The sequence below is a fragment of the Ictidomys tridecemlineatus genome, chromosome 10, assembly GCF_052094955.1.
Source record: "Ictidomys tridecemlineatus isolate mIctTri1 chromosome 10, mIctTri1.hap1, whole genome shotgun sequence".
Classification (NCBI taxonomy): Eukaryota; Metazoa; Chordata; class Mammalia; order Rodentia; family Sciuridae; genus Ictidomys; species Ictidomys tridecemlineatus.
The window spans coordinates 33,772,712-33,914,873 of NC_135486.1; the positions used below are offsets into that span (position 1 = coordinate 33,772,712).

The window sequence follows — 142,162 nt, forward strand, 5'->3', positions numbered from 1 at the left end:
GGGCTTATCTGCAGGGGTCAGGATTGATCAGCTCAGGATATATTTCCAAGGCTCTCCTCTGCTCGGCACCCCCTCCCTATCCAAAAAACAAGAGGCCCAAGCTGAATTATAAAAAGGTGCCGGATCTGAATCCTGCCTAATTTAAGCTCTGCTCACAAAGGAGGCCAGAGAGCAGAGGGAGGGGTGGAAATCAAGGAAGTAAATGTCAGCCCTGCAGTTGGGTAGAAGCCATTAGCCAGGCAGAGCATCCAATTAGAAGCCATTGAATTAGAGCAGGAGAAGAGGGGCTGAACATCAGAGGGCACTGCGGGGAGGGACGCGTAAGTGGGCAGGAAGGCAAGCGAGGCAGCGATCAATAGAGGATTAACGTAAGATGTGCAAATGGCAGGAGCAGATGCCTTCCACATGACAGGGCACCCAGTCCAGACACCCTTCATAAAGTGCCCACATGGTTCCTTTGTCCGCCCCTAAATCCTGTCTCAGGGAGCCCAGCCATCTCGGAGGCTATTTTGGAAGATTTCTCCCTTTTGCCTGAACCCAGAGACAAAATGGGCAGCTTCCAGCCACTCTACGATTAATTGGAACAGACAAAGAAGGAGAGCAAATCCCCTGGCAAACAGTGCCTGGGAGATTTCATTTTTCTGCTTTCCAGTACAAAGCTACTCAAACAGATGCTGAGACACTTCTGTCTGCCTATGCATGCAAGAAAAGCTAGGTTGGGTCACATGGAGATAGTCTCATTTAAAGCTATAATAATGATTGGATTTTGTAGCCAGTGGTTGTCAAGGCTGAATCTTTTCCTTTTCCTTCTTAATAAACTCTCATTTCTTTGGCCAGAAAAGGAAAAAGATAAACATTTCCTCCTTTTCTCCTAAATTGAAAGATTTCAGGTTAAGTCTCCTAAAAGCCATATAATTTGCCTGTGATTCTCATGTGCCATGCATCCCAGGATATTTGAGGGGGGAAAATACAGTCTGAAAATGGAAATAGAAAGTAGCTCTGATTTAGTTTGATCGAGTCTTATTTGGTCATTTAACAAATATCAAAAATGGGCACCTCCTGAAAGCAGAGAGGGGGTGACATTGCCGCCATGCCTGGGTGCCCTGGGAGCTTCCAAGCTCGAGGGTGGATGAGACACAGGGACTACATCTCCAGAGTGGAAGGAAGCACATGGGGAGACACATGGTTGGTTGGCCTTCTCCTTGCACTTGGGGAGGGAACAGGAAGAAGCAAGTGTAACTATGTGAGGAGGCCAGAAGACCCAGTGAGAAGGGTGATCTTCGAGCCAGACCTTCGAAGAAGCCTCAAACTCATGTGTATGGATTGGGGTGTATTTGAAACTCTATCTTGCCAGATAAAGTACAGAATTTCCAGTTAAAGTTTGGATATGTACACTAAAAAATTATTTGTTGATTAAAATTCAGATTGAAGTAGGTGTTCTCTATTTTTATTTACTAAACAGGAAGGACCCATGACAAGAGGAAATGACCACTCTCATGATAACATCAAGTCCCTACAATATTCCAGAAACTTAAATATATTATTTGTAACCTCTGCAATTATCTCTGTAAAGTGAATATTAGCATGCCCATTTTACAGCTGAGAAAGCTGTGGATTATACCGTTTAAGCAAATGTGACTCAGAGTCAAACAGTTAGTATGTGGCAGTGACAAGATTTCACCCAAGACTTGACCACCTCCAAAGATGTCTTGTGATTACTGAAAAGTCAAGTGAAGGGAGACTGGAAGGGCTACCAGGAGCCCTGGCTTGAATGGCAGGTTAAGATCTAGGCTTTTCAAGCTAGGCACAGGTGGCTTGGGAAGTTGAATCAGGAGGATCACAAGTTCAAAACTAGCTTCAGCAATGGCGAGGCATTTAGCAACTCAGTGAGACGCTGTCTCTAAATAAAATACAAAATAGGGCTGGGGGTTTTGGCTCAGTTTGAGTGCCCCTAGTTCAATTCCCAGTACCAAAAAGAAAAGAAGGAGCGGGGGGAGGAAGAAGAGGAGGAGGAGGAGGAGGAGGAGGAGGAGGAGGAGGAGGAGGAGGAAAGATCTAGGCCTTTTAGAAAGCAATGGGGAGTCCTTGAGGGTTTTTAAAGCAAGGGAGTGAAATGGAGTAAATTGGATTTGGATTAATCTGGTAGCAGTCTGTAAAATGGGTTTGATCCAGGCTGGGAGTTGAGAGGTCAAGAGACCATGCAGTCTTCCTTTCCACAAAAATTTGTAAGAACACCTACTATATATGCTGAGCACAATGTCAAGCACCAAGGGCACAATGTGAAAAAGAAAGCCATAGTCTGCGGTGCCAATGGTGGATGCCTGTAATCTCAGCAGCTCAGGAGGCTGAGGTAGGAGGATTGCAAGTTCCAAGCCAGCTTCAGCAACTTAGAGAGGCCCTAGCAACTCAGTGAGACCTGTCTGTAAATTAAAACAAGCAAACAAACAACAACAATAAAAACTGACTGGGGATGTGGCTTGGTAGTTAAGTGCCCTTGGGCTCAATCCCTTGTACCAAAAAAGAAAGAAAAAAAGACATGGTTCCTGTTCTAGCAAAGTTTATACATTAACAAGTTAATAAGCAACTTGTTTTCAACAAAATCCAGTAAGTTTCATGAGAGAGGAACTTGGCCTACTTAGATGATTATCGAAACAGCCTATAGATGAGATGAGGAACCAAATTAGGGTCACAGACATGGGAAGTTATGGTACTTTGGCAAACCAACATTTTTCAGGATGTGACCAAGTGATTTGATTCTTAATTACAAGGAGAGTTGCAGCAGGAGAACACACAGATCATGAAAGCCCAGAGATAAGTCAAAATTCCAATTACTCAGGCATTTCATATTCCTCCCTCATCTGAGAGTTATGATGTGTTTGTGTCTTTATTCCCAAATAACAAAGTAAAGGATCAAAGTTAAGAGGAAAAGACCTAAATGGAAGTGCAAAAAATAAGGAGAAGACATAAGCTTACATTTTCATGACCTTGGAGTAGGCATTGGTTTCTTAGATATGATTCCAAAAGCACAAACAACAAAATCAAAAAAACAGATATGTTGAAGCATGTGTCAACCTGAATAACAATCACAGAGAGATTCTTCAAAGCAAGATGATATTTATATGAGAATGACAGAGCATTGAAGTGGGACACACATGCCATTGTTAACTACGGGTACATCCAAGGAGGTTGAGGCAGGGAAAGTTTTTAATACCGAAAAGAGAGAGATTTAGGGATGCCGTTGTGGCTCAGTGGTAGAGCGCTTGCCTAGCATGCATGAGGCACTGGGTTCAATCCCCCAAACCACATAAAAATAAACAAATAAAGTAAAGGTATTGTGTCCATCTACAACTAAAAAAAAAAAAATTAAAAAAAAGAGAGATTTACATAAGCAACTTAGATACAAAGTTCATTGGTCCTGGAAGGCTGGGTCAGGAACTGGCATCAGTTCATTGGTGGAGGGGCCTTGCAGGGAGTGTACCTGTCAAGAGCATTTTGGATTACTGTAATCTTAAAGAATGGTAAAGATAGTTGGGTATTGTGGTGCACACCTGTAATCTCAGTGACTTGGGAGGCTAAGACAGGATTTTATAAATTCAAGGTCAGTCTCAAAATGAAAAATAGAAAGGGCTGGGGATGTGGTTCAACTCTGAGACACCCCCTCACAAGAGTGTTAAAAAATAAACTTTGTTATCAGGGTGTGGTGGTGCATGCCTATAATCCCAGTAGCTTGGGAGGCTAAGGCAGGAGGATGGAGAGTTCAAAGCTAGCCGGAGCAATTTAGCAAGGCCCTAAGCAACTCAGGGAGAATTATCTGTAAACAAAATATAAAAAAAAGGGCTGGGGATGTGGCTCAGTCTTTAAGCTCCCCTGGGTTCAATCCTCAGTATGAATAAATTTTAAAAAATAAACTTTGTTATAGAAAATCTGTGCATACATGTGAGGTATGCAAAGTGTAGGGTTCATGTGTAACTGTTACACTGAAGAAATTTCTCTGGGGTCTTTAGAAAGTCCTTGAGAATGCACTTATCAAATAGGCAGGCACAAGTTCCCCTCATAACTTTCTCACCTAATTTTGTCATAGTTTTTTTTTTTTTTTGGTGGTGGAGGCCGGGCGGTACCAGGGATTGAATTCAGGGTCACTCAGCTACTGAGCCACATCCCCAGCCCTATTTTATATATTATTTAGAGACAGGGTCTCACTGAGCTGCTTAGCACTTCGCTGTTGCTGAGGCTGGCTTTGAACTCACAATCCTCCTGCCTCAACCTCCTAAGCCACTGGGATTACAGGCATGCACCACCTCATCCTGCAGTATCATCAGTTTTTATACTGTATTGATACTTCATTTCTTTTTTATTGAAATGTGGTTTAATATGTCATATTAGGAATATGTTGCATTTTATTTATCCATCATCAGTTGGATAGTTTCTTTTGGGGGGTGATGATAAAGTTTAAAAATTAATCGTTGGAGGGTTGTGAACTCTACCTCGTAAAAGCCATTGAATTGTACATTTCAAATGGTTGAGCTTTTTAATATATGAATTATATCCTCTTAAAGCCATCTTCAAAAAAAAAAAGAGCAAGCTGAGACTGGTGATATGCACATGCAGTTCCAGCTGTTTGGGAGGCCAAGGAAGGAGGATGGTTTGAGCCCAGGAATTCAAGACCAAGTTGGGCAACAAGCAAGATCATCTATTAAAAAATCAATCGACAAACCAATCAAAAAATTTAAAAAGAGCCAAGTCTTTAGCATTAGGTAGATAGAGGTTTATATCCCAGTTCTTCACTTGACATTGAGTAAGCCAACTCTCTGAGCCTTAGTGTCTACCTGTGAAAAATCACTATTATTATAAGTACCTGTTTCACAGGATTGCTGAGAGGATTAAATGAAATAATGTGTGTAAAAGACTTAGCACAGTTCCAAGCAGATTCTAAGCTTTTAATTAAGGTTAGTTATACTATTAAGCTTGGAAAAGTTCCAACTTCTATGTGATCTCAGACCACACATCTAGCACCTTCTAGTACCTTTGTTTTACAAGGGGATCTCTGAACACTTCACAGGACTATGTATACATTCAGGGAAGTTACAACTGTGTACTCCTGTGGAGCATTTCAGGAAATACACCTCTCAATTGTCCAAACATAGGCCCAGAACTAAACATGTAACTCAGAAGAAACCCAGGGTTAAAATAATGCCAGTTAAAGGCTTCACAGCTAAACTTGCCTGCTTATAGGGGGAAGGGCTTACAGGTACAGAGGAGATGAGGAAGGGGGCCTAAATCTGGGAGAGGAAGCATTGCCTGTATTAATAACTAATACATTAATGATAACTGCTTATTATTAATAATAATACTAACATTTGAATATCTATGTCATACAAAATAGTTTTCACCTATTATCCCTCCCCCACAAAACCCATGCAAAGGAGATATTACATTTAATTAATTAATTAATTAATTTTTTTGTACTGGGGATTGAACTCAGGGTCACTTAGTCACTGAGCCACATCCCCAGCCTTTTATTTATATTTTAGAGACAGGTCTTGCTAAGTTGCTTGGGGCCTTGCTAAGTTGCTGAGGCTGGCTTTGAACTTGCAATCCTCCTGTCACAGCCTCCCGCGTTGCTGGGATTATAGGTGGGTGCCACAGCACCTGGCCAAAGGAGTTGTTTTTTTTTTTTTTTTTCAATATTTTTTTAGTTGTCAGTGGACTTTATTTTCTTTATTTATATGCAGTGCTGAGAATAGAACCCAGTGCCTCACTCATGCTAGACAAGTGCTCTACCACTGAGCCACCACCCTAGCCCAAAGGAGATATTTTAATCTCCATTTTAAAGATGAGAATATGGAAGCCCAAAGAACGCAGCAGCACCAGAACCCACACCTCCGGATTGTGATGTCAAATAGAAAGTTCTCCTCTAGCACAGGGCCACATTCATTCTTTTTTTTTGGTGGTGCTGGGGTTTGAACCCAGGGTCTTGTGCATGCTAGGCAAGCACTCTACCAACTGAGCTATATCCCCAGCCCCACATTCATTCTTGATCTGGTTACAAATGAAGAAGACACCTAAAGTCACAGTCTCCCCTCTCCTCTGGGTCCAATCATTTGGAATCTTTTAAACTCCTCTAAAGTGGACTTTGCTGGGGTGTCCTTGTCCTCGATTCCAAACCAATAATGAGGACGTGGTTTCGAGAAAAATGAAAAAGAAGTTTCATTGCTTTGCTAGCAAAGGAGGAAGCACAGGGGACTCCTATCCCAGAGGCTGTGATTCTTTCTGTTGTGGGAGGCGGAGGGCCTTTTCCAGAGGTGATTCAAAGCCTACCTTCCAGTGTGTCAGGGGCCGTAACCTACATAGGACTCTGAGGGATGGTCATTTCTTAGATCTTCTGGTGACATTCCTAAAATCTGTTTTTTTTTTAAATGTTTATTCTTAAGTTTTAGCTGGACACACTATCTTTATTTTACATTTATGTGGTGCTGAGGATCCAACCCAGTGCCTCGTGCATGCTAGGCGAGTGCTCTACCACTGAGCCACAACCCCAGCCCCTTAAAATCTGAATGACTTCATTCCTGTGGTCTAGGATGGGAAGAAGGATAATCTTGTTTCCCCTAAGATTAGGGACAGGGAGAGGGGAAAGAGAAAGGAAAGAAAACCATGTCCATTTTTTAAAAAAATATCTTTATTTTATTTTTATGTGGTGCTGAGGACCGAACCCAAGGCCTTGCACATGCTAGGTGAGCGCTCTACCGCTGAGCCACAACCACAGCCCCCCCATGTCCATTTTAAAACAAGCTGCAGTGGCAGAGTAGCCAGGGTTATGTCCCAAGCATGAAGTGGACCCTTCATGTTATGCAGGGAGGTCATTTTCAGCCTCGGTTGTGCACCGCTGCGGTGGTCTTCCCCCAGGGAGCTGCTGCATGTGCTTTTGGCTCCCACTTGGGCAATTGAGAGCACTGCCAAGGTCCTGTTGGGCAGCCAGGCTGAGAGCCACTGGATCAAGGGACGAATGTGGTCATGTGTGTGAGCCTTCATCCAAACCTGCATCAGAAAGGACTCAGAGGCAACGCCTCCATCTCCACTTGGCTTTAGCTAGATCTTCCCATGAGCAGCTGGGCCTTTAAGATAAAAAAAAAAAAAAAGAAAGAAAGAAAGAAAGGAAATATTCCCTTACTAGGCCTCAAGTGGCCCAGAAGAGACTTTTGCATTGTAGGTTCCTGTTAGACAGATAAGAAGACCAAACCTGGGCTCCCGGCCAGCAATCCCAGGGTCAGGCAGTTGTTTAACCAGTTCAGTTGTTGTGAGCACAAAATGTACCAGTGCGGCAGTTTCTGGAGTTTGATCTCAGAGGGACCGGCTGTCCTCTCTCTCTTCCTGGTGGCCTGAACAGTAAGAAGCTGACAAAGCATCTCTAGCTCTTTCTCATCTGGCTCCTGTCTGGTCTTCTGAGAGCAAAGGATGACTGAGCTCAAAGACAGCTCAGAATAATCTGTGTCATTTCAAGAAACAGACAAGAAAGACATCAAAGGATAATGACAGGAGTGTGACTAGGAGCTACAAACACCCACGTGGCTTTTCCTTTGGGATTCCTTATTGTTCGAAAGCTTCATACTATTAAGAGACTTTGCCCATTGTGGGGATCAAGGAAAGGAGAAGCAGAATCTTAATATTCTGAGACTTATTAACATGATTGAAAGGTAAAATTCATCTCCTTTCCCCTGCCAGTATGCACATGTTTTAACCCCTTTAATGGTACTGGAGATTGGACCCAAATATGCCCTACACTGAGCTATGACCTAGTGCTTCTTAGTTTTTATTTCAAAACAGGGTCCCACTAAATTGCCTAGGCTGGCCTCAAACTTGAGATCTTCCTGCCTCAGCCTCTTGAGTTGCTGGAATGACAGTATGTGCCACCACGCCTAACTGTTTTAATGCCAGCTTTTAATTTCAGAATAACTTGCCTCCACACTTGGACCACCCAGAACTAAAATTTATGGACTTTTGATTCATGCATCAGACTTTTTAGCCCTCATTTTGAGATTCTTTACTTACATTTCACGTTCAATCCTTATTAAAATTGTATTCCAAAGAAGCGTGTCCCAACTAGCATGTATTGGGTCCCTGCTGTCTGCCAGCACTGGTTTGGGTATTCAAGGTGATGGATGATGAAGACTGTCCTTGTGTTCTGAGTCCACAATTTAGTTGACAGCTACACATTGACAACTTATCATGTACCAAGTCAGACTGGACCAAGAGAATTAACAAGAACAGGAACAAGAAAACTCAATCGATTTTATTAAGTCTGATGAGAAGGAGTCTCCAACCCATAAGAGATTAGGGCCAGCATATTTAAATGCTGGAGAAAACTGTTCAAGAGAGCCGACAGCCTGAAAGCAGGGAAAGAAACAAACAAGACCACTAAGAAAACACAGTGGTCCAGGACCCTTTCATGTAGGGACAGCTATCTATAAGGCCTCTGCAGCTGCTGAAGGCATCCCTATTTTAATATGGCAGTAAAATAATATTTTCAGCAGTAACAGCTATGACTTATCACTAGGAATCCTATTATATTTCTCAGTCTAGATCATTTCATTTAGTCCCCAGGGCTGCCATAGATCATCAACATTACTTCCTCACTCAGCAGATGAAGGGGATGCAGCCTATCAAGATCAAGTAGCTCACAAGACCCTTAGCAGTTAGGTGTGGGTCTGAGTTTGAAACCAGGTCCTCTTCTCTTTCTACTTCATCCCCAAATGATGCTTTAAAGTTGAAGATGCAGAGTTGGTAGGAAGATCATCTAGTTCAATGTCATGTTAACAAGAAATAAATTAAAGGGGGGAATTTATTTAAAAGTGTGCAAAATTATATTTGAGATCTTTTGATTAAAAAGACAAAGATGAGCTGGTGCAGGGGCACACGGCTGTAATCCCAGTAGCTCAGGAGGCTGAGGCAGGAGTACTACAGGTTCAAAGCCAGCCTCAGCAACTCGGCAAGGCCCTAAGCAACTCAGCAAGACCCTGTCTGTAAATAAAATATAAAAAAGGGCTGGGGATGTGGTTCAGTGGTTAAGCGTCCCTGGGTTCAATGTCCAGTACCAAAAAAAAAAACAAAAAAAAAACCCAAAACATAAAAAGGTAAAAATGGGTGCAACATTTCTGGAAGATTTCTGCCTAATTTTGTCCTTATAACATCATTATGGCCCAGGTTCCCTAGAAGCAGGGCCTGAGCAAGAGTGGCTTAGAGTAGGATGCTCTTAGGAAAGGCTGCATATGTCTGAAGCAGAAAAGGGGAAAGTACCCAGCCGGGCGTGGATGCATGTGATATCTAGCCCTGGCCTGATCACAGTGGGTGTGTGGCTGTGGTCCTCTGAAGCATCAATAACATAACAAAATGTTCTCTCCCCACCTTGATGCCAAGAGGCTGGCCTCTCGTTTTTTCTATACCAGTCCTGAGATGTGAGCTGCCCAGAGGTGGGTTAACTGACCAGAAGAGGCAGCCCCATCAGCTGAGAGCAACTCTTGTGAAACTAGCATCCCACCCACACAGCAGGTATGAAGGGACCAGCCTAGCGAAGGGAATCCAGGCAGCACACGAAAACAAAACCCCAACACTCCAACTACTCAGAATCAACTCTTTAGTCTCAGTTTCCCCAACTACTTCATGATGCTCTTGAGGGAGTGACGATGTCTTGTCATTATATCCCAACTCTTGGCACAAAGCCGGGCACTCAGTAAGCCCTCCATACATTTCAGTGAGATGCTACACTGTTAGGATCTCTACTGCTGCAGCTTTCAAAGAGGCAAACTGCATTTACCCCGCCCACCCCCCCCCAAAAAAAATCACCAGCTGAAGAGAACATCACTGGGCAAAAGATCACATTGGCCCACAGGTGTGGTCAGGTGGGAAGAATAGCGGGACTCAGCCACAGCCTTCCTGTCACCAGCGGGGTTTGCTGGGAATGGAGATCTGCTCATCTAAGCAATCCTTCTGCTTCCCCACTTTGGGAGAGCATAACACATTCAAAAGGAACCTTTTGATGACTTCTCTCAAGCAGGAGATGTGTGTGCTGTCACCGAGGATTAACTGTAGAAAGCCCTGCCTCAGGAAATGCCCAGGCTTCTCCTTCCCGCTCCCGGGTGGGGTCTGAGCAGGCAGCAGACTGGCAGATGATTAGCAATGTGTTGCCCACACCTCTCCACTCATCCTACTTTTGCAAGCAACATCTCACCTTTGAAGAAAGCTGCAATCAAATGCCGAATGCTACCCGTGTTCTGTTGCCAAGTTGCCTATGAGTGAAATATAGTACAGGCGACCTCTAGAAATCTGCATGGCTGCTGCTACTCAGATAATGCAAAATCCCTTTACCCCGGAACCCCACCTACGGAGATGAATTTTCCACACTTGTTAAAAATCAAGAAAGGTGGCTGATCTCCGTGGACTTCTGAATAAGGTAGTGGATATGGACTTTGGGTGCAGGGAGGGAGCTGATTGGTTTCAAAACAGAAATCTGGAGATCAAAGGCGTGAGAAGCGGTGGAACACTCAGGATGGTTTCACTAGGTCCTCGAGATGACAACTAAGAAAATAATAAGTATTAGTGGAATTCTTGAGGTGAAAGTGAGTTTGGGGCTAGAAAGTGCATATAAGTAACCCAAGTGTCTGCAAACGCAATGTTGATGCGCCTGTCTGGTTCCCTGCCTTTTCTGTCATGATCTGGTTGGATTGTCACCGCATACAATATAGATCACTGAGGGGTTTACACAGATACAGTTTGTTTTGGCCACAACTTATTTTTTTCTACGCTTGTTTGCTGTACTTGAGACTGAACCCAGGGGCACTCTACCACTGAGCTTCATCCCCAGCACTTTAAAAATTTTTATTTGGAGGGTTGGGGTTGTGGTTCAGAGATGGAGCTCTAGCCTAGCATGCGTGAGGCCCTGGGTTCAATCCTCAGCGCCACATAAAAATAAAATAAAGGTGTTGTGTCCACCTACAACTAAATAAATAAATAAATAAATAAATATTTTAAAAATAAATACAATTTTTATTTGGAGACAGGATCTCTCTAGGTTGCTGAGGCTGGCCTTGAGCTTGCTATCCTCCTGCCTCAGTCTCCCAAGTCTCTGGGATTGCAGGGATAGGCCATCACACGGGGCTCACAACTTGTTATTCAAGGAAAAGTGTGAGGTAGGCTGCTGGCAAAGAAAGAAGAAAAAGAACATTGAATATGCAGATGGACTCTCTATGCAGAGAGAGAAAACTGTCGTCCTACAAACAGATTCTAAACTGTTCATATGTTTGTTTACCCACAGTTTGTTTCTTTTTTTAAAGAAGAATTGAATTAGTTGCCAATTTAAAGAATTCATATTTGTATGAATTTATATTTTACATAAATACCCAGAATTTTCATTTCTCTTGACAATTCTGCCGGCGTCCCCACACGGCGAGTCTTGCTCATCTAGGCTGGGACTCGCTGCCTCAATCTCTGCTCTGGCCCCCACGGGTGTTTGAGGTGGAGACCCCCTCCCAAAACTATTAGCAAATACTATAGATAATTGTTTCTTTTTAATATTATGATTCAATACCCATAACATAAAGTTTACCACTTCAACCATTTTTGAGTGTGGGCAGTTCAGCAGCCCTGACTGAGCACACTCTCACTCAGCCTTCACCTCCACCCACCTCCAGGGTCCTTGTCATCTCCCCAAAACGGAAACTCTGCTCCCACTGAACATAATTCCCCATTCTCCCACTCCTGCCAACCCCTAGCAACCAAATGCTCTGTGCGCTTGGCTACTCTAGCTCCCTCATGTGAGCAGAATCATTTAATGTGTGTCCTTTGGGAACTGGCTTGTTTCACTTGGCATAATGTTCTCAGGGCTCATCATTGCACAGGTCTGGCTCAGAAAGCTCCAGGGCTCACCTTACAGACAAGGAGGCCAAGGCCCCTGCATTCCCATGAGCCGTTGCAAGTAGCAAGGGCCGAACCTGGATGCCTTGATATTTTTGTGCAGGACGCGCTCCCCCTCCCTAGCAGCAAAGCCATCCTATTACCCATGTCCCAGCCTTGCCCTTCTCCCCTTGTGCCCATTTGGGAGGTTCCCAGTCTTATGAAAGGGAAAAGAGCCATCCTCTCATTTCAGTGGTAATGGATAGTAATAAGCCATTCTCTTCCTAAGGCCACAAACCCCCAGTTGCAAAAAAATAAAATAAAAAATGGAAAGAAACTCCTCCTGTCCCCTCTGCATAATTTGAGTTAATCCTTAAATTCCAAAGAAGATTTTAACAATGTCTCTCTAGGAATGGATGTCCTGGTTACCAGGAGATGAGGAGAGATGTCCTTGTCTCCATATGCAGAGCACCTAGAATAGCCTCCCTGGGCTCTCCAGTGATTGAGTCATTCATTAGGTGGGGCTGTGTTTAGGGGACAGCCCTGCAGGAGCACATTCCTATGAGTCTTGTTTCCCAGTGGTGGTGCAATCTGCAAACAGAGCCGAGTACCAGGGACTGCAACGCCTCTGTCTATTGTTGTCCCTCTGTCTCACCTGCTTTGCTGAAATGAAGGAGAAAGAAGCAGGGGCGCTCTGTGGATCAGGTGGCAAGAAAGCGTGACTCTCTGATGTCCTCCATTCACTCTCCAATCTGCAGTACCCTCCCCTTACACAGTGTTGCCTACCACGAGCTAATGGCTTCCCTTGTTTTCCTGGGGAATCTTCCTTAGAATCAACTGCCAAGTGGGGTAGACACTTTCTTATTTTAGTCTGGACATAAACTCTTGCTTCAGGAAAGAGTAAAGTTTAATTTTGCTTCCAAGATCAGCCCCTTCATGTGACTCTAATCAATAAGATTACTTCTTTTTTTTTTTCCAGTGCTAAACTCAATCTCAGCACCTCAAGCATGCTGGGCCAGCTCTTAAATGCTAAGCCACACTCCCAGCCCCACAACAAGAGTTTTCTTTGGGGGATGGGAGTTTGGGGTATAGGATTGAACAAGGGGAGAAAAAGAAACAACAGGAAAAGACAACCTCCCTCACAAACATCAATAACCCTTTTTCTTACATGTAAGAATTACTGTCAACCACTATAGATATGAATAATGTGGTCTGGCACTGCTCTATTTATGACTGTGGCAATGAAAATAACTTGGTTCTTAACCAATTATTTTTAAGAGGTGGTAGCACAGTGTTTCTGTGAATGTCGAAAAACAGAAATAGAGCCTTTAAGAATTTCTTCCATCTGCCAGCCTGAGCCCTGGCTGGGTAGCACAGAATAGGCCTCATTGCCCCACATGGGAGCCAGGGGGACCCAGCCGCACCTGGGTGGCCGCCAACTAGCTGGATTCGGCTTCTTCAGCCAGGCTCCGCTTCACTTGGCAACCAGGTAGAGATCACCTTTACTGGGTGGCAGTTCTGACCCCGAGGTAAATAGTGGCATTTACAGGAAGGAGCATCACTGATACCCTGGCAGGCTGTCAGAAGGGTGAGCGCTGCACAGTGACTTGGCTGGGAATACCTTTCAGGTGGTTTGTTCATTTTAGGGACTTCTCTTCACTGGGACGAAGAGGCCAAATCTGGGGTGTTGGTTTTGTGGTTTCAAGTGCCTATTTGGGTTGGAAAGGGCTTGAAAGGCAATGGGGCTCTTTTTTTTTTGGAGAAAGAGCAGACTTTTTACCTTGAAGAGAGATCCAGAGATGATTAAGATGCTGTCCTCCACCCAAGGAGAGGCCTTGCAGGGAGGCAGAGTCGAGTTGTCAGAACTGGGAAAATAAAACCCCTTGATGGCTAGGAGACTGCTCTTGACAAGAGGTGAATAAATCTCTCTACTGATTCTCTTCCTATTACTGAGACCAGAGTGGGAGAGAGTCCTGCCTTAGAATTTGATTTGGCTTAAGGTCAAGAACATTTCAACGTCAAGCCTTCTGCTGGGTCCTTGTATAGCAGAAGGTGGGATGAAGGGAGAAGACTCTGTGGCTGGGAAACGCACTGAAGCCAGCCCCATTTCTTGGTCCCAGGTCCCAGGTATGCTGCAGAAGCAACTGGAAAAAGGCCTAATAGGGGTTGGGAGTGTAGCTCAGTGGCAGAGTGCTTGACTCACATGCATGAGGTCCTGGATTCCAGTCTAGCACCACACACACACACACACAGACACACACACACAGGAATAATAATTGCACACACACACACACACACACATACACACATTAGGAACAGGAGAAAGATTATTATATTATGCTCTTAGGGGTGAGGGACATGCCTCTCTTAGTAGGGACACCTGCAGCATTGTGTTTGAGACTAGTACTAGGCTTGAATCATTGTGTGTCCTTGGGGGGAAATCTGTACACTCTTAGATGATGGGGAGTTTGCCTTTGAAAAGAAGAGAATAAGTCTCTATACTGATTCTCTTCCTATTACTGAGAACAACAGGATAGAGAGTAAAGGTGGCGCCCTAGGTGAGGGCAGACAAAACCTGAGATGGAAGCCAGGCTAGCAACCTCAGGGCATCTGGGAAACCAGCCCCTGGGGTGGGGTTAGAATTTTCCCTTTGCCTGAGATTGTGGCTTGACTTATTCAGCATCTGGTGTTAAGGTTCTGTTCTCCCCACGTTTTGGTTTCCTCTAAATTTTCCCTTCCAAATTGTCAGGAAAACTTGTTACACATATCCATTGTGTTACTATATCGTGGAGCATCTGGGGAGGGGGTAGCAATAGAAGTGGCTTTCCCTGCACTGGCTGTCTACCTAGATCAGCTATTTCATGTCAACCAAGGGCTGTGATCTTGGGACTTCAATCAGCCCCACTTCCTGCACATGGTTTCTCCAAACTACCAGGGAAGTGGAGCCTTACAAAGAGAACAAAAAACACTTGGGGTACATCATAAATATTCACACAACAGGGCGAGGGCATTCTTAGGGTTTTCTGAGCAGGGGGGGTTGTAACTGTGCCCTCTCACCCCCTCCTCTGTTCACATCAGGTAACTGCAGCAACTCCTCCTGCTCTCTCTGGGGTCCCATGAAGCTGTCTCGTGTCTGCTCACAACACAGTTGTCTCAGCCACCAGCCGGCATCTTTCCACGTCTTCTTGGATGCTCTGGCTCCCCTAGCACGGTTACGAGTGGAGCCCAATCAGAAGCACACATGTCCCAGTGCTGGCTGAACCAATGCTGGGCTACCCACTCCTGGTGCTGCCCCGCCCCCACATGCTGCAAACTCACCTGTGCTCCCAAAGTTCCTCAGGGGTGCCAGCAAATAGCTCCTTGAGTTTTCCCTCTTTAGAAACCTTCCCTCTCCGTCAGGCAGGCGGCTGTGGAAACTGGAGACAACTGGGAGGCACACAGAGGTTCATTCCCAAAGAGTTCCTTTTCTCAAGCGTTGGCCTCCGTCAAAGTTCAAACTATCCCTAAAAATGGATCCTCTTCTCCTTCTTATGTTCCCCCAGGCCCTCGATGATCAGAATTCTGCCTTCTTTCCCAGCCACATCCTTCGCCTCCATCTCGCGGCTCCGCACACTGCCATACGCACTGGGGAGGCTGTGTAAACACGGCTCTCTGCCTGGCAGACTTTCCTTTAGCCTCACCCACTTTCTCCCCCTTCTTTGGACTGAATCCTACTCATCCTTCTGGTTCAGCTGTGACATCATTTTCTCTAGGAAGCTCCCATGCCCGGTGCCAGCATTGGAGATGGCGGCCCCCTGGGCGGCCCATGCCATTATCCAAAGGCTGTCAATTAACACGGCCACCTCTCTCCATCTTCTCCCCGCCCCTGTGTGTTCCTGGAGGGATCTTATATTGATTTTGTCGTTTTATTGCAGTGCATAGAGGAGCTAAGTCACTTGTTGAATGTATATGCCTTCCATCTTCTTTCAAGACAAGTTTTTCTCCCTGTGGGAGCAAGTCTCCATTGTGCATGGACTCCCAACAGACTTAGGCCATTGGTCCTCTAGCCTGAACTCCAATGTAAGCATCTATTAGAGATGGGAAAAAATTAAGGTGTTTTTTCCCCTATTCTCATACAACAAAATGCTTCTGATACCAGATCAGCAGGTTTTCCTCTTTCTTATCAAACAAATCTGACATCAGAATCTCCAAGGGACACTATATCTGGATATCCTTGGATTCAATTCAGTTCTGGATTCAAATCAGATCCCACAGGTGGTGCTCCCTTCAGATATCCATCAAAAGCTGCAGCTTGTTTTACCTGTGTTCCTGACAGGCTAGAAATCAGGGTTCCCAAGACCTCCTTGAGTTCAATTCATTTGCTACAGTGGCTCATAGAACTAAGAGAGGCATTAACTTGTATTTACTGATGTATTAATTAAGGATATAATGAAAGATTTGAATGAAGAGCCAGATGGAAGAGATGCATAGGGCAAGGCGGAGAGAAAGGGCGTGGAGATTTCCTGCTGTCTCTGAGCAGACACACCACCTCAGGGACCCTTAGTCGGTTCAACGACTCCTCTATCGTCATTTGATCTGTGGTAGCTCCCCAAACACTATCCTTTCAGGTGTTTGTCTTTGTCATGCAGGCATGATTGATTACATCACTGGTCACGTGACCTCCTTGACCTTCAGCTGTGGGCCAGGAACCAGCTGCAGGAACCACCAAATAGGTATTTCTTATTAAATCACAATATTACAGCATCTGAAAGGTATCACTGGGACAAGGGTCCTGAGGAGGTACCCCCAAAACAGCGGTGAGCCTCAACTCAGACCATGAGGCTCCTTGACCTAGTCACAAAAAGGTTCAAAGTGAGATTGAATTTACTGAGAGAAGGAAAGAAGTACACGCTCTGGGACACAGAATAGACCACGGGCATTGGAGAGGAACGTGCATATTTACACACGTAAGATGGATAGGACAGGGGCATGATCTAAGATGATGTTTTTGGTTCTCCTTTGTGTTGGCAACTGGACTTGTTGTCCATTACCAGGACAGGGGTCACTCGCTGACATGTTGAAAATGACTTTAGTGAGAGGTTCTTTTCTTGTTTGTGATGCATTCTGCTTTGTGAATTTAAACAGGACTACATGGGGGTAACCTGTGGATGAGGTCTAACGACCAATTTAATAGTGCTGTTGGTGACCTTTAAATCTGGACTTTTAACTCATGTGAAGTTAGACTTTGAATGTGGACTTTAGATATGACCACACTCTTGTCTGGAATGTCTCCTTTCTACCTCTCTTGTGTCTTCTAACAACCTCGATAGGGATGGACCATAGCTCTGCTTTAATATGAATAGGAATCCAGTTGAAATGCAGGTTCTGAAGCGGGAGTGGTGCTGCATCTGCAATCCCAGTTGCTTGGGAGCCTGAGGCAGGGGGATACCAAGTTCAAGAGCAGCCAGGGCAACATAGTAGAGTTCTATCTCTAAAGAAGATGGGGGGCGGGGTGTGGGAATATAACTCAATGAGCACTAGCCCAGCATGTGTGAGGCCCTGGGCTCCATCTTTAGCACTGAAGGAAAACAAAAAACAAAAACAGAGCAGGTTCTGACTTGGGAGTTGGGGGTGCTGTTAGTTGGGGGCCCATGCTTTCAGTGGAAAGTCACAAAACTGGAGTCTTACGCAGTTTCTTTAAACTGATTCCAGGATTCTGATGTGTAAGAACCAGTTGGCACTGTGCGTGGTGATGCACCCCTGTAATCCCAGTAGCTCTGGAGGCTGAGGCAGGAGGATGAAAGTTCAAAGCCAGCCTCAGCAGTTTAGTAAGGCCCTAAGCAAATTAGTGAGACGCTGCCTCAAAATGAAACTTTAAAAGGGCTGTGGATGTAGCTCAGTGGTTAAGCGCTCCTAAGTTCAATTCTCAATACCAAATAAATAAATAAATAAATTACTATTTAAGCCATTCTTATTGGGGTTTTATATTCCTTGCAGTCAAACTATAAGTCAATATACAATTTTGCTGTTGTTGTTGTTGTGATGAAGGTCTCACTGTTACCCAGGATGACTTTGAACTCCTTGGCTCAAGTGATCCTCCTGCCTTAGCCTGCCAAGTTGTATGACTACAGGCACATGCCACCCCTTGCTTGTATACAACTTGTTTTCTCTCATTAGCACATTAACATACACTATAGAAATATTTTTTAAATATGAAGAAGTAGAAATAGAGGGAGAAAAATAGAGTCCCTAGACATCAAAGCAGTGCTAACATTTTGACCCATTTTCTTCCAGGGTTGTCAGTTGTGATTATAAGGTACAACGTATTTGTGCCCTTTTTTGATTACCTTTTAAAAGAATCAGCATCTTAGGGATTTCCTTTGGGGATGATGAAAATATTCTAAAATTTATTCTGGGGATAGTTGTATAAGTCTATGAATATACTAAAAACTGTTGAATTATACGTTAGGTGAATTGTATAACATACAAAGAATATCTCAGTGAAACTATTATTAAAAGTTTCAAATAGGGGCTGGGGATGTGGCTCAAGCAGTAGCGCGCTAGCCTGGCATGCGTGCGGCCCGGGTTCGATCCTCAGCACCACATACAAACAAAGATGTTGTGTCCGCCGAGAACTAAACAATAAATATTAAAAAAAAAAAAATTCTCTCTCTCTCTCTCTCACTCACTCTCTTTAAAAAAAAGTTTCAAATAAGCACTTCCTATATATCATGATAAATTCAGTATTACCATTAAAAATATTCTATCATCGGGCGCTGGGGATTTGGCTCAAGCGGTAGCGCGCTCGCCTGGCATGCGTGCGGCCCGGGTTCGATCCTCAGCACCACATACCAACAAAGATGTTGTGTCCGCCGAGAACTAAAAAATAAATATTAAAAATTCTCTCTCTCTCTCTCTCTCTCTCTCTCCCTCTTCTCCTCTCTCTTTAAAAAAAAAATATTCTATCATCATCCTTCAAGAGCACATACTTCCATATATTAAATGATTTTCCCATTATTGGATATTGGGGTAGGCCTCCATAAAAATTGCTACAGTACATTTCTTGGTCAGTACCTATGAGACTTCTTGTATCCAGAATCAGCTCCTCCCAGAAATAAAAATATTGTACCCAAGAATAACATTGTTTAAGCATTAAGTGCTTACCACAAGTCAAGTGTAGACCCCAGTATTTTATATGTTTAATTCTTCAAATCCTTTATCACCCTACAAGGTCTATTCTAACCCTATTTTCAGAAGTTGCAATGGAAACTCAGAGAGGACAACTCATTCACCCTAGGTCACACAGCCAATAAAGACAGAAGCCAGGTGCCTATGCCGCTCTGCCTGGGCCTGGAGGTCATGGTCATTACAGCTCCCAAGTCCTAATTTTTAGATCCTAAGTTTCAAAGATAAAAGTGCTCTCTTGTTCTAGATTGTTGCCATGACGTTGGACATTTCTTTGCATTTGCTAAATCAGACACATTCTTCTTTGATGTATTTATTTTTGTTTACTTGGTGCTGGCCCTCTACCACTGGAGCCACATCCCCAGGCCTCTGTTGTTAACTGGCTGTTGTAGGCTTTCCCACCCTCTACAGTTTGAAGACTGAATCACATGTGACCTATGGCTCACCACCCTGGTAAATGTGATCTCCCCTTTTCTCTGCCATCATGGTGGTGCTTGGCTCTGTGTGCCTTGCTGGGTCTTCTCACAAGACTTTCAGGATCAAGGGATTCCTGGCCTAGAAACCAAAGAAAACCATCCTATTCCCCAATAAATTTGGATGAAAACTGATAAATAGATCAGGTACAAACTCACTGAAGAAGAACCCAGCTGGCATTACCCCTGAGATGGCACACATGTTCATACTGAATCCAACTCACGACCACCTCAGGCTGCATCACGCTGCGAACGGCACCCCTTTCTGGACAACTGGATACGTTTTATTGGGATGCACTAGTAGGTTGACTCACTCTTAAAAACATGGAAACCAGGGGGGCTGGGGTTGTGGCTCAGTGGTAGAGCGCTCGCCTAGCATGCACGAGGCACTGGGTTCGATCCTCAGCACCACATACATGTAAAATAAAGATATTGTGTCCACCTAAAACTTAAAAATAAATAGTAAAAAAAAAAGAGAGAACCTTTGGTTTGGGAAATAAAAAGAAAAAACATCAATCAGAGTTCCCTTTTCAAAAGTCTGCTCTTATCACCAGGGGTGGTGGCTCATGCCTGTAATCCCAGTGACTCAGGAGGCAGGAGGATCACCAATTCGAAGCCAGCTTCAGTAACTCAGTGAGACCCTGTCTCAAAAATTAAAAGGAAAAAGGGTTTGGAGCTACAGAGCTCAGTGGTAAAGCACCCCTGGGTTCAATCCCCACACTGCATCGAGAGAGAGGAGAAACCTGCTTGCTCTTGTGTGGAAGCACCTTTAATGATGGCTTTACATGATTGAGGTTTTCCTAAACATCGTGATCTTAACTCACAGCTGCCTGGTTCTCCCCCTTTCCTTTCACCTGGCTAAACCCAGGCACAGATCAGCCAGAGAAGGCTGCCTGGCCAGGGGTATGGTGGCCCCTTTGAAGGGCTTGCTGAGGGCATTATTCAAGCACTATCATGTTGCTTTGCTCCTAAAGGACTTATCTAAAGAGTGGTTCTCTTTCCACAGTTAAGTAGACAAATACAACAATGAGGAGGATGCCAAGGATAGCAAGCTTCAAGCCCATGGGGAAACAGCACTCATCACACTCCTGAGTCATCCCGTGGCTCAGTGCAGAGCACAGACAATCTTCGCTGACAGTGTCAAGGTTGATCCTGGTCTGCGGTGCTCTTGCAGCGCTCCTGGGGAAACATGGGTGGCCGTTAGGATCGTGCACGGCTAACCAGAGAACCTTCCTAAACGAAGTGTGTGGACCTCGAGGACCTTGAGGGAGAAATCATGTTGGGGTTCCTTGGGCCTCACTTAAATACTATGCTAGTCGGGCACGGTGGTGCACTCCGGTAATCCCAGCGGCTTCGGAAGCTGAGGCAGAAGGATCACCAGTTCAAAGCCAGCCTCAGCAATTTAGCAAGACCTTAAGCAACTCAGTGAGACCTTGTCCCTAAATACAATATAAAACAGGGCTGGGGATGTGGTTGAGTGGTTAAGCACCCCGGTTCAATCCCTGGTACCAAAACAAAACAAAACAAAACAACACCTGTGCTAATTTTAACAAGTGATATTAGTGGATGTCAGGACAACCCCACAGAGCATTGATTTACCATAGTTACTCATCAGGATAGAATTTGCTGGCTTTGGACCTGACTCATGGACCTCAGGTCCCCAACGGGACATTGTGGATGGGGCACATTGTACACAGGTCTTTTTTGTCCCCTCTTTACTGGTACCACCCTGCTTTTCAGGGTGGACATGGGAAATGCTTTTCCATCTGCTTATTTAAAGCCTGAATTTAGGGGCTGAAGGAGGGCTCAGTGGCTGAGCACCTGGCTCCAGGTTCCACCCCCAGCACTGCAATGCATGAGTAAATAAACCAAGTCTGCCATTAAGGAAGCAAGAGGATACAGTACTATCTAAACATTTTTAGGGAGAGTCTTATTTTTCCACTACTTGAATTCTGAATGATCTGCTAAAGTTTATTCGGAAGTTAAGGAACTTTCTAAAAAGTTATTACTTTTTTTTTTCTTCTTCTTTTCTCATGTTGGAAGATCAAACCCGGGGCCCTGGGGATCTACCATTAAGCCACAACCTCAGCTCCATCTTAACTTCCTAGTAAAATGACCTGGTTGAGCTTTTATTTCAAGTACATGCTTCTCCACCTCCCCACTCCCTCCTTTACCCATCTTCCAAGATACAAACAGGAAGAAAAGTTTTCAAATGACTGCAAATCAAGAAGCTTGGCCGGGCACAAAACTAGCCTCAGCAAACCATAAGGCGCTGAGAAACTCAATGAGACCCTGCGTCCAAAATAAAATAAGGCTGGGGATGAGGCTTAATGATTGAATGTCCCCGAGTCCAATAAGAAGAAGAAGAAGAAGAAGAAGAAGAAGAAGAAGAAGAAGAAGAAGAAGAAGAAGAAGAAGAAGAAGAAGAAGAAGAAGAAGAAGAAGAAGAAGAAGAAGAAGAAGAAGAAGAAGAAGAAGAAGAAGAAGAAGAAGAAGAAGAAGAAGAAGAAGAAGAAGAAGAAGAAGAAGAAGAAGAAGAAGAAGAAGAAGAAGAAGAAGAAGAAGAAGAAGAAGAAGAAGAAGAAGAAGCAACAGCTTAGATTCTGGTTTCAGGTCATGGAGACTTCTGGGTCCCCTTCAACCTCCCTGCCCTGTTGCCTTTTCTCTAAATACGAACAACACTAGTGACCACACAAAAGGACCCTCTGACTTTGAAATTATGCCATATGGGCTGAGGTTATGGCTCAGTGGTAGAGCGCTCGCCTAGCATGCACAAGGCACTGGGTTTGATCCTTAGCACCACATAAATGTAAAATAAAGATATTGTGTCCACCTAAAACTAAAAAGAAATAAAAAATTTAAAAAAAAAGAAATTCTGCAATATTGGAAATCTTCCTCCTTTTTTCAACAGATTGTTTTTTCAAGCTCAAACCCTTCACAGAAATATGAGCAATAATTTTTTCCAAGGGTTGCAGATCTATAATATTATCCATTTTCTCGTGGTGGGGAAAAAAAGGTGTTACCTTGATCTCTTGGGAATCTTCCGACCACAGTAGTAGAAGTCTCCTGCTTTTGTTTTAATGTTGGCAATCTTGGGTCTCTGCAAAGCAGAAAGAAAATGTCAACAGGAATTGGTTTCTAATGTCTCATCTTACAGTTTTCAAAAAATGTCTTTGGTGGTGTTATTTTTTTTTTCAACAAAGTGCTAACGTACAGCCCTTTGTCTCCTCCCTGTGAAACAGAGTTATAAAGATTTAAGTGACTTGATCCATGTGCAAAAGTGATTAAAACATCTAGCACAGAGTAAGCTTTCAATACATAGAAATAATGATGGTTAGGGTAGTGGAAAGTATCAAGTTCGTGTTGCTAATTTTTTCTTCATATTCTTTTCTTCTTCTTCTCCGCCTCCCTCTTCTTCTCTCTGAAGTGCTGGGGATTAACTCTGGTTTTCCTCAATTGTCCATTCATATTTAAGAAATCAGACCTTATCATCCTCAAAAGTCTGCAATGTCCCTGATCAGGGGCCCTTGGAATGTGAAAATGAGACATCAGTGATGGTGCCCACCCAGCACCCCTCACCCATTCACCCAGTAACTCACTGAGATCTGTTTGATCACCCTACTCTTTTCTGGTAGGCACTATCATTACTCCATTTTGAAGATGAATCTGAGGCACAGAAAGGTTAAGAAATTAACCTGAACTCACACAGTATTATCAGTGAAAATCTACGTGCCTGAACCATTACACCAGACTCCTCAGTACCTTCAATTTCTTTATTTCTTCTTCTTCTTCTTCCTCTTCTTCTTCGTCTTCCTCTTCTTCTTCTTTTTCTTCTTCCTCTTCTTTTTTTTGGGGGGTGGGGCAGGTGGGAGGACTGGGTATTAAACTCAAGGGCACTCCACCACTGAGCCACATCCCCACCCCTATTTTGTATTTAATTTAGAAACAGGATCTCACTGAATTGCTTAGTGCCTTGCCATTCTTGAGGCTGGCTTTGAACTCGCTATCCTCCTGCCTCAGCCTCCCAAGCTGCTGGGATTGCAGGTGTGCACTACTGCACCCGCCCGGCTGTATCTTCAATTTCCCTCCAGCAGGAAATCTTTATTCTTCTCATCTACACAGATTATACCTCTGTTTTTTATTTTTTCAGCCCTAATTTTCATATTTTGCACTGTACTTAATCTGAAGTTTTATTTATTCATTCAGCAAACATTTGTTATGTTTTGTTGAGAGCCTAGCCTGCTGATTAAAGATTTCAAATGGGAACCACCAAACCACCCTTGCCTAAACAGCTCACCATGGAATGTGACTACTTTGTAAGGATTCTGCCTCGGCTTCCTTCTTCCCTGACTAGTACTTCATCTGCTGGATCCCACAGAGCTGTCCTCCACTATGCTCTCTCTCTCTCCCTGCCACCCCCCCCCTCGTTTTTCCCCCTTTTTGATACCAGGGATGTAATCCAGGGGCACTTAACCATTGAATCACATCTCCAGCCTTTTTATTTTTTGAGACAGGATTCCCATTAAATTGCTCAGGGTCTTGCTAAATTGCTGAGGCTGGCCTTGAATTTGCAATCCTCCTGCCTCAGCCTCCTGAGCTGCTGAGGATTACAGGCATGAGCCACCTTGCCCAGCTCCTTCTTAAAGAAGATGTTTCAGCATGTTTTCATGAGGCCCCAAGCTGGCCCCTGCCTATGGTGGGAAGATATATTAGTACAAGAGCACCATCTCCAAAGGAGCCCCCTTCATAGCATGAACTATGTAGATTTCCAGTCCGTTTGAACCATCTCTCTGAAGACAGAAGAAGAGTCTCTCGAGAAGAGGGACTTCAAACAAGTTGTCACAGTCGGGCACCATGATGCACACCTGTATTCCCAGTGGCTCAGGAGGCTGAGGCAGGGGGATTGAAAGTTCAAAACCAGCCTCAGCAACTTAGTGTAAAGGCCCTAAGCAACTCAGCAAGACCCTGTCTCTAAATGAAATATAAAAAAGAGCTGGGGATGTGGCTCAGTGGTGATGCACCCCTAAATTCAATCTCCAGTATTGGGGGAAAAACGTTCTCATGCAAGTGCCAAGGGCGGGGCTAGTGGTGGATGGTTCACCAAGAATTATTTCAAACTATTTCCAAGGATGTTGGAAAATCTTTTTTTAGCAAATTTTTTTTTCTTTTTAAAAACTTTTTATTTACAGAAAAATTTAAACATACACAAAAGTAGGCAGTAATTAACCTCCACACGCCCATCTCATACAACTTCTTTTGAATTCTCTTAAATTTAAAAATAGATATGGTAAATAAAGCATTTGGGGTAGCAGTCTGTTGCCAAATCAAATGATAGGATTTCGCAGCTCTTAGGCAATGGAATACTCCCCTCCCTCCGTTTTCTTTCCTCCTGCCCTAGGGAGGTTTGGATCTTTTTATCTCCTCCTCCTTTTCCTCCTCCTCCTCCTCCTCCTGGTTGTCCTCCTCCTCCTCCTCCTTCTCTCTCTCATTTTCTCAGCTGCATGCCTGTTATCCCAGAAATCCAGGAGTCTGAGGCAAGAGGATCACAAGCTCAAGGTCAGCCTCCACAACCTAGTGAGACCCTGTCTCAAAATAAAAAATTAAAAGGGCTGGGGATGTAACTTAGTGGTAGAGCACCCCTGGGTTTAACCCCAGTACTTACTAAATAAATAAATAAAGTACGATATTATGAAGACCATATAATAGAAAAGGGTTATTAATTCATGTTAAAATAGTCCCCAGAATATAAATTTGTATGTACACAGCGATGTCAACTGCATGGATATGCATATTAAAAAAAGAACTAGAGGGAAAGAGAAAAACATGAAACCGGCTTTTATATCAAGTGGTGTGTTTGTCATTGATTTATATTTCATCTTTAAAAATTCCTTTAATGCTGTTACAATATGATTTTCACTATAAACAACATTTACAATGGAACTAAAAAATACTGGTGTTCATTAAAGCAATGGCTTCATGAGGGTAAACGGCACCCAGGGGATACATAATATCTCTGCTCCTTTCTCCCTGAGCCCAGAGCTAGAATCTGCAAAGACTACTGTTTTTGCCAGGCATCCAGAGCTGAGCTGGGGAGTGTGTGGGCTCCTCAGCTCCTCCACCCTCTTCCCTGCACCCCTGGCATTTGAGAAAAATTTCAGAAAATTTCACACAATTCTACCAACCCACACTTCCAGGACCCGAAGCACATTACTGGCCACAGCTGCAGTTTTTAGTGTAGTAAGTCAGAGGTGTACCCGTGCAATCAATCAAGAGTGACTCTACCGTGCCAGCTAACAAGTCACCCAGCACTTCCTGTGCACCAGACACTGTCCCGGGCGCTTTACCTATATCAACTCATTTAATTTTCAATATCACAGTGTGACGAAGGGGCTTTTCTCTTGACCCTATTCCCAGATGAGGAAACTGAGGCACAGAGCATTTAAGCAGCTTGCCTGGGGTCTCATGCCACCCAGGACGTAGAACCAGGAGCCAAGCCAGGCTGTGTAGCCCCCCAATCACTGGTCATGGTCACCATAGTGCTGCAGTACCATAGTGCTGCTTTACTAGAAGAAACTAGGAACATTGTGTTATGAACGTCTATTGTTTGGGGCATTCAATGTCCCTCAATTCATTTAATCTTCCTAACAACCCTAGCAGGAAATCATTATAGTCACCATTTTATAGAAGAAGAAATGGAAGCTTGATGAGCTAAGCCATGTAACCAATTAATAAAAGGCACACTTATATTTTAAATCTAGATATTCTAGCTCTAAAGCCTTTGCGTACGTGTATGTGTGTGTGTGTGTGTGTGTGTGTGTGTGTGTGTATGATTTCTACTAGTAAAACACATCATTGAAAGCATCAAGACATATCTGTAAAAACTGTTTCCATAAATTAATAATCAAATTATTAATTCCCCGTGAAAGTAACATTTGTAGCCATTAGTTCTATTCTTTTTAAATTTTTTTTGTAGTTGCAGATGGACAGAATGCCTTTTTTAAAAAAATATTTTTTTTTTAGTTGTAGTTAACATATACTTTTATTTTATTTATTGTATGTGGTGCTGAGGATCGAACCCAGGGCCTTGCACGTGCTAGTCGAGCACTTTACCGCTGAGCCACAACCCCAGTCTCAGAATGCCTTTATTTTATTTGTTTATTTTATGTGGTGGTAAGGATCAAAACCTGTGCCTCACACATGCTAGGCAAGTGCTCTGCCACTGAGCTACAACCCCAGCCCACAGTAGTTCTATTTTTAAATATTAAAAAAATTAAAAAGCTGGGTGCAGTGACACACACACCCGAAATTAATTTCACTGATTCGGGAGGCTGAGGCAGGAGGACTACAAGTTCAAGGCCAACCTGGGCAATTTAATGAAACCCTGTCTCAAAATAAAAAATAAAAGGGTTGGGGATGTGGCTCAGGGATGAAGCACTCCTGGATTCAATTCTGGGTACCAAAAAAAGACCTTTTCATAAGATTTTTCCAGATGGATTATTTTGTGTGAATTCTGGCTTACTTTCTATATCATATTGAATTGGAAAGTGAATTGCCTATGAAGTATTATATCATATTGTATTATGTTTTGCTATATTTTAGCTACAAAATAGCAGGCTAAAACTCAGAGACAGAACAATAAATATTCTGTATTCTCATTAAATCATTCTGCATAAAAAATTATAATTTGTTATTGAAAAATTACCTACCTCTACTAAAAGCATTACTAACTGTTCATGGTTTGTCTGCATTTCCACAAGATGTGCAGACCTAAACTTGCCAAAATGTCACAAGCTGACACAGAGTTATGAGCCTTCAAGAAAGGAAGCTGGGTTCTGCCTCCTGCCCCCCACCCCACCCCCAACTGTTTTTCTGAGGCTTCTTACCCTTGGACTTGGGGACTCAGGGAGCCCAGGGCTTGGGCAGGCATTTTCTTGAACCAAAACATATTTTCCACTCACTCTAAGTAATTAATAAATTTTGAAAGAAAAAAAAGCCTATATATGTAGAATCAGACATTTTTACAAACGATGTAGCAAACTGGCTGTAATGATCTGCTTGTAGGCAAAAAAAAACCCTTCTGATTTAGAGCTCTTTAAAATTGAGTTAACCCAGAATTCCTTATTGATTAAAATGAGTTAAGTTAATAAAAAAATCTTATAATAGTGTCAGTTCTTCATTGTTTTTACCTTGCTCTTGATTTAATAAAGTTTTCATTTAAAATATTGTGTTCTTTTAACCTAGGTAATGATTTTGAATTAATTAAAAAGCTTTTAAAATAATCCGCCCCACATTAACCAAAGAAACATTAAAAACCGTATGATCATCTCCATTCCTACTTTAAAATTAAAAAAAAAATCTATTAAACCGGATACAGGAATTTCCTTAATTTGATAAAAGATGTTTTCCAAAATCTATACCAAAATCATACTTAAAGGTGAAATGTTAAAACTATTTCCCTTAAAATCAGGACCAAGGAAAGAATGTCCACTATTGTGACTCTTATCTAATAAGGTACTGAAGAAGTCTTAGCCAATACGGTAATGAGGTCATTGTTATAAGATCAATTTGCAAAAACCAACATCATTTCTTTATACCAGCAACAATTTAAAATGTAATTTTAAAAAGATACTATTCCTAATAGCAACATAAATTAAAACCCAACCTAGGCATGGGCTGGGGATAACTCGGTTGGTAAAGTGCTTGACTCACATGTACAAGGCCCTGGGTTTGTTCCCTAGCACACACCCACCCACCCACCCACACACACACACACACACACACAAAAACCCTAGGCATGAGGACCTGGGTTTGATCCCCAGTACCACAAAGAACAAAAAAACCAACCCACTAATAAAAATAACAAAAAAGATGAGCATGTCCATTATCAAAATACAAGATACAAGATATATATATATATGGAAAGGTGACCTATGACAGCAACCAACATTGCAGTGGCACTGGGACCAAGATCAGGGGGATGTTGTTCTCTGCCTTCTGTGAAGGTTGGCCAAAGTCTCCGAATGCCACACATAAAACACATGGAACACGTTACTGAAAGGTGGGGAGAAGACACATTAGGGACCTCACCCGATGAACCATCAGTGATGAGGTCCCCAGGTTTTCCTTTTACCTTGCCCATCCCATACTGGGTGCTGGAGAAGTCATTAATCTTGAAACATCAATGGATGCAGGCCCCCAAAAGACCCCAGAAGAGGATGAGGAAAGAGGCAGCCTTGTAAGACAGAAAGCTTTTGGATAATGACCACCCCTGTCAGCCAAGCAGCCCACCTTCCCCACCAGCCTGTGGGAAGCCGACTTCCATCCCATGTACCGAACCCCTGCTCCCCACTGGGGTGGTGTCCGTGGAGGCCACAGGGAAGGCCCTCCCAGCCACCACGCCCCCACACACTTCCCCACACACTTCTGCAAAGTTGTCTTCTTGGGGACTTGGACTCACAGCCCCATCCGACTGCCAAGAAGCGGTGCCCGCCTCTCCCTCCCAGAGATCTCCTAAAACAGAAGACTTAAATCAGAGTCACAGTCTCAAAACTTGAGCGAGAAGAGACCAAACAGACATGGAGATGACACCAACGTGGAGTTGTCTCCAGGATTTTAAAAAAGCTACCCTAACACTTCAGTGAGCAATATGAACATGTTTGAAGCAATTGAAAAAACAAACAAAAGCTTTCTGTAGAGGAGATTATTTAAAGAAGAACCAAGTGTAACTTTTAGAACCATAAACAATCTAACAGCCAAAACGTTAACTCATTAAATGGGCTCAACAGTAGACTGGAGAAGTCAGAGGAAAGAATCTATGGATTTGAAGACAGAACAATATAAATCACCCAGACTGAACAACAGAGAACAGACCAGGGAAAAAACTAACAAGGTCTCAGGGTCTTATGGGGCCCATGATGAAAGACCTAATGTATCATCCGAATCCCTGAAGGAAAAAAAAAAAAAATGGGATGGGGCTAAAAAAAGGTATTTAAAAAAATAATGGCTGATAATGTCCTAAACTTGGCAAGAGACATAAATCTACAGATTCAAGAAGCTGAGTGAATCCCAAATGGGATAAACCTAAAGAAATTCAAGCAAAGACATAATATAGGCAACTGAAAACTTTGGTGTCTCAAAAGATATCATCAGCCAAGCACAGTGGCTGCACGCCTGTAATCCCAGTGACTCAGGAGGCTGAGGCAAAGGCAGCCTCAGCAACTGCAAGGCCCTAAGCAACTCAATGAGACCCTGTCTCTAAATACAATTTATAAAAGGGATAGAGACGTGGCTCAGTGGTTAAGTGCCCCTTCGTTTAATCCCTCGTACCAATGGGGGAAAAAAGCCATTATCAAGCAAGTAAAAAAAAACAAAAAACAAAAACAAAACAGTATACAGAATGGGAAAAAGTATTTGCAAATCAAATTCTGACAAGGGTCTAATATTCAGAATATATAAAGAGATCTTAGAACTCAACAACAAAAAGACAAACAACCCAGTCTAAAAGCAGGCAAAGGACTTGAAAAGACATTTCTCTAAAGCACATATATACAATATGGACAATAAACAACATGAAAAGACACTCAACATCATTAGTCATAAGGGAAATGTAAATCAAAACTATAATGAACCAGGTGCAGTGGTGTACACAAAATCCCAGCCATTCAGGGACCAAGACAAGAGGATCGATCGCAGGTTCAAAATTAGTGAGGCTGTAAGCAACTTAGTGAGACCCTGCCTCAAAATAAAATAAATAAAAAGGACTGGGGATAAGACTCAGTGGTTAGGTGTCCCTGGGTTCAATCCTTGGTACCAAGGGAAAAAAAGGGGGATACCACTTCATGCCTATTAGGATGGCTATGAAGAAGGAGAAGAAGAAGAGGAGGAGGAGGGTAGGGAGATGAGGAGGAGGAGGACTGTAATCCTAGCAGCTCGGGAGGCTGAGGCAAGAGAATTGCTAGTTCAAAGCCAGTCTCAGCGTAAGCAACTCAATGAAACCCTGTCGTTAAAAAAATACAAAAACGGGCTAGGGATGTGGCTCATTGGTTAAGCACCCCATGGGTTCAGTGTCTGGTACCAAAAAAAAGAAAAATAAGAATAAGAAGAAAGAAAATCATTGAGGGTTGGTGAGGATGTGGGGTAATTGGAATCCTCATACATGACTGGGAACGTAAAACGGTGCAGCCACCTTGGAAAAGTTCTTCAAAAAGTTAAAACAGACGACACTACATTGAGTACAACCAGACAAATGAAAAGCTGTGCGGCAATTGTGTATAAGGAATCAAAATGCATTCTGCTGTCATATATACCTAATTAGAATAAATAAATAAAATTTTTAAAGAAGTTAAATAAAGGGGATGGGGTTGTGGCTCAGCAGTAGAGTGCTTGCCTAGCACGTGGAGGCCCTGGGTTCGATCCTTAGCACCACATAAAAATAATAAAATAAAGGTATTGTGTCCAATTTATGACTAAAATAAATAAATTTTTTTAATTTTTAATATTTATTTTTCAGTTTTTGGTGGACACAAAATCTTTGTTTGTATGTGGTTCTGAAGCTCGAACCCGGGCCGCACGCATGCCAGGTGAGTGCGCTACCTCTTGAGCAACATCCCTAGCCCTAAATAAATATTTTAAAAAGTTAAATAGAATGACCACATGACCCAGTTATTCCACTCCTAGGCATATATCCAAAAGCAGTTCAGGCAGGTACTCAAACACTTGAACACAAATGTTTATAGTAGCAAGGCACAATGCCCCAAAGTGACCACAACCTAAACACCCAACATCGAACTGTTGAAGAAACAAATTGTGGTGATGCATGATTTCATTTACAGGAAATATCCAGAAAAGGCAAATCCACTGAAATGAAAAGCTGATTTTTAGTTGCACTTGCAGGGGGCGGAATAGGTTGGGGAGTAACTGCTTAATGTGTCCTAGGTTTTGTTTTGGGGTGATAACAATGTTTTGCATCTGAGATGGAGGTGGTAGTTTCACGGCATTTTGAATGTATTTAAAATAGCTAATTTTATGTTAGGCAAATTTCATCACAACAAAAACAATGTTCCTGATTCTTGTTCTTGAACTTTGATTATATAAGTGAATATTTTTATATTCTTATTCTAAGAAACTAGAAATTGAAATTTGGGGCAAGAGGGTAAAAAAATTGTGGTGTCTGAAATTTATCTCAAATAAAATTGCTTTACAATTATAGTGCCTCTGGGCACATATAATTGTAAAGCAAATGCAGAAAAATGTAACAGTTGGTGTGTCTGAATGAAGACCATACAGGGATTCTTGGTTGGAAACTTTCTATAAGTTTGAGGAATTTTTTGTTTTGTTTTATGTGTGTGTGTGTGTGTGTGTGTGTGTGTGTGTGTGTGTGTGTTTTGGTACTGGGGATTGAATGCAGGAGTGCTTTTTCACCATGCTACATCCCAGCCCTTTTTATTTTTTCTTTTGAGACAGAGTCTCACTAAATTGTGGAGGCTGGCCTTGTACTTGCAATTACTGTCTCAGCCTCTTCAGTCATTGGGATTCCAGGCACGCATCACTGAGCCTAGCAAATTTGAAGTTATCTTGAAATAAAAACTACATCAAATAAGAACTATTTCTGTTGTTGTTTAAAGGCGCTGGGTGCAGTGGCGCAGGCCTATAATCCCAGTGACTGGAGAGGCTGAGGTAGGAGGATCACAAGTTTGAGGCCAGCCCAGCAACTTAGTGAGACCCTAAACAACTTAGTGAGACCCTGTCTCAAAATAAAAAATAAAAGGGGCTTGGGATGTAGCTCAGTGGTAGAATGTCCCTGGGTACAATCCCCAGTGACACACACACACACACACACACACACACACACACATATACACAAGCACCAAGAAGAGAAAAAGAAAGCCCAAAAGACAAGAAGATATGTGCTACACGTACTACTAACAAAGGATTGACATCCACAATATATAAAGAGCTCTATACATTAATAAGAAAAAGATAACCAATCTAATAAAAATGGGCAAAAAGCATGAACAGGCATTTTACAGGTAAGAAAACATAAATGACCCATATATGTGTGAAAATATACCCAATCTTATTAGTAATAAGAGAAATATAAATTATCATCATGAAATAACATCTTATAGCCATCATATTGACAAAAGTTAAATATTCCAATATGAAATATTGAAGATTTAAAACAACGGAGGTCTTAATATATTGCTGGTAGGATCAGAAATAGTGGAACCACTTTACATAGAGCAATTTTGTGTGATCTCTTAGGTTTAAGATGTGCATGCCCTTCAACGCAGCAGTCCTACTCCTAAGTGCATTATTGCAATCCAGAAAAAAATGTTCTTGCACAAGTACACTCTGAGTCATCTACCACAAAATTTAACAGTACTGTTTGTACAAGAAAAACCTGGGCACAATCCAAATGTCCCACAGATAGGGAATTAATGTTTTTCTACGTCTACATGCAGTGAAAATGGACGAACTAGTGCTTCATCTGTTGGATGAAGCCCATATGCAATACTGAACAATACAGGGAAGTTGCAGAAGAAAACTCTCACTGTGATATCACATAAACAAAATCCAAAATTATAAAAAAATTTTAAAAACCCTAAAGTTACAGTTACTATAAAGAAAGAAATAACCATAAGCAGCAAATTCAGGATAGTGATTACTTTCCAGAAAGGAAAGAAGGAGAATATGATCCAGGAGGGATGCTTTGGGGTCTTTAACTGATCTAACAATGATTTTTATTTTTTTAATCTCTGGGGTGGGAATTCAACTGCTCATTATATTAATTTTTTATTCCTTTTCAAATGCGCAAGGTGTTTTATAATAAAAAACATCAAAAAGTGTTCCTTTTTTTTCTCTCCTCGGGAAAATTCCAGCTATTCATTTGCATATATGTCAGATCATTTCCAACTGTACTGATTTCTGCACCACAGCTTGAATGTGTTTATAGGGTTCTCCAGAAAGTGTGCCTTACGGACTCTTCCAAAGGAAGAGTCTTTGAGTGAACAGACATCCCAGGTATTTCTGCAATACCACAGATAGGACACTGGGGGGAGCTATTTCATCACCCACGTGTTTTTTTTCCTTCCCCTTGGATGCTTGCTATAAATGGAAAGAGATGCAGGATGGACTTTTTTTCTTCGAACTCTTTATGTGGTCTTGGGCATGTCATATCCCTTCCCTGCCTGCTTCCTCATCTGTAAGATGATCCTCACATCACTTCCCCCAAGAAACCTCTCAGGTAGGAAATTCCAAGGTCAATAATCATCTATAATAAATCATGCCTGGATTCATAAAGGGGAGGCCAGAGCTGGCGCAGCCCTGACAAGCCCCAAGGGATTAAAAGAATTCTCGGGTGCTCCTACGGGAGGCACCACAGGAAACTCTTTTTTCTGAAATGAACACATATATCTATTCTGCGGTGCCAGCGGCTCATCCCTGTAATCCCAGTGGCTCAGGAGGCTGAGGCAGGAGGATTGCAAGTTCAAAGCCAGCCTTAGCAAAACCAAGGCACTAAGCAACTCAGTGAGACCTTGTCTCTAAATGAAATGCAAAATAGGACTGGGGATGTGGCTCAGTGGTCAAGTGCCCCTGAGTTCAATCCCCGGTACCCTCCCCCTGTAAAAAATCTATTCTCATAAAGCAAGTTATATCTTTGTTAAAGTCAGCATGGAGATATTCTTAGGTGAAAGGAACAGAGAAGGTGAGTGTTGTAAATAAATTCATATTGTTCCTACAGAAGGTGAACACTACTACTTGTAATTCAACTTTAGGAACATAAATAAGTTTTTAAAATTATTATTACTATTATTTAGTGTTAGGTGGACACAATATTTTACAATTTTGTGGTGCTGAGGATCGAACCCAGTGCCTTGTGCATGCTAGGTGAGCACTTTATCACGGAGCCACAACCCCAGCCCTAGGAACATAAATAAGTTTACCTTTATTAACATCTTGAAATTATTATTTTTTTTTAGAGAGAGAGAGAGAGAGAATTTTAATATTTTATGTTTTAGTTTTCGGCGGACACAACATCTTTGTTTTGTATGTGGTGCTGAGGATCAAACCCGGGCCGCACGCATGCCAGGCGAGCACGCTACCGCTTGAGCCACATCCCCAGCCCCAACATCTTGAAATTATTAAAGTCATAGTTTGGTTTCCTCATCTCCTCCTGATGCTCTTACGTTTCAAAGATTGGGTTCTATCATACAGAAAGAAATCACCTTGTAATCGGTAAGATCAAGACACACTGATCACGAAGCAGATCTAAGCCTTCTCTCCTGGGAAGGTCAGTATTTTTAGGGAAGAATGTTAAATTACATTCTTTCTCTAAGATGGCATTTAGCTCCCATTAGCACATGTCAAAGGTAAGAAGAAAGGGCTTATTAAGTAGTTATGGAATATGTAATTTACTCTTCACTTTGACCCAACTAGAATATACAACTCCTATTGGGAATAAGGATGTTTTTCAATTAATTAAAAAACTATTATAGAGATGTTTAACATCGAGTCTTCTAAACCTTCCACACACTTAGCGGAAGTCCTTTAACATGTATTCCCCTGTCGTGTTGGGCCTTCTGATGGAGGCACTTGGGACTGGCCCTGCACATGCTAATGGCAGGCCTGGGAGGTGCATTACAAGCAACAATAGAAACTGATTCACTGAGAGAAAAATTCCTATAAAGTGTCGGCAGGAAGACATTGAAGCAACCTGATAACTAGAAGCAAAAAAGGAGACTTGAAGCTTTCTTTTATTGCTTTTCCTCCCCTGAGGTGTCTGTATGCCCTGCACACAAGGAAGTGGGACACAGGGGACATGGACACAGATGTGTCAGCAGCCTGGGGGCCAAAGAAGTAGAGCAGCAAGGCTGGGGAGGGTTTGGGGTGCCTGGTGTTGAAGGATCCGAGCAGTAGGGGTGGGGGAGTGTGAAGGCTTCAGTGTGCCCTGTGGCCAAGGAGGGGGAATAGTGAGGGGAGGGACTCGTGGACTCTTGTCACATTCAGGGTCACGGAGACAGTGATGGCATCGTGCAGAGGAGAGGTGGCTACCGTGACTGGAAGACTGGTCACACAGAGGAAGTTAGAAAACTGAGCAAAAATGTAAGTCTATCAAGGATACTGGGATCCATAATCAGAGGATGATGGGAACATGACCAGAGAGGTGATTGACAGAGGTGGTAGAACCCTGAAATGCCGGCTTGTAGTTGGAAGTCAGTATGAACTCGTGGTTTTTAATTTTGTATGTACGTATATAAAACGTCATGGACACACGTGTGTATCTGTCCATAGGTACATGCGTGATTACCTAGCTTTGCCACCGAAAGGACCTAGAAGCAATGGCACCCAGGAGAGAGGAGCTCACGGAAGGCCTAGCTCTTGGGTTCCAAATAGCATCCTGCAGTGAAGAGATTCTGGGCCAGGGAAGGTGAACAAAGAGTCCGAAACATCTTTTGTGTCAGGGATCAAGGACACCTTAAAAGAAGGAAGAGGAATCGTCAAAAGGACATAGTATCCTTCTTGAAGAGGCTTCCACCAGCCAAATCTGAAATAACTCGAGCATTAAAATGTCAGCAGATACAACCCATGGAAAGAAAAAGAATCAGCGAGCTCACAGTGAATGGACGAGCGAGGGAGAAGGGAAGACCTTCCTTATGCAGCGTGTCAGGTAGAAGTGATAGAAATAGCAAATCTCGCTGGGCACACGGTACACACTTGTCATCCCAGAGGGTCGGGAGGCTGAGGCAGGAGGATTGCAGGTTTAAAACCAGCTCAGCAACTTAACTAAGAAACACAGTGAGGCCGTGTCTCTAAAATACAAAAAAAGGGATAAGGTTGTGCCTCAGTGGTTAAGTGCCCCTGAGTTCAATGCTTAGTATCGAGGGAAAAGAAAGAAAGAAAGAAAGGAAGGAAGGAAGGAAGGAAGGAAGGAAGGAAGGAAGGAAGGAAGGAAGGAAGGAAGGAAGGAAGGAAGGAAGAGCAAATCTCCATAGGCCCTCATTGTTATGAACTTGATTCAGGCAGAGTCGCCTATGGTTGGTTGCCAAAGGTGAGGATTGAGGAGGAACTGGGTGCTGATAGCGGTGCAGAGTATTTCCCACCAAAGGCGGTTCAATTACAAACAAAAAAGTGACAGTGGAGAAACCTGACAGACACCAACTTTTCCAAGTGATTGAGGTTAACGTTACCAGTGACAGGACAGAAGGACATTGTTTGACCCTTGGTAGGATGCAGTGTGCCCTGAGAAGAGCACTGTGTCCCTGAGAACAATGGCACATGCCCACAAATCCAATGACTTGGATGGATTGCAAGTTCAAGGCCAGCCTCAGCAATTTATCAAGACCCTGAGCAGTTTAGCGAGACCCTGAGCAGTTCTCTAAAAAAAAGAATGGGCTATGACACAGGTCTCAGTGGTAAATTGCCCTGGGTTCAACTCCCAGTACCAAAAACCAAACAAGTAGCCTCTAGGACCAATCAAAACGAGAAGCCCCACAGACACAGTCTGGGGTTTATCCTAGATGTTTTGCTGTGAGGAGAGATGGGTATTTGGTCTTTACCTTTAGCTCCTGATGCAGTCACTCTCAAGACCCTGGGAACCTGAAGCTGTAAGAGTATGTTTTGGTTTTTTGTTTTCTTTGAACCACCGAGCCATATCCCTAACCCCTTTTATTTTTTATTTTGAGACAGAGTCTCACTGAGTTGCTTTAGAGCCTCACTAAATTGCTGAGGTTGGCTTTGAACTTGCAATCCTCCTGCCTCAGCCTCAGGGAATCACTGGAATTACAGGCTAAGAGTGTGCTTTTCTATGTTAATAAGATGGTGGTGGCTGGGGTCCCCACACTGCCTAAGGCTGGGTCTGGTCACCAGGAAGACCAAGCCTGTGAGTAGAAGATGGGAAGGTTTGGTTCTACCCTCTGGCCTCCAGGGTGGTAAGAGAGGCTGAAGGTTGAGTTGATTTACTAATGGCTAAAGATTCCATCAGTTATGCCTTTATAGCAGAACCTCGATGTAACCCCTGAAGAATGGGCCAAGGGACCCTCTGGAAGGTACTGGATCCATAGATGGCAAGGAACCCTGTGTCCCTACCTAGACCTTGCCCTATGCTTCTCTTCCATCTGACTCTTTTGAGGTTTTTTATTTTTGTGTAGTAAAAATTGAACCCAGGGCCTTGCACATACTAAGCAATTAATTGCTCTACCACTGAGCTACTCCCCATCCCTGAGTTGTAGTTTTATAAAGGTAAGGAGCTGGGGGGGTGGAACTCAGGGGTCCACACTTATCTAGCCTGACAGAGGCCCTGGATTCAGTCCCCTACAACACATACACACACATGATATTTATTATGAGTCGGTAATGAACTGTTAAATGTCAGTAAACAGCCTTCCTAAGTTCTGGAAGTTGTTCTAGCAAACTATCAAACCCAGCAGAGGGTGGTAAGAACCTTCATTTTATAGCTGGTGAGTCAGAAATACCAGAGATCCAGGACTTGAGATTGGCATCTTAAGTGGGAGCAGTCTTGGAGATTGAGCCCTCAACCTGTGGGATCTGCTCTCTCAAGGCAGATAGTGTCTAAATGGAATTAAATGGTTACACACTCTGCTGCTGTCTCAAAGTTGGAGAACTGGTTGGTATGTGTTGGGAAAAAAAAAAAGGAGCCTACACATTTGGTGTCAAAAGCACTCTGTTGGACTGGGGTTGTGGCTCAGTGGTAGAGCGCTCATCCTGAACGTGCAAGGCCTGGGTTGGATCCTCAGCACCACATAAAAAATAAAATAAAGGTATTGTGTCCCACTACAACTAAAACTATATATATATATATATTTTTTTAAAGTGCTCCATGGGTAGAGACCCATCATAGTATCCCTATATAGCTAAAGATCTGAACTCATTAAAATGTCAAAGACAGGGGCATTGCTGTTCCAGGGTGAGGGAGACTGAAGAGACTTGACAACTGAAGGTAGCAAGTGGCCCCTGAATAGTCATGGACCAGAGAGCAAAGAGACACTGCTGAGCCAGTCCATGAAGCTTCATGGGGTCTGAATTTCCGTAGTAGCACCAAATCCATGAGGATTTTCTGATCTGGAGTGTTAGATGGTGGTTATTAAGGAAAAGTGTCCTTTGTGCGTGGGCAGAACACTGGCTGAAGGGCTGAGGGGCTTCACATTTAGTTTGCTCTCAAATGGTCCAGAGACAATGGCATGAAACACACACACACACACACACACACACACACACACACACACACACACACACACACACACACATACCCCTATATACACCGCAAAAGCTATACAGGATAATGAGTGAGGAATCTAGGTAAAAGGCATACAGGAGTTCTTTGTACTGTCTTCTTGCAACTTTCTGTAAGTTTGAAACTATTTTAAATAAGCTATTTTTAAAATCTTAAAAGGAATGGGGGAAGGAGCTACTTGGGGTGGCGCACACCTGTAATCCTACTATACTCTGGAGGCTGAGGCAGGAAGATAGCAAGTTCAAAGTCATTCTGGAATTTAGCAAAATCCTGTCTCAAAATAAAAGGCCTGGGGGGCTGGGGAAATAGCTCAGTTGGTATAATGCTTGTCTCAAATGCACAGGCCCCGGGTTCATTCCAATCCAGCACCACACACACAATAATAATAAAATAATAGTAAAAATCTATTAAATAATAAATAAATAAATGGCCTGGGGATACAGCTCAGTAGTAGAGCATTTGCCTAGCATGTATCAGGCCCTGGCTTTCATCCCTAGTACTGAAAAGGAAAAAGAAAGAGAGAGAGAGAGAGAGAGAGAGAGAGAGAGGGGCGGGGAGGGGAGGGGGCTGGGTATATATCTCAGTTGGTAGAGTGCTTGCCTCGAATGCATAAGACCCTGAGTCCTGGGTTCAGTCCTCAGCACCACAAAGGAGAGAGAGAGACAGAGAGAGACAGAGAGATAGATATGGGAGAAGGATTTAAGTATATAAGTATAAAATGAGGGCTGGGGATGTGGCTCAAGCGGTAGCGCGCTCGCCTGGCATGCGTGCGGCCCGGGTTCGATCCTCAGCACCACATACCAACAAAGATGTTGTGTCCACCGAGAACTAAAAAATAAATATTAAAAAATTCTCTCTCTCTCTCTCTCTCTCTCTGTCCTCTCTCACTCTCTCTTTAAAAAAAAAAAATAAGTATAAAATGAAGGAGAAGGAGTCCTAAATACCAGGAGGACACATAATATTTTTTGAAAAGCTCAGTCTGCCTCATTCAATACATGCTTACCAAGAGTGATCTTTAATTATACCCATATATTTACTTATATAAATACACCTGTAAGCACTCCAAGAAGTCACGTTCTGTAGCACTTAGGAGTTCAACACCAAAGATACTATTTTCATTTTGTTATTTTTCACTGAGTATGTTGCTTTTTATTGCAGATAATTAAATAGCATGCTTTTTATGTAACAATCATGCTAACAATAATAGCTCCTGTTTATATTTAAATATCTCATTACTTGTCATCACGACTCTGCTTTGTATTTTTTCTTTTCCCCTTTGTTTTTGCAGCACTGGGGATGGAATCCAGGCCCTTGAGCATGCTAAGCATGCGCTGAACCCTGAGCATAGCACGTCCTGGCTCTGCTCTCCACCATTAAGACCATTGTTATTCTCGTTTATAGATGAGGAAATCCACTGAGAGAGGTCGGATGTCTTGTCCGAGTTAGTGAGGAGCTGAGGTTTGAACCTGGGTGGTCTGGTTCTAGCACCATTCATATTTTTGACACACATCTTTTATATCCAGAGCTTGCTTTTAAGTTTCTTCAGAACTGAAACTATGCCTCCTCCTGCACTTATATTCTTGCTTAAGGAGGTTGAATGTATCCTGGTGGGGTGGCACACACCTGAAATCCCAGCCACTCCAGAGGCTGAGGCCTGAAGCTGGGAGATTGCAAATTTGAAGCCAGCCTGGGAAATTTAGGAAGAGCCTGTTTAGAAATAAAAAGGGCTGGAGATGGAGTTCAGAGGTAGTGCTTGTCTAAAATGTGTTAGACCCTGAGTTTAATCCCCATTTATGCAAAAAAAAAAAATGGTTAAAAAGATTTATAGATCTAAATAGACATTTAGACATGCAAATGGTCACAAGATTTATGAAAAAGTCATCAACAATGCTAGTAATCAGGGAAATGCAAATCAATACCACAATGAGATACTAACCCACCCTAGTCCAAATGGCTACTATCAAAAATATCAAAAATAACAAATGTAGATGAAAATGTGGGGAAAACGAACTCTTGCCACTACCGATGGGAAGTACAATGTCCTATACTAGAGCCAGGCACAGTGGTGCACACCTATAATCCCAGTGGCTTGGGAGGCTGAGGCAGGAGGATCACAAATTCAAAGCCAGCCTCAAAAATTTAGCAAGATTCTAACAAGTTAGTGAGACCCTGTCTCAAAATAAAAAAAATAATGAAAAAGGGCTGGAGATGTGGCTCAGTGGTTAAGCTCCTCTGGATTCAATACCTGTTACCAAAAAAAAAAAAATGTCCTATACTTAAAATTTTTTGATGAGACATGGGGGTGGAAGCTCTGTTGTGGCCATTCTCTGGATGGTCACCAACTCACTGAGACCTAAGCATTGCCTCTCAAGAGAATGCAGTAATGTCTGTCTAAGAAATGAAACATCTGGTACAGAATAGGAAATCAGAGGAAGAGAGATTGTCAGTATCAAAATACGACACATGATGATCGTGCCAGTGCAGCCAATGGGAACTACCCACCCCACCCCAGAGAATTAAAAGCAGAGGAGTCAAGGGCATAGGCTTCTGTCAACCTAGAGAGAAAGCTCTTGGGCAAGGTTGATTGAAAAGCAGGTCCTGCTGGGCCAGGAGGGAGCATCTACACCTGTAATCACAGTGACTTGGGAGGCTGAGGCAGGAGGATAGCAAGTTCAAGGCCAGCCTAGCAATTTAGGGAGACCCTCAGCAATTTAGTGAGAGAGACCCTGTTTCTAAAGAGGGACCAGGGATGTAGCTCAGTGGTACAATGCCCCTGGGTTCAATCCCATCCCTCCAACACACACATACCCACCAAAAACAGATTCCTTCTGGGCTCAGACACACAGAACACGTTTTGAGAAACTCGCGGCGGTGTGTGTGCCGGACAAGTGCAAGAGAAGAGAGCATTCAGTCTGGGAGAATAGAAGGAACTGAGATTCTGGCAGCAAAGAGCCACATGCCCAAGAGAGAATAAGGGGGCACCCAGAACACACTTCTGGGGCCAGCCACCCTCTCTGGGTATTGAATGCAGCAGCCCCCACCCCGCCCAGATGGAATGTGTCCATAAACACACTTCAACCCTTGAACTGCCCCCCCAAGTCCAGGGTGAGCACAAGCCCTCTTTATGTCCATGACCGTCCCAGCTTACTCCCCTTGTTCCCACATCCCTCTGGCTAGTGTCCCCTTTCACTCCCAAAGCATCCCGGTTGGGACGATAAATCACATGACCACCTTACTCCAGCCCCTCATGCCAGATGCTGGCGCAGGTTTTCCTGCCTCCCTACCAACTCCAAATCCCACGATTCTATCTTTGATAGAAGATGACTTAGAGCCCGAGTTGCACACGTTGACTAAGTGCCCACTGCATCACTGGAAAGAAAAGCTGTGTCCTGTGTCTTTCTGATTAAAAAAAAAAAAAAAAAAAAAAAAAACCCAATTTAAAAGAACAAAAATTCACCAGGTTCCCCCTGACCCCCTGCCCTTTGGTACTGTGATTGAACCCAGGGGTACATAACCACTGAGCCACATCCCCAGCCCTTTTGTATATTTTATTTAGAGACGGGTCTCTCTGAGTTGCTTAGGGCCTTGCCAAGTGGCTGAGGCTGACTTTGAGCTCACAATCCTCCTTCCTGGGTCAGTCTCCAGAGCCTCTGGGATCAGGCATGCGCCACCCTCATCTGGTTTTCTGATTGGTTTTAATGACCAGATCAAGAGGCTGCATATGTGATTTGATAAGGCACACACAGAGTTGTAAACAGGGTCCAAATATAGACATACTTCAATTCTCAAAGTGGCCTGTATTCTACTAGAAACCTAAAATAAGAGAACAGTGTTTTGGTTTTTTTTTTTTTTTCTTGGTACTGGAGATTGAACCCAGGGGTCCTTTACCACTGAAATACAGCTCCAGCCCTTTTTATTTTATTTTGAGACAGGGTCTTGATAAATTGCTGAGGCCAGACTCCGACTTGTGCTCCTCCTGCCTCAGCCTCCCAAATAGCTGGAATTCCAGGAATGGTCCATCACACCTAGCAAACAGGGTGTTTTGAAAAAAATGCAAATACTACTTTTTTCCAGGCACTAAGAAGACTGTTAGGTACAGACCACTGCTCTCAAGTAATTAAAGTCTATAGTGTAAGACAAGTGCCTCAATAAACACACTTTCTATCACCTTTTACATGGAAATTTAAATGCTTATTTACATTTACTTTTAGATTTAAAGTCTAACAGATGTCTTGGGGCCCTTCTGAGAATCAAAATGGCTTACATAAATCCTTCAGATCAAAAGATTTTATGCCATCACAAACTTTCTATTTAATTCTATTGCCAATTCAAAATATTGATGTGGTTTTATTTCAGGTTTACGTAAAGCAATGATTGAAGGACGGCGGGTCCCACTTGATGCATTTTAAACATGCAGGTTGCTTTTTTCCTACTATAAACGCCTTTGAAGGAACGAGACAAAAGGGTTTTTGTGGAACTGAGATTTACTGAATGGAAAGGGTTCCTTTTAATGAGCCATTTGGAAGATTTTTAAAAATCCTTTTAGAAAAATGTGAACTGCTATCAGAATTACTTCATCATGTTTGAATTACGTTTAAATGGGAAGCTAATGTCACAGCAGATTGCAGCAATGTTTACCTGGGGTTTCTTGTCATTTGCTTAAACTCTACACATAGCTTAAATACTAGAAGACACTTGCAAAGGAACCATTTTGTTGCTGGAGCTCTTTGGTAGATTTGGTGAGATGAGCTTTGAGGTCCTATCATGTGCAAGACCCCGTTGTCAACTAAGGAGTAGAGGAAAATACTATTTTAAAGAATTCTCTGAAGTGGCCTTTGGAGATGTTCTTAAAAGACCACAGGATTTTAACAGAAAAAAAAACAAAAAACCACAAAACCCAAAAACCAGTGTGGGACGTGGGAAGAGTGGAAAGGTTTCCAGGTTGCAAAGGCTGCAAAGGCCCATGGGAAAGAAGGGCACCAGGCAATGTGAGGTGTGGTGGGAGATAAGGTTACAGCAAATGCAGGTCTTCCTGGTTTAGAGAAAGTTTGCATCCTGTTTTGGGCAAATGAGTGACCCTAAATCTCTTCTTGCAGATCTGACCTAGAATTAGAAAAAGTTGGAGGCAGAAACCACTTAGGAGGATTTTGCAATTCTTCAAATAAATATCATAGTGCAAACTGGTTTAGCAGCAGTGGTAAGAGCAAAGGGGTGGCAGTGCTGGGGACGGAGCCCAGGGCCTTGCACATGGCTAAGTGTGAGCTCTACCACTGAGCTACATGTACCCCACCCCTGGGACTGGTTTTTAAAAATTCGAATTCAAATCCCTAGGAAGAGGTAGGAAGTGGGCTTTCTCTGAGGATTTCTCTGAGGCTTTGATTTGGACAGTGGGGAGAGGAAGAAGCCATCATGATCCACAGAGGCCATAAATGCAGGTTCTGGTGAGATGTGCTTAGTCTTGGATATTATACTCTGAGTCCAAGGTATCAAGGGAATGACCAGAGGGCAGATTATAAATGCATCCATGTAACCTACAAAATGTTCATAATTATAAGTAAACACTTGTTCAAAGGATGCAGGAAGGAGCGGGGGATAGTTAGAAAGTGAGGAGGAAAAGGCAGGAGCTTTCGAGAAAGCAGGTGGACACTCAGACCTCTTTCTCAGGAGAGGTCCTGGGGAGGTCATGGCACAGAGAAGGTGAGTAAAGAAGGCACCAGGAGAAGAGGGCTGAATCCAGGGGTCTTGGCACAGGGATATTTAGGAGCCAAGAGAAAGACAGAAGTCAAGAAAGGAAACCATGGCTGGGGCAGAGCTAAAAGCCCGAGAATTCAGAGCTCTCCAGACCCAAGGAGGCAGGTGTCTCCAGACAACCAGGGACATCTGGGCAAGGTGGCACACACCTGTAATCCCAGTGATTCAGGAGGCAGAGGCGGGAGGATCTCAAGTATGTGGTCAGTCTCAACAATTCAACAAGGCCCCAAGCAATTTAGCAGGACCCTGTCTTGAAATTAAAAAAAAAAAAAAAAAAAAATTAAAAAGGGCTGAGGGATGTGGCTCACTGGTTAAATGCCCCTGGGGGGTTCAATCCTTGGTTAAAAAAACAAAAAAAAAAAACCCCAGACAACATCAAAAAAACCAACCACAAGGGACAAAGGAAAGAAAAGTCACAAGCACTGACACAGGAGAGCTCCTTACCGAGCCCTAATTCTGGGCTGTGCCCCACGCTGAGAACATAGCCTGTCATCCAACCTGGGACATAGGTACCACTGGGGAGCTGCACCAGTAGCTTTAGATCTGTGAACTGACTTCTCCAAAACTTTCACTGCTGTAGGGCAGGGCCAGGACACTAATCCAGCAGGGCCTCACCCAAAGCATGTTCCCCTCACACAGTTGGCCTCCTCCTTCAACATGGTGGTGGGGTGGAACTCAGATCCCAATGTCTGGAAAAGAGCAGGGGATGGAAACTCACCCTGATGCTATATTTGCAGAGGCCTAGAATCAAGCTCAGTGCTAGATGAGAAGGTCAACTATCAGCAGTGCAAGGAGGGGCTGGTGGAGCTGGGGAAAGCAGGGCTGCACCTCTTCCGGGAAGGGGCAAGAGGGATGGGCACTCTAGATCCTCAGTGAGAACACGAAAATCATTTCACAAAACAGAAACCTGCATTCAAGCTGGGCACCATGGCACAGGCCTGTGATCCCAGTAACTTGGGAGGCTGAGTCAGGAGGATCACAAGAGTTCAAGGCCAGCCTCAGCCACCTAGCAAGACTGTCTCAAAATAAAAAATGAAACGGGCCAGGGATAGAGCTCAATAGTAGAGTGCCCCTGTGTTCAATCCCCAGAATTGATTTTAAAAAAAGGAGAGAAAGAAAGACATGACCTTCTTTCAAGTAAGAATTGAACACCTTAATGGAATGCAGTAGTAACTTGCTATTTTCCTTTCTTAATATATATGAAAATGCTATTTCCTATTTTAACATATGTGTACAAGTATTCATGCATTAGAATTGTACATACTTTTTTGAGTTCCTTGCATTTTTCTGTTGAGAGTTTGAGTTTTTCTTTCAAAAGGACATTAAACGCTGGATCATGGGGAAACAAACAAAAGGAAAACAGGCCATGAGAACTCATGAGCCTTGGATGGAGATTAACACCAAGCATTCGCGTGGATTCTGTCAATCACAGGGCGTTTTTGGAAGGGGAAGGAGATTCATGTTGCCCTTTGAGGGAAAAGAGCCTTTCTCCCGAGCTGCTGCAGCATTTGTGAGACACGCTTAGGCTTTCCCCCATGGACATAGCCACACTGTCACGTATGGATGTCACCGAGAGAAATACACAAGCTGACTGCTCATCTGGTGGCTGTTCTCAATCTGGTCATTGTCCCTGTGAACCCTGGGCATCCTTGAATGTTTCAATAGGGCAGAAGGATTTTTCTCCCTCTGTATCCAAAAAAGCACTCTGGGAAGGGAAGGCTAGGCCTGTGCCCAAAGGCTTTACAGTCAGGAGGACCAGCAGTGACAGGAATCAGCCTGGGGAGGAGCATTTTGATCAACTTGGAGGATTCATGTGCCGTTCATTCAGTGAAGTTTCTTGTTTGTTTCTTTTGCACCTGGGATTGAACCCAGGGGTGCTTAACCACTGAGCCACATCCCCAGCCCTTTTTCTTTTTTGAGACAGAGTCTCCCTAAGTTGCTGAGGCTGGCTTTGAACTCAGAGTCCTCTTGTCTCAGCCTCCCAAGCTGCTGGGATTACAGGTGTGCGCCACACTACACGGGGCTCAGTGCAGATTTTAATGGAGGGATTTTAAACAAGCTCTCCAAATCAAAAGCATTTGGGAAGTTTGAAAAGAAGTCATATAATTAATGTTAGGTCTGTGCACTGTCCAATGAGTGAAAGTGAGAAAAATCCAACACACTGGTTATTTGAATGAACTAATGCTCAGGCACAGATCTAGAGCTCCCTGTGCCCCCCTCCCCATCACAGTTCCATCCCAACACTGTGTCTGTGCAGCAACCAAGACTGAACTTCCACCAGACCTGTTCCCCTTCCACAGCCCCTTCAACCCCTCCATTCAAATGGCACCAGGGCTAGGAGACTTTTCCTATGAGCAAGTTCAAATGCATGGTCAGACCTCACCTGGAGAACCAGGTCTTCTCCTTGAGCATACACTGGCCACTGATAACACAGGACGGTCTTACAGGGTGAGGCTGATTCAGAGCCTCTACCTCTGACCTGGTGGCCCAGAGCTGGCTGGCCTCAGGTGGACTCAGTCCAAAGCAGAGTCAAAGTTCATGGACTGAAAGACCAATTACGTCCCTGCCCCAGCATTGGAGCCCGTCGGTGGAGCCTGGGTGCTGGGAACCCAAGAGCATGGCTCTGTGTCTTTGACCTGCAGTTCTGGGATCTGTGGACAGTTCCCTTGAGCTCCTTTCCAGGGCAGGAACAGGCAGGCCCAGGTCGGGGACAGAACTTGGAACACACATACATCCGGGAAGGGTCTGGGGTAGCCACTTGCCCTGAGGCACCTTGTACAACTGTCCTCATGGGGGTCAGTCCTTTTCAAATGAGGCTAGTTGTGCCAAACCCCTGGGGAAAGCCCTGTGCCCCTCCTGGCCCAGGGTTAGAGGGGATATTTTTAGAGGGTTCTAGTGATCTTAATTTGAACTATATGAAATTGTCCTTTTTTTTTTTGTATATCAAACATGATGCAGAATGTAACATGCTCATCCTCACAACAGAAATTATGAGAAGCTGGGTACGCCTGTAATCCCAGCAGCTGAGGAGGCTGAGGCAGGAGCATCGTGAATTCAAAGCCAGCCTCAGCAACTTGGGGAGGCTATATGCTATTTAGCAAGACTCTGTGTCTCAAAATAAAAAATAAAAAGGTCTGAGGATGTGGCTCAATGGTTAAGTTGACCTGGATTCAATCCCTGGTACCAAATATAAATAAATAAATAAATAAACAAACAAAAAACAAATAAAGAAATGGATAAATAAATAAATTAAATTAATTAATAAATAAAAGAAATGATGAGACAAGAGTAGAGTACATGTGGAAAAATAACAATTTTGAGAGCCAGACCTAGGTTCAAATCTCAGTTCTGTTACTTTCACTCCACAAACACATACTGAATTCCTTCTATATTGCTGGATACTATTCTTGGAGCTTTACGGAGAGGGGTGGTCCAGACAGGTAGGCAGCCCTGCTCCTTAGCTTCTGGGGCCACTTCCTGGTTGGACCAGTTGCTCCGCCTCTCTGAGCTTCAGTTAAGTATTGTAAAGGCTAAAAGGGATGATGCACATCAGGCACAGAGCGCATGGGCATGTTATCATTCCGTGGCTCACAGGAGCTCTAACCTATGGACCAAGAAAGCCTTGCAAGGCATTGTGGGAATCTCCAAGGCTATCCTCTAAGAACCCTGAAGCAAGAAATGACTGTAGGAAAATGGGACAACCAGGGAGAGGGCTAGAGGGACTCCCAAGATCACTCATCCCAGCCCATCCACTCTTCCACTCAGGGAGGCCAGTTGCTGTCAGTTCTCAAATAAACCAGGAGGGCAATAGGCAGAGGAGGATGTGAACTGCTTCATCTTTTTTTTTTTCTCTTTTTTCTCTTTCTCTTTCTAGTACCAGAGATTGAACTCAGGGGTACTTAACCACTGAGCCACATCTCCAGCCCTTTATTAATTTTTTATTTTGAGACAGAGTCTCATTCTAGTTGCTGAGGTTGGTTTTCAATTTGCCATCCTCCTGCCCCCTGAGCTGCTGGGATTATAGATGTGTGCCACCACACATGCCTTATATAATTGGTTAATAACGGCTTTCCCCCTCCTCCAGTACCAGGGATGGAACCCAAGCCTCATATTTTTTTAAATATTTTTTAAATTGTTGATGGATCTTTATGTATATGCAGTGCTGAGAATAGAACCCACACCTGGTTCATCTTTCTTAATAGACATGAAATCATTTATTTAATACAAATAAAATAATGTCAAATTTATTGATTACGACAGAGATTGAGGAGGCCTCAAATTACCTATAGAGTTTTCTAGTTTTTTGTTTTTTTCATTTTGCTATACTAGGGGCTGAACCCAGAGGTGTTCTACCACTGATGTAGATGTTCTACATCTCCAGCCCTTTTAAATTTTATTTTGAGACAGGGTCTTGTTAAGTTGTTCAGGCTGACCTTGAACTTGTGACCCTCCTGCCTCAGCCTCCAGAGTAGTGGGGAGCAGCTGGGATTATAGGCACCAGGCTGGAACTTCTGGTTTTAAGCCATCAACACTTATCTGGCTCTAGTTAAATAAAGGATATGCAAGTTAGCTGATCTTTCCCCTAATTTCCCACCTAAACAAGTCTCTGATGTGAACAGAAACAAAGGATTATAGATTCCTTTTGTAGCCCAGGGCCTATTTTCTGGGCTCTGTGTGCAAACACGCCACAGGGCTATTTCGCAGGTCAGCATGCACACCGTTTAAAGCTGCATAAATCGTGCTGGACAGAGTATTAATCAGTGTGAAGTTACTCTCTAGCAGTTCAGCTCATGACGGTACCTTCACTCTTGTCCTGAGGTCCATTTGACTTTCTGGGTCCATTCGGCACAGGTGGGGTACAGGGAGGCGAGACCAACAATTGCACTAACTTTTTTTCATACACTTTTCTGGTGGAAGCTGAGGAAGAATGTGAAGAACAAATTACATTGTCCTGTTTTTGTATGTGAGCTTACTGGGTTCAAAGTATTTCATAATTCCGACCTTTATTCTAGGCTCTTATGTAATTGGTTAATAATGGCTTTTTGTTTTTTTCTTCAGCACAAGGGAAGGAACCCAGGCCTCATAAGTACTAGGCAAGTGCTCTACCATTGAGCGACATCCTTAGCCATGTGGTTGTTTTTTTTGTTTGTTTGTTTTTAATATTTTTTTAGCTATTGATGAATCTTTAATTTATTTATATGTGATGCTGAGAATTGAACCCAGTGCCTCACACATACTAGGCAAGCACTCTACCACTGAGCCATAACCCCAGCCCCAGACATTTATATGGTTTTTAAAAATGGACCCCACAGCTGCTCAACTCACTCTTTCCCTTTCATAAATACTTAGGCGATACCTCCAGAATAGCCACAGAATCAGGCATTGGATACATCTGAGAACAAGACAGCCGTGGCTGTGCATCCTATCAATGGCGAATATAAACAGTGAATACATAAGTCAATAGTTCATACAGAGCATATAGCAAAAACGAAACAGGAGCTGGGCCTGGTGGCACATGCTTGTAATCACAGAGGCTCAGGAGGATGAAGCAGGAGGATGGTGAGTTCAAAGCCAGCCTCAGCAACTTAGCAAGTCCCCAAGCAACTTGGTGAGAGCCTCACACTAAATTTAAAATAAGGGGCTGGGGCTGGGGCTGAGTGGCAGAGCACCTGCCTTGCACATGTGGGGCACTGGGTTCAAGCCTCAGCACCACATAAAAATAAATAAACAAAATAAAGATATTTAAAAATAAAAATAAAAAGGGCTGGGATTGTGGCTCAGTGGAAAGCACCTCTGGGTTCAATCCCTAGTACCAAAAAAGGAAAAAACAAACAAACAACAACAACAACAAAAAAAAAGGGTAATATAATAAAGAGTGACGGGTTTTTCATTGTTGAAAAAAACTAACCCCTTCTCTTTGGCACCATATTGATATGTAAGGATCCTCTCTCTGTGTGGTTTCCTGTTTTCCTATGTGTATTTGTGAAGGCAGGACCTCACACATGCTAAGCTGCTGAGCTATAGCCCCAGCCTCCTTATTTCTTTCATTTATTCATTCATTTATTTATTAGTTGTAGTTGGACACAGTACCTTTATTTCACTTATTTATTTTTATGTGGTGCTGAGGATTGAACCTAGGGCCTCGTGTATGGGAGGCAGGCGCTCTACCACTGAGCCACAACCCCAGTTCCAGCCTCCTTATTTCTAATGGGAAACCATTTTCAATGATTTTTATTGTACCCGTTCCTTTTACTCTAAGTTGTTTTTAAATCTTTGGAGGTAGTTTGTAAACAGTCAAGGACTACACCTCCCAATATTCACTGTGTACATACGTACGTAGTATTGGGCCCGGTAAAAATCCAAGCTTTTCCAGTTGATTCTGCAGTTCACAATCACTCAGGCATTTCACATCCACCATGGTGATAGAAGTTTGGCCTCTTTTCTGACAGTGGAATCTTTGAAATAGTAAAACAGTACATTCATTAAAACAGCCTTTATGAATAAGTACTAAAACTTTTCTTATCCACATAAAGCTTTACAACTCATAAAGCCTACATCTTTACCTCCTGCTGTGTTCTTCCACAAAGCCCTACTGGGAATCAGTGACCTCCATGCAAAACCATGGGTGGGTGTCACTTTACCCACTGTTCTTGGGGTTCAATTCTTTCTCACTTTTCTACTTGACTAATGTGAGAAAAATCTTTGGGACAAATTTTTCCTTTACTGCTCAGGATCTCTGAGTAAGACACAAGCTCTGAGAAGATAAGAATTTAATTAAACAGGAAAGAGCTGAGAGAGATTTTTTTGTGTGTGAGTTAAATAAAAAGTTATTTATCCCTGCCCTCCTTTTGATGAGAGTACAGAGAGTACAGAGCGGTCGGTTATTGCAAACAGTAGTAGTTTTCACACTTGTAATTTAACTCTGAGCATAACGAGATGGTAGTTTTTAATTAACCGCCAGCAGACTTGGTAATTGCTGAATTGGCATTTGAAAAGAGTCAACTATTCATTCTCTGGCACTCAAATTGATTTATATAGATTTATAAAAGCCATGATATGGCTTTCCCAAACTGCACAGCCCCACATTCGATCAGTTTTATTCCAGTGATCTCTTGATTCCCCCCCAAAAAAACCCTGACCTTTCCACCTACTTAACAAAATCCGGAAAACGACAGGCCCATTAGTCAAGTCTTTTAACAGAGATGTTTTCATTCGGGAGTTTATTGGTTGTACCTCATTTCTATCATGTTTCAAGACTTTTTAATATTGCAGTGAAAACGACCGAAAGATAATTACTCAGCATAGAGGATCTAGACCCATTTTAAGTAATGACTTTGCTTTTATTGGTGATCAATCATTGTCCAATTAGGAAGAACATCATATACAAGCTAGAAAAAGGGGTGAATTGTTACGTGCATAGGAACACCTAGTGGGACAGTTCTCCACTTTAAAGCCATGTTTCTTTTTCTCATGCATAGTAGGTTCTTGGTACAGGTTAAGTTTCTTCCTTTTCTATGTGTTGGGGAAACTGAGTTAGCACTTCTGAACCCGTAAAAAACAACCTAACACTAGGAAGTAAAAGGGCACCGCACTTCAGCATCTTAGATTCTTTTTTTTTTTTTTTTTTAATACTGGAGGCTAGCTGAGGCAGATCCTGTGACATTTGTTCCCAGGAACAGCTGTCTGTTGTTTCCCCCAGCTTCCCAAAAATAACCTCCAAAAGAGACCTCATCAATTTCAAGTGACACTAGACAATTGCCTAGAGGGAATGCACATATGGAAGAAAAATATTCAAATGAAATCCGAGCAGACGATTAATCCACTTACCCCTTCACATGGTTATCTAAAGCCTAGGCAGTTGGGCTGGTGACTGAAGCTGGGTGAGTTTCTCCCTAGAGTTTCTACTGGAAACCCCTCCCTCTTTGCCTATTAGATATTATGGTAATCATAATACTGACAGTGTGACATCAGTAACCCCCATAGCAACAGATTAATGTGTAAATCAGATGATTAATTGAACCCAAGTTCAAACAGAAGGAGGCACTGGTCGACTTCATAGGCAGGCTGCCATGATAAAATGTCAAGAGATGCAGAGTAGTTATCATTATGCACAGGAAGTAAGGAGCTGTTACCAAGCCAAATGGTGCCAAGAGAACTGGGAAGAAAGAAGAGAAATCAAATAAATTCCTGTGTGGGCCACGATCAAAAGACCCACAGTGGTAGATGGTAATATGGCCATATACTCTAGATAAAATAGAGAAGTGAGAGAAAGCTATACTAGATTGTTAAGAATTGTTCAGTAAAGGAAATGAGAGGGCTGGGGGCATGGTTCCCGGGTAGAGTGCTTATCTAGCATGTATGTGCCAGGTCCTGGGGTTTCATCCCCAGCATGGGAAAGCAGAGTGAGAGCAGGGTACAGGGGCTCTTGCCTGTAATCTCAGCTATTCTGGAAGCTGAGGCAAGAGGATCTCAAATTCCAGATCAGACTAGGCAATTTACTGAGACCTTGTTGCAAAATAAAAGCATTGGGGAGATAGCTCACTGATGCAGCGCTTGCCTAACATGGGTGAAGCCTTGGGTTCAGTCCTAAAAACCGTTAATAGTAATAATAATAAGAAGAAGGAGGAGGAGGAGGAGGAGGATGGAGTATAGACAAATAATTCATACACTGCAGAAGTCTAATGATTTGGGTCTTTTCCAAAGCATTTTACAGGGCTGTAGCTGTAGCTCAGTGATACAGCGTTTGCCTGGCATGCCCAAGCTCCTGGGTTCAACTCAAGCAAATAAATAAAAATAAAATTTAAAAAGAACTTTCAAATCCATTTCATCTACCAGCTACTCCCATAAGTCAGCTGAATTGAGCACAGTGGTGCACAGCTGTAACCCCAGGAACCAGGGAGGCTGAGGCAGGAGGATTGCAAGTTCAAGGCCAGCCTTAGTGAGCAATTTAGGGAATCCCTGTCTCAAAAGAAAACTTTAAAATACAAAAAAGCTGGGGGTTGGGCTGGGGTTGTGGCTCAGTGGTAGAGCGCTCACCTAGCATGTGCGAAGCCCTGGGCTTGATCCTCAGCACCACATAAAAATAAATAAAATAAAGGTATTGTGTCTAACTACAACTAAAAAAAAAAAAAAAGGCTGGGGGTGTGGCTCAGCGGTATTGAGTCCCTGGGTTCAATCCCCAGTATAGGATGGGAAGGGGAAAGTGGGGGTAGTCTGAGACAGATATTCTCAACCCCGCATTACAAAAGCCTTTGAACCCAGGGCCTCAACCATGCTAGGCAAGTGCTCCACCACTGAGCTACATCCCCAGCCCCAAAGGCTCTTGTTGTTGCTTTATTTAGCTCAAGGGAAGATCTGTTTAAGGAAAGATCTGTCAGACTCCTGGCTTGAGTCTTTCAGGAAAGACTGCTGCAATTTTAAAAACAATTATGGAAGACAAAATGTAACTGTGAGAAAACATGATGCGTTGATTAAATACCAGGAAAAGGAGGGAACTGTCTGCAAAGGTTGAAGGGAACAGTGGAGCCAGGCGGCCTAGAGTCAAATCCCAGCTCCATCACCAGCAGGGTGGTACAGGATTAGGCAATCACTGAGCCTACTGTGTCTCTTCATCTGTAATGGGGTAACAATGGTACCTCCTCCCAGGGCTGTCCTGAGGATTCAGTGTGTTATATAATCATAGAAAGTGTGAGCACATGGCAAGCACTGTTTAAATATTTTCAATTATTTTAATTATTCATGAGCCCCAACCTCAGAAATTTTCTGCCTCTCATCTCTTCCCCAGGAGGCTCCATCCCATTTACACATGCTCATGGGTCTCTATAACTTCAGCCCTTCTCTAGCCCTGGGAAAGAGCTAAGCATCTTGGGATGCACTGAGTGCTCCCAGGCTGTGGCTCCAAACTTTCTGAATAGAGCATCAATTTCCCAACAAACACGCAATGCAAACATTTACCAACATCCAAACATGGCATTCACCAAACAAAGACTTGGAAAATTGACACATTTGTTTCAATCAAAGCAAATAAATGATAGGCTTGGGTTATTAGGATGCACAAGCATTTTGTTTACATTTCCCAGAATTGCTTTCAACAAAAGAACAGCCAGCAGGTGGAACCGCTTCCATTTTAGACAGTGAGACTGTTGGAAAGAAACAGACATTTCTACAATGTTTTCTTGGTCAAACCTCTGGGGTTAAAACAAGCCACCATGAGAAAGGATTAAGCCAGATGCTCTCAACCAGCATCTATGGGTTGAGCCCCCTATGATGTACAAACTATGCCACCTGAAATTGTTCTCCTGAAGATCCATCTCATGCATATCCACGATTCTTTTGTTAGCACTATGCCATTTAAGAATTCCCATATGCTGTGGAATCCTGAAATATTTGGCCTCAATGTTTGCAACATTTCCCTCAGTTTTCTCTCTGTTGTTCTGGGCATTAGCTTGTGGGGTTTTTTTTGTTTTGTTTTGTTTTTAATTCTCTTCATAGCTGCAAAGACATTGCCTTCCATTTCTGGAGGGAAGCAAGTTTTTAATTGCCAATTGACTAGGTATTCAACATGATAAGGTATCTAAATCCTGAGAGCTTCCTCCTTTCATTAAAATGTAGATCCAATTTCTCTTCCCTTAATGCCACATGCTGTTATTAAACCGAAATAGCTGAAATAGTAAAAGCCAGATGTCACTTCAGTCTCAGGTTTGATGTGGGGCACAATTTCCTCTCCTCAAGTTTAATCTGCCAGTTATTTACTAACCCCAGCCTTTGGAAGAATGCACAATTTAAATGTAAATGCAATTTACATAGGGGAGCAGATAGGAGATGTGCAGTTTCAATTGCCAATAACCGCCTGCAAAGGGGGGAAATCAACTAGAGCAAAGATGAGCAGCTGTCAGTCTGAAGTTTGCATCCATCACCATCCTCAGATAACTTTCCTCCTGAAGCCACCTGCCTCTGAGCCTCAGCTGTGCAGGCAGGAGAGAACAGCCATTTCCCTATCTATTTCAAGCTGAATTTACTACTGGCTGGAGGAAGAGAAAGGTTTGGTTTTCAATGAGCTAAACTCATTGCCATTGTTGTTGTAAACATTAACTAACCAATCCCTTTTTTGGGGTGGGGGGTACTGGGGATTGAACTCAGGGGCACTCGACCACTGAGCCACATCCTCAGCCCTATTTATTTTATTTAGAGGCAGGGTCTCACTGAGTTGCTTAGCCCCTTGCTTTTGCTGAGGTTGGCACTGAACTTGCGATCCTCCTGCCTCAGCTTCCCAAGCCACCACCACACCCAGCTAGTTGACCAATTTCTTTCAAAAATATTCGTTGATCATCTCTTATGGGACAGACACTTTGCTTGGCCTAAATAGGGAAAGGAAGCAGAGAAAACAAAGGTGCAAAAGCTACGGTCCTTCAAGGAACTCACTGTCTCCATTAAGAGAAAAGAAAGCAAATAATACAAAAAAATAAAGTAAGGTGACAACAGAGAAGTCCAGAATTGGGAGCTCCTAAGGGTCAAAAGCTGCACTTAGGCTAAGACTTCCTGGCCCAGCAGATTTCACCCTCTAACAAGGGGCTGGAGGAGGATCATCTAGGATCTGCTGAGCAGGATTGGTGGTTTGGGGCTAATTTGTGAAGGATCTTGTGGGTCATGCTAAAGAGCTTGGCCTTTGCTTCTGAGACTACTTGGAAGTTTCTAAGTGGAACATAACATCATTAAATTTAGTTTGATATTAAGAAGAGGATGGGTTGGTTAGGGCAGAATGGAGACTACAGGATTACTTGGGGCTTATTACAGCTAGAAAAAGAGATGATTCAATTTGGGGAGGACTAGAAAAGGAGATGCATGGTTCCTGAAAGATTTAGGAGGCAGGAAATTCAGGACAGGACATCTAATTAGGTGTTTCCTCTCCACTTCACTTGCAAAGGCACCACCTCAGTACAAATCCTTTGTCTCCGCCACGAGCCTGCTTACATAAGGAACCATATGGAGTTTGGTCTACACAGCAGTGACACTTAAAAAATTAGTCTGCACTTGTCTAGTCAACCCTTGATTAGCTCCACTACTTGAAGACAGCGGCAATACAGATAATCCATAACTCTCTTCTATTTGGCGTTGGAATTAATTACACCTTTTAGAGAAAATTTGCCTTCCTAATTAATCTTTCTTAGGCTAATATTAAAATTAACTAATATTCTCTGAGCCCACACCAGCTGGGCAGGGGAAGTGGGGAGCCCGGGAGGGAGGGGAGGGAGGCAGCTCAGGGCAGGCTTAGCAGCAGGAAGAAGCCATCACCTTGTTGAATTTCACCTTGGATCAACTGCAGAGCAGGAGCTGGGTCTAGTTCATGGACAGGTGGCTCTATAATTAGAGACTCAAGCCCCTTGGGAGTTTAGTCACTGAGTGCCTACTATGTACCACTGGGCCCCCCGTTATGGCTGAAGATGAGATGAATAAAGTAGAAATCTCTGATCTCTGAGATCCCCCAGTTTATCAGGGAAGATGTAACAGTGAGCAGATGACTTCATCAGGTTCTGGCAGAAGCATCTTCCCTTCAAGAGAAGAGGCACAAACAAGGGCAATGAAGAAAAAAACAAATTTGTATGAAACACAGGGGAGGAAGTCTCTAATTGACATAAACACAACAAGAAATATACTTTTTTTGTTTGTTTGGTACTGGGGATTGAACTCAGGATCACTCAACCACTGAACCACATCCCCAGCCCTATTTTGTATTTTATTTAGATTAAGGGTCTCACTGAGTTGCTCAGAGCATCACCGTTGCTGAGGCTGGCTTTGAACTCGTGATCCTCCTGCCTCAGCCTCCTGAGCCACTGGGATTACAGGTGTGCACCACCACACCTGGCTAAGAAATATACTTTTAATAAAGTGAGTGAGTGAGTATCATTATTATTATTATTTCTCCTCCTCCTCCTCCTCCTCCTCCTTCTTCTTTGTGCCAGGGATTGATTAAACCCAGGGATACCTAATCACTGAGCCACATCCTCAGCCCACTTTTTTTTTTTTTTTTTTTGAGACAGGGTCTCATTAAGTTACTTAGGGCTTCCCTAAGTTGCTGAAGCTGGCTTTGAACTCCCAATCCTCCTGCCTCAGCCTCTGGGGCCACTGAGATTACAGGCACACACCACAGTGCTCAGCTCATTGCTTCTCTCAGTAGATCAAATTAGTAAATTATTCTGATGTGCAATAAGTAAGCTGTGTGATCTTCCCTGGTGATTTTCAAACTGGGACACACTAGCCCAAGGACTCTTCAGAGATGCTTGGAGCTGCCACAGAGGTATGAGGCAGAGAGCAGCCCCACTCCAGGGCAGCCACACAATGCCATCCTCATTTGCTTGGCTCCTGCAAAGATTGCATTTGAAGGAAAAGGGTCACTGTGGTACAAAGCTAGGATGCAATCTATCTACACCATTTTCCTCCTCCTTGGTACTAGGGTTGGAACCCAGGGCTTCACACATGCTAGACAAGTGGTCTACCACTAAACTACATCCTGAGTCCTTTTTATTTATTTTTTAGTTGTAGTTAGACACAATACCTTTATTTCACTTATTTATTTTTATGTGATGCTGAAGATCAAACCCAGGGTCTCGCACATGCGAGGCGAGAGCTCTACTGCTGAGCCACAACCACAGCCCAGTCCTTTTTATTTTAACACAAGATCTAAGTTGCCCATGATGGCTTTGAACTTGCTCTACATCTTCCTCATCCTCCTGAGTTCCTGGGATTACAGGCATGCGCCACAGCCCCTGGCTTCCAAACTGCTGCTTAAGAACAAAATGGTCCTAGTCTCTAGTCCTACCATGAAGACAAACCATGTCTTTCATGATAATAAATTATACTCTTGGGGGCTTTCTTCCTGGTATTTTATGTGTCCCACTTCCAAAGATTTATGGTACATGAACCACATGCAAGAAGTTTTTGGAAACCTGTAAGGCTGGAAAGACATCTAAAATGAGGTTCTTGGCTTCAAACAGATTATATTCTAGATGGAAAAACAAAGCCAAACACATTGGAAAGATGAGTAAAACATCAAAGTTCCTTATCAAGGTCTCACACAGTGGTACCCAAGAGTGCCACAGAAGTTCAGAAGCAGAGAAACATCACCCCTGATGGGCTGGTGTGTTGAGGGAAGTTCCCTGGAAGAGGTGAACTCAGAGTGGGCCCTAAAGAACAGGGAAGGAGGGTGGGGGCTGTAGCCCAGTGGTAAAGTGCTGGCCTCACACATGGTAGGCACTGGGTTTGATCCTGAGAGCAGTGGTGCCCGCCTATAATCCCAGCTACTCATGGAGGCTAAGGTAAGAGAATCACAAGCTCAAGGCCAGCCTAGGCAATTTAGTCAGACCCTGACTCAAAAATAAAATAAAGGGATTGGGGTTGTGGCTCAATAGTAGAGCGCTTGCCCAGCATATGTGAGGCACTGGGTTTGATTCTCAGCACCACATATAAGTAAATAAAGGGCCATCAACAACTAATAAAATATTTAAAAATGAAATAAAAACCACCATATGAGCTGGATATCATGGTGCATGCCTATTCCCAGAGGCTCCAAAGGCTGAGGCAAGAGGATCTCAAGTTCAAAGCCAACCTCAGCAATTTAGGCCCTAAACAACTCAGCAAGACACTGTATCTAAATAAAATACAAAAAGGAGCTGGGGATGTTCAGAGGTTAAGCACCCCTGGGTCCAATCCCTATTCAAAAAAAAAGAACCCCAAAACCATCATTTGACCCAGCTATACCACTCCTCGGTATTTATCCTAAAAAAGTCAAGTCATCACACTACAGTGATATATGCATACCCATGTTTATAGCAGCACAATCCACACTAGCCAAGCTGTAGAACCAGCCTAGGTATCCACCAACAGATAAATGGATAGAGAAAATGTGGTATATATACACAATGAACTTTTATTCGACTATTTAAAAAATGAAATTATGCAGGCAAATGGATGAAACCAGAGACCATTATGTTAAGCAAAATAAGTCAACTCAGAAGGTCAGGGATTGTATGTTTTCTCTCATATATGGAAGATAGAGAGGAAAAGGAAAAGAAAGATGGGGGCAGATCTCATGAAAATCAAAGGGAGATCAATAGAGGAAAGGGACCAAAGAATTGGAGGCAGGGAAGGAGCGAGGATGTGCTGGGGAGTGATACTGGCCAAATTATGTAGTTGTAGTGTGTAGCGTGTGCTTGTATGAATATGAATAAATCCCATCAGGGTGTATGACTATAATGCACTAATTAAAAATGTGGAAATAAAATAAAATGGTTGAGGATGTAGTTCAGTGTTAAAGCACCCCTGGGTTCAATCCCCAGTACCAAAAAAAAAAAAGTTCTGCATAGGTACCAGACAGAAAATTGGACATCCCAGGAAAAGCTTGGGAATAGAACTGGGACGAGACTGGGCCAGGGATTCACTTTGGAGAAGTGGGGGGATCCAGCTGAACCAGTCTGCAGGGTGCTCGGGCATTTTCAGTATAAGCCCTTCTGCTTCTAGAATCCCTCCATTCTGGAGCCCTTTGCTGCCAAGGAAAGGTCCCTGAAGGCTTCTGAAGGAGGATGCCCTGATGACAGCCTGGCAGTCAGGAAGGGTAATCTAGCAGTGCAGGGCAGGACAGAACAGGGGACGGAGAGGGAGATGCATGGGTCCTTCGCCCTTGCCTCCCTAGGACATATAATGAACAGCAGCGGAGGGACAGGGAGGCTTTGTGCTCTAGTCTCCAAGCAGGAGCTCCGGAAGCAGCAGAGTCCCCTGGCAGGCAATTTCAGAGAGGTCAGGAGCCAGGCTCTGGGGCCAGGCTGCCTCGTCTGCATCCTCGGCTTTTTGTACCACTGACTCCGTTTATATCACTCTGTCACCCTGGGCCCTGGCTTTCTCATCTGTAAAACGGAAATTGTAATAATGGCACATTCCTTGAGGAATTACAGAGGGCAGAGTTAATGCATCTCAGGTCTTGATGTACTGAGTACAGCAAGGACTCCAAGCCCCATTACTAAGTCATGGCACTGGGACTGGGAGGGGACACCACTCCTCTCCTCATTTACCTGGGACCCCAGGGAAACTCAACGTGGCTCTTCCTCTCTCTATGTAAAGGCCAGTCCCTTTTCTCAAATGACATTTGAGGGAGAGAACACGCTAGAGGAAGGGGTTTACATGACTGGGAGAGGAGAGTGCTGTGGAGCAGGAAGAAGCACCTCACTTAATAAGAGACCAAGATGGCGAGGACCTCGTGGGATGTCCATTCCTGGCCATAAAACTGGGAGAGAGAAATTCCTGTAGCTTAAAGGAGACGCTGTAGCTGCAAGAATTGGAAGACAGCCACAGATAGATAATAACTATGGAAGCAAGAGAAGACAGAAGAAGTAGCAGCATAAAACAGAGATTTGGAAAACCCAACGGCCTATACGCTTACTGTACCTGAGGGGAAATCTTCCATTTGACCCAGGTCTTTTGGTTTCTAGTCAATTCTGTACTCAAAATGAACCAACACAACTGTTCCATGGGATTGTAACTGTTCCTGGTACTCAGATGAAGCATGAATGCTTCCTGGTTATGGAAAGCAACTGGGTGATTGGCAGGGGGCGAGGCTGAAAGGCTGGCAGGAGGCTGACAGCAAAGGACCTCAGAAGAGTGCTACGGAGCTCTCGGGCTTTATCCTGAGGACAGTGAGAACTGCTGCAAATGTTATGGCAGATTTTTTTGTTGTTGTTGTTTCCATAATTTTAAAACTAGTTAAGCATTTTCAGAGAAATAAACTACAAGCGAGTAAAGAAAGTATAAAGAGACTATATAAAGTCTAAAGAATATCCCTATGCTTGGAGCAGAGGAGCGACATGATGATATTTATGTTAGACACCGATCTTTCTAGCTGCAATGGAGAGGATGATAAAGGTGATATCCCCAGGGCATCAGGGACACCCCATGTGTACAGTATCAGTAGGTTAGCAGCAAACCATTCATTCATTCGTTTGTTTGTTCATTCACTCAACAGACTTTGCCTGAGTTCTACCACATGCCTGGCTCTGTTTTTATTTTATTTTATTTTATTTTGTACTGGAGATTGAACCCAGGGGCACTTAATCACTGAGCCACATCCCCAGCCCTTTTTTATATTTTGTTTGGAGACAGGGTCTTGCCAAATTGCTCAGGACTTCACTAAATTGCTAACGGCTTTGAACTCATAATTCTCCTACCTCAGCCTCCCAAGCCACTGGAATTATAGGCCTTTGTCACAACGCCCAGCCCTGGCACTGTTCTTAATGCTATGGATTCAAGGGCAAATAAAGCACCCGAGGTCCTTTTTTAAATAGTACTGGGGTTGTGGCTCAGAGGTAGAGCACTCACCTAGCACATGCAGGGCCCTGGGTTCCATCCTCAGCACTACATAAAACTAAATGAATGGAATAAAGGTATTGTGTCCAATTACAACTAAAACAAAATAAATATTAAAAAAAATAAAATGGTACTGTGCATTAAACACAGGGCTGTTTGTTCTACCACTGAGTTGCATCTCTGACCCTTTTTTAGTTTTATTTTTCCCCATATTTGTATTGTTTTAAAAAATTTTTTAGTTGTAAATGAACCCAATACCCTTATTTTATTTATTTATTTTTATGTGGTGATGAGGATCAAATCCAGGGCCTCACACATGCTAGGCAACTGCTCTACCACTGAGCCACAGCTCCAGCCCCATGTTTTTATTGTTGCATTATACTTGTACATAATGGTTGGATTTGTTGTTAAATATTTGCACATGCACACACTACAGCAATATAATTTGGCCAATATCATTCCCAGTATTTCCCCATCCCCCCGCCCCCGCATCTCTCCCTCTGGTCCCTTTCCTCTACTCCACTTCAATTTTCATAAAACCCACACCTTTCTCTTCCTTTTCATCTCTAGCTTCCACATATGAGAGAAAAACATACAACTCCTGACCTTCTGAGTTTGGTTTATTTCGCTTAACATGGTCTCAAGTCCCATCCATTTTTCTGCAAATGATGTAATTTTATTTTTCTTTAAGGCTGAGTAAAAGTCCATTGTGTATACATATCTATTTATTTTTATCCATTCATCCACTGATGGACACCTAGGCGGGTTCCATAGTTTGTCTATTGTGTATTATGCTGCTATAAATATGGGTATGCAAGTGTCATTATATGATGGCTTTAATTCCTTAGGATAAATACCAAGGAGTGGTATAGCCTCATCTTTTGAGGAACCTCTGTACTGATTTCCAGAGTGGTTATACTAATTTATAATCCCACCATCAGTGCAAAAATGTTTCTTTTTCTCCAAATCCTCTCCACCATTTATTTGAATAGCTCGGATTATAGGCATGTGCTGTCACACCTGGCTCACCTGAGATTGTGGCCCCCTGGTGTTTGTGGCCTGGGAGGGGAAAGCAGACAGGTAAACAGAGTGAGCAAGAGAGTTTCAGAAAGTGATAATGAGCCGGGCTGACGTGGTAGACAGGACTGGGGAGGGGAGGGAGTGGTTTAGATTGGTGGCCAGGGAGGGCCATGCCTGTGTTCCTGGGACAACAAGAAAGTCGGGGTGGCTGAAGCAGCATGACAGTGTGGGGAGCAGATGGGCCTGGAGAGATCAGGTGAGAAGCCATGCTGGCTTGGACTCAGGTGCCAGCAGCAGGGATGGGGAGAAGTAGACGTGAGGAAGGGTTAGGAGGAGAGTCCACAGGACATGGTGACGGATGGAAGGTAGAGTAATGAGTAGGGAGGAGGGTGACAAGGATGACTCAGATTTCTGGCTTGGGCATTGGAGACTAGGAAGAGGGGTCATGGGAAAAGTCCAGACTCTGGCATGGCTTCCTCACTGGCTTCAAAGTGAAGGCCTGAAAAGCAAAGCCACTTGTGCCACAAGCCCCAGTCAAGAAACTGACTACTCATGCAGCTGTTGGATATAACAGTTGCCTCAGGCAAGTCCAAATGATCATTGCCACCAACCCAGCCTTCCACAGCAGGCACCAACCTACAGAGAGTTCAGAAGGACACTTTTTTTTTTTTTAATTAAACCCAGGGGTGCTTAACCACTGAGCCACATCCCCAGCCCTTTTTATATTTTATTTAGGGACAGGGTCTTACTGAGTTGCTTAGGGCCTCGCTAAGTTGCTGAGGCTGGCTTTGAACTCTCAATCCTCCTGCCTCAGCCTCCTGAGCCACTGGGACTACAGGCGTGTGCCACTGTTAAAGGCTCAGAAGGACACTTCTGAGTCCAGCTTGAGGGGTTGAAGGGCTATTCAACATGGCCTTTAGGGGAGGGCAAGTATACTGAACCAAACTGGAGGAATATGGTAACCAGGGTGGTGTTTATTCAAGAACTGATCTTGTGATAGAAGGGGTCCTCTGAAATCCTGTTGGTGTCTCAGCCGCTTTGTGGCTCTGCTCATCTCAGAGCCCCTTGTCTCAGGAGAACATGAAGGCTTTGGTTTAACCGGAGCAGGATTTTGCTGGGAGGCAATAGGCAGGCCTGGGCTAGGGGAAGTCTGGACTGAGAACATTCATTATACCCTCATTCTGTTACTTACAGGACAGACAAATTTGTTAGAAAAGATATAAAAGGTGGCCTGTGGAGATAGCTGGGGTGGGAGGAGGAAGAGACCCCAAAATGCAGTCTAAACGGGAGATCAGAGTGGCTAGGACAGGTGCCTGTCTCCGGAAATGACTCTTCCACTCTCATTAGCCTGCTTTTCTAGCTATTATCTGTCCTTGCTGCACCTGTCCTAGAAGGGCATTTTTCTCTGCTGTCTATTTTAGTGTGTGTTGGGGGTGGGGGGGAACACAGGCATTTGGGGTCATTGTCTGGGAATGAATCCTGGACAGCAGGAGGCTGCTGCTCTCACTCCTGGTCCAGTCATCTGTCACCCAGCGAGGGCAGCCGGCAGCGAGGCTTCGGACTGCCTAATGAAGACAGAGAGGTGGTTCCGGCTGTGCACAGGTGCCGTTTCCCCATTAACAGAGGTGACATTCCGAAACAGTACTCATTACAGAGCAGACATTGGATAGGACTGGGACATATATTGATGGCAGCAGGGCCAGCCATCATCTGTCTCAAATCCCATTGCCCCCGAGCAAGCGATGGAGAGAGTAAGAAAGAAGCATCCCGAGTGTCAAAATGCAGGACCCTCACTTTGCAGAGAAAAATGAATTCTCGGGGATGGTGGACACTGAGGGCCATGTCATTCTCACTGCTGCTTGCAGATCTGAGGGTCCTTGGCTTCAGGTTCACCTCCCCTCAATGCTGAGGAAACCCCCAGCTCCTTTCTTCTAGGAAGTGCTGATGTGCAGGTGGCTGCGGGGCTGGGGGTGGGGTGTCTGGTCCTCCGAATCAGACCTGGATCTGGAGCCAGTGGAGTCTTACTTTGTAGATGGGAACCCGCCCAGGTTTTAGCTAGGAGGCACGGAAGTGGGCTGTGGAGAACTTCCAGACAGAGGGTTACCAGGGACCAGGGGCAGAAGGACAACCAAAGGGGTCCAGAGGAGGTAAAAAACGGGACAGATCTCCCTCGTGTCCTAGGATGGGATGTGTGGTTTCCTGGGGACAAAAAAGCAGCCTACCACCTTGGAGAAGTAGGAGTGGAGGATTCCGTGGCTCCCAAAGCCAGGTAAGAAGGGGCCAAAGGAAGAACCAGTCTTCCCCGCAGGTGCACGATCACCCACGCACACCCAAGCAGCCCCACGGAGCCCCCAATAGCGGGCCCAGCACTCTGCGCACGCGCACTCCACTCACTGTCACCGCCGCCCCCCTCCGCAGTGGGGCGCCCCCGCCCCCGCGCCGCTCGGTTTTAAACCCGCAGCAGACGGAACTCGACTTAAAAATAACTATTTTGACAGTTGCGATGTAAATATGTGAGTGACGCGTGGGGCTGTTTTTCCTTCACACTTCCCTCACCCCGCGCTCGCTACCCCAGCCCCAGCTCGGCTGAGGCTGAGATGATGGGAGAGCGCCGCCTGCAGGATGCTCCCCAAAATGCATCCGAAGGAAGTGGCCGGTCCTCAAAGCGTATAGCCAGTTTGGGGCAGAGGGGTGGGAAGAACCCAGCTCAGTTTCACCACACATTACATCGCCCTTGCATTTGGGGGCAAATATATTTGTTTATTTTTATTTATTTATTTATTTTGGTGGGGGGTATCAGGAATTGAACCCAGGGGCACTTAACCACTGAGCTACATCCCAACACCCTTTTTTAATATTTTGAGCCAGGGTCTTGCTGAGTTGCTTACAGCCTTGCTGAATTGATGAGCCTGGCTTTGAACTTGCGATCCTGTTGCCTCAGCCTCCAGAGCCACTGGGATTACAGGCCTGAGCAACCGTTCCTGGCGCAAATATATTTATACACTGTCCTGTCTATTACCTTACAAAAGAAAGTTATCTAGGACACAGATGAGCTAATTTAATAATGCCTGTCCTTCCTATATCTCTGCCTTCAATTCATTTTGATCTGTATTAACAGAGACTCTGACTGTACCCAGCACTGTACTAGATGCAGTAGAATATGTGCGACATGCAAAATGCACAATTGGTATTCTTCCAACTAAACCTTGAAAGAAGGCTAACCTTTGGCTAACTGGCAATGAACACCTGCTTTGGTCCAGGCATTGAGCTAAGTAAGCACTTAAGCATCTGACTTGATCCTGGAGAAAACTTATAGGGAGGGTATATTGAGCTAAGTAAGCACTTAAGCATCTGACTTGATCCTGGAGAAAACTTATAGGGAGGGTATTATTGTCTGCATTTTATATTAGGAAAGTTGAAGTGTGGGGACATGAAGCTACATCTGCAGGCTACCAGGAGAATTGAAATAGGAACCTAAGCCTTAAGCTCTGCCTTCATCATCAATTGAGTGGAAGGGAGGTGGAGGCAGAGTTCCAGCCACCCTGCAAGTTAGGGAACCACGGAGACCCAAACAGCATCACCTGTCTGTCTGCTCACCAACACTTTATCTTGGACAGAACCAGGACCCTTCCCAGTACTTGGGCCTGCCCACCTGTGTCTCTCTCCTTCATCCAACCACAGGCATCGTGTAGAATATGAGGGGACAGCACATATTTTCAAGGTTTTTCCCAATTGTGTCTTTGGAAGAAGGGTAGGGGACAAGGTGGAAGAGTTAGAGAAAGAAAGAGAAAGGGAAAGAGTGAGGGGAGGGCTGGAGAGTGAACACGGCCCCACAGTGCCACGAGAGAAGTTCATGCTCAAAGCTCTCACCTGCCCATTTTTGGACCCCCTCCCCCACTCTGTGGTGGCCCTCTCCTCTTGGCCAAACGCCCACTGAGGCTCTCATGCTCTTTCTCCCCTTCCTAACAAAACCTGCTCCAGCAAGGCTCGGGTATAGTCAACCATGCTGTAGGATGAATGCCCAAGGGATCAAAGCCTAAAGTTAAAGAGAGGGGTCACTAATGAATTATCAGATATCAGACTCCTGGAGAGGAGAGGAATTTGGGAGCAATAGGGCCCACCTGTGACAGAAGAAGCTTGGTACAGCACTTGTTGGCAAGGTCAATGCTAGCTCTGTGCATGTAGCCAGGGGCAGAAGTCCAAAGATGCTGGCAAAGGAGAGCAGAACCTGGGACATGAACATGCTTTCCTCTCCATCCTTCAAGGTGAGCTCCAACTCTGCCTCTTCTCAGAAGCCTTCCTGGCCTGTCCTACTGTGCACACAGTTGTGCGCCCTCAGACCTCTGACCATCCGAAGCCTTTTGTTCGTACTCTGCCTAAGGCATCTGGTGTTCTTTGAGCCTTTGTCGCACTGCTTTTTATTACACTGTGAATTCTTCAAGGGCTGGGGCAATGTCGGATTTCCATGTTTCTCCTGCAGCTCCTCCCATGAGGCTTTGCACAGGGTCAGGACTCAATACGGATTGAATGGAATGGATCTAGTCAGCGATAGCACACCACACACATCTCCTCACGTGTGGGGAGGGCCGGGTGCAGACAGCAGAGGGGCTGGTGGCAGACATTCCAGCTGACTCCAGGACTTAAAGGCTTGGGCTACATAGGTCTGCCCCACACCTTCCAGAGTGCTTTATACTAGACATCATGGTGGCAGAGCTGGGCAGAAAGGTGGCCACCCCTCCCAAGAGCAGTCAAACCATGGCTGCAAACTACAGTTGCTGTGTGACAGGCCTCAAGCCACTCCTTGCCCTACAGGGGATTGGCTTAGGGCTTAGGGTTAGGTCTGATGACTCAGGCTCTCTGTCCTGTTATAGGGCATTATAGAGCCCCTTGCTTCAGAGATAAGAGAAATCCCTCATCCCCCAATCCAAGTGCAATTGTGGTAGATTTCTTTTTTTCAATATTTTTATTGATATTTAATGCACATACCACATTACATTAATTGTTTTGTTTTGGGTACCAGGGATTGAACCCAGGGGCACTTAAACACTGAGCCACATCCAAGCCCTTTTTTAGATTTTATTTAGAGATAGAATCTTGCTGAGTTGCTTAGTGCCTGGCTAAATTACCGAGGCCGGCTTTGAACTTGCAATCCTCCTGCCTCAGCCTCCCTGGCTGCAGGGATTGCAGGCATGCATGCACCACCCAGCCATTATATAATTCTTGTTCTTAATGATATGCCATCTTATAGCATCTTTCTCTCCTTATAAGTCTGAAAATTCCCTTATGTTCTATGAAGCCCAAAGAAAGGTCTTTATTCCTATATAGGCACCTGAAATTGCATATGACCCTATTGTAATACTAAACCACCTTCCTTGTTCCCCACCCCTGTCAGTTTTTCCCCACGATTTCTCTGAGATTCTTGGAGGCAGGAGGCCTGGTTTCCCTCCATTTACAGATTGCACAAATGAGACTCAGAGTTCCAGGGGCTCAGGGTGTCCCTGCAAGTCTCCTCACTTTATGTCCATGCCCCTGCTTTTTCCTCCTAGTAATTCTTCCTCCTCTCGGCAGAGTTGGTGGAAGCACGTTTGGCTTCCGCTGCAATGTACTACAGTGTGAAATAAACACGGATGCCCCATCCGCCCTGACAACATAACTCATTTACTGCAAAGGGATATAATAAAGTCTGTTTATTACAGCAATTAACAGAGCAGCGCTTGCCGGCATGCTTTTCAGTGGCAACCAGAAAAGTGCTTACTCCAGGTGCATAGATTCAGGAAACCATGCAACTTGAGCTAAAATGAAACCAATTAGAGGCTTAGTAAATGGGTCTCAGCCACCCCAGGAAATTCAACCATCCAGGAGGCAGTTCAGCCGAGGAAGAGCCTCAGTGCAGGGGATAATAAGATACAGATACTCTACTGGGGTAAGATCCCGACCTGTATCCAGGGTCATGGTCTTGAGGATGTGCATATAATGTACCCCTCAACTTAGCCACCCCCCATGCTGGGTTCAAACCTAACTGATCTACTTAGAAGCATATAGGTGGGGAACATTAGCACCATGGACTCTCTCAGGGGGCTACTGCCACTGCAGTGAAGATGGGGGACAGGAAGAGGACCAAATGGTGGGCCAGGGAGAAGAGATAGGGAGAACAACTCTAAGTCTTTTTCATTAAGCCCTGACTTTAAGAGCTTCCACAAGACCTCAGGCTCAGCCTGGGGATGTGGCTCAGTGGTAGAGTGCTTGCCTAGCATCTATGAGGTCCTGGGTTCAATCCCCAGCACCACATTAAAAAAAGAAAGAAACAAACAAAGAAAGGCTGGCTCAGTGGTGCATGCCTATAATCCTCCTTCTTTGGGAGGCTGAGACAGGAGGATCATAAGTTCGAGGCCAGCATGGGCAACTTAGACCTTGTCTCAAAATAAAAGAGGTGGGTATGTAGCTCAGTAGTAGAGCACCCCTGGGATCAATCCCCAGTACCAAAACAAGACAAAATCACAACAGCTTCAGGAAGGGGATGTAGCTCACTGGCAGAGCACTTGCCTAGCATGTACAAGGCCCTGGGATTGATCCCCAGCATCTTGGAGTAGGATAGGGGGTCCTTAGGCTCCTGGAGGAAGTAGCTGAATAGGGGGAGTCTGCTTTCCAGCCTAGAGAATATATGCTGCCCTGTTTTGGCCAGAAAAACTGGACAAAGACATGAAGCTATTTGCCCTAGCCCTAGTTCTCTGGTGGGGTTTAGATGCCCCCGCAAAGATCTGACTGTGAATTAACCAAACTTAGTTGTTGTTTTTTTCCTTTGCAGGAGACCAGAGCTTGGCTCACACCACAGGATATTCCTCAGAACCGGGTCTGGTTTCCCCCAGAAGGGCAGCAGGCTCAGTCATGATCAGGCGAGAAAAACACCCTCAATAGTGGCTCTTCCTAGTTCCTCGGCAGCAGCCTCCCAGGTGACCATAGGGTTTTGGGCACAGCTTCCCAGGTGACCAGGGAGTTTTGATTGCCCAGAAAGCATGAACTGGGTACCTAAGCCAGGTGGTAAACCAGAGGCTCCATAGTGCAGGGGCAAACCTTAGCAGATGCCCCTGGCTAAGGGGTGACTTTCCTTATCACTTCGCACCTCTCGGGCCTCTGGGAGAAGGTGCTGTGTTGGGGGATGAGGGCAGAAGGCAGCCTGGCCTCTCTGGAACAGAAAGTCAGAGCTTTGAGCATCATGAACAACGGGATAAAAATAGCAGCATTGCCATGGCAACAGAGGCTGGGAGAGTCCCGAGGATCTGTCTGGGTCCTGCCATCTCCCCCTCCCACCTTCCTCCGCCCCTCAGATGGAACACTGGAATGAGCGGAGAGGAGAGAGGGCTACCCCAGACGGGGAGACAGCCCAATAGGAAAACCTTTGAATTCCAGACCCTGGGGCTTTCTGCCAGAACCCAGATGACCCAGGCTTGGGGGTTCCTGGATTTGGGGATTTCTTCCTGAGCATTAAGAGTTCCTCCAGGGATGGCCTGGGCAGCTCCTACCTCCTGTCCTGCTGGGTGGTCTTACCACCTGGGCTTCCCCATGAAAAGACAGGTTTGTTTCCTCTTCCAGGTGTACGGTTCAGACCCAGGGGAATTTGGAGAAGGGGCCCCAGGCAGGACTGACCAGACAACCCGGCACAGTGGATGGCCCAAGGTCAGTGAAAGGTACTCTGACAAGCCAGACACCCTGGCCCTAGGGTGTTTAGCAGCCTGGACTTGGGGAGCTGTTTGTACTGGGAACAGGATGATGTCAGAGGAAGAGTGTTCATTCCTTGGGAACAGATTCTGGTTCTTGGTTCTTGGAGACCAGGTTGCCAGGAGTCCACTGGACGCAGCCATTTCGAGATTCCCTTCTCTGGTAACAGCCTGTCTTCAAGATTGTGAACCAAGTCCGTCTCCAAAAGTTCAAGTCATATCTGGACACATCTGACACAATGTGCCCACGTAGTGTGTGCCTTCCCGTGAGGTAGGGAGTGGGAATAGTGGCTCTTCCTTCTATGGAGGAGGCTTGGAGAGTGGAAGCAATTTGCTGTGGATTGAAGCCAGCCACAGAGGAGCACTGGGAGTTGCGGCTCTCCGTTCCAAAGACTATCATGAGTGTAGTGCTTCCCATGGCCAGCACACGCTCAAACACTGGGCACCGTGCACATTCAGTCCTGTGCAAGGAACAAATTTCAGCCTGAGGTACTTCCCCTTGCAGAAGGTAAGTGATGAGGTGGGGGGGGTCCATCAGCTTAGAGATGGGCACATGAGCATCTGGGCAAGGGGAATCCCTAACAGGGGTTACCTACTGGGGCAGGGAGCAGGCCCTTGAGATATCTTCTAAATCTCCTTAGCATCTGCAGGAGGAAAGCAAGGGAGGGCAAGAGAAGACAGCACAAATGGGGTGCCTATAGTCAGAGTCTGGGCCAGCAGACTTATTCCCTTGGACCTGGCTATAGAAAGGAAGGGTTCTGGACCCCGCTGGGGGTACATTCTAGCAAAATCTCTGGGTGATTTGGCTTTCCCTCTCACTTGCCCAGCATTTCTCGGATCTGCCATATCTTTGGCCCACCCTCCCCACACATTGGCCATCTGTGCAGAGAACATCCTCTGGAGAACAGGATCCCCGCAGCCCCTCTGCTCCCATGGCCTCAAGCCTCACTGATGCTCAGAACTCCAAAACTCTGGACTGAGAAGGGGCTTAGAGGTTATGAGGGCAGTCACCTTTACAGTTGAGAAAACTGTGTCCCAAACACAAGGTTTGATTAGACTAATGTTCAAGAAGAAGTGGAACCCAGGAGACCTGGCTCCCAGCTCCTGGCCCTCTGTCTCCCACTGTTAGTTAAATTATTGGGAGCTCAGTTAGTTAAATTATTGTCCCCCCCCCAAAAAAAAATAATACTCTCCATTTATATTTCTATGGACCCATTGGCTACATTCAAAAAGTCTTTCCCTGGAAGTAGAGAAGGAAATGACATCCTTATAAAAAATTCAACTTAAGACAAGAGGCCCCTTGGGGCTCATGGGCCAGGGTCCCAGAAAACATTCAATCACAAGGACCCCAAGCGCTATTTTTCCTACATTTAACAGCACACAGCTCAACGGGGTGACGGGCATGGGAAGTTTCCCTTTAGAGATGGGGAACACTAAGGCCCCCCACTCTTCTTTGGGGAGGACTCACTTGGAGAACTCTATACCCACATGCCTGAGCCTCACCCTAAGAGCTCAGTGGCCCCAGCTCAAGTAGAGTCTGGGAAGGACCATGGATTGGCCTTCACTTGAGCAGGGAATAGAGGGAGTTTGAAATGGAAAGGGCAAAATTATCCAACTAAATCCCTGGGAAGGAGTGAGACTCCGCAGGGCAGGAAACAAGGCCACCAGGCCCATCCCAGAAGGAACAGGGCAGAGGAGCCTGGGCTAGAAGTCAGCAGCTCAGCACGCAGGCCCTGGGGCCGCTTCAGCCTTTTTTGGGTTTTACCTGCCCCGGTCTCACCCAAGGGCATAGAGGTGGGTACAGGTTTCTAGACTGTTCCCCAAGATCCCGAGAGGAGCAAAGTTGCCCTTCCCCTGAGGACTCAACAGGGAAAAAATAGGGTGGTGGCTGCTAGGAGCTGCTGTGCCTTGGCCCTGACCAGCTTGAAGGTCAAGGACAGCTATGGACAGGTGCCCGCTGGGCCCACACTCATACCTTGGCCTTGGGACCCCACCGTGTTCCCATAGCAGGGGACCAAGATATCCAGAGTCCCTCCTCAGTCAAGGGCGTTCTGGGGGCAGCAGCTCTGCGTGGGTGTCCAGCCAAACTCCTGCAGCTGTGATCCTGGCCAAGGACTGCTGGGTGCACCAGGGAGAGCTGCCCCATGCCACCCCCCCCACCCCGCCTGCGTTCTCCACTCTCCTGACCTTTCCTGGGGGTGAGCCCATGTGGTTAGGACACAACACCCAACACCTCTCAGTGGTGGGGATACGATTTCATCCTCCACCATCATAGGAGTGGTTTCTCCAGGGCTACAGCCACGTGGGCCACACTAGGGACACATGCTCTCAGGGGCAGGCTGTCTGGCTTCTGTATCAAGAGAGCTTTGCTGCCCAGGTCTTTGCTTGACCCAAGGCCTCTTCTGTCCATGAGGACAAAGAACCAGGGAGGGGGCTGGGATTGTGGCTCAGCGGCAGAGCGCTCACCTAGCACGGGTGGGACCCGGGTTCGATCCTCAGCACCACATAAAAATAAAATGCATTGTGTTGTGTCCATCTACACCAAAAAATAAATATTAAAAAAAAAAAAGAACCAGGTAGGTGTTCTTCTGTCCCTTGTGACCCCGCTGGCCTTTACTGCTGAATCTTGCTGTTAGCTTGAGGGAAGGACTTCTGTTTATAATTCTTTGGATATAAAAGGAAATAACAGATTGTCGCGGGCTGGGGCTGGGAGGCAGGGGCAAAGGAGGGGGTTGGAGGATGGAGGAAAGAACTCTTAAGCTGCGCTCCAGCCTCACCAAGACAACCTTGATCCCACCAAATCTGCCCAGAGCCTAGGAAATGCCCCTGAGCGTGGGCGTGGGCTGGGCAGGCCAAGGCTGCCAGGTTCCGCAGAGGCCTCTGTCCTCCCACGTTCCAGGGAAAGGGGAGTGCAGTGCTCCTTCGCCCTTGGGCCCTGACCTCCCACACCAGGCCACCTGATTATCTGAGTCTGAGTGCTGGTGGGGATGGATGGGTCCTGCGCTGGTCATCCCCGTGAAGATGGCAGCGGGCCTGCTGAAGCAACAGAATCTGCTTAGAGGGTCTCTGTCACTGGCTTTCTTGTCCATGAGCCCCCCACCGCACCAGCTCCAGGCCTGATGACCAAAGGGGCGGAGAGGCAAGGAGGGAGGGTGAGAAGAATGAGGGAAAAGAGGGAGGAAAGGGGAAGGGTTTTCTTTTGCTTCCTACCTCCTGGAAATGAGCTGGGGAAGGGGTGTCGGAAACAGTGCCAGAGGGTTGATGGGTGGGTCAATGAGGGGAAAAGTCAAGGGAAGCCCAAGAGGTTCCCCTATCCTAAGTTTCCCCTGAAGGCACCACATGCAGCATCCCCGCCCCCCCCCCATGGCTCCTGAGAACAGAAAGGCAGGGTGAGGCAGGGAGATGGAATAAATGGGGGTCACAGCTTAGTCCAGGAAAGGGGCCCACAGTCTGGCCCCTGGTAGACAGTCCCTGAGAAGGGGAACAGTGCCTGGGAGGCAGGTCCCCCCACATCTGTGCTGCTGCCAGGGAGGCACAGGCCTCAGGGAAGTGGGTGGGTCAGGGCCAAAGCCACAGAAAGACTGCCTTGTGCTGGATGGAGAGAGAGCAGGGTCACCGCTGCCGGCCTCTGTGTCCGGCTCTACTCTCCACCTCAGCCTGATCCACATGGTCCAGGAGGACATCTCTCACCAATGCTGCAGCCCCAGGTTCTGGGGTCCCCACAGAGACCCCATCCTGACTTGGAGGTGGTCATTTCATACTTCCAAGTACCAGACAAGCCTTAGCCCTCAACCAGGGTCCGCAGGGCTGCTGGGTGGGTCTTTGCTGGAGTTTCCTATTGAGTATCAGCTCTCCTCATCCAAGGCAGAGTGTCTGTCCCAGGAAGGTTATTCTAAGAGTCCCCAGAGCTCTCAGGGCAGGAGAGAATCTCCACTCCGTGGCCTCCCTGGGGCTTCTCAGTGTCTGCAAGGCAAGTGGAAGGTCCTGGTCTCCCTTTGTCCAGTGGAGACCTCTCTCCAGGGAGGTCTGAAGATTGGAAGCTAATGGGTGTGAGCATGAGGATGCCCAGGAGGCATTCAGGAGGTGGATGCCCTCAGGTTAGAGTCTGGCCAAGCCGGGAGAGAGGAGCAGCCGCTCAATCATGATGCAAGATGCTTCCTGCTGCCTGCTTCAGCAGCAGTGGGCAGCTTCAGGCCCGGAACCTGCTAGGGAGTGACAAAGGGGCCCTGGCTCTGCTCACACCGCTGTTTCCCGCTCTCTGTGAACGTCCTCCTTCTTCCTCTTCATCTTGCAGAAGCCGTGGAGGCCACAGAAGCAGGCGAAAGTGAACTGGGGCATGCCCTGGGTCAGGCTGGGGGACGCTCACCAGAGAAGATCTGTAGGGAAGGCAGCAGGGAAGAGGGGCAGGAGAGAGGCGGGAAGAGAGAAGCGAACTGGGGTTATTGTTCCCAGAACCCTTGGGACTCGCTGAGGCTGCCCAGATCCCTCTCACACCAGCTAGGGGAGAGAGTCAAGCCACCGGATCACCACCTCTTTGAAATATCTGTGTTTCCTGATCCACCTGGAGCTGATGTCATCCAAGAGAAAGCCCAGCTTTCTGTCCCCACCCTCTGCCTCCCCTGTCACCACACACCTGTGGTTGTGCAACAGGAAACAATGGGCTCAAAATAAGCTCTGGCCTGTGCCATGTCACACAGGTTCAAAGTGGGGAGGGGGCGGCTTGCTCCTTTAGGTTGCACATCCGATGATCCAAATGTGGGACTTTGGGGAGCTTGAAGAAACTCCTTCATCCAGCAGATTCTACTTTGTCGCCTGGAACTGATTCACGGACTCCTCCTTTCTTTAACAGACCCAAGCTGTCTGACACCCTTAGGGAAATCTATAGGAAACAGAACACGCGTCCTTTCACTGCCTAGAGTAACACGCACCCCCAACTCGCCATGCAGAGAACAGACAGCAAAGCCAGTTCTTTTAGCCAACAGGCTATTTTATTTAGGACATAGGTTGGGCAAAGGAGTTGGGGGCTCAAAACAAAAGGGAAAGACCTCCTTTCTTTCCTAGTCCAAAAGTCAGTCTGAGCCAGGTGCTTGATGGCAGATGCCTGTAATCCCAGAAGCTCAGGAGGCTGAGGCAGGAGGAAGGCCAGTTCAAAGCCAGCCTCAGCAACCTATCGAGGCCCTAAGCAACTCAGTGAGACCCTGTCTCTAAATAAAACACAAAAAGGAGCTGGGGATATGGATCAGTGGTTAAGTGTCCCTGAGTTCAGTCCCCAGTACCAAAAAACAAAACAAAACAAAGTCAGTCTGAGGCACAGGCTGAGGCTGGACTTGCCCTGGTTGGGCACACTGGGCTCCACCTCTGGCTGACATGATGCTTGGCCCAGGAGCCAGGCAGGGGCCACTCTGCAAGAGCGTGGCTGGGGATGGGAGGTCAGTTCAGTCCTTGAGGGTGCCCCTTTCTCCAGGCTCCCACTCTGGTTTCCCTAGCTGCACCCTCTACACATTGCCCCGGTTCACTTCTCTGCCCATCCTGTGCAGCAGACCCTGCGGGGGGAGCAGAGGAGCCAGTTCAGGCAGGACAGCTGGGGCACCTGCATGGCATTCTGGGTCTGCTGGCTCACATGGTGCTTGGCTCTAAGAAGAACGCTGGGAGCAAGTGGGTGAGTGAAGCTTAAAGGGGCTGTCAGAGGGGTTTGGAAAGAGGACGCGGGAGGGACCTCCCTTCACCAGCAGGGATTGCACAGGATGACCTAGCTCCAAATTTGAGGCCCACATGCAAAGTGGCTTCACTGTCCCTGAGAAATTTGGCCTGACCCAGATGGTGGCTCTCTGGACACCTCCCCAAGTCTGGCGAATCTTATCCCTTTGGCCAAATTCTTCAGCTTCTCCAGACAGAGCAGAGATCCCCACCAAGCACAGTGCCTGCTGCGGAGCTGGGTCCTGTCAGGATATTTCCCTCCCTCCCTCCCTCCCCCTCTCAGCATCCTGGTAATACAGCTAATAGCTGTAATTAATAGGTGCAATGCGTTTCCAATGGCCAGCTGGGTGGGCAGGAGGCCCAGCTTGAGTCAGCACGGGTAGGTAGGCTGTTATTTAATAACCTGCTTTCCAGCACCATTTACGCACCCACTCTGGTGGAGTATATATAGTGAGCAGAGAGCAATCTCTGGGATATATATAGACAATGCCGAGACACAACTACAATATTTCTAGATTCATCTACTGCAGCTATCTCTGGATCCCTCCCATGACAAACCTAGAGAGATAGGGATCTGAGCTGGAGCTTAAGTGGCCTAAGTTCTATTCTTGGCTCTGACGCTGGTATGCTGTGTCACCCTGGGCAAGTAGCTGTACCTCTCTGGCCCTTCATTTCCTCATTTCAGTGTGTCATGAGGTTACTTGAGGTTAACATTCAGACCCTAAATCTAAGGGACTAGAAGGGCACTGGGAATCCTAGCCTTGGCAGGAAGGGAGAGGGACAGCAAGAGGCTTCCCTTGTCATCAGTAATTGTAATGCATACACTTCCATGCCAGAGGTATAGGTCAAGGACACTGTCAACAAAATATCCCAAGATTATGGAGAAACCCACAGTATAACACAGCCTATCTGGGGAAGGAACTCACATCTAAAACCAGCATGCAGTGGTGCACGTCTCTACTCCCAGCAGCTTGTGAGGCTGAGGCAAGAGGACTGCAAGTTCAAAGCCAGCCTCAGCAATTTAGTGAAGCCCCAACAACTCAGCCAGACCCTGGTCTCTAAATAAAATATTTTAAAAAGGGCTGGGGATGTGGCTCAGTGGGTAACCGTCCCTGGGTTCAATCCCTGGTACCAAATAAATAAATAAAAACCTGGCAAGTAGCTTTGACCATCATGCCCTCCCCCAAGTCTGGGTGCAGTGCAGGGTCTCTGGCCCCAGGATATGGAGGTCCTTGTCCCTCTTCCCCCAGGTCCTCTCCAATGCCTGCTCTTTCTTCAAAACAGCAAAATATACCTCCTTAAGTGACGATTGCTCCCTGAAGGAGGGACAGGATGAGAATCCTGAGTCCTTGGCTCAGCCCACCCTGTAAGGAAGGCTGGGAAGGGCCAGAAACAACCAGGACTTTCCCATCAAAGGGAAGGAGAGTGGAAGGAAGCCCTGAGCAGCTGGGCTCAAGGCTGCAATCTGGCTCCGGGAGTCAGAGGCTGGCTGCCTCCGTGGGATTCTGGGTCCTTGTTCCCCAAGCCAGTGTTGACACAGGGCCTGGTCCTTCTGCCCAGACCTTGGATTTCGAATGCTCCCCCTTCTCCACCAGGCCTGCAGGGGCCTCACTGCAAGTCCCACTCCAAGCCCTGAAGGCAACCTGGGTTCTATCATTGGCACAAAGGTCACCAGGCTAGTCCCTGAAAGTGGGGGACACATGGGGAGAGAATCCCAACTCACATCCACGTCCCTGCCTGCGGTGGGCCCCACCCCTCCTCCCTCAGCACCCCCACCAACAAGTACCTGGGGAGCCCTGGGGCAGGGCTGTGGTCTCGGCTCTCTGCTTTGCCCAGGCAGGGGTTCAGTCGCTCCCTCCTCTGCCTTTGTCCCTGACACTTGGCAATGTGCTCCAGTACCGGCCGGAGGCTCCCTGGAGAAGTCAGGTCCTGATGACCCTCCTCTTCTAGCCTCTGGAACACTCCCCACTCATCTGCGCTCCTGCTGGGAACTCCCCTCCCTCCCTCCTGGTCCATGTCCGCATCCGGGAGGGGCTGAGGAATTGAGAAGCAGCCCCTAGAAACCCAGGGCAGGAAGGGGGCAGTGGACACTGGACCAGCCTCCCTCTATCCCACAGTGGCCTTGCTGACTGCAAGCTGTTGGCCCTGGCTCCTTCTCCATCTTACTCTCTGGCTTTTCCCCAGCGTGGGTCCAAGATGGTCTGGGGTCTGAGGGCATAGATGCTTCTGGGTCTGGCCAGCTGTGTGGGAGCCCAGCAGATGCGATGCCAAGCCACAAGGCATCCACCCTCCCATCCCCACTGGGGGTTCCCCAGGCTCCCAGCTCGCCCAGCCCATTTCCTCATCCCCTAGGCTGCACCTCTCCCTGCCACACCCCCAGGAGTCCTCTAACTCTAGCACCTCGGGCAAAACAGGGCAGTGAGTGGGAGACCGCAGGAAACCTGGAAGGACTAAGAAGACACTCCCAAGACAGGGCTCCAGGGCTTGCAGACCTCAAAGTCCTCAGCGTCTCGAATTTTGGCAATGTCCTCCATCCAAGTGGGTGGCAGTGGGGGTGGAGGGTAGGAAGAGATTCACAAAGTGTTGGGACATGCCAGGAATCCTCTGACAAGTGAGGGGAGAATTGTCCTCCTAGTCCTCAGCCCGCAAGACTCAAGAACCAGAGGAGCTTCAAGCCAGACGCCCCCACCCCCACCAGCACCCCCCACCCCAGGTAAAGGGCAGGAGAAGTGACCCAGGGAGGGGCGCCCTCAAGGCCTCAGGAACAATGCTGAGCCCTCCGCCCCCTCCCCTGCGCCCTGAGCACCGCGCCTCAGTAATTAAAATATGAATTCACCTTCCCTCCCCGAGCCATTCATCACTGCGAAGGGAAGCAGCTGCGGCTTAGGAGACCGGATTTGGGGGATTAGCTCGGGCGGTGGAGCACACACACCAGGAGAAAGAATTAAAAAGGAAGGGGGTGAATTGGGTTCTCTCCCCACCTCCTCCCTCTCCTCTCCTGCCATCACCGAGCCTCACACCCCACCCCCTCCCCCAAAGCCAAGCCTCTGCAGGTTTCTGGGAACTGTAGTCTGCCAGGCTGTGTTGATAAACAGGCAGGCCAGGGGTGGGTGGTGGCACAGACTACAGATCCCAGGACTTCTTCCCGGAGTTGGCAGAGCAAAGCTGGGCACCAGCCTCTAGTCTAGGAGAATCCCGGGTCCTCCTTGGAGTTAACTCCTTCTTGGCTGCTGGAGAGGAGCGCCCTGGAATCAGGAGCCAAGCCCTCTCTACCTTCATGGGCTTTAGAGGCTACAGTTCTAGCTTGCCAAGGTCAGCCCTCCTTGCTCCTTGCCTGCCAGTCTATGCAGAAAGAACACCCCCCACCCAACTACAAGGGCAGCCAGACATCTATCAGCATTCTAAGGTATCGGGGGACACTGTGGCCAGGGGCTGAAAGGTCCTTGTGCCCTGCATCTAGGGTTTGCCAGAGGCTGGCCCACCCTCAGAGTCATTGCAAATATGACAGGAAGACAGGGGCATCAACGTGACAGTGGCAGACCCAGACTAACAGTGCCACAAGAGATCCCCTGAGGTTAAACTTAGTGCCATCCCCTTCTACAGATGGGGACAGAGATTTTTTTTTTTTCAATAGTCTTTGCATTTAGAAAGAAGCAGGGAAGCAGGGTTTAGCAGTCAAACTGCATTTCCACTTAAAAAAAAAAAATGGGACAAATACCACCAGAGAGATTCGCCTGGATCTCAGCGTGGTTAAACAGGGGCCTGTTCTCCCAAGGGAGGCCTTCTGCTGGGTCTATCTGAGGACTAGGAGAGAGACTTCGTTTGCTCAGAATTTTTCTGTTGCAGCGCTCTGCAGCAGGGGACAGGATAGACGCAGCCCTCTGATCTGTGAATCCTCAGGGAGAGAGGGCATGAGGCCAGCTTGCCTATTCAAGGCAGTCCAACGACTATGCGGAAATATATAATTGCCTATCTTCTCCAGGCCCGCCCCAGTGGTGGTGGCCAAGAGACAAAAGATGGAAAGGAGGCCCACTTTTGGAACCCCAGAAGCACCCAGGCCCAGTCCCAGCAAAGGTGAGCCTGTCTGGGGAGTTGCTGAGCTGTGGGCCTGTTTGCTTCCGTTTATGGCCAATGACCTTTCACCTCACCCCCTTTTCTCCCAGTTCACAATTCCTTCCACCAATACTCACTCAGTCCCTATGGTGTGCTGTGGTTTTTCTGGAGCTACAGCCTTTGAAAACTGTTCACCCGTTCCCTCTCCTCCGTGCTGAGGGCTTCAGGGCAAACTGTATAACAGAACTCTCAGGAAGGGCCCAGGGGCAGGGGACTAAAATGGGGCACTGCGCCACGTCTTTCCAGTTAAGAAGACTGGTTGCTCAGGGAAGCAGACCAGGAGGCCCTCAGAGCAGAGTAGGAAATAAGACAGGCTCATTCGGAGCCTGGGGGACAATGAGGGAGGTAGGGGCAGGAGCTGGCCAACTCTGATCCCAGAAGGCAAGCGAAACCCCCAGCGAATCCTCATCCCTGTTCCTTTCACCATCTGAGCTGGGGCAGGAGGGGAAGTAGCCTGGATCAGCCCCAGCAAAAAACCCAGCTGGCTTGGGCTTTCTCTCTGCCTGGCCTATTGTTTTCCTTTTCCTCCTGGGCTCCTGCTGGAAATGGAAAACCAGTGATGGACAGAGGGTGACTGGGGCCAGCTGCAGGGCCAATTTGTGCAGAGATCCAGGTGAGAAACAGTCCTGGTGAGCACAGCACTGCCCAGGTTTCAGAAAGCACTGCCCTAAGCACAGGTGTTGGCTTTCCCAGCATCCAGCATGATGTGGCAAGAGGATGCGTTCTAGGGCTGGGGCTGTAGCTCAGTGGTAAAGTGCTTGCCTAGCACGTGTGAGGCACTGGGTTGGATTCTCAGCACCACATAAAAATAAAGAAATAAAATCAAGGTATTGTGTCCAGGTACAACTAAAAAAGAAAAGTATGGGTCCTAGCACGAGACAATCCGGGTTCAAATCCCAGTTCTGCCCCTCATTAGCCATACGCATGTTCCCTGGGAAATGGGCTAATATGAGGTAGGGCTGTTAGAGATGAAATGAGTCAGGACAGGTAAGATGGTTAGAATCACGGTACATGGTAGGCACTTGGTAAATGCTGATGGGGGAAATTAAGGGCTCCAAGACATTATAAGTAACTTGGCTTTTGATTATCAATATCAAACATAATACTGTTCCTTCAGCAGTGTGTCTTAGGTAGACTGGGGCTAGACCAGTGAGGGCTGGGGGGCGGGGGTGCTACAAGAGGAGGGGTGATTCCTCTGCCACTCCAGCCAGACGGCCAGCTTTCTTTCCATCTGTTGGGACTCTCCCAGGATGGGAGGGATGGAGTCAGGCAGATTTAAACAGGGTGGGAATGGAAATACACATGGGAAGAGAGCCTCTGGAGGCTGAGAAACTAACAAGAAGGGAGAAGGGAGGCCAGGGACCCCAGACTCCAACTTGCTGCCCCTAGGTAGGTCCAGGCTTTTTAGTTTAGGTCCCCCTGTTTCAGTCACTGAGGAGTTCCAAGGCTGAGGATCCAAGGCCGAGCAGAGAATGAAGGCAGTGAGGACGAGGCCCTGACAAGGCTCAAGTCCTTGTGGCTCAACAGCGGACTCCAGCCCCCCAAATCTCTGGGCCTGAACCAGGCCTCAGTAACTTGGTAAGGGGGATCCCAACACTTCAGTAAGACCTTAGCACACACGAATGTCTCCTTCCTCTCCTTTTGGAATCAACAGTCCAGTCTCTTGATTTCAGAGTGAGGGTCCAGGTCCAGGGAGGAGAAGTGACTTGGCCAAGGACACACAGCCTGGCCCTAGACCCAAGGTTACTAAATCCCCTGCAGTCCCCTCCCCCAAGCAGATCTCCTTCTGGCGCCCACTTTGTGGCTGGTCCTGTGAGGAGGTACAGCTGCTGCAGGAGGAGCTCGCCCCTCACTGTAGCCCATGGCTTTTAGCCCTACATGAGTTTGGAACAGCAATCACATAGGAATGAAAAGCCATAGGCCACAGCAGAGCTGAGGGGTCCAGCAGCAGGAATCTCAAAGGAAGCAGGTGGCTGAGGGAACCTGGGGTGCCCCACCAACTCCCTTCCCATTCTCCTCCACCCGGACCCACCCACACTGCCTCCCAGAAGTCCTGGGCCCCCCAAGTTACATTCTCCCACCATCCCCCACCACCTGCCTGGCCCCAAGAACACTAAAGCTAACCCAGTAATGAGTTTCCAGTTCTTGCCCTGCAAAGGCCCCACACAATGGCCCTCACTCCGGGTATGAGGAGGGGTGGCTTCCTGGCCATAAAGGACCTCCTCGAATTCCCTTAATTAGTTTCCAGCCCCCTCCCAGGGTTCCTAACTACCCCCTCCCCAAGCGAATAAGGCTGGATCTTGGTTCTTTTCAAGGCTGGCCGGGCCGGTGCCTGAGAGAGGCCCCATAGTAGGCTCCCTCTTTATAAAACTTAACCCTTTCCAGCCCGGCACAGGAAGCAGAGTGGCAAAGGAGGGTGTGGACAAAGGAACGCAAAGACAAGGGACTGCCTTCTCTTTAGAGGGGGAAGAAAAGTCTTGAACCCCCTTCCAGGGTTGGGGTGGCTCCCACCGCCCGGGACTAGTATGCGCCATTGCCAAGTGCACCCATTCTTACAAGATATGGAGGAGAGGAAGACCTCAGTCCTAGTTGGATCTCGATGGAGGCAGGAAAAGGGCAGGGTTGAAATGCCCACCAGCTGGGGACAGCCCAGCTACGAGCTGACCCTGGGCACTGCTTTTGGGGAGGGATCAGTACACTGCCACTCTGGTTAGCAGGATTCAGTGGTTAGCACAGGCAACCCCAGGCCAGGGTGAAGAGCTGAACTGGGGGACACCAAGATCTCAGGACCCTGGAAAAGATCTGTCCCAAACACAAGTTCCATTTCCTCTCCCCTCTCCCACAACAGGTTCGCTGTGGGTATCCGCACGTCTGCCCAGGTTCAGGAAAGCCCCGGGGGACTCAGATCTCCAGGCACAGCCTTGACCTCTCTCTGGGGCCCCCAACAGAGCGGTAAGAGGCTTCAGGCTCAGGTCAGAACCTGTATCTGCCCAGAGTAGCTGCACCACCCCCCCCCCACACACACACACACTTCAGTCCTACCCCCAGGCTCGGGGCAGACTCCCTGGTCCTTAGCAGGAGGCCGGCTGGGACAACCCTCCTCTCACTGGATTCCCACACTCCCCATCACTGCACCACCCCCCCCAACCAGACTTACGCAACCTCAAGGGTCAATGTAGGCCCTGCTCAGTTTCCCACCTGAACTCTGGGTCGGCCCTTGTCCCACAGCCTGGGCTCCTTCCCAGCCTCTCCTGAACCCCCAGAGCCCCAGACCAAGGACCTGCAAAGAGCCTTGAGCTCCAGGCAGAATGCCCTCAGTGCCCTCCCAAGGCACCCTGGCCAGGAGCTGGGATCCCAAGGGCTGCTCACCTGGGGGACCCAACGAGGCCCCATCTCCCTTGCAGTCTCCCTCACAATCCCGCAGAGCCACTTCCTGCCTGCCAGGCAGCCACTCACTCCTCCACTCACCCCCAGAAGCTCCACGCCCCAGTGAGGGCAGGCCTCCTCCCTCCTCCCGCCCACCGCTGGCCAGGCCCGGGCTGTGCCCAACTCAACTTGACTCACTTGTGACCCGCCCCTCCCCCAGCCCTGTGGACAGTGGGGGCGGGGCACGGGCAGGCGGGGGCGGTCAGGTATTCCTTCAACCCTGACTTGGGCCTGGGTAACAAAGGTCTCATTGAGCCTCTGGCTGTCTGGTCGGTGAAGCACAAACCTCTTGTATCTACTCGCTTTTGATCTCACTCCCTCAGAACCAGCCTGTATTACTCACGTCCCCCTGCCGGGCTATTGGTGTGGAGGGGCTGTTTGGTCCCCTCCCTCCCTCCCCATCTCCTTTCTCTCCTTCCTGCCCCTGCCGCTCCCCTCCAGCTTTTTTATGGTTTAATTTTTGGCAGGAGACCTGAGGCAGCTCCCTGCAGGCCCCCTCTCCCTCACGCCTGACCACCCCCCTTCTCTATCTCCAAAGCCCCAGCTCCTCTCTCCCCCACACCCCTGTCCCCACCAGTCCCCTTGCCCAGGGAGGACAAGATCAGCTCCAGTCTGGTCCCCCAACCCACCCTCACCTTGTCCTTCCCTCCTGGCCATAGTAGTCTGTCCAGGCTTCCTGTCCCTGGACACAGGCCTTAGCCTGTCTGCCAGACCCGACCACCTGACAAGCCCTAAGTAAACTCTGGAAGCCTGGATTCTCTTGGTAAGGTGTTTTCTGGGAGACTTGGTGGGGGCCACGATGATGATGATGACAGCCATCAGGTCTCAGGCCTGGCCTGGCTGGACCTCATGTGGACTGTAGAGGAAGGAAGGAAGGCAGGTCACATGGGCCTCACCTCCTTTTCCCAGGAAAATCCTGCCTCCTCCAACGGGGGAATTTGCGTTCTCTGTACCCAGACAGTAAAAGGCCTCACCCTTCTCCCACTGGTACCATCCCCACTGACCTACCCCCGCTGCGGCCACCCCCAGGCCTTCTGCAGCTCTGCGGGTGGTAGGAGTTGGGGCCAAGGCAGCCCAAGCAGACTGAGGAGCATCCTCTGTATGTAAAGGTCACCTCACAGGGCCACTGGAACATTCTCTGGCTTCCCTGTGCCTGTCTCCCAGGATCCCGAGGTCCAAGCTCTCCTCAGAAATGCCATCAGACGCTAAGAATTCCCATGGTGGCTGACTCCAGAGAGCTCTGCCGCCAGCCCGGGGCCCACCACCTGCAGCCCGGAGTTTCTACCCCTCCCTGGCCCTCAGGTAGTCCCATTCAGCGGAGCCCAGGATGCGGGAGACTTCTCCTGCCCTGACAGAGGCCCCATTCTTCCTCCTGCTGGCTCTCATTGTCCCTCATGACTCCACACATTCTTGGACCTCTAATGAAAACTGGAGAGTGCCACCAGCTCAGCCCAGCCCAGCCCGCCCTGTCTGTCCTGCCCTGCCCTTGTCAGCACAGCCTGGGTCCTGAGGTCTGTGGCAGGCGCTGGAGGAGGGTGGCCTGGGGAGTGAAAGGAGGTGGGAGACAAGGGAAGGGAGCAGAACCTGGAGAGGCAAAACAGAGAAGCCAACAGAAATTGTGGGAGAAAGGGAAGGAGGTGAGGTGGAAATGTCACAGAAGTTCTACTGGATAAAGGGAAAAGCGCAGAGGAAAACGAGCTTATTTTTTTTTTTAAGTGAACACTGTCACGCACGCACTAGGTGTCTGTCAATTACAATCACTCAGTAAAGCAAACATGATGGTTATTCCCATTTGGTGGATGAGAAAACTGAGGCTCTGGCTTGGGCATTTCTCTCCCAGCAGAAGCCTGGGAGAGAAAGGGGGAACGCAGGGAAAACGGGGGAAGCAGAGAGGAGCCAAGGAGAGAGCCAGGCAGAGGTGGCCTGACTAGGGAGCAGAGACTGAGGGCCCATGGGTGAGCCTTTCCCCTTCTAGGAACAAACTCCTTCATCCCACAAGCATGAGCTGGAGCACCCAGGTCCAGCCTGGAAACTGAAGCCTGTTTCACAGCAGAACTCTGGCGTTGGAGGGAGCTCCATTCCTGTAACTCCCTGAACCTCAGTCTATGTCTGGGGTTGGAGATGGTCCAGTGGAGGCTAAGGGGGGCGGGGGGAGCCCAGTGGGGGTGGTCTAGTGAGCCATTAGCCCTCCTTAGGAGAGAAGGCCACAGAGGAAAGGGTCAGAGGGCAGCCTGGGCTCAGCCCAGTTAGGACTGGAGAAGAATTAGCACTGGGGGCTGGAGCTGTGGCTCAGTGGTAGAGCATTTGCCTGGCATGTGTGAGGCCCTGGGTTCAATCCTTAGCACCGCATATAAGTAAATAAATGAAATAAAAGATTCATTTACAATTAAAAAAAAAAAGAATTAGCACTGTTTTAACAGAAGCCAGTAGGCTCTCTGCCCCCCCAGAGGTAACCAAACACAGGTGCACAACCATTCCTCAGACCCGTGCCAGACACAGCCAGAGCTCAATACATAGGATGCTTGTGTAGGGGGAAGTCTTACATCTAGAAAGAAGTTATATTGATCAAACCTAAGGTCCTACCAAAATTCATGAGTCTACATTAAAACTGACTTCGCCTCTCAGAGTTTTTCAGGCTTATGTACCTTCAGGGGGACTTGGAGCACAGCAGACCTGCCCCTGCTCCTGGTGGCAGAACTAGACATTAGGAAGACATGAATAGGAGACACTCCAACCCAAGGGAGAAGTAACAGGAAGCGCCTCACATTATTCTAAGGATGCCGGCTGAATAACACAGGTTCAGATTTGTTGGGGGAAAAAAAAAATGAATGAATGGCAGGCAGATGAAGCCTGGAAGCAAGGGAAAGAGATCCATGTGCTTCCATATTTCAGGCCTGCCTGCTGTCTCAGGGAAGAGGGCCCCTGAGCAGAAACAGGTTGTGGGATGTGAGTGGGGGCCAGAGATGAAAGTTCAAAGGAGCCTCAGAGGATTTGATTCTGCTGCGTCTGCCCCCCAGAGGCCTCTGGAGCTGTGTCTGGGATGAATCTGTGGGTATAGTACCTGGCCCAGAACTGACCCAGAAGACAAGTTCCAGAAGGACCTGGCAGGCTCCCATATACACTGTGCTCTAGACCTGAACCAGACCAGAACCAGGACAGGGTGACCTTATTTCTACTGGGTAGAAATGCCTAGGTAGCCTTCCCCATGGCTGAGTCCCCACTGTTTCCCAACACCATCCCTATTCCAAAGCAGGAGCAGCTCGGGTTCCCCCTCATTTAATAGCTCAGGAGCCCCACTAGGGGTAGGTGGGTGCTGCTTCATTGGGCGGGAAAGCACAGAGAGGTCAGACATGATTTTTTTTTTCCCCTCAGAGGCTTTTTCCAGTTATCCCAGGAGCCTCAGTTCAGAGCCTTCCCAGCTAACTAGGGAGCCTGGCAGGGTCCCTGGGCTCCTAGGGGAGAGGAGGAGGGAGCCTGGTGATGTCAGGCTATACACTTAGAGAGACCTAGAGGAAGGCGATCAACAAAGGCAGAGGCTGGGCTGTAGCAGAAGCACACAGGGAGGTGTGTCCCTGAATCCAGACACAGGACCTAGGCCACAGCTTTACCTCTCAGTCATACTGTTAAAGAAAAATATAATAACAGGTCATTGGCAAATTCACATGCATTTCAACCTGAGCAATTCATGAATATCAAAATGTTCCCATGCCTGCCCAGCCCAAAGAACTGCAGACCTGGGCTTTCTCAAAGCCCTATGGAGTACCTCTCTAGAGGGAGGCAGACATGAAGGTGTGCGGGGACAGCCACTCATTCAGCAAACATGCACCCGAGCGTGTACAAACAGGATGCTGTGCAAGGCACCAAGAGAGATCACTCAGTAAGGCACAGCCCCCAAGCAGGAAGTCCAGTGGGGCAGCAGGCCCCAAGGGGTGCCTGGGAGTCAGACATGGCCCAGTCTTCAAGATACTTCTGAGGGTCAGAATGAACTCGCCCCTTCCTATTTGTAGTTCTCTCCTTGCTCTTCTTTGTGCCTTTAGGAGAGTGGCCCCTAGCTCCAAGACCTCCCATGTCTCTTCCTTGTATGTATGCTTGTGTGGAAAGGGATACAGGCAGGAAGAGGAGCCCTGAGTCTCCCAGGATGCCCAGTGCCACTTGGAGGAGGTGTCCTCTGGTGGTGGTGGTGTAAAAGATCTTCCTTGCCTCTATGACAGCCCTGATGGAATTGAGTGACTTAATAGAAGCTGTTCCCAGCCCCATGCTTCAGCTAAGTCTTCCTGGAGGGTATGAGCCACCAAAACTGCCCCCAAGGGAGCTTCTTGGAGGACAATCCTTTTCCCTCCATTCAGAGTTCTCAAACCCTGGGGTTCCCATACCAACCCCCCAAGAGATGACTTCCCTTGCAAGTCTCCCCTTAAGGCGCCAGCTGAACTAAGTTGCTCACTGGCAGATGATGGTATGTTGAAAAATCACCAGGGAAGATTAAATCAGACCAGAGGAAGAATTTGTTAATGAGGGTTGAAGGGAAGAGGGCAGCATACTAGAGCTTCCAAACAGAGGCTGGGGAATGTTGGTCAGGAAAGGAAAGCTCTCCTTTGGACCCCCAGGCGCCCTCTCCTGACAGCTCTGAAGAGGCAAGGGGCTGGCCAGTCCTCTTTTCCTAGGGCCACCCTGTCATGGATCCTTTCTCAGGAAAGGGAGCAGCTATCCTCCTTACAGCTGCCTCTGGGAAGCCCCCAGCCTGCCAGGGATCCTCCTCCTGGGTGGGCCCCCAGCCCTTCTTAGGTATGCAAGAGCCCCAGGAATGAAGAGGGGGGTAAAAGGCAGGCTCCCGGCCAGGAGGTCCTGCCAGACCTATAGACATAATGACTACGAAGGACCCTGGTGTGTATATGTGTGGCAGGGGGAGGAGTAGCTAGTGGTCCCCTAAGCCTAGGGACCATGTTTGCCACTGCTTTCCTGGAGTTGGTGGTTTTGCCCACAGACATGGCTTCTCCCAGCTTTCTAAGCAAGGGTCTCCTAAGAACTGCTGTTCCAGGGGTACAGATATCCCTGCTTTCCCCCTTCTTAGTGCCAAACAAATGCACAGGTGTCACAAAGTCCCCATTCTACCCCAGTCACAGCCCCTGCCTCATCCCACTCCACACCAAGGAAAAGGGGAGGCACTCTGAGCGGGTTTCACTCAGCCCGGCGAGAAAGACTCGGCCACCTCTGAGCCAGGGCAGACTCCCTCTCACTCTATCCCCCTGAATACCACCAGCTGCAAAATCCCTTAAAAGGAACAAAGGCACTGGGGGCGGGGTGGGGGCGTCCTCTTTGCCTGACCTAGGGCGGCGGTTGACGCAGCGGGCCGGTCAGCGCTGGCTTTTCAGGTGAGATCCGGAACCCGCATCCGGGAGCCCGCACATGCCACAGGGACCCCCTCAACGCCCAGCCAAACCCAGGGCGGGGGACTCGAGTCCTTCTTAGCCGCTCCTGGCCCCCAACCCAGCCAGGGGTCGCCGACTCGCAGCACTTTCTGCCTATTTGTTTTCGCTCAGTACTCACAGTTCGGATGCTAAGCCGTCTCCTCTCTGGCACTCACTCCCTTTGTCTCTCTCTCTCTCTCACCCTCTCTCTCTCCCTCTCCAATTCCTCTCTTCCCTCCTTGTCTGATTCTCTGCTGTAGCTTCCAGTGGAGAAAAATAATTATTCTTCTCAATGGGTTCGCACGGGGCGCACGCACACACGAGCGCGCGCGCACACACACAAACACACACACCGCCGTGGTACCCAATCAATGCACAAATCTTCGGGGTCCCTTTAACCTCTGCGGATGACTCCCGGAGTTAATTATGAAGCCTATTTCGGCGCGGCATAAATATGCATTAAGGTATGAAATGACAACCGATGCGCTGAACTTCAGGGAATTGGCGTTTAGACAGACTGGGTTTCACCGCCCCCACCCCCGCTCCCTCCATGGCCCCACGAACCACCTCCACAGCTTCGCGCCTTTCCCGGGATCAAAGTGGCCATCGCTAGCTCCTACCCGCCGTTTCTGGGCCCCCGAATCTTCTAGTAGGCACCTCTCCTGGCGCAGGTGCCAGGAGACCCCCCCTCGCGCGCCCCCTGCGGCCGGGGCAGACCCTCAGCGGGCGATTCCTCCTCCCCGCAGCGGGGCCTGCACCAGAGCACGACGCCCCCCACATGGTTTCCTTCGGGGAATCAACTCCCAGCTCAGTCCTCGGTTGAGCTGGTAAGAGCGGGACGGCTACCTGGCCGCACGCCTGAGTTCTAGGCAGACGAGAAAGACCGCGACGCGGTTCAACTCATTCCAGCAAAGCCGCCTCGCGCCTCGGGTCCCGCCGCCCCCCGCCCGGTCCCGACCCGCACACACATGCTTGCATTTGTACACACGCGCGCACACTCATGCACGCACATATGCACACCCCGGCGCACACAGACACTCCCGCGCGCGCTCACGTCCGCACACACTCAGGGTTATAACAAAGGAAGAGGGGCCAGCACTGCCTTACTTTTCTTCCGCTTCTCCTCTCTTTTGCAGCCCCCCAGCCCCGGGGCCGGCGCGCCCGGCCCACCCCGCCCTCCGAGCCCCACCCCCGACGGCAGCGGGCGGCCGGCATTCCGGAGCAGCGCGGCGGAGCGGCAACTTCGCGCCCTGGCGCCCGCGCCTTGCAGCCCGGCGGGCGGGAGACAAAAGCTGCGGCGCCGCCGGAGGCCGCGCGGCCAAGGTGTGCTCGCTAATTGTCAGGAAATGTGTGTGTGTGCGCTGCCGGGAGCCCGCGGGGCGGGGGAGGGGGCGGCCGACGGGAGCGGGAGAGGAAGAGACCCACCCCACCCCCAGCCCCCGCCACTCGCCAGCGCCGGGCACCCGAACCCGGATTAGAGAATAAATTATCTGCTCTCTTCTCATTGGGCTGTGGCTGAGGACGCCGTCGGCGGCGCCGGGCTGGGAGCTCGCCCCGCTCTTTGCATTCACCGCACAGCTCTGGCTCGCCTCGCTTCGCGGGGGCCGAGAGCCTGGGGCCTCGGCTCCAGACACCAGAGGACACCAGGCAGCTGTCCGTGCCGCCCTTCCCCCGGTCCGGCCCTACCCTCCCAATTCTGGCTGATATCTTGGGGACATAAAAACTGGGGAAATGAGGCCCAGGGAATAGATATCTGTGTCCCTCCTCCTGCCCCGCCACACCCCTTCCCCAGAAGGAGAAAGTCGGGGAGGGGGTTTGGCAGCAGCAGCCGGGTCACCTATGCCAAACCCCACCTCAGAGAGGGAGGGATTGGGGATCCTCTCAGTGACCAAGGCCCAAGCCTCGGGGCCGTGCCCTGCTCAATACACCCCAACAATGACAAAGGAGAAGGCACCAAGCCTCTGCTTTTCTCCTTTCTCCAACCTGCTCAGCTTCAGCCCAAATTCTTTTCTTTTCTCTCTCTTTCAGGTGCTAGGGATAGAACCCAGAGCCTCAGGGAAGCACTCTTCCGCTGAGCTATACACCCCAACCCCCAACCCAATCTATTGCCCATTTCCAGGGCCTGCCTTTGGCTCACCTGGGAATACAGCTCCTTTACTGTCTGCAAAGGAAATGCCCTCTAGGACCTCCCTGAATTCATTCATTCAGCAAGGGATTTGCAGAACCACCCCTGTGCAATGATGTGAGGCACCAGGCAGAAAGGTTGAGAGATGAGACAAAAACCAAAAAAGCAACTGTCTAGATTCAGGCAGAGTTTGAACCCAAAGGCAAAATGACTAACTTAAGCCATTCCCGCAGTAAGTAGTGGAGCATGTCTTAGGTGCCAGGCTGTGTGCTAAGCATTGAGGGATACACAGGTAAAACCATGGGTATGGTGCCCAGTCCCCTGGAGCACACAGTCTGGTGTGATATGAGCTAATCAGGAGGCATTGGGGGGAGGGTGAGAATAATGGGGGCTACTCATCTACCCTGGGGAATCCAGAGAAGCCTCTCTAAGGAAATGAGATCAAAAGAATGACAGATAGAACAGGATGGGGAGGGAAAGAGTTCTGGGCAGAGGGGACTCTGAGCTGCTCTGCTAGTAAGGGGCTCATTAGAAGGTCACTAAATGAAGGGAGGGAGCCCAGAGGGAGGTGGGCCTGGTTACGAACTGGGGAAACTAGGAGCTACCACACTCAGGCCAGCCATGGTCCCTACCCCCATTTTACTTGGAGTCACTGTCTGCTGAAACTGGACCAACTCCGCCTGCTAAAGATACCCCCCAAATAAAGGACATAGTCAATGACATCCCTGCTTCAACTTACCACTTCCCAATGTCATTCTGTAACCCTGGGTCCTCATATGGGGAAAGCTGTTCATGCTCTGTCCTGGACTCCTTTCCACCTGCGGGCATTCCCAGAACTTCTACCTTTATCCCAACTCATAACAGCCAATAATAGCCATGTGAGTTAAGTTTATTTTCATCAGAGAAACTGAGGAAGAGCAATGGGGAGTGTCTTGCCTAGTGCCACACAAATTCAATGGCCAAGCAGAATGTGTGACTCCCTGCTTTCTCTCTACTAGACTTCAGGCATTGGCTGGTTTACCCAGCTCATCAGTGAGCGAAGTGGGCTAGGGGCTAAATGATCCCCTGCCTTCGTGACAGCCTTCAGCACCTGGGACAGGGCTCTACACACCAAGGCTCTGGAGCCAACCCTGCTGAACAGTGACTATGCTAGATAGGAAGGAAATAATTAAAGGGCAGATTTGGGAACATGTTACAGCAGACACTGGTGAGCTTTGGACTCACACAGTCACGGTCAATAACATACTCTGCACTTAGCCTTTCTGACCACAGTTCCCTCATCCTCCCACCAGGATTTGTAATGTCCATCTGAGAAGGCTGTCATGAAGAAATGAAGCCCCGGGAAAAGTGAGATTATATGCATGTGGAATATCTGTGGAAAAACATACAAGAGGCTGGGCATGGTGGCACATGCCTGTAATCCCAGCAGTTCAGGAGGCTGAGACAGGAGGATCATGAGTTCAAAGTCAGCCTCTCAGCAAAACCAAGGCACTAAGAAACTCAGTGAGACCCTGTCTCTTAAAAAAAAAAAATTAAAAATGGGGCTGGGGATGTGGTTCAGTGATCAAATGCCCCTGAGTTCAATCCTGGGTACGCATCCCCCCAAAAAATACAAGAGCTGGGTGGATGTGGCCCTCATTTTTTCATGGTTTACCCTCTAGTAGTTGTGATGTTGTACCATGTGCATGTACAGATACATTTTACCTGTCCAAAATGAATAAGGAAATATTTTAAGGAGATAATAAGGCAATATAACAACACTAAAATAGACAGTCCATGTACCTTTGTTGAACTGGATCAAGTTTCACAGTTCGAAACACCAGGATGTTTTATATGGAACAGAATCCTAGTTTATCCTTCAGAAGGTGATTCTGGCCTGAGGGTTTGCACAACACCTTTCTCCAGGCAGCAGTGTCGATGGCCAAGCAGAGGAGAGCCACAGTTCAAACTCCCCTTCACAGTGGGAAACGGCATCCCAGCAGCCCTTTAGATCCAAATCCCTGCAGGTAATGGGAGATGAGAGGAGACAGAGCAGGGTGACGGGGAGGAAAGGCCATGGGTCTGGGCAGCCCCTCAGCAGGCCCCACTGCGTCCAGGGCAGGGAAGGACTCCCATACTGCTCATCTAGTGCTGCACTTCTGAGGCTTGGTGAGCTGCCTACCTGACTGGCACCCTGTGGGCCCAGAGGAAAGCTGAGAGCAGCAGGTGCAGAGCCTAAGGAGGGGAGGGGGCTATCTCCTGTTACCCTGCAGGCATTGAGGTCCCAGGGCCAGACAGGGCAGCCATTCATCTGCCAGCACAAAGAGACTCTCAGCCACAGAGAGGCCAGGCCAGCTCACCTCAGACACTAGGGCATGACAACTTTAGAGGCCTCTAAAGAAAAAACACTTTGGGCACTTAACATCTAGTGCCTCTAGTGCCATTGCGGGAGGAGCTGGGGTAGGAGAGAAGCATTTTATAGGAGATCCTGGGGAGGGAAGGGCACATAGTGGCTCCAGCCTCCATAAAACAAGGAGGACGGTAGATGCTGCCAGAAAGACTAGAAAAACAGGAATTAAAAAGAAGTAGCAGCTGGGCATGGTGGGGCACATCTGGAATCCCAGCGGCTCAGGAGGCTGAGGCAGGAGGATTGAGAGTTCAAAGCCCGCCTCAGCAACTTAGCAAGGCTCTAAGCAACACAGCGAGACTCTGTCTCTAAATAAATACAAAAAAAAAGGGGGGGCTGGGGATGTGGCTCAGTGGTTAAGCACCCCTGGGTTCAATCCCTGGTATAAAAAAAAAAAAAAAAAAAAAAAGTATTTATTCTGGAGAGAAGCCGCTAAGGGGAAATGAAGGAAAGTCAAAGGCCCAGGGCTGGGATGGCCATCTTCCAGACTTAGGAAACCATATGGCTGCTTCTTATTCAGCTGAGTTTTCAGAGAAAAGTCCACTGTTGCAGTCTGGGGCAGCCATTGGCGGGCAGCAAGTTCCTGCAGCTCCAACATTGGACAGCTCACCTTCCTGACCTGCGCCTTTGCCTCCTGTCTACTTCAATTAAGGCAAAATCCAACTATAGTCCAATCCCCAGTCAGTTGTGGGCACAGGGATAATTTTGTGGAAGGAATGAAGTGGGTTATTATTTCCATATTAAAAACTTGCATGTACTCAGGGATAATCATCACCCACAGGATTCCGAGTACTTGTGTGTGATGCTAGAATCTGCTCCTACTACAGTCACCAGAGCATCCAATATAGGATATAAATATAGACATAGAGCCACAGTTTTAATCAACAAATATACCACAGCCCTGGCATAGCACTAGGTGCCTCAGGGATACAAGGATTTGTTTCATTCATACTTTTGACCAACAGAGTCTTCATCCTTGGCAGCTAAATATTTGGGACTACGTGTAGCTTTATTTTTTAAAAATTTATTTATTTTTTGCTGTGCTAAGGAATGAGCCTAGGGCCTCATGCATGCTAGGAATGATCTTTACCACTGAGCCACATCATCAGCTCTTGTAATACAGCTTTACTGACAACTCGTCTTCCTCAATGACAGTTTCTGGACAAACCCCCTGCACCTCACATCCCTAGCCCTCCCCTCCTCTCTCATCCTAGGGATCCCCACCCCTCTGGGCAACTGCTCATTGAATCCCATCTCCCATCTCTTCTTGTACTCCCAGACCTTTCAACCGTGTCATCTGGAACTCAGTGTGCCACCAGCCAATGTCCCTCTGCCCTTAAACCCTTCTCTGAGCAGTCCTTTCACTGTCTTGCTCCACTGATCCCTGGCTGACCCCTGGCTGTCCCCAGCAGCCCTTCCCACAGAGGGCTAGAGTGTGAGAAGACAGTGGCTGCTTCAGGAGCCAGACCTGTTCCTCCTGCAGGAACCCCAGCACCTCTCATAGGAGCTGAGTAGACCCCACCTCCTGCCACTTTGCTTCTATCTTCTCCTTTTGCTCACATTCGCAGCCCCTAGATTGCATCCTCACCATTCCCCGTACTTCCAATAACCTCACTTTCAGGTATCTGTCACTGATGCGTCCCATCCTTCCAATTAACTTTTTTTCTTTTCTCTTCTTTTCCAGGCATTAAACCCAAGGAAGCACATCTTCAGCCCTTTTTATATTTTTTTTAAGAGATAGGGTCTCACTGAGTTGCTTAGGGCCTTGCTAAGTTGCTGAGGCTGGCTTTGAACTTGCAATCCTCTTGCCTTAGCCTCCCTAGCCACTGGAATTACAGTCCTGCACCACTGCACCTGGCCCAGTTAACTTTTTTTGAGATCCTCCTTCCAACTATTCTTCATTCTCCCTGGGACCTAATTCACAGAGCCAGTTTGCTGCCCATCAGGCCCCACAGGGGAGCACTTCTCCTTCTCCTTCCTAGTTTCCGTGGTCCTCGCTATCTCTTCTTTATCTTCCTTGCCTCTCTTTTCTTCCATTGTACTTACTGGGCGAGCCCGGATCCTGATTAAACCCAGCTAACCATCTACCCTTCACCTGTACCGAACAGCTGAACAATTGAAGAACATCATGCAACCTGCTTATTCATTGGTCTCACCCTAACTTTTTCTCCTCCTCCTCCCCAGTTAACCATCTACCCTTCTTCTTCTTCTTCTTCTTCATGGTAGAATTGAATCCAGGGGCATATTACCACTGACCTACATCCCCAGTCCTTCTTAGTTTTTATTTTGAAACAGAGTCTTGCTAAATTCTGAGGCTTTGAACTTGTGATCCTCCTGCATCGGCCTCAAGTCTCTAGGATTATAGGAGTGAGCCATCATGCCCAATTTGAATGATCTCACTCTAAATTTACCACTTTAAATCTCAAAAGAGCACTCAGCCCTGCCCAGCAAGCCTTCCACACTTCCCTGGTGTGTTCCTCCTCCCTTGGTCCCCAGATATGGCTCTGTCCTGCCCCCCCTCTCCCCTCCTTCTCTCTCCCCTCTCTCTTCAGCACTCCAGCTCTACCCCTCCCTACAATTCTGCCCCATGCTTCACTGGTATCATAAACACAAACCAGTGCAAACAGATAAACATTACTTCATCACAAACTCCAGACCCTGAGATGTCCTCTCATGGTCTCCGCCTTCCTTGTAGTTGTAAGAGACAAAGCGTCTGTCCCTCTTTAGAGCCAATCTCCGTTTCTGCTCTGGATCCTTCCATTTCTACTTCTCCTGTGCCTTTACTCCTTGCATTATCCCCTTTCTTCCTGATCCTCAGCCTCTCCTCCACCCCTAGATCATGATCACAAACATAAAAATATGATGAAAGATTTCTCGCTTAAAAAATTAAAAAAAAAAAAAAAAAACCTTCCTGTGACTCCCGTATCTTTTTCCAGATTAAGGCCCCGCTTCTTCGTCTTTGATGTATATTTTTATTTTTAAATTTTTGGGTGCTGAGGATTGAACCCAGGGTCTCATACATGCTAGGCAAGTGCTTTACCACTAAGCTGCACCCCAACCCTTCTTTGTCATTTTATAGCAAAACTCAAGCCAGTTCTCTGTGATTACTCTGCACATTCTTGGATAACCTCTCCTTGATTTACTCCAGTTTGATTTGTCTCCAAGACCCTGCTGACACCTTTCTTGTCAAGGTCATCATAACCTTCAACTACTTTCTTCTCCCTGGAATGCGCCCACCCCCGCTTCATGGACAGTCTGTGCTCTCTTAACTCTCCCTGACTCACTCCCTGGGCAATCTCATCTTGTCCTTTGGCTTTAAAAATTGCTGCAAACCCTGTGGCTCAAAACAACAGAGATCGCCCGCCACAGTAGCACATGTTTGTAATCTCAGCAACTCAGGAGGATGAGGCATGTTAGAGGCCAGATTCAGCAATTTTGCCCTAAGCCATTTAGTGAGACCCTGTCTCAAAATTTATAAGTAAACAAATAGGGCTGGGGATGTGGCTCAGGGTGGAGAACCCCAGGTTTCAATCCTTGGGATGGATGGATAGATAGATAGGTAGATAGATAAACCAGAAATGTATTGTCTTTCAGTTGTGGATGCCAGAAGTCCAAAATCAAGGCCCTTTCCTTGCCCTTCCAGCTTCTGGTGGGCCCAGGCCCTCCTTGGCATGTGGCAGCGTCACTCTAGGCTCTGCTGTCTCCATCTTCACCTGGTGGTCTTCCCTCGGTGTCTGTGTCTTTATCTGGCTCCCTCTGAGTATGTGTCTGGGTCCAGTTTTCCTCTTGTTATCAGGACACTTGTCATAGTGGATCAGGGCTACTCTAAGGACCTCATCTTAACTTGATCACCTCTGCAAATAAGGTCACATTCACGGGTATTGGATTTCAGGACGTCGGCAGATCTTTTTGGGGAATCCATTACGGATGTCTACTAGGTATTTTAAGTGGATTCTTCACTTCAGTACTTTCTCCCCAATTTCTTCTTTCCCTGGTTTCCCCCAACTCATTGAGAGCAGTGGCGACTCTGTCCCCAAACTGTGGAGAGCATCCCCAACTCCCTTTTTTCTTTACAGCTGACATAGCAGCAAGACCCAAGCCCAGCCCCTGCTCTCACCTCTGTGTTGCTACTGGAACCTAGTCCCTGACCCTGACCTTGACCTAGTAACTACCTCTGACCCCGAACTCGGCAGCAACCCCTCACTCTCGGCTTCCACTCTTCCTTCCCTCTCCAGCTCGCTCTCCTTCTAAAAGCCAGAGTGAATGTTTTAAAGCATAAATCACATCACATCCCTCCCACTGCTTAATACCTTCCAAAGACTTCTTACTGGAATTAGAATAAAATCCAAGCTTCTTAACTTGGCTTATGAGGTTTTACATGGTCTGACCCCTCTTCCGTTCCCTACGACTCTCTCCCACCCTCGTCTCCTCTCTTCCCAACCAGCCTTCCTCTGGCTCCCTTGAACATTCCAAGATTGTTCCTGCCACAGGGCTTTTGCATCCCCATACCTGCATCTGGGCAAAAATAACCTCATCATTGCAGTCATATTCAATGGCACCCGCTGAGACAGGCACAGCCTATCCTATTACTCTATCTTGTTTTGCTCAGATCATTACTAGCTGAGATTGTTTGACTAGTTGGTCTCTGTGTTTGCAATCTGACTCTCCTATTAGAATACAAGGGCAGGGTTTAAATCAGCCTTTGTCATTGCCAGTTCCCCAGCACCTACAACAGAGCCAGCACATAGTAGGCACTCTATACTATTTATTAAATAAATCAATTCACTACCATGTGCCAAGCACTGTACTAGTGTCTAGGGATTCAGTGATAAGCAAAAACCAAAATCTGGCTGTATATGATGGCACACACCTGTGTTTCCAATGCCTCTGGAGACTGAAGCAGGAGGATTGCAAGTTTTTGAGGCCAGCCTTAGCAACTTTGTGAGGCCCTAAGCAAGTTACTGACATTCTGTTTCAAAATTTAAAAAAAAAGGTAAAAAGAGGTGGGGATGTGGCTCGGGGGTAAAGCACCCCTGGCTTAAATCCCCAAAACAAACACAAAAAATGTGGTTTTTTTTCATGAATGAGACAGTAGGAAAAGCAAAACAAAACACCAAGATAGTCACCCTGCCCCTATCCCATGTCACAAAGAAAACCAGCTGCTGAACAACTTCTCAGCAACACCATCTCCAAGAATCTTCTGGAGCCAGGGAAGCTTCTCCAAACCTGCGCCACCCCTGGGGCTTCCCTGCCCGCCTGCTCAGAAGATGGTCTGGCTTTCTGTTTCACAGAGCACATTGAGGCCTGGACCAGGGACTCTTGCTGGCACCTCTTGTCCCCTGCCCTTCCTCCTTTCTGCCTGCCCTTCTGGAAAGACTGTGGGCGTTGCGTGCAGGCAGATGTGGGTGCCAATTCTGGGTCTGTGAGTGACCTTGGACAGATGGCTTATCCTCTGAGTCTCAGTTTTCTGATTTGTATAATGGTCGTGATGACACCAGATTCATTATGTTTTCCTGAGCACTGAACGGGACACTGATGTCACATGCCTGTCTTTTCACAGATGCCCAGTAAACGTTTCCTTCCCTCCTCTGCTCCTCAGCCCCTCTGCCCCCACCACCCTAAAAGATCAGCGTTATCACTATGGGTCACCTCACCCAAACTCAGCCTGCTGGGATAGATCCTGAATTAAATCCCAAGTCTCAGATTCCAGGCGCAGGGCTCACGCCTCTGTCGCAAAAAAAGCAAATAGAACAAAAATCTAGGGATGCTTTAAGCAAGCCAAATTAATTGAAAGATTTTCCTTTAATCTGGAACATCTTTGTTCCTTCAGTGTAGAAAGTCCTTTTTATTATTATTTTTTAATTTTCCACATATTTTTTTTTCACATTTTAAAAATTTGTTCTCCTTAGTTATACCCGATAGCAGAATGCGTTTCGATTCATTGTGTACAAATGGGGCACAGCTTTTCATTTCTCTGGTTGTACACGATGTAGTGTCGCCCGACGTGTGCAGCCATACATGTACCTTGGGTAATGATGTCCAACTCATTCCACCATCTTTCCTATCTTTCTATTGCTTTAAATATATTTTTAGTTGTAGATGGATACAATACCTTTATTTTATTTATATTTATGTGGTGCTGAGGATCAAACCCAGTGCCTCACATGGGCCAGGCAAGTGCTCAGCCTCTGAGCCACGACCCCAGACCTAGAAAGTCCTTTATCTCCAGAAGTGATTATTGCATCTTTCCCCTTGGTTGGAAAGAAACAGGCTCACGATGCTCAACCCCGCTTTTATAAAACTAACATGGACATTCTAGATCAGCTGGTCCTCATTCCTCTCCAGCAGAGGACTGGCCTGGGCATTTCTGTATTCGAGGGACTAAAAGTGGTTGAGTAACTTCCAACCTTGGTTTGAAGGGACTGTGGAGAATTCAGAGAAATAAAGTCCCTGTTCCTGCCACCCAGTCTCTTCTAACCCCCTGGCCCTCAGACAGTCTCTACTTCATCCTCCCTGTGTCCCTCCTCCCTGGCCAGCTGGAGAATGGTCTCTGCCTTTCTCTTCTGAATTGCTCCCAGCAGGCCCCATGGGGAAAATTTTGGATTCGAATGGAGAACATAAAAATGTGCTCAGCATATTGGCCCTGGTATTTTTTTTTTTTCAATGCAACTGGGCCCAGGAGGTGACTGACAAGTTGGGCCAAGTGCACTGAAAACCCAGTCCCAGCTGGCCCATAACTCCTGAGCTGCACAGACCCCCAGGACCCCTCAAACCCACAGAGAGTCACAAATCCAGGAAGCCGGAGCCTCGGCCCTCACTGATTGCACTGGGGAAAAGAGAAAAGGTGTAACACAGCGACTTTGGGGTGAAATGAAGTAACAGAGGGATGGCAATAGGATCGGGACCTTTTCACCTACACCACAAAGAGACTGGATTAGGAAGCATCTGAAACCCTTTCATTACAGAAATCCTGGGTTCCCCTTTTTTGTTTGTTTGTTTGTTTGGTTTGGTATTTGAGATTGAACCCACTGAGCCACATCCCCAGCCCCTTTTTCAATATTTTATTTATAGATAGGGTCTTGCTGAGTTGCTTAGGGCCTTACTAAGTTGCTAGTTTTGAACTCATGGTCCTCCTGCCTCAGGCTCCAGAGCTGCTGGGATTACAGGCATGTGCCACCATGCCCAGCTTTGGATCCCCTTTTATAACTAAGGTCAAGCATGACCAAGCAGACATAGGAGCATGTCAGGGTATGAACACAGTACTGGGGACCTAGAGAAGCCAAGTGGCATTTATTTGGCCAACCACTGTCCCGTTTAATGCTCAAAATACCAAGGTGGACATAGTCACTCCAGTTTTACAGAGAACACTGAGGCACAGAGGCCAGATGAACTTCCCAAGTTAGGTATCAGCCTGGAATTTCAACCCACAGAGTCTGACCCGGAGGCTGCAATCTTGGTCATGAAGCCATCAAGCCTGAGACCCCTCTGTGACCAGAAGAACCCTGGAAGATAGGTGTACACAGCTTCGGTTTTCCAACTTTGAAGAAGTGGAGAACGGACCATGCTCATGAAGTGGACTGACCAGACATACACCTTCTGGGAGAGAGAGAGAGAGAGAGAGAGAGAGAGAGAGAGAGAGAGAGAGAGAGACCGTGCACACACATATTGGCCATCAAGGGTGTGGCTGTGGCAGACAGGTCCAAGAAGCACATAGGTGAAAACATTCACTAGGAATGAATACAAACTCCTGTACCTGGACACCGAATCCCCATTATATAGGAACAGGTTTGGGATGGGAGGACCAAAAAGCATTAATTTCGAGTTTCATCTGATGGCAAGCTCAGGTTGGGTCACCAGTGGGGAGAAGCTTCCAGAAAGGCCCACGGCAGGGCTGCATCATCAGAAGCGAAGGGTCCTGAGCCTCTGGAGCATGCATGCTGGGTTGGGTTCCAGCCCCTTGCTGTCAAAGGGACAAGGACAGGCAGGAGACGGAAAAAGAAGGGAGGGTCGAGACTGAGATGGACATCCAAGGAAGAGGTAAGACACTCACTGGTTGAAAGAACCAGGTGATCTAGTGCAAGTTATGCAGTATTTCTTATTTACAAAGGGTGCCATGAGGGGTCGGCAGAGGGTAGGGTCAGGCATGAAAACTGCTTAGCTCAGTTAGCAGTTGAGCATGCTCACCTCCCATCAGTCACGGCTGGAGGTTGGAGGATGGGGGTCTTGGTGGCATCAGTCCAGAGCCACCAGTTCTGTGTAGTCAGAGAGTGTGTCCAAAGCTCTAGAGAGGTGTCTGGCTAGCGCATTTTTACCTCCTCTGCAGGCCAGTTGGATGGGCAGTGGGAGAGCATGGGACCAGCCTGGCCCTTTCTGACTGCCAGGTCCCAGTGCACCTCCTGCTTGCCCACTGGGCCCCTTCTTGCCTGGTTTCTTCCTCTCTGCAGCCCCTGTCCCATCTCATCCTTTCCCCATCTTCTCTACTTCTTTGCTGGGAGCAGGGACAACGATGTTAGTCTCCTCTATGGCTCTTTCTCTGAGTCTTGGCTGAACCTCATTTTCCTACACTGGCAGGGACAAGGCACACAAGAGGCCTTTAAGGACAAGCAGCACAGGACTGAATGCTCAAAAGACAGGAATGTATATCACAGGTCATCAAGATTGAAAAACACCTATGAGAGCTGGGCGTGGTGGCCAACACCTGTAATTCCAGCACCTTGGGAGGCTGAGGCAGGAGGATCTCAAGTGTAGAACCAGCCTCAGCAACTTAGTGAGTCCCTAAGTGACTTAGTGAGATCATAAAAAGCCAGTGGCTAAGTGCCCCTGGGTTCAATCCCTGGTACAAAAAGAAGGAAAAAGAAAAAGAAAAGAGCCAGACATGGTGGTGGACGCCTGTAATCCCAGCAATTTGGGAGGCTAAGACAGGAGGATTGTGAGTTCAAGGTCAGCCTCAGCAACTTAGCAAGACCCTCAACAACTTAGTGAGATCCTGTCTAATAATAATAATAATAATAATAATAATAATAATAATAATAATAAAAAACATGACTCAGTGGTTAAAAGCCCATGGGTTCAATCCCTGGTACAAAAAAGAATAAAGAAAATCACCTATGAGGTCACCTAGGTCAAGCCTCAGACCCACTGGGTCTCTCATTTTACTCAGCGTAGTGTTACCTGGGAGCAGATTCTCAGCCCCCCTCCCCCCCATTGAACCACACCCTCTTGGGTAGATTCCTAGGAGTGTCATTTGTCAGCAGCTCCAGTGAGTGACAGCCCATGCCAGTCGTCTGGGGAGACGTTTGAGAAAGCCCTCTCCAGTTCCCTACTCCTCTCCCTGTTCTGGCTGTCTGCCTACCCCGCACCAGGGGGATCTGTCAGGGTTCACACGCCGGCTCTGCCTGCAAGCTGTTCAAGACCACCTGGGGAAGAAGAGGTCCACAGGAGCAGGCGGTGTGAAGGTCCTGATTTTGACCTGGGTTAGAGGCGACTGGCCCAGTCAAAGGAGATGAGGTTCCAGCAGGGCTAGGATGACCAGTTTTCTTCCCCAAGCCACTAGGATCGGCTTCTTGGTGGAGGCGCTCAATTAGCCAAGCTCATGAATTCTGCATGTGCTTCTGGCTTTCATCTCCCTCCCTCTCCTCCCTGCACGGGAGCCCTCTGCTCCCTGGGACATAATTACAATATCTGGCCTGTTTTAATGAAGGCAAAAATATTCAGTATTTGTATGTGATTTCTCCTGTGTTGGCGAGGGCTGAAGAGGGCAGGGAAGGGAGGCGGGGCTCCAGGAGATGAGCGAGCAGTAACCCCACCTCACACCTCCATCAGATATGTCAGTTCACAAAGCCTGTTCGCAGGTATTTTCTCATTGAATCCACCACCCTATCACGGCAAGCATGTGTTTTCGAACCATTTGTGCCCGCAAGGTGTGCCCGCACGGTTTTTTAAATGATGTTGACATTCTGTCAACTCACTTAAATCAGTGTTTTCCAGCTCCACCAACTCCTTTCACTGGGCGTTCACAGACCAGGATGCAGGTTAGCTCACGTGGTCTAACATCCACCGTGTTTTATGAGGGAGTCAGTTTTTATTTCTCTTATTGTTCACAGTGATATTCACTGACCTATGCCCAGCATGTCACGCTAACCTTGAACCTCTGATTGTAATAAGCACCATGATTTTATAAATCACTGAGAAAATAAAGAGCTTGGCCAATTACTATACAGTCTTCGGTTGTGAGATGCATGCCAATTTCAAAGAAGTTAACATTTGAAAACTCATGCATGTTAAAATTGGTAAAATGGTCCACATAACAGAGAATAGCGCAGCAGACATTAGTCTGCCTGCCTGACTTTGGCATATGAATCATTTTATTCAACATCGATCCCAAATTCAATAGCAAATGAGAAAGGGGTACGGAAAGAGAGAGGAGAAGCACTTTCTACTTTATCAAGCTGGAGGCTACAGGCCCTTTTTTCTTGTGCTCTAAAAGAGCTTTCGAGATTTATAAATTTATAGTTCCATTTTACAGGTAGAATTGTCAAGGCTCAGAGGCCTACATGACTGCTCCAGTCCACACAGGTAGGAGTGGGGTGAGACCCAAGGCTGGGGATTCTCTTTTAAAATCCAATGCCTTAAAAAAACCAAATGTCCATCAACCGATGGATCGATGGATAAAAAAGATATGGTATAATCCTGTCGTGGATTATTTTGTATCCAGAAAAAAATGAATGAGCCAGGTATAATGGCACACCCCTGTAATCTCAGCAGCTCAGGAGACTGAGGAAGGAGAATTGCAAGTTCAAGGCCAGCCTTAGCAATTTAGCAAGATTGTGTCTTAAAATATAAAAAGGGCTGGGGATGTAGCTCCCAAGTTGCTGGGATTATAGGCATGGGCTATAATAGCTTGGTTAATAGGTTTATTTTTAATTATTTTTATTTTTCCAGGACCAGAAATTGAACCCAGAGGTGTTTAACCACTGAGCACGATACTACAAAATAAATAATTGAAGTAACAAATAAATAAATTGTGGCCAGAAGGTGGGGAGGGGCTGGTTGCTTTTCAGAAGGCAGGAATCTCCCCAAAGAAAAGGCTGTGGGTTCTCTGGAGGTCACCTCGGGATCCTGGGACTGGGATGGGCAGAGAAAGAAAGAGATGAGAAGGGAGAATTGTAGACAGGACAGAAAAGGGGGAGAAACAGGAGGAGAGAGAAAGAGAAATGGAGAAGGGGGAAGGGCCCGAGCCCCAGGGAAGGCAGAGAGGGGGAGAGCCGAGGACCCAGGACTGCAGCCGGGAGGTAGCAGGTGGGTAGGGGAGAAGCGGGCAGTTGGAAAGCTGAGAGCCAGAGGAAAGGGCACGCCAGGCGCTTGGCAAGCCCTTGCTGCCCCACCCGGCCCCAGGTTGTGACTCTCCCCCTCCAGCAGGATGAGCGGAGCTGGCCAGGGATCATCTGTCTTCATTACGCCATCCCCACCAGCCCCGTCACTTCTTGCCAGAAAACTCATCAATATTCCCCCGTGGCTGGGCAGACCCAGCCCCTCTCCTCCCAGCTCCCACCCGGGCCCTCCTCCTCCTCCTCCCAGGCTGTGTGTCTGACCCAGCTGATGAGCACAGCCCAGGGCTCCGCTCTGGATTTCCCAGCTCAGCTCTCCCTGCTAGGGAGATCCAGAAACACCTCCCTCCTGGTTTCTGGGTTCCTGCTAGGGAGGAAATTCAGGGGGCTTCCCGGAAAAGCCAGACTGAAAGGTGCACCTCAATCCCTTGGAGGAGTCTCCCCTAAACCTCTCTTTGAATTTCAAAGCACCCCAGTTCTCTGTGGCTACTTGATTCTCCTCCTCCTCCTTTGATACTGGGGATTGAACCCAGGATGCTTTACCAGTGACCTATATCCCCAGCCCTTCTTTATTTTGAGGCAGAGTCTTGCTAAATCGTCAAGGCTAGCCTTGAACTTTCATATCCTGCCTCAGCCTCCCAAGTTGCTGGGACTATAGGCATGGGCTGTAATAGCTTGGCTAATAGGTTTATTTTTAACTATTTTTATTTTTATTTTCCAGTACCAGAAATTGAACCCAGAGGTGTTTAACCACTGAGCAGCATCCCCAACCTTTTTAAACATATTTTATTTAGAGACAGGCTCTTGCTGAGCTTCTTAGGGTTCACTAAATTGAACTCGCAATCTTCCTGCCTCAGCCTCTCAAGGTGCTGGGATTACAGGCATGGTCTGTAATAGACTGATTAAAAGGTTTATTTTTTCATTAATTGATTGATACTTCTGGTACTGATGGTTGAACCCAGGAGCACTTTACCACTGAGATACATCCCCAGTCCTTTTTATTACTTTTAAAATTTTTGAGACAGAGTCTCGCCAAGTTGCTGAGGCTAACCTCTAACCTGCGATCCTTCTGTCTCAGCCTCCGCAGTCACTGGGATTACAAGTGTGTACCACCACATGCAGCTTCAACTCTCTTGAGTCTAAAGCCTCCGGTGTTTTTCACATGGACTTTCTAGTGAATACTTAATGTTCTTTATACATCTTGACCTGTGAGAGTGCTCCCCAAGGGCAGGACGTTGCCACATGTGTGGTGTTCACTGCTGCATATCCGGCACCCAGAACGGCAGACAAGCATAATGAATGAATGTTGGGGTCTCGGGGTTCGGTGCCTAGTAGCAAGTCCTTAGCACTTTCTGTGGCCCTAATGGTCTCACTAAAGTTTGGGGAAATAAACCAGATTGGAAATTGCCTGCTCTCACCCATACTTTACAACAAAATCCAAATTACTTTCCAGCCTGGCCCAACTTGAAGAGGCCCCTGCCTGTCATTTCCTCCGAGGCTTTGCCTCATTTGCTCTGCAGGACTCACTCTGGACTAAGTTACTCTGTTACTCTGCGCTTGCTCGCTCCAGGCCTTAGCTCTGTGGTTCCCCGGCCCAGGTGCTAGTGCAGACATGTAGCTGGCTCCGGGCAGCCCATTGCTCATTTTGTTTAGATCTCAGCTGAAATCTCATCCCCTCGGAGATGCCTGCCCTGAGCTAACGCTGCCTGCCTCCCGCATGGCCTCCACCCGCCACCCTACAGTATTTCCCAGTCGGCAGGGCTCAGAGGTGTGTCTGGAGCTCTCTGAGTAGAGTGGAAGCTCCGTGAGGGCAGGAACCTTCTGGACACACCTCTGCCCTAACCATGAGCACAGCAGGCTTCACTCCCTGCCAGCAGCACTTTGCCAGATGGCTTTCTCCTGCTGTGCCAGTTTGCTTGACTTTGCATAAAGCAAAAGAGAATTAACAGGAAATTAGCACATGGAGGCAGAAGCTCTCAAACAATGGCTGTTAGGAGGAGCTGGTGGATCAGTGCCCATACGCAAGCCCCTCAGGTGGGATAACTCTGAAGTACAAGTTCTATGCAGCCTACAGAATTTCTCGGGGGGGGGGGGGGGGGGCCTGGTGATTCCATGACTCTGAGAGACAACTGCCTGATAATGATCCTTTTTACTGGCTGCTGTCCATTCTCTTTTTCCCCTTCCTTTGTCTTCTCTTGGTGCTCCTGGGATCACTTCCTAAATGAAATTCTACAATTAAAAACTTATCTTGAGCCAGGTGCGGTGTCCCACGCCTGTAATCCCAGCAGCTGGGGAGGCTGAGGCAGGAGGATCACAAGTTCAAAGCCAGCCTCAGCAACTCAGCAAGGCCCTGTCTCTAAATAAAATACAAAAAAGGGCTGGGGATGTTGCTCAGTGGTTGAGTGTCCCTGGGTTCAATCCCTGGTACAAAACAAAACACATCTCAAATCAGAACACCTCATACGTTGTAGGTGAGAATGTAAAATGGCGCAGGTGTTTTGAAAAGCAGTTTTGGCAATTTCTCAACATGTTAAACATGGAGTTAGCTTATGACCCAGCATTTCCACTCCTAGGTACATACCCCAAAGAACCGAAAATCTATGTTCAATCACGCGCACACAGGAACTTGGCCGACTTTCTCAGCTGTTCTTGCACAGTCGTCTCATCTACCCGGGATGGAGGGCAGAGAGGAGAAAAGGGAGCCCAGCTCTGAGCAGGGGTAGACAGAGGGGCTGGCTTCAGCCATAACCCAACGTCCAAAGCTTTTTCACTTTCTTTTTTTTCTTTTCTTTCTTTCTTTCTTTTTTTTTTTTTTTTTTTTAGGAAGGGGTTCATTAAGAAGAAAATAATTTATTTTCTTTCCTTTTGTCCCTTTGTCCCCTGAAGTTATGGGGATAGAACCCAGGGTATCTCTCCCATGTGCTAGACAAGCTCTTTATTCCTGAGATGCACCCTAACCCATCTTTTTTATTTTTCTTTTCTTTTTTTTTTTTTTAATGGTACTGGGGATTGAACTGAGAGGCCCAGGGCGCTCTATCACGGAGCTCCAGCCAAATAACTTTTAATTTTTTAATTAATTAATTAATTATTAATTAATTTACTGTTTTGTACCAGGGACTGAACTCAGGGACACTCAACCACTGAGCCACATCCCCAGCCCCATTTTGCATTTCATTTAGAGACAGGGTCTCACTGAGTTGCTTTTTTAAGTACCTCCGTTGCTGAGGCTGGCTTGGAACTCATGATCCCCTTTTCTCAGCGGCCCGAGTCACTGGGAGACCAGGTGTTGCGCCACCGCACCCGGCTTATTTTTTATTTTAAGACAGGGTCTGACTAAGTTGTTCAGGGCCTTGCCGAATTGCTGAGGCTGACTTTAAACTTGTGATCCTCTTGCCTTAGCCTCCTGAGTCACTGGGTTTACAGGCTCCTGCAGCAACGCGCCCAGTAAGAAAACCAGTGCTTAACTGACTTGGAGCCTAATCTCCACCAGAGAGTGCTGAATTGTCCTCCCAGCTGAGTGAGAACTTGGGTCTCCTGTCCCCTCTGACCATTTATCTAGGGCTCAGCTGAGCTTCAGGGATAAAACCAAGTAGCTCCACTGAGGGTTCCGAGGCTGTGTGATGAATGGGAAGCAGTGCGGTGGCCAGTGTGTGGGCCCTGGGCTGCCCGGGACATGAGCAGGCCCTTCTGCACCCTGGCCCCTTTTCTCATAGCATGCTGCAGGCATGGGGCTGGCTCTGCTGACACTTTGTGTCCTGTCCCACAGGGAACAGCCCTCTTCCCCATTCAGTTTGGTAGCCATCAGGATCACCCTTGTCCCTTGAACCCCAGAGGTGCCCTCTGCTCCTGCCCTAGCCAGCTGGCTGCCCCATCCACCCCGCAGGGCCATGTGGATGCTCTCTCGGGCTGTCCCTGGTCCAGGAGCTCAGTGGCGGAAGCATAAATCCTCTAGGCTGGCTCTGGGCTCTACTTCCCTGGGCACCTGCCTTAGAGGACGTGGCTGTCCTTCCCTTCCCCAGCAGATGGTCACTGTTCCCCGGGATCTACGCAAAGGAAAAGAAGAAGCGCAGCACCTGGACCAGACATCCCCCGACCAGCCTCCTGTGACCCCGGCATCTTCTCTCAGACCCTTGCCCAAACAGAGGACCCCTGCCCACCTCTGGGCAGCACTGGCTTTCTGCCCCAGCCCAGCTCAGGGCTCGCACTGACCGCTTGTCAGTTGTCACTCAACAAATATTTTTGGCCTGCCTGCTCTGAGCCAGGCCTGGTGCCAGGCCCTGAGGATACCAAGACAATCAAGGAAGTCAGAGGGTCCCTGCTCTCAAAGACCTTGAGAGGGAAGTGGAACACGATGTGGTGAGAGCTCATCAACGCAGAATGCCCCGTGTGCAGTCCCTGTGCAAGCTCTCCCAGACGCCAAGTCATGTCATCAAGTGGACAGCCTTACCAACACAGGAGCGGAGGCTCTGAGAGGTTAGGTGACTTGTCCAAGGTCACGCAGCTAGTGAAGCGTTGAGATAGGAATCAAACCCGGGCTGCCTTGTTTCCGAGCCGAGGCTTTCAACCATGTTTGATTGTTTCTGGACGAATGCAGAAGACAAAGGCACAGACATTCATTCCAGCCTCCTGAGGGCAGTAGGGGATGGCTGGGCAGGTGACCTCTTCCCAGATACCTTGAGCTCACTCAGATGGGTCTGAATGTAAGGCCTTGGAGCTCCGGGCCTTGGAGTTTTGCCATTTTATGTCCTTGATGGCTCAAAGGCCTTGCAGGTGCTAGAGGACAGCAACTTTGGCTCCTGGGTGGGAGAGTGGGGGTGGGAGGGTCGAATCTGTGACCAAAAGACTCTCTGTTGTTGGCCTCTGTCCCCACAGGAGCAGAGGGAGGTCCTGGGGTTCCCATAGTCACAGTCTGAACTCCCTTGATCGGGAGCATTGTTTCCTGGCGTGTCTGCCTCATGAGTCTCCAAGTGTGTGTGTCTCTCCCAAGGTCACGTCTCTGGCAACTAGAGCCACGCCAGGAAGAGAATAACTCGGTGAAGGCTCAACTGCACGGATGGGTGGGTGAGGAACGGCGGTGGGTGAACCGGAGCCCTCTGGTCACGCTGCAGTAGACTGGGTATTAGTTATTGTCCCCATTCCCTGGGCTTGGGGTGGTGTCCCAGCTGAGCCGTGGAGCCCAACCCTTGCTCCGAGTCTGCCCCAGATCCCTAGGGTCACAGGAACCCCTGAGGGTTCAAGGGAAGCTGGGGACAACTGCCTTTTCATCAGGCCACATGGAACATTCCATCCCCTTCCCTCTTCCCTCCATTGGTCCCTCCAGCAGCCCTGGGGGAGGAGGCAGCACCCACAGACCCCAAGGTGCGGTCCCTCTCCTGGTCTGACCTGTCACTGTCTGCTTGGTGCCCTTTACTAGTGGAGCATGCGTGGGACCTAGCAGAGGGACATGGATGTCAATAAGTACCCTAGAACCATGGTGACATCCTCAAAATCCTCCTACAAAAGCATCCCCAATCAAGAAAGACCCAAACCCACAACTTTGTGGCTGGCATCTACCCACTGGCCGAGCACAGGCTTGTTCAGGGCCCCCTGGACACCTGCAGACTCCTGGCCATCAGGGACACAGGCCTGCCCTCCGGAGCCCTCTGTCCAGCCAGGGAGACAGGGGAGAAATGAGGCAGCCTCCATCTAGGGGGCCCCATGTGGGGGGGAGAGCAGTGGGCCCCAGGGCGGGTCAGAGGGGGCCTCCTGGGTGAAGGGCCAGATGCTGGGGCGAGGAGCCGCACAGCTTCCTGGGAGACACCAGAGAAGGGCTAAAGCATTGCAGCAGACGTGGAGGCAGGCAGAGCAAGGAGAGGAAGCCGGGGGTGGAGGGTAGGGACACACCTGGGTCTAACAGCTTCCACAAAGGGAAAAAAACAACAGCTCATTTGCTTCTCACAACAAGGCCATGAGCCCAATGCTGTTAAAATTTCTGACTTCACAGAAGAGAAAATGACAGCACAGAGAGGTTTGGTCACTTGCCCTCAGTCACACAGCTGGAAGTTAGCAGGCAGGATTTGAACCCAGGGAGTCTAGCTCCAGCCTCTGTGCTTCTAAACCCACACTGTGCTGCCTTGGCAAGCTGAGGTCACACCCACGGAGGCGCTTTTGGCCATGCGAAGGAGCTCAATGTGATGGGGACAAGGAGACCCTGGCAATTTAAACAGCTGGTCAGGCTGGACCTTTAGGGGATGAGCCTGGAGGCTAGCGGAGGATGGGTTCTAAGGGCAAGGCAGGAGGGCTGCTAGGAATAGCCATTGTCACAGCCAGGCAGGAAGAGGGCACAGGGAGCTGGGGGCGGGTGGCGGGGGGCAGGGGGTGGATTTTGAAAACAACCGAGAAGACAAAATTGGCAAAATGTGGAGTTCGGCAGGAACTGCAGACTTGGAAAGAGGGAGGTGTGAAGGGGAACGTCCCCAATTCCTGGCAGGCTGCTTGGGGGGGGGGTGCGCACCACCAGCCAGGTCCCAGGGAGTGACTGAGTTCACTCGGGGCGGGACACACAGCCTGGGAGGTGTCTAGGGAACACCCAGGTGGAGGTGCCCGGCCTCCCAGACAGCCCCACACCCCAAGGCCCCGCGTTCCCCTTCCTCCCCCCACCAGGGCCACCCCAGCCTCATCGCCCCGCCTAGGGGCCACCAGCTTCCTGAAAATCCCCGACGCTTGCCCTGGACTCCAGAAGCCCCGCCAGGACCCAACCTCCCCCCCCCACCACCCCCCCCCCCCCCGTGCCCAGCGGGCACGGTGCCTGCCATGGACAGGCTGACAGGTCCTCCCCCACTTCCCGCCCACGCCTAAGGTCTTCAGAGGCTGGAAGGGACTTTTCCACTCTGTTTTCCCCTGGCAGCTGGGGACATGCTTTCCCTCCATGTGACATGACCATGGCCTGTGATTCCACCCCTGATAAGTGAGCCTGCCCCACAGAGAGGAAGACACCGTGCCAACCCGCACCCAGGAATTGCAGGTTCACCCCGGGGCCCCGGAGGGCAGTACCCAGGTCGGTGGAGAGAGGGGACATGTGGCAGGCAGTGCTTGGGACAGAACGGGGCCTCTCTCTGGAGGCCTTACAACCTAGATGCTGACCCTGGCCCTCTACTGACCTGCCAGGATCTACCCACCTGCACAGGTCTCCTCTCCACTATTAGACTGAAGCAGTGTGGCCTTGGCCTTGGCCGCTAGCCCTCCTGAAAGGCAGCCTCCTGCCAGGAGGAGAGGGGAAGCCCACAGGGCAGCGAGGTCAGCCCCGTGGGGGAGGGCCTGGCGGATGTCTCAACAAGGTGTTTTGGCAATAAAGCGGGACAATAGGGTGGCTTAGCGCTGGGAGCTTATTCTGCTTATTTTCCTCCGTGTGCCGGGACATTCCAGGGCTGGGTGTCTGCCTTTCGGTAAGCCTCTTGCTACAATAGCATTCTCGGCAGCTTCAGTCACTTAGACCACAAAGGTAATCCGCTCAGGAAGGGCCTGGCCCTTGTCACAGCCTAGGGCACCATGTTTAGGGCAGGGCGCCCGCCCGCCAGCCTCAGCAGTCCTCCTACTGGGCTGCCTCCCTCTCTCCTCGTGCCCATGCAGCACCTTCTGTGCCCTACAGGCCCACCAACAAGAGTAGGCCAGAGGGAGGGCGGAGAGGAAATCTCAGCAGGAGGAAGTGGATTAGACACTAGGATGAACTGGACTGGTATTGAGGTGGAAAGGGAAGAATGTGGTCTCTTTTTGCCTATAGAGTTTTTAAAATAGTTTATTTTTTTCTTCTCTGAAGAAGTCAGGTGAGTGAGGTTAGCAAGGGGGTAGGGAGTGGGCCCTTAAGCCTCCAGAGTTTTCTGGAAAGGAATCGAAGCGGGGGAGGGCTGATTGGGGGTTGTGCGCCACCAGCCAGGTTGTGGGGAAGGACCGAGCTCACTTGGGTTGGGACACAGAGCCTGGGAGGGGCTACGGGCACAGAAGACCCCCAGGACCAGGAATGGCTCCCCAAGGACCAGCCCCCCTCCCCCCTGAGGTACAGGGAGTCCTGAGTCGGGGTGTGGGGCTTCCTGCTTCTGGAAGCCAGTCCGACCCCTAGGTCACAGAGTTTGGGGAAGGCCCTCCATACCATTCACCCGCCCCCATTCTGACATGTCCTCCCTGATGACCAAGGCACATTCTCCAGGTTCTGCTCCCGGAGGGGCAGGACGGAGAATCTTCCATTTAAAGGGAACAGAAAACGCCCCAATTGACTGAACAGTAAAGGACATTAGTTCATTCACAAATGGCTCAGGGACAGAGGATGGAGGAACTCGGGGGTGTCACCAAAGACCCGTTGCTCTGCCCTGTCTTCCTCAGCCTGGTGTCCCCCAGGCGGTCTCCCCTGGGGTTCCGTGGGGCGAGCCTGCTCTCGGCAATTCCTGTCTCCGTGGTGGCACTTCCTGTCTCTGTGGTGTCCATGGAAAGCGCTTCCTTCTCCCAGCCTCTCCATCCAAAGCCCTGTCATCCTCTGAGTGGCAGGGTACGGGACAAACTCCCTCAAGGACACCTCGGGGTGGCAGGGTACCCTGTGACCTGGGAGCCTGTGAGGCTTCCAGACCCAGGAGCTGCCTGGATGTTCCCACTGGAAATCGGAGCTGCTGGGAGGGGGACGGGGACTGGCTACTGGGGGGACCCCCACACACGCCCTTCCCCGAGGACCCCCCGCCTCTGGTTCCCCCTCCTGCCTCTCTCTGCGCCAGAGTGGCCCGTGTCCATGTCCCCTCTCCGGGCTGCAACGGCCACACCCGATAGAAGCCAGGGACACTCTACCACCGAGCTCCATCCCCAGTCCTTTCTATTTTTGAATTTTGAGACAGGGTCTCGCTAAATTGCCCAGGCTGACTTGAACGGGCCATCCTCCTGCTTCAGCCTCCCTGTGTCTGCTCACAGAGCATTTCTACTTAACGCCCTCAAATCCACCCTCTCATGAAAAGAACCGGTCATCCTCTTGTGACACAATCTCCACTACACACACACACTCCCGGACCTGCTCTCTCCGCTCTCCAGGTGTCCCCATCTTGGGCTGGTCCCTCGACCACCCATCAGGTTTGACGCTCTGGCAGTTCGTCCCAAACCTGTGCCCTCTTCCTCACACCTCCAGTCACCACAGGAACATCTGCCAGCTTCCTTCCCAACACGGCCATCCTCCTCCTCACTGGTCACTCCCTCCCTCCACAACCTGCACTGTCTCCCCATCGCCCGCGTGACCAAATCTACCTCCTTTCTCCTGACATTCAAGACTCTTGGTGAATCAGCCTTCTCTAACGTGATGGGCTCCTTGGCTTTGCTGGGTTACACGCTTCTGTTTGTCACGTACACCCTGAAAGACCCTGAGCCTTCCTGCCTTGTCAATCCCCATAGCTTCCCAGGCCACTCCTCCTGACAGCCTTCCCTGACCACTTCAGCCCCAACCTCTGTCCCTGGCTGACCCTCGAATCCACTGTCTAGTCTCACATCTGTGTGTGTGTGTGTGTGTGTGTGTGTGTGTGTGTGTGTGTGTGTGGCAGGAGGGCTCTCTGTGTTCTCAACTGCATCTAAAGCCTTTAAAAGAATAGTCACTGTCCTCAAATCCTCTGGGATTCTCAGTAGGAACGAGCTCCTATGGGGAAGCCCTTGTTATGTGGTGTAGAAGGCGATTTACCAGCCACAGTGGCCCAAGCAGGAATAGGGAGAGAAGCTGTAGCAGGAAGCCTCCTCAGGGAGCGCGTGGGCATTAAGGGCAGCTGCTCTTAGGGGAGAGCCACAGCCTGGCGTCAGAACACACCAGCTCCAACCCCAGCCACCTGCTCACTAGCTGTGGGGTCCTGTGCAAGTCACTTGACCTCTCTGAACTCCAGTTTCCTCACCTGGATCAGAGGGTATCGTGCCACCTGCTCTGCTTGCATCCCAGGGTCATTAGAGGATCTTGTGCAAAAGAGCTTTGCAAAGCCCTGCAAACAGACCAAGCAAGTGGCCAAGGAAGTGACCTGGCCATAGTCTGCCCTGCCCATGGGAGAGGGAGAAAGGGCAAGAAGGAGGCTGGCCTGCCCCAGCGGTATCTCTGCCAGTCTAGCCCTCAGCAGGCCACGGGAGGACAGGAGCTGATCAAAGGCCATAGTTGTAAACAGCAGGGAAGGGCACCTCTCCCAGGCCGGGCAACCTGCAGATCAGCTCCATCTGAGCGTCCAGCATCCACAGGGTCTGCCTGCCCTCTAGTGGACACAGGTGGGAGGTGCACTTACTTCAAAGCCAACCTGCTCACTTAAAGGTAGGGTCTAGGGATGGCAGAATGCCACGGAATGCCAGCTGTGGCATGAACTTTGTTGTCCTATAGAATTCCCAGAAAACTTTGCATTTTCCTATACCCACTGTAAATATGAGATCCTAAGGTCTAGAGGTATGGGCTCGGTCAAGTCCTCACGGTTCTTGGTGGTAGAGCAGGAATTCCTCTGTAGACCAGGTTCTGTGGAGCCAGGGGCCAGGAGGACATAGGTTCCTTTTAGGAGGAAGTTTTGTTATGGCAAAATCAGGGCAGTTTGGCTGGGCACAGTGGCACATGCCTGTGATCCTAACAACTCGGGAGGCTGAGGCAGGATGATTGCAAGTTTGAGGCCAGCCTCAGATATTTAGCAAAATCCTAAGCAACTTAGCAAGAGACTCTATCTCAAGTTAAAAAAAAAATAAAGTGGGCTCCTGAATGTGATTCCCCAGTACTGCAATATTTCCACAAGAAAGGAAGGAAGGAAGAAAAAAACATACTTAGCCTGGCATGGTGGTACACGCCTGTAATTCAGTGGCTCAGAAGGCTGAGGCAGGAGGATCACCAGTTCAAAGCCAGCCTCAGCAACTTAGCAAGGCTCTAAGCAACTCAGAGAGACCCTCTCTCTAAATAAAATATTAAAAAGGAGCTGGGGATGTTGCTCAGTGGTTAAGCACCTCTGGGTTCAATCCCTGGTACTAAAAAAAAAAAAAAAAAAATCATTCTTCTCTCTTGGGTGGTACGAAAACAGGTAGCAGTCTGTACTTTGCCGACCCCTGCTCTAAGATGTAGGAGTCCATCTCTAAAGTATTCATGATCAACTCCTCCCATCTGACTGCTCCTTCAGGCTCCTCCCCTCAGGCTTGCCAGAACCCAGGGTCCTGTGCTCTGCCCTCTGACCCCTCTTCCAGGGACCCATTCATTCAGGGAAACTGGTGCAGGAGCCTCAGTGCTAGCTTTCCTGCAGCCCCTTAGCCACCAGCCTTGGTCCGATGGCCCCACGTGGCTCACAGGCCTATCAGGTTCCATACCTATTTGTTCTGAAAGCCATTTCCCTTCTCCAAACTCCTAGGAGTGACCACATATTAGAGAGAACAACAGGATTGGCCACCACTCTGATTTGGGTCTAAATCCTGCCTCTGCCACCAGCCATCATGTGATCTTTATCTTCCTCCCTCTCGGGGCACTCAATGTGCTCTTGGCTGATGCTGCATGGTTGGAAAAGCAGGTGGCACTGTCACAGGAGGAGAGCTGGGGTCTGGTTCCTGCTCTGTTTACTTGGGAGCCATATCACTTGAGGGAGGCGTGGGATGCTGGAGGGTTAGCTGTTCACATTAGGATACACAGACCTGGATCTCAGAAGACAATGATTTGGAAGTCAACAGCATATGGACAGTCCCATAGCCACAGGGGAAGATGACGTCACCCAGACAGAAAAAGGGAAAAATCCTGAAAAACATGCACAGGACCAGTCTTAACTCTCTGTGGCCAGCAGGTGGCAGCATAGGCCATCAAAGGGGGCTAAGAAAAAGTGCTGGTCTCCCCAAGGATTTACCTCCTCCTGAAGCTGAATCAGAGGGAGGTGGGACCTGTAGCCTTTCCAGCTGAAAACGCCCTGGATGAGGCTCACCCAGGTGTTATCTTGGCAAGAACACTCAAGTAGGATCTGGAAGGATAGCGCTCATCTGAGCCGATGAGGTACCAGGTCCAAATCCCAGTTCTACTGTTTATTAGCTATGTGGCCTTGTGGCCTTGGGCACATTACTTAACCTGTGCTTCAGTCTCTTCAACTATAAAACAGGGACAATGGTAGCATCTGTATGCCCAGGGTTGTGTATTGAACGACAATATGTTGAAAGCTCTTAGAACAGTGCTGGGCACATAGGAAGTACTTAGAAATACTAGCAATTAATATTATCTTCAAGATCATCTCTGAATGGAAAATCTCCCAGGTCTTTCCTTCCCAGGAAGAGGTCCTAAGACTCAGAAAGAAAGCAGCCATGACTGATCAACAACAGGGAGAAGGGTCCTAGCAGAAGTCCACATCCTGTCTCTCCAGGGGCCTGAGATTTCAGAGGTCATGCCCAGGGAATGGTGGGCTCAGAGGCATGTCCTCCTTCCCTTGATGTCCTTTTAACCTGATTGGTAAGTGTCTAGCACCTCCCGTTCTTCAGACTCCAGGGGTGATTAGAACTAGAGTGTGTGTGTGTGTGTGTGTGTGTGTGTGTGTGTGTGTATGTGTGTGTGTGTGTAGGAGACAGGGAGAGAAGATTGTCCCTTCTCCCTTCACCATGTTTGTCTCTGGGCTGGGCATTAGGTGACCCAAGGTCTAGTCCTAACTTGGTGACTCTGGGTGACTTGCTTTCCTGCTGTGACCTCGGTTTCTCTAAGCTCTAGGTCTCCTATTTCGTGATCTCAGGGTTGACCTGTGATCCTTCTTCTCAAGTCCTGTAGCTGGACCCCAGGCTTTTCTCCCTCCGCCCCACCCCACTTCAGTGTCCCTGTGAGGGGCTCCTAGATCTTGAAATGGGTTAAATGGGGGCGGGGGTGCAGAGAGGCCCTAGGCTCCTTTCCCCTGTCTTGTCACTACTTCTCAGGGGTCAGGAGGAGGGCCCAGACTGCCAATTTAGCAACGGCCTGGGCCTCTGGGGACAGGAGTCTAAAAACAACTAAGGGGTAGACACGGTGGAGGTCAGGCGCTTCTGAGCAGCCTGGGCTGGAGGGAGATGGGGGTTTAGCCCCTGCTCTCCGAATGCCTGCCTGGCACCCCTTCCTGCTTGTGCTGCTCAGAGCTCGGCCCCTTTCCCAGCCTGCAGCCCTCACCCAGTGTCCGGGGAAGAGGCCACACCACCCTGCCAGCCCCCAGTAGGGGAAGTGAGTGCGGGGGAACTGGAGGTTCCCAGTTTGGGAGGCATTGGATACCTCGCCCGGCCGGTGACACCAGGAACACCATGCTGGATTGCCAGGAGACTATGGCTCCAGATCCTCCCCCAAAGTCCTGCTCTTGGAAGGAGCAGGGTGCAGGAGGAATTGCTGCCACCACCCTGGAGGTGCCAGAAGCTGAAGGACAGACCCTGTCCTGCCCGGCTCCCTCTGATTTCTGTAAGCCACAGTGAGATATCTCGGGGGTGAGCAGAGAAGCATTTCCTGGGCCTGGGGGACCCCAAAAGGGTGAAACGGGGGCCTGATATTCAGTAGGGGGCACAGTTAGTCCTTTCTGGATTCAAGGAATGGAACCCAATGAAACGCAGAGCCCCTGGTTCAAAAGTATTAAGAACTCCAAGGAGGGCTGGAGATGGGGCTCCCTGGCAGAGTGCTTGCTAACATGTAGGAGGCCCTGGGTTTGATCCCCAGCAACACACACACACACACACACACACACACACACACACACACACACACACAGAATTTCAGGGAGGCACCACAGAATATTCAGCCAAGCATGGTGCCTTCTGAGTGCCCTTCTGAGCACAGGGCCTGCATGACTGCACCGAGGCACGTTCCTGAAGCCAGCCCTGCTGAGAACACTCAGTTCTTAAGCAATTACCAGGTGTTAGACTTTTATGGGTACTATCTCATTTAACTGCCAAACAACCTTATGAAGTAGGCTAATCAAGTTCTCTGCTTTTGGTGTGGTGCTGGGGATGGATCTCAGGGCCTTGGGCATGCTAGGCAAGTGTTCTACTGCTCTACTGCTGAGCTACACCCCAGCCCACAATTCTCTTCATAGATTAAAAAAAAAAAAAAAAAAAAAAAAAAAGCTTAGAGAAATTAACTCCTGGCCCAGGGTTGCATACGGCGGTGAGAGGCATCTGGACCAGACTCTTCCTAGCCTCTAGGATGCTGAAGGGTTACCGGGAAGCATGGCATTTGAGTATGGGCTCCCTGAGGTGTGGCAGAAGATTGATTGACCTGCCCGAGTGTGACCTGCCCTGTGCTGAGTTGCTGGCATCTGTAGGGGCCCCAGAGCTTTCAGCGCAAGGGCAATACACAAAGCATACATGCTCAGGACAGGCACGCCTGGATCCTTATTCAGCACTGTCCCACGCTAAGAGACTGCGAAACTCACTTCACCTCTGTGGGCCTCAGTTTCCTCATCTGCAAAATGGAATAACAACAGCTGCTTCATGTCACCCTGAGGACTAACTGTGATCTTGTAGAGATAACGCCTGACACGTAATCAGTGCCCGGTAAAGTCCATTCTCCTCAGCAAAGTGCCTCCCACTCTCACTTTCTCTGTCTTTCCACAAGCCCTGCTCTCGGCCCCCTCTCGGCCCCTCTTTGAAGCAGCCCAAATTCCCTCTCTCTCTGGCCTGCTCCTCCTCCAGGTGCGGTTGGAGGAGGCCTCTCAGCTGCTTCTCCCTTAAGTAACATGCAGCAGTCTCTGGGTTTCCAGGCTTGTTGCTAATCACGCCAGGAAGAAGTCAATCAGGATGCCAAGTGTGGGGAAATTTCCGGATTCTTAGAGTCCCCGTGGCCTAACTCCTTCCTGGGGCCTGCAGGGGAGGGGGCAGCCACCAGCCCTGGTGCCCACAGAGCCCTTGCTTCCATTCCTCAGCAAGGGTCTTTCCCAAGTCCCCCCTCTTTCCTCCTCCCACCTCTTTCAGGGAAAACCAGGCTCACCCCTTTTATGGGAGCCCTTTCCTGGCAGCCTCCCACAGGGGTACCTGGCAGGACCAGGCACCTTCTTGTCCCCAGGCGTGGTTTGGGCTTCTGAGGTCTCCTGGCTGAGCTCCCTCATCTCTTGATTTTGACCCCCCTCAGGAATAGTTCCCTTGCAACAAGGTTCCCTTCCAGACCTTCCTGTTGGTGGGGGGTGCAGGGGGGGATACCTCAGGTCTGGAAAGAAACCCTTGGTCCCCAGAAAAACCAACAATTCTCCCTTCTCCTCCCCAGAACCCAGCCAGCTGCTCCTTGGGCTGTTTGGGGTGACGCCTGCCCCTTGCCCTCTTTCTAGGAGCAAATATTGGATCAGGTCCCGTCGCCAGCTGTTTAATTAAGAGCAAAGTCAGTGGTGATCTGCAGGTTTGTGAATGGCTGGAATCCTGGGAAAGAAGAAATGCTGCGAGATATCAGTGCCCTGGGGGCCTGTGGGCGGGCTGCCTGGGGAAGTACCCATTCCAGGTCACAAAGCCTTTGCTTCCCGTGGCTACCTTCGGCACTGCCAGGAACCACCCACCTGTGAGGCTGGGCTGGGCACCTGGAGAGGCTGGCCCCTTGGAATGGCTCTTTCTTACCAGGCCATTTGGCACGCCGGTCTGATTTGGGACAGCTTGGTCTATTAGGTATTGTGTCTGGTCACACCTAGTCACTTTACTGGTGGTCACCAACAGGTTCAGATGATTTTAATTGGATGTGCCTGCTCATTTGGATGGAGGGTCCCTGGACCTAGCTGATCACCCAGGTGTGCCCGAGCTGAACAGGCCTGGCGTCTGCCTGTCATGCAGCCAGTTCTGGTCATGGGGCTCACTCCCCCCCCCCCCCACAAGGGACAGTGAGGATAACCCTGCTGACCCTCCCTGTTCTGCCCACTCCCCTCCCCTGAGCCACACCTGGGTGTGCTGGGGCCCCAGTCCCTCCCATGCTGCAGGGAAAGGGGAAGCTGATCTAGAAGGAAATTAGGGAAATTAGCTGTGACTCCAGGGCTGGGTTCACTTGGGGTGGTGGCAAAGGACTCCCTGCTGGTCCTAAGGAGCTATTCGCTGGGGGCTCCTTTCCTCCAGGCCCCCGTGGGGGTGGGACAGCTATTTTCCCTCTGTGATGGGCACATACTGAGCCAGGCCCAGAGCTGAGATTTCTAGCAAGGGGTGAGAGGGCCACAGCCTGCCCAGGCATTTCTCTGGGCTGTGCTAACCTCAGAGGACAACACCATGAGTCACCACCACATGGCTGTCCTCACCTCTCCCTGCCCACATGGAGGGAGGGGGAGGGGCAAATATCATAGCGTTGACCTGGGGCCACTCAGAACCAGAACACCCACCCGGGGAGGGCCGGGCTGGGGGAGTTTTCTGTGCCGTTTCCTGTCAGCAGAGTCAGGGCCCTGGGCACATCTGGATGCTGGCCACCAATCCAGTGGCTCAGTCTTAATATGAAATGTCATGCAAATCCACACCAAGCCGCGGCCACATTCTCTGCGCGCCCTCGGAGGTTTCAGGGGCTCTGGCCTCTAGGTATCCCCTGTCTGTCCCCAGCAAGCTCACCTTCCTGCTTATGCTGGATGATTTGGTCTGTGGCTCTGTCCTTTCCCATCAGGATCCAGAGCCACAGCATGGAGCATCCAGGCCCCCGCAGCTGCCCTCTCTCCCCTCTCCTCTTGCCCCCTTCCTCACCCTGGGCAGGGGCCCTTGGGGAGGCTGGAGAAGCCTGGGGCTTCCTCTCTGTCCTCAGGCTGGTGGCCACGGATGGCTGGAGACATGTGGGTGTCCAGGGCAGGCTAATCACTTGGCACCTTTTCATCAGGACATCTTTTAAATATTTGTTCAAAATAGGCTTAGAAGGGAGGCCAAGGGTTCTGTGGGAGTGGGAGTGGGGAGAGAAGGGTGGCCAGGCCAGCCTTGTCCCTCTTCCCTCCCCAGGCTGGTTTGCATGGCCCGCTCAGCACAGCACCAGGCCTGCTGGTTAGCCGGCCCCAGCCTCCAGTCACTACAGAAGCTCAACCGTGAGGGGCGTTTGCCCTGCACCCTAAAAGGTCTGTAAAATGATTTCTCCTACCACAAGTCTGGTTACATGGCTGGCTACCCCCGACTCCATGTGGCTCTAAGGCCTCTGGGGGCATCTCATCTGGGTCCTTGTACACCACTCCAGCACCGATCCCATCAGTCTTTGTTAGGTTTCAAACCAATGGAGTGGGGTGTGCATGTGTGTGAGTGTGTGAGTGTGTGTGTGTGTGTGTGTGTGTGTGAGGCAGGTGGGTGGGGGTGTCCAGCTGTTCTCAGACAAAGATGGAGCCAGACCTCAAGACCCCTCTTTCTACAAGTCCAACCCCGGAATCTCCTAGGAGCCAAACTGACTCATTTGTTCCCATTGGGTCCTGGGGATCCAGTTAGGAAGAAGTAGGGCTCCCTCCTCTCCTTCAGTTCCCTGCCACTTCCCTTTCCCAAGGCTCCCAAATCTGCTTCCAAGGTCATGGGAGGGCCTGGGGGGCGGGAAGCTTGCAACTCGCCCCTCTGGTTACCCTTCTCCTCGGCAGGGCCCAGAGCAAGGCCTCCCCCCTGCTCTGACCCTCCCCACTGTCTCCCTATTCCTCCCAGGAGGGGTGGGTGGGTGCCTCCATGAGGTTGGGATTTTGTGTTTAATTATGGAGCAGGAACTTGGCAATGAGGCAGCTCCCAGTAGGGTGTGCAGTGTCTCTCGGCACCCTGGCTAATGAGATAGTGCCAGCCGGCTGACAGAGGCAGGCTGTGTAATTTACGGGTGCCTAATTACTGTGGAGGCTATTGCTTTTAATGAGATCAAGAGCAAAGGCCTCTCTCCCCCCAACCCCACTGGCTGGGGAAGTGGAGTTCTGGTCTCTCTCCTACCATATATCAACGTGGCTGGCTACTCTGCAGCACTGGGGAGTCCATCCCAAGAGCCTTGATTTCTGAATAGCTGTTTAGAGCAGGGCCCTGAGCCAGCTGGTGCTGGGGAGATATAGAGAGGAAGTTCAAGGTTCCCTAACTGCTCCTCAGACTAAGTCCCCTTCAGCACCTGTCACAAAAGCCACCAGAGTCAGCACACAGATCAGCTTCACCCAATGGATGGTGGCTCCTAGAACCTTTTGAGAATCTCTTAAGAGCTCCTCTCTTTTTCTCTGCAGCCAACAATGACTAATACTAACCATCCTCTATGTTCCAAGAACTACTCTAAGTTATTTACATACATATTTCATCTGCCCTCACCATGACTCCACGGGAACAGTGCTTACCTTATTCCCATTTTACAGGTCAGGAAACCAAGGTACGGAGTGAAGAATTTGTTTCTGCCACACAGAGAGAACTTGAATTCAGCAAATGGATCACACTTGAACGTGCCAATTTCTAGAGACTCTGTCTTTAGAAACATATTCTGACTCCCAAAAACTTTCCTCTCTCCCTCTCTCCCCCTCTCTCTCAATGTTGGCATGTAACATTATGATTTGCAGACTCCGTGAAGTCCCATGTGGATGCCCTCCTAGAGCTCAGGGCTACCAAACTCCCCACATTTAGGAGGCCTGATCCCAGATTGGAAGATGCCCGAGGGCAGCAACTGTGACTGGCATCTCGCCCACTGAATAAATAGCACTTACTCAGTGTCAACTGAAGGGAGCAAAGGGAAAAGTGAAGGAGAGAGAGAGAGAGAGAGAGAGGGGTGGGGGGCAGGGATTGAGGAGGTCAGAATGGAAATAGTTGGGTAATCTTCACAAAGCAAAATGAGATTTTGTTTGTTTGTTTGTTTGGTAGATTGAATCCGGGATCCTCTACCACTGAGCTCCACCCCTAGCCCTTTTATTATTGTTTTTCAAAAGTTTCAACACAGGGCCTTGCTCAGTTGCCAAGGCTGGCCTTGAACTTGTGATCCCCCTGCCTCAGCCTCCCAGGTAGCTGGGATCACAGACGTGCACCACAGCATCTGGCCCCAAATGAGATTCTGAAATCACAGTTCAAAAGTGGAGAGGGGCCCTCAGAGTCCAGGCAGGACCGGTCATGCCAACAGGATAAGGCACACAGATGCTTGCAGCAGGATATCAGAGGACAGAGGGTTCCTGGTCTCATGGGGATCAGAGGTGGTGGCAGGACTAGTTGGGTGACCGTCACATTAAGCGTGTACGCTGTGTCCCTGACGTCCCTTGGCTTTGTTTGCCTTCTCTCCAGGGCAGTGAAGGCAGGAGACTCGGGCCCCGGGGGCTGGCACAGTCCTCAGGCTCCTCCTCCTTTCCGCACAAACAGCTCAGAGCCACAGAGCGGCCAGGGCCGGTCTCCACCTTCCATCTGCCCCTCGGCTCACCACATCAGGCCTCTGCCCAGCTCCTGCCTCCAGAACAGCCCTTGGAAAGGTCACCAATCTAGGGCGACCAACTGTTTCTGTTTGTCCAGGGCTTTCAGTACTAGAACCGGGAGAGTCCCAGGCAAAACGGGACAGGTGGTCACCTTACCAGTGGCTTCCCAATTGCCAAAATCAGTGGTGTCTTTCAGTCCTTAACTACCTTGACCTCCAGTCACAAGGGACCTCATATGTCATGCCTTGATGAAGGGAGCCCCTGCGTGAACCTGAAGAGGCCCAAAGCACCTCAAAGTGAGTGGAGAAGACTGTACCTGTGTGTTTTCAGTTCCGGGGGAGGGGGTTCCTCGGATTTCATTAGATTCTGAAGGTGAGCTTAGGACCAAGAGGCCCACTATTGGGAGCTATTGGGAGCAACCGGGCAGGGTAGCTCATTGTCAAGTTGTTGTTAAGGTGACTGACGGAAGCGAGGGTTGTGGGGTGTGAACAGAGGCCTGGTTACAAGTGGGCCTGCGGGGTCAGAGCTTGGCCTCCTTCCTTGGCCCTGAGCCAGGCCTCTAAGTTGTCTGCCACCTCTGCAAGCACCTGCCCCAGGCCCATCCGACAGGCTTCCTGGAGGCTTCTCAAAGACTCAGCCCAAGATGTTCTATTGGCCCCTCAAAGTCTGCCTGGCCATAGCTGAACACAGCATCTACCTGAGCATACAGTAGATACTGAATAAATGTTTCCAACCAGACTCAAGGTTAACTCTATGATGAACTCAGGAGCTGGATTTTAGGGCTGGATTTTAGATCTTTCCAGGGATTGGTCAATCAATCCTCTTTTACCCAGAAGCCTCATAATTCTTAAGGTCTTCTGAGAGGAAAATCTATTTTTCCTCATTTATTAGTTGAAAAGTTGATTACATGCTCTAAGTGCATACTACAATACAAGTCGGAGTCTTTGGTCCCATTCTAGAGGTAAGCAAACCATGGCCCAGGCCTAAAGAAATAGGCTAAGTGAGCCCAGATCAACCAGCTCTCCCCCTCCTCCCCACCCTGCCTGGAGGTCCTCCCGGTGACCTCCCCCACCAATGTTGCCTGTGTCCTCACCCCAGTGACCATTTCAGTCCTGTTGCTAAGGGACACTTTCCCATTTACTCCAGCCCTGTATGGTGGTTTCGTTGCCATGGCAATGCATCAGCCTGAAGGAAGAGTGAGTGTGTGTGTGTGTGTGTGAAGTTTGGAAGGCACTGCTGGATGCAGGGGTGAGGTTCTAATTGGTTTGATGGTTGCTAGGGTCAACAGGCTTATGATTGGCTGACTCTGTTTATGTGGCCACCCTGTCCTAGAACTCTCTGGGGATGCAGTTGTCGCCCCACTGAAGTCCAGAGTGTCATGCGAGATGTGTGTGTGCCTTCACATGCTTGAGTACTCACATACCTGCACATTTAACGCAAATGGTGAAAAGAAGATGAATGCTTGGCCCAGAGATCAGGTAGGAAGTCCTGGGCTCTTGCTGGATTCAACACTAGGACCAAATAAATGTCATTTTTCTCCAAATTACACCCACTCCCCATAAATCACTAGAAAACATCGTTCTGAGGTCAGCCAGAGGAGCAAGCATTGGCTCTACCTGGCCCAGTCCTGCTGTCCCCACTGACTCATACACCTCAAACCAGTTGGGCTGCAGTGGGTCCATCCATGCTGTGGTCTCTCTGCTGCCAATCTCTCTCCTCCCTGCCAAGGACGGACATGCTCTGGCGGTGAGCTTCTCTACCCCTGCTTGGCTTCCCATTTTGCATGTCTTCACTTGACTGAGGAGGGCCGTAAGCCAAACACTGGTGACCTCCTACACATGCAGATGGCTTGACAGTTCACAAAGCACCGTCATCTCCAGGCCCTTTCAATGCTCACCTCCCAAGAGGTGGACATTCACCCTCTTCCCATTTTGCTGAAGAGGAACACGGAGGCCCAGGTAAACAGAGCACCTCTTGTACCTCAGGGGCAGAATCAGGTCTCCAGCCTCCCAAGGGCCTGCGGTGCTTTCGGAGGCTGAGCCTGCTTGGGTGTGGGTAGGGCCAGAGGGGAGGAGAGGCTGTGGGTGGGAAGGAGATTCTCCCTGTCTGGAAGCTGTGGCTGGGATGGAGGAACGGGGCGGACTTGAACTTTGGGTTTCCAGAAGCTATTCAAATGTGCTGCCCACACAGTCTGTAGGGGAGAGCTGTTTCCAGCTTCCCCACTCAGCCCTCAGGCACCCAGAGACGACTGTCCTAGCTGCTGAGTGGTGGCATGTCCCTGGCAGCAAGGAGGAGAGCCAGGATGGGAGCCGGGAGTGGGCTGGGCTGCTGCTCCCCCCCCCCCCAGTCAAGCTCTGAGGCCCGCCAGCATCCCTGCTGAACTGCTAGGGCCACCAGGACCTCCCAGGGATGCTACAGACACCAAAGGCTGGCAGAGGGAAAGGGAGCTGCAGCGCCCACAGGGGAGGGACCCCAGGAGCCAGGGGACCCCGGGAGTAGGGTGGAGGTGGGAATCCCAGCTACCAGGCTCTTGCCTGACCCTCTGCAAGGAGGAGTTAATGGGCTGCAAGAAGGAAAACAGCATTGACTGGGTGCCAAGTTCCCATCCCATTGGAATCTCACAGCAGCCCCAGGGGAGAGGGGCTGAGTTACAGTCAGGAAATAAGTCAGAGGTGGACCTGCCCAAGGTCACACCGTCTATGTGGCCTTAAAGCCCCCTAGGGCTTGCTCCGTGGGCAGCAGGGTGGACGTTCCTCCTGAGTGGGAGGCCCAAGGTGATGTGGCTTCTGTAAACCTGGGCTTTCGAGAGACATATGGAAAGTAAATTGGCATGGGAGGAGGGCCGGGGGCCCTGAAAAGTTTGGAGAGAATTTTTGGAAGGGCATAGACAGGAAGCAGAAAAGTGAAGGCAGCCCAGATAGCACATACACAGAGACCTCTCGCCATCCAGCCTTAAGTCTACCCACGTGCATGACGTCACTCTTACGCAGCTCTCCATTTATCCCTGAGCATCTGCCCTTTTCTTTTTTCTTTCTTTCTTTTCTTTTTTTTGTTTGGAGGGGTATGGGGGATTGAACTCAGGGGCATTCAACAACTAAGTCACATCCCCAGCCCTATTTTGTATTTTATTTAGAGACGGGGTCTCAACAAGTTGCTTAGTGCCTTGCTTTTGCTGAGGCTGGTTTGAACTCAAGATCCTCCTGCTTCAGCCTCCTCCGGAGCTGGTGGGATTACAGGCGTGCACCTCTGCTCCTGGCTGCTCATGCCTATTTCTGTGGCTGCCAAATCTCTGCGTCCCATTCTCTGGGCTCCATGGAGATACCCACCTGCAGCTTAACCCTTCCTGCAATCCCAAGAAGCAAGACAATGCCTTCAGAACTGTCAACCTCAGAGATACTGAAATGCAGTTCCGTGTCAGGGATGGGGAACTGGGGATGGGTAGGTAGCGTGACAGTCTCTGAGCTGATGGCTGGCTCTGCAGTGTTTAGGCTGTGACTGCTCCCTGTGAATTTGTTCCTGACTGACTGGGGCAGAGTTAAGGACTTCTCCTCCATCCTTGCCAATATGACAGTCCTCTGTGCATCTTTCTTCCAGTAGACAGCTGCTTGAAAGCAGGAACTGAAACTCAAAATCATCCCTCTAGGGGTTGGGGATATAGCTCACTTGGTAGAGTGCTTGCCTTGCATGCACAAGGCCCTGGGTTTAATCTTCAGCAACACACACACACACACACACACACACACACACACACACACACACACTCATCCCTGTAGCCCAAAGATCAATATAGTCCTTGGCACATGGCAGGAGTTCCATAAGTGTTTGTTGAAAGAACAAATGATGGTAACCATATCTGCTATTTATCGCGTTCCTATATGAGCCAAGCCCTATGCTAGGCCCTAAGCATACATTGTCTCTACCATGAACAACTACACAAAACTGATTTTAGTATCTTTGCCCTGCAGATTGAAATGTCCACTCAGAAAGGTTAAGTCACTGGTCCAAGATGACACAGCAATACAAGAGAGTGCGATGAATAAAGGCACACACCTCAAGTGCTCCAAGGCCCCACCTGCACTTTGGTGCTTCCAACTTTGCCTGTCTTCACTCCCGTATCTTCTAGAATCAAACAGGCACGGAGTTCTGAGGCTCTGTCTCCCTAATCTCTCTCAGATCAGTTGCCTCCTTTCCCCCTGCTGCTGCTGCTCTGGTCCACGCCCGCACCATTTCACCAGGACCAGCCTCTAAACTGGGGTTTCCACCGTCACATTTTCCTCCATCATGAGTCCTCCACTCACTCAGCTGCAGGAAGGTTGTCCTGCACCACAGACCTGGTGATATCGCTTTCCTCTGAAATGCTCCATGGTGCCCCATGTTTTGGGGGGCAGGATCCTGGCTCCTTAGCCACGGTGCATGTAGCAGGGTCTTCAGGCCCCAGCACCTCCTTCCCTCTATAGTCAGAGCATGGGTTGGAACCTCCAAAACCATAAGCCAAAAATAAACCTTTTTTCTTTATAAGTTGATTATCTCGGGTATTTGTTATAGTGATGGATAGCTAACTGACACAAGTCTCCTATTCATTTCCCTCCTTTGTTTGACCACAAGCTCCTGGAGGGTAGGGACTGGGTTTTATTCATATTTTGTGCTCAAAGACCTAGCTATTATTCAGCATATAAGAGATATTTAGAAAATATTTGCTGAGATCTCTGTCTCATCCCCCTGGCTCCTTGAAACTCTGCCCTTTGGCCACAATCTCTCTAATCCTCTAGTAAACACAGGCCCTTAACCATAGTCCTTCCCCCTGCCCCGCCTGCCCCCTCCTGCCTCTCATGGCCTTCCTTCTCCCTAGTATTCTCATTGTGCACAGGGATTATGGAGCCAGGCAGGTGGCTTCTTCCTTCCAGTCTCAAGGCTGTGGGTCCAACCACTATTTGCATCTCTTTGACACTTGGCAGCTTCATTTTTATGCAGTGCTCATGCCAGGAAATCCGCATGCCCTGGCAGAGGAAACGGAGGTCGCAAAGAGCTGGGAGGCCCTCCATGAGATGCCCCTGCTGACTACCCGCTGGTCACTCTTGAGCATGGGCCCTGTCTTCTCTCTCTGTCTCTAGCTGAGGCCGATGTCTTCCTGAAGGAAACTGCTCTCTTCTTAACATCTCTCCCCAGGGTAAGGGGTTCAGGCCAAACACGTGCACACCGTGCACACCGTGTGGTCTAACTCGTCCTCAAGAGACCTTGGCCCCAGATGTCCCTGGCTGGGCTGAGGACACAGACCTGCTCGATTTGGTGCCCCCAGAGCTGAAGCACATCTTTTCTCACAACCCTCAGAAGGAAGCAGGCCTGAGAGGGGCCCAGAAGAGGACATTGTGTCCTTCATGCCACCCCAGCCTTTTTTTTTTAATCCCCAGTCAGATGGTGTGGGTTGAATGGCCATGCATGGACTCCCCCATGCCCTCATCCCCGGTACTGGGGATTAACCTCAGGGCACTCTACCTCTGAGCTATGTCACCAGTCCTCCCCTTCACACGCTCACACCCTCTGCATTTTTTTTTTTTTTAAAATTGAGACAAGGTCTCTCTGAGTTGCCCAGGCTCACCTGGAACTTGCAATCCTCCTGCCTCAGCCTCCTGGATCACGGAGATTTACAGGCATGTTCCAGCGTGGGTGCCTGGCATAAACTGGATTCTAATCATGACTTGCCACAAACTGCTTGTGGGACTTTGGGCCCTTTCAATCTCCTTTCTGGGCCTCAGTTTTCTCTTCTGTCAAATGGAAGCTGAACTAGCACTAGTTATTCTGTAAACCTTCTTAGATGTGTCTCAATTGGCCTGTGGGGTTTAACTCTGGAAAGGATGAAAAGTGTGAAGGATAGCTGGTAGCAAGGGTTTCACTGGGGCCCTGGAGACATGGAGTTGACATGGAAGGTAAGTGACAAGTCCCATTGGACAGAATAGAGTCCCAGGGTGACCGCTGTCTTGAAAATGGTGAACAGAACCTGTATATGCACATCAGGGTGCTAAGTGCTAGGTCCAGAATCAGACTCAGAGGGTAGGATGGCTACATTTAGAGATCGCCATTCTTGGGGAATCACATATGGTGCCCTGGCCCCTGTCCTGGGGCGATCCAGTCTTGAGGGCCACATGCCCCTAGTCAAGGCTCTCAGGGACAGCCCTAGGAAGGAAACAGGAAGAGGCAATTGGACCCTGGTTCCCAGAGTGGGAGAAAGGGGTGGGCACCCGGACCGAGGGAGCCCTGGGGATTGGCAGCGGCTGTGGGCAGGGCGGGAGGGAGGGGGAGGAGTCAACTTGTACAGAGAAAAACTCTGGCGGGGGCCGGGCTTTTCCCTTCCTCCTCCTCCTCCTCCCTCCTCCTCCCTCCTCCCTCCTCTCCCCTACCTTCCTCTACCCCTCCCTTGCCCTCCCCGTCTCCCTCCTCCTCCTCCTCCTCCTCCTCCTCCTCCTCCTCCTCCTCCTCCTCCTCCTTCTCCTCGCCCTCCTCCTCCTCCTCCAGCTCAGGTTGCAGTTTCTCCGGGAGCCGCTCACCTTTCGGGAGCAGGGGAAGCGGCCCCGCGCCGGGGCAGGGACCCCAGCAGGGCGCAGGGCTCAGGGCGCAGGGCGCGGCGCCCAGCCCCGCAGTCTCCGGGCCGTGGCGGGCGGGCGCGCGGCGACCCAGGACACGCGCGGCGCGTCCCGCGGGAGGTGCGGTGAGTGCGGCCGGCGGACCGCGAGCTGCGAGCCGGGAGGTCGGAGGAGGGGGCACCGCGGCGCCCGGGGAAAGGAGCAAAGGTAAGCCGAGCGGCCCTTAAAGGCGCCGGTCTGCTTCGCCCCGGGGCGAGGGGTTGGAGGGCAGTGCCGGAGCAGCGAGGGGAGATCGGCGATCACGAGACGTGCGTGTGTGTGTTGAGGGGTGGGAGATGCCCTGGAAAGGCCACTCCCAAGTTCCAGGTGCCCTGGAGGGAAGGCTATTTCGCAGTCGCAGAACCCGCGCCCCGCAGGGACTCTCCATCTGGGACTCGCTTTGGCCCCCCGAGCTACCGTCGGAACCCTGCAAAGCAAAGTTTTCCACCCCGTGAGAGCTAGGCGTTTTCTAAGCGCCCTTCCTCTGGTAAGGGCAAGGGTCAGGAGTCCCTGGTGACCAGAGGACCCGAGAGTGTGGGGCCAGATCGCTGCCTTGAAGAGCTTTCTGGGCTCTGGTGAACTTTCCAGATCGGCAGCATGAGAGGTGGAGGGGGTGGGAGTCCAGAGCCCTGGAGAGAACGTGGGAGGACACGTGAAACCCTGCAGGTCCAGCGTCGCGGGTACGTGTTAAAGAGGGGCCGTTGGGGAATGTGCCTCTTCCTTCTCTGGACGCCTGGAAAGTCCAGAGGGGGCAGTGACACCCCCGCCCCATCAGCAGTGGACAAAGGGTTAAGGCAGCCGTGGGGAAAAAAGGGTGGGTGGCCTATTGGGCTAAGGAGGTGTGGCTTGAGAATTCTGCTGTCTTTGGGGAAGGCCATCAGGAGTCTGAAATCCGAATGGGGTATGGGCTGCAGGCATCTGTTTCCCAACCTGGAGCCAGGTTCCCTGAGCCGCTGCAGGCCTTGCAGTGGGAATTAGGCAAAGAGGCAGTGACCAATTTTCTGTGCTGTGGCGTAAACACTCTCCTAGGCACCAGTGATCTCTTAATTCTCTGAGACCTTCCTGACGGTGGGGATGGGAGATTTGGAGCTGAGGAGTGGGAAGCCTAGTCCCCAGAACCTCTTTGGCTCTGGGTGCTGCTATCTGCCCTGCATCCCCACCCCCAGCACAGCCTGAGCAGCCTGAGCAACCTTCCCTGGCTTTCCCCATCTGTGGCCTGTGGCTTGATCCCTGTGACTCACAGACACCACGGACTTGCCCCTTCCCTGTCAGCACCTTGTGAGATTTGGCATGTGAGGCCTCCCCCATCCAGGCATGGGCACACAGCCATTCCTGGACACTGACCTGAAGGAATAAAATCCTTGAGAACCCCTGGAACCTGACTGACAGGCATGTCCCCGGAAATCCCCCATACTCTGCCTTGGAAGGAGCCTGGGAAAATGTCGCCTGGGGTCAGGAGATTGCAAGAGGCTTGGGTTTGCATCCTGAAGGAATCTTAGAGAGAGGGTCACCTTGTCACAGCAAAGCTCTTTGCCTGTTACCTCCCGGAGATTCTGGATGACTGACTTCACCGCTGCCCCATAACCTGGGGGTGTCCCTGACCATGCGGTTCCTAGGACTTTCCCTGCTGGCTGCCCGTTACCCTGCAGGAGGCTAGAAGAAGCTCTCCATCTTCTTCGAAAACTCAGAGCAGATGGACATCGATAAGTTCTATTCCATTTCTGAATGCCTTCGTGACTGCTATTTATTGACCATCCACTGAGTGCCAAACAGTGTGTCCCAACAACTTTGTGAAATACGTGCTACTATTCCCATTTCACAGGCCAGGAAACTGAGACTGAGAGAAACTCTCCCAAGGTGGTGAGGAGATGGGATCCAGCCCACTTCATCCCTCCTCAAACCCCTGCCTCAGCACAGGCAGGTCCCAGGTCACTCTGGAGTCCCTCAGGGGAAGGAAGGATGGGGGTGGTGCTGTAAGTAATGGGGCTCCCCTTTGTCCCATGCCAGGGAGAACCAGGCTTCACCGTGGCTGGCAGGAGAGGGGACCAGATGTGGGCAGCAAGTAGGTTCCTAGGCTGGGATCTCATGAGAGACTTCCCCTGAGGTCTAGAGGAGAGGGGCCACCTTCTGGACAGGCCTCAGTCCTCGGTGCATTCGGCCCTGCCTGTGCCTTGGGAGCCGGCTTCCCACTGCAGGGCAAAGCATGGTTCTGCTATTCCCAGCCTCCTGTCCCACCCAGCCTCTCCTCTCTGGGATCACCTGTTTAGGACTTATCCTCCTTTTGATTCCTTCTTTCCTTCTCTAATTGAACTTGAGAGCTGAAGGGGAGGGCAAACCTCACTGGAATCCAGCTCTGGCCACATTAGCTGTTTGACTGCCCAAGCTGTGTGGCAGGGGACAAAGGGAGCCTCATTATTCACAGCACCCTTCCACCCTTCCTCCCCTGAGGACTCCAGAGTGGGCTGGGACCTGCCTATGATGGGAGGGGTGGAGAGTCCCCAGCAAGCTCCCGACCCCCAGCCTTTTCTTCACACATGGAGGGGACTCATCAGAGGAAGGATTGTTGAAGGAATTAAATGCTAATAACACACAGTGCCTACAGCAGAGCTACAGGAGTGGTCGTAGTCGCTACCGGGAAAGGAAATTTCCTGGTGGTGGCACTGGGGCTGGCTCTGCAGTAGAGACCAAGGCTGGCTTTCCTAACCCCATCAGGCCAAGCTGTTAGAAAGAATCCTTCTCGCTCCTCCAGGTTGGGGAGGAAGGTTCTAGATAAGAGGATGAGGGTAGAGTTGGATGGGAACCTTCCAGGAGGGACTAGTAGTATGTGTTAGTTTCCAGGGTCCGTCAGGTGGGCACAGGTAGCCGCAGAACCACCAGCCTCCTTCTCCGAGGTGCCTTTGGCAGGGCCTCCTTTTCCTGGGGCAAGAGGACCCTCTCCTTGTACTTAATTATTTGCAGTCCCTGTTCTGCTCTGTTGTCCATGAGGAAGTGGCTGGCCTCGATCCAGACCCACCTGATTAGCTTCACCCCTTTGGGAAAAAGTCACATATCTTTTCTCCAGCCCTGTCCTTCCATGACCCCTTTCTTCCCTTGTCCCGGACCCTTCGCCTTTGCCCTCCAGTTGTCCACTGCTGAATGGGCACTTTCCCATCTCAGGGGGTGGGGACAGACCAAGGCTAGTGTTGTCCCAGCCCCCACAGCTGTATGCAATGTACATGTGTGTGCATTTGCATGTGCATGCATGCGTGCGTGGGAGTGCTTGTACACACACACACACACACACACTCACACACACACACACACACACAACTTTGGGATGGTCAGGGGCCCAGGATCACTACAGGGTTGGGGCCAGGCCTGGCAGGAACTGGCCTGTCATGCAGCAGCAGATCGGGAAGAAGGAGAGCAGGGGCACTCTGAGCCCAGCCTGTCTGCAGGAGAGCCTATCTGCTCCTGAGGTCTCCACGGCTCTGTCTGCAGAGGAGAAGGGGATGGAGTAGAGTGTGAGGTCTGCCCTCAACTAATAGGGGTCTTGAAGCTCCCTGACAACCTGGATGATGCTGGTGATTCAGGACACCGTGCTCTGGGAACACTGGCCCAAATATTTGAAGGGACAGTGGTGAGATCCTCTTTGTTAGGACTCTTGTGTGTGTGTGTGTGTGTGTGTGTGTGTGTGTGTGTGTGCGCGCACGCGCGCGCGCGCTCCCCCCTCCCCCACCAATGCCTCCACTAAAGTCTTCCCTGGAGAAAGAGGGCTGGAGGCAGACAAGATGACCCAAATGTGGCACTTGACGTGTTCATTCATTATTATATGCCGCGTCCAGGTCTCCTGACCACCATGGGTGGAGGCGGCATAAGGACTTTGGGGTTGGTTTGGGGTTGGTTTAAACCCCGACTCTGCCACTCAGTAATTGGTTGCCTTAGGCTAGGTAAGGCATTACCTGACCATCCAAGTTTTATTATCATCCCCATTTTAACTAAGGAAACTGAAACTTTGGGATAGTCAAGGGGCCAACCAAGTTTCAGTTTCCTTAGTTAAAATGGGGATGATAATAGTATTACCTCATGTGGTTGTAGGGTTTCCAATGAGATAATGTCCATGACACTCCTATTATTATTGAGGGATGGTGGCACACAGAGTTCTTGGGCCATCCTTGGCAGTTACAGTGCCTTTGGCCTGTATTCTTTTTTCTGAAGTCAGGACCCCTGTGGACACCAGGGCTCAGGCCCCAAATTAGGAAGGAATTCTCTTCTTAAAATGTTTCTTCCCGCTGGGTGCGGTGGCTCATTCCCATAACTCTATCAACCCAGGAGGCTGAGGCAGGAGGATCACAAGCTAGAAGCCAGCCTCAGCAATTTAGTGAGGGCCCAAGCAACTTAGCAAGATCTTGTCTCAAAATAAAAAAAATAAAAAGTGCTCCTGGGTTTGATCCTCAGTATTAAAAAAAAGTTTTGGGCTGGGGTTATGGCTCAGTGGTAGAGCATTTGCCTCACATGCATGGGACACTGGATTTGATCCTCATAACCACATAAATAAATAAAATAAAGGTATTGTATCTGTCTACAACTAAAATTTTTTAATTTTTTTTTTTTTAAGTTTCTTCCCTCACTCTGGACTCTCTAACCATTTCATCATTCAGGCAAAGCTCTGGGGTGCATTGCGCCTGCACCCTTGCCTGCCTAAAGAAGCCTGCCCTTTATGTGTGGGGAGTCCCCTCAGGAACCAAGCTTTCTTCTGTCCTCTGGCCCTAGCCACCCAGCAGAGGAGACCTTTGCAGGGTGACTGGGCGCAGGAGGGGACATGGCTGTCCTGGAGGGATCTACTGCCTGGAAGCAGAAGTAATGGCAGGTTCTGTGCAAAGGGCATCCCTCATGACAGGAGCGTGGGGTCTTTAGGTTAGAGGCCAGTCAGGAGGTCACAGAGCCCCTCCCTGACCTGTGTGGAGCCCCATGGGCAGCATCCTCTGCCGTGGGTGGGTGGAGTGCCATGTTCTGTGCCATTTTCTTCCACCCCATGGAAGGTGGCCCTTGAGTGGGCTGCTATGGTGCCCATTGGCCCTGGGGGAGCAGAGGACGTTGAACTTCAGTGTCCCTAGTTCTGGTCTCCTCTCCACTCTGACATTTGAAGTAGCTTTGGGCAGGTCAATGCCCCTTCTAGGTCTTGCCTTCTTGGCCTGAAGAACAAGAGCACAGACCAGGGGATTTCTGAAGCCCCATCCAAGACTGTGGTTGGTGGCTCCAACTTTTGTCAGTGAGCCGTGCTCTGAAGCCCTGGGGGGAACTCGGCCTTCTGTTCCTCCAAACTTCAGAGCCCAGGGCTTTCCTCCATGATGCCTGGCTGCCTGGTCCTTGCCATGGCTCAGATGAGCAAGGAAACTCTAGAAGAGTCCACCCCTATCAGAGAGGAGGAGGAAAGTACTGAAGAAGTGAATACTGGATTCAAATGCCACAAAGGTACTGGTTGCTCACAGGTTGGCAAACCATGGCTCTCAGCCAAATCTTGCCTGGTTTTGTTATAGTCCATGAGCTAAGAAATAGTTTTCACAGCCGAGCACAGTGGCACATGCCCATAATCCCAGCAGCTTGGGAGGATTATGGGTATGAGGTTCGAGAGTTCAAAGCCAACCTCAGCAATTTAGTGAGGCCCTAAGCAACTCAGTGAGACCCTGTCTCTAAATAAAATTCAAAAAATGGCTGGGGATATGGCTCCGTGGTTAAGCACCCCTGGTACCAAAAAAGAAAAAGAAGAAGAAATAGCTTTCACATTTTTTTAAATGGTTGGGAAAAAATAAGAAGAAAAAAAAACAATATTTTGTAACACTTTAAAGAATTGTATAAAATTCATATTTTAATATTCTTAAATAATTTTTTCCTGTAATATAGCCACACTCATTCATTTTACAGGGTTAGTATTACATCATGGTCACAGAGCTGATGGCCTGCAGAGCCCAAAGTATGGACTGTCTTCTTTGTACCGAAGAAGCTTTCTGACCCCCCCCACCCAAGATAATCATAGCTCTCTCTCGGCCTTGCACTAAATCGTTCTGGAATCTCAGGCTAAAAATACTTTCTTTTCATTTAAAAAGCTGTGTTGCCATTTTCTTATTAGGTAAGCAATAAATGTTCATCGTGGAAGTGTTAGAAGATGCAGATGAGCAAAAAGGAGACAATAAAATCACCCGTAATTCTGCCACCCAGACATGTTGACCTCTTGCCCCCGGATGATACACGATGTGTCAGTGTTGGCCTGCGTGTGTGACAGTAACACGCATCCTGCCCCAGGTGTAGCATCTGCCCTCTTCACTTGGAGACACCTCTCGAGCTGGACCCTGGGGCCTCACATCTGAGACTCAGGGGCCTAGAGGGGCTGGAGCTGGGAATCTGGGAGCCCTCAGCACGTGGCGCGGGTGGTGGTTTCCACCATGGGAGAGGATGAGGTCACCCAGGAAATGGTGCAGAGGGAGGAAGCGCAAAGGGCCAAAGAGGGAACTCTGGGTGTGCCGGCATTCAGGGACAGGTAGAGGAAGTGAGTCCACCAGCTGTGGGAGGGAGTCCAGGGGTCAAGGTTTCATGGAGGCCAAGGCAGAGGAATATGAGATGCAGGGCATAGGACGGTGCCTGGTGCTGAGCAGGTGCTTCTGAAATGAGGAAGTGACTGGAAGAGGTCTCAAGGAGCCTGGACCCTGGGTGTGAGTGACACTGACAAGGGGCACTTAGAGAACAGAGAACAACTGTGGGCTGATGGAAAGTTCCCCAGAGAAGATCATGGCCGCAGGGGGAGCTGGGAGGCAGTACAGGTCAAGGTGGTCCGCTGGCCCAGCCTGGTGAGGGAGGCCAGGCAGCATCTAAAGAGCAAGAGGAGGGACGAGGCAGATGACCAGGGACCTGAGGACTGGTCAGAGGAGCCTGGTGGAGTTCCCGGGGGTGACCTGAAGCTCCAGCCACTAAGGTTGGGACAAGGAGGGCTGGAGAAGATGGCCAAGGGACATGGCCTCATGTGGGCCAGGCTGGTGGGACAGAGTATAAATAGGACTGTGGTGAAGGGATGCTGGGAAGTCCTCCCCTCACCCTCCCTGCTCATGAGATTCAGAGGTTCCCCAGGGATGCCAGGGCTCAGAGGCCCCTGCTGCTCTGTTGCTAAAGTTGGGCATGGAGAGAAACCCGGAGATGTGACTAAAGGTCCTTGACAGGCCATCAAGAAAGCTGGCATCCTTGCATCTGGATGCCAGGAGCGAAAGGGTGGCTAAGCTTGATGCCCTTTATCTCTTCTGTTTGTCTGTGTGGCTGCAGGTGGAAATGAGTGAGCTGTCCCTTTGGGACGTGAGGAGTACCTGAAGAGGTTGCAGACCTCTTTATAAGGTTTTGTTTTTAATTAATTATTCCTACATATTTATAAGTTTTGATGTGATGTTCTGATATATGTGTACATTGTGTAATGATCAAATTAGGGTAATTAACACCTTCTTCATCTCCAACATTTATCATTTCTTCATGGGGAGAATACTCAAAATCTTCTAGCTGTTTTTCTTTTCTTTTCTCTTTTTTTTTTTTTTTTTTACTGGAGATTGAACTCAGGGGCACTCAACCACTGAGCCACCTCCCCAGCCCTATTTTGTATTTTATTTAGAGACAGGGTCTCACTGAGCTGCTTAGCACCTCGCTTTTGCTGAGGCTGGCTTTGAACTCGCCATCCTCCTGCCTCAGCCTCTCAGCTGCTAGGATTATAAGCATGTGCCACCGCACCTGGCCCTTTCTTCTTCCTCTTTTTTTTTTCCATACTGGGGGCTGAACTCAGGGTATGCACCGCTGAACCAAATCCCCAGCCCTTTTTTAAAAAAATTTATTTATTTATTTTTTGTGGTGCTGGGGATTGAACCCACGTCCTTGTGCATACGAGACAAGCACTCTACTAGCTACCAGCTGAGCTGTATCACCAGCCCTGTTTTGTTTTGTTTTTTTTTAAAGACAGGGTCTTTTAAGTTGTTGAGGCTGGCCTTGAACTTGCAATTCTTCTGCCTCAGTCTCCCAAGTAGCTGGAATTACAGGCATGTATGCCTGACCTACTAGCTATTTGGAACTATGCAATACATAATTATTAACTAATCCTCCTACTGTGCAATAGAATACCAGAACTTATTACTCCTGACTCTAACTTTGTACCCATCGGCCAACATTTCTTCTGTTGCCTCCTACCTGCTCTCCAGCTCTGGTAACCATCACTCTACTCTCTGCTTCTTTTGAGTTCAATGTTTTTAGATTAAACATTGTCTCTCTGAGTCTGGCTTATTTCGATGTCCTCCAGGTCCATCTATGTCACAATTGGCAGGATTGCCTTCCTTTTTATGGTTTAATAATATTCCACTGCAGATGTATATCACATTTTTAAAATCCATTCAGCCAGGCACAGTGGTGCAAGATATAATCTCAGAAGTTCAGGAGGCCAAGGCAGGAGGATCACAAGTTCAAAGCCAGCCTGAGCAACTTAGTGCGGCCCTACGTAACTTAGTAAGAACCTGTCTTGAAATAAAAGTAAAAAGGTCTGGGGATGTGGCTCAGTAGCTAAATACCCCTGGGTTCAATCCCTGGTACCAAAGGGAAAAAATAAATCCATTCATTACTTGATAGACACTTAGTTTGTTTCATGCCTTGGTTATTGTGAACAATGTTGCAGTGAACACAGGAGAGAAGACCTCTCTGGCATACAGAGTTTAGTTCCTTTGGCTGTGTGCTTGGTAGTGGGATTGCTGGATTGTAGACTAGAATTTTGTAATATGCTGGGTGAGGTAGGTGGAGGTGCTGTTTTGAGGGTCTTTAAAGAGAGCTGCTAAAAGGAACAGAGAGGGCCTGCTCTGGCTGGTGGGCAGGGGGAACACAGACTTCGGGAGCAGGAGGATGTGGGAGGTGGAGGCTGTACCTTCTCTGGCCCCTGGCTCCTGCCTATGGTGTGGTCATGCACGGCTTCCCAGGGTAAGTGACACCTGAATTGATTTGAGAGTGGTTCCACCAAGGAAAAAATTGAGGAAGGGCATCTCAGGCCAAATAGTTGGCAGGTCCTACACACTCAGGACCAAGGCTCACAGAGGGCATCTTGTCCTGTCTTATCATTTGGAAATTCAGGTCCTCCAAGGTTACAGGCCAGCCTTAGCTGGTTCTCCAGAATGATCAAAAAGAAAATACGAGGCCTGGTGCAGTGATGCCTGCCAGAAATCCTAGGGACTCAGGAGGCTGAAGCAGGAGGATTGCAAGTTCAAGGCCAACCTGGACAGCTCAGTGAGACCCTGTATCAAAATACAAATATAAAAGGGACTGGATATAAAGATTAGTGGTAAAGTGCCACTGGGTTTAATCCCCAGAACCAAGGGAGAAAAAATATATATATCAGAAGATGCAATATCTGCCTCTATTCCTTGAGCTCAGGAAGCCAGAAGCAGCAGAAAAGTCCTCAGTAGGACTATGAGGAGCCCACACGGAGGGCTTAGGAGTAAGATTGTGAGGGTTAGGAGGGGCTATCTATAGGGGTCAAGACCAAGGCCTGAGCCTAGGTCATGCACCTGCCCAGTGAGGTTCTGAGACTCTGCCTCTAAGTGGTGAGAGCCCAGAAGTAGGGTCCCAGGGCCCTGCCAACTCCTTCCTCACAAACCTTGGAAGCCCCAGCTTTCTTCATATTGGGTGGGAATCTCTTGTTAGCATTTTTCTCATTCCATTTCACCCCTCACTGTCGCACCTCCAGCCCAGAGACCTCCACAGACCCCACTTGGGGAGTTGCTGCTGGTCGGGCAGCTGATCTTCTGGTCCAGCCTCCCTCTCATCACCCACTACCATCCAAGCCACGCAGAGGGTGAGAGAAGGGTCAGGTTATAGCTGAGGCCTTGAGTCACTGGTCATTTGTGGGTTCGTTCTGGGCCAGGCCCCATGTCAGGCTGTGGGTGTAATGATGAGTGAGACCCAGCCCTTGTCTGCTCAAGGGCAAACTGGGGAACTAGATAAGTCAAGTAGATAAGTCGAGTGCTGTGGGAGCGTGAGAGGGACCCTCACCTGGCTGGAGTCAGCAAGGCCCCAGGAGAGCCAAGGGGCACTGTGGCCAGCACCAGGGAAGAGGTCATGCCTGACTTGAGCCCTGAGGGATATCACGGCCCAGTTTGGGGTCCACACGGGCTGCTGTGGGTGCTGCAAGGAGGACGTGTCTAATTTTACCTTGAGGAAGGAGGTGTGGCCCTGCACAGCTTCCCAGGGGAAGTGACACTCAAGTTGAGTTTGGGAGTGGTTTTACCCAGGGAAAAATTGAGGAAGGGCATCCCAGGCCAAATGGATGGTCAGTGCAAAGCGGTAGGGAGGGAGGGGGGTGTTTTGTTTTGTTTTGTTTTTCTGAGAATGCCAAGTTCATTCCATCAAACTGGAACCAGAGGGTAGGAGCAAGAGCTGACCATCAAGAAGATGGTGATCTGAACACAAGAGGCCTGCTCTGTGGGTCCTGGAGCTGGAACTCTTCCTGAGGGCAGTATTAACTCCGGAGCATTTTAAACATGGGAGGGATATCACCAGAGAGCAGCTGAAGAAGTTAAGTCTGGTGCCTGATGGCATCTGGATTGGAGATTAGGTAATGTCCCCATTTAACAGACGAAGAAACTGAGACATGGGGTATCTCCCCAGGTCACAGTGCTAGTAAGTGGAGTTTCTTCTGTGACACCAAATGGTACTGAATTTTGGGGAGAAGGGCTGGACAGCATGTGGCCCTACTGTAGGATGTTTCTGATCAGACTGTACACAGTCTACCTCTGAGCTATACCCCCAGCACCAAATTAAAAAAAAAAAAAAAAAGACACTCTAGGGCCCAGGGGTGCATTTGTCCAAAGAAGCAGGGGCAACCCTGAGCCCAGACACTTCCCCTCCTGGCCTGGCTCCCTGCAGGTCTGTCTGGTTTTCTCCCACAAGGCCTTCCCCACCTGCTTCCTGCATTCCAAACAGAAGCTGTGGGAATGTTCTCTGGTTCCATCACCGTCCAGAGCGTTTGTTCCTCATCAGGGTGATTAGAGGCCTGTCTGTTCCCTTTGGTTGTGGCTATCCTGAGGGCCCCAGGCCTGCAGTCTCCCTCACCCAGTCTGGGGCAGGGCAAGGTCATTGGAGAGGCCTCCTGGGCTTCTGCTGCTGCTGCTGCTGCTAGAGCTGCAGACAGTTGGGGGGAAGGGGTGGTGAGGCTCCCCAACCCCCCCAGGTTTGTCCAGCTGTG

At 48.6% G+C, this 142,162-nt stretch overlaps 3 protein-coding genes, 1 long non-coding RNA gene and 1 other non-coding gene across 15 annotated transcripts in view; 1 reads left to right on the forward strand and 4 right to left on the reverse strand.

Annotated features, from left to right (window-relative positions):
* Positions 1-5,945: 5,945 nt before the first annotated feature.
* On the reverse strand, positions 5,946-6,018 carry Trnaa-agc (transfer RNA alanine (anticodon AGC)). Its single transcript has one exon. It is a non-coding gene; the product is annotated as a tRNA-Ala (tRNA).
* Positions 6,019-6,654: 636 nt separating this feature from the next.
* Positions 6,655-9,793, reverse strand: LOC120887446 (uncharacterized). The gene is made up of 2 exons (XR_013426488.1): positions 7,238-9,793; positions 6,655-7,112 (listed from the first exon to the last, which is right to left on the reverse strand). It is a non-coding gene; the product is annotated as an uncharacterized LOC120887446 (long non-coding RNA).
* A 10,474-nt stretch (positions 9,794-20,267) lies between these two features.
* Positions 20,268-89,744, reverse strand: Lemd1 (LEM domain containing 1). Its single transcript, XM_078024672.1, has 6 exons — positions 89,388-89,744; positions 50,860-50,978; positions 45,788-45,852; positions 45,159-45,212; positions 22,544-22,620; positions 20,268-20,699 (listed from the first exon to the last, which is right to left on the reverse strand). Exons 2-6 carry the CDS (start codon positions 50,939-50,941, stop codon positions 20,498-20,500), a joined length of 480 nt encoding a protein of 159 aa, XP_077880798.1. The 5' UTR covers positions 50,942-50,978; positions 89,388-89,744; the 3' UTR covers positions 20,268-20,497.
* On the reverse strand, positions 73,189-84,215 carry Blacat1 (BLACAT1 overlapping LEMD1 locus). 3 transcript variants are annotated; one of them, XM_078022699.1, is made up of 2 exons: positions 83,787-84,215; positions 73,189-74,983 (listed from the first exon to the last, which is right to left on the reverse strand). In XM_078022699.1, exon 2 carries the CDS (start codon positions 74,943-74,945, stop codon positions 74,844-74,846), a length of 102 nt encoding a protein of 33 aa, XP_077878825.1. In that variant the 5' UTR covers positions 74,946-74,983; positions 83,787-84,215; the 3' UTR covers positions 73,189-74,843. The 3 variants fall into 3 exon arrangements, with proteins under 3 accessions (XP_077878825.1, XP_077878826.1, XP_077878824.1); XM_078022700.1 differs by lacking the exon at positions 83,787-84,215 and adding an exon at positions 79,141-82,355; XM_078022698.1 differs by lacking the exon at positions 83,787-84,215 and adding an exon at positions 78,091-82,353.
* Positions 89,745-130,789: 41,045 nt separating the features above from the next.
* Positions 130,790-142,162, forward strand: part of Cdk18 (cyclin dependent kinase 18) — a 34,258-nt gene continuing 22,885 nt past the window's right edge. For 5 of the 9 annotated variants that reach the window (XR_013426489.1, XR_013426490.1, XR_013426491.1 and 2 more), the window contains exon 1: positions 130,795-131,103. The gene's annotated coding sequence lies outside the window, so the exon portion shown is untranslated. Of the gene's footprint in view, positions 131,104-142,162 lie in introns of all 9 variants that reach the window. The other 4 variants (XM_040277237.2, XM_040277238.2, XR_013426493.1 and 1 more) reach the window with 3 other exon arrangements.

Excerpts from the sequence above, each read along its gene's own strand:
- Lemd1 (XM_078024672.1), bottom strand. The coding sequence starts at position 50,941 with ATGGTGGATGTGAAATGCCTGAGTGATTGTGAACTGCAGAATCAACTG. Across the intron at positions 45,853-50,859 it reads TTTACCGGGCCCAATACTAC|CGTTTAATGTCCTTTTGAAA; the intron begins GTACGTATGTAC and ends CCCATGATCCAG. Across the intron at positions 45,213-45,787 it reads AATGCAAGGAACTCAAAAAA|ACATTGGGATCTGAGTTCCA; the intron begins GTATGTACAATT and ends GCTCTTTTCCAG.
- Blacat1 (XM_078022699.1), bottom strand. The coding sequence starts at position 74,945 with ATGCCCCAGTTCACTTTCGCCTGCTTCTGTGGCCTCCACGGCTTCTGC.